The 117,025-nt window shown below is 64.3% G+C and overlaps 6 protein-coding genes, 1 long non-coding RNA gene and 1 other non-coding gene across 30 annotated transcripts; 5 read left to right on the forward strand and 3 right to left on the reverse strand.

Moving 5' to 3' along the window:
* The first annotated feature begins 1,349 nt into the window (after positions 1 to 1,349).
* Positions 1,350 to 19,774, forward strand: TANGO2 (transport and golgi organization 2 homolog). Of its 13 annotated transcripts, none has more exons than XR_015144888.1 (10): positions 1,350 to 1,379; positions 8,626 to 8,719; positions 11,631 to 11,719; positions 14,718 to 14,837; positions 15,190 to 15,304; positions 15,803 to 15,868; positions 18,114 to 18,267; positions 18,558 to 18,662; positions 18,976 to 19,140; positions 19,379 to 19,774. XR_015144888.1 is itself a non-coding variant. In XM_086349336.1 (10 exons), exons 2-9 carry the CDS (start codon positions 8,664 to 8,666, stop codon positions 19,094 to 19,096), a joined length of 831 nt encoding a protein of 276 aa, XP_086205462.1. In that variant the 5' UTR covers positions 1,350 to 1,379; positions 8,626 to 8,663; the 3' UTR covers positions 19,097 to 19,140; positions 19,379 to 19,774. The 13 variants fall into 13 exon arrangements, 11 of the variants coding, with proteins under 11 accessions (XP_086205462.1, XP_086205461.1, XP_086205465.1 ...); XM_086349336.1 differs by having other exon boundaries at positions 15,798 to 15,868; XR_015144889.1 differs by lacking the exon at positions 18,114 to 18,267 and having other exon boundaries at positions 15,798 to 15,868.
* A 3,704-nt stretch (positions 19,775 to 23,478) lies between these two features.
* DGCR8 (DGCR8 microprocessor complex subunit) lies at positions 23,479 to 42,413 on the forward strand. 2 transcript variants are annotated; one of them, XM_086349324.1, is made up of 15 exons: positions 23,479 to 23,599; positions 26,239 to 26,429; positions 27,907 to 28,905; positions 29,327 to 29,486; positions 30,926 to 31,068; positions 31,199 to 31,409; positions 32,353 to 32,550; positions 32,645 to 32,746; positions 33,262 to 33,360; positions 34,172 to 34,254; positions 39,038 to 39,138; positions 39,278 to 39,384; positions 40,132 to 40,259; positions 40,999 to 41,112; positions 41,297 to 42,413. In XM_086349324.1, exons 3-15 carry the CDS (start codon positions 28,186 to 28,188, stop codon positions 41,378 to 41,380), a joined length of 2,250 nt encoding a protein of 749 aa, XP_086205450.1. In that variant the 5' UTR covers positions 23,479 to 23,599; positions 26,239 to 26,429; positions 27,907 to 28,185; the 3' UTR covers positions 41,381 to 42,413. The 2 variants fall into 2 exon arrangements, with proteins under 2 accessions (XP_086205450.1, XP_086205449.1); XM_086349323.1 differs by lacking the exon at positions 26,239 to 26,429.
* A 537-nt stretch (positions 42,414 to 42,950) lies between these two features.
* Positions 42,951 to 47,320, reverse strand: TRMT2A (tRNA methyltransferase 2A). Its single transcript, XM_086349325.1, has 12 exons — positions 46,850 to 47,320; positions 46,196 to 46,731; positions 45,891 to 45,999; positions 45,521 to 45,702; positions 45,280 to 45,394; positions 45,072 to 45,187; positions 44,889 to 45,000; positions 44,490 to 44,612; positions 44,259 to 44,334; positions 43,651 to 43,767; positions 43,447 to 43,543; positions 42,951 to 43,352 (listed from the first exon to the last, which is right to left on the reverse strand). Exons 1-12 carry the CDS (start codon positions 46,871 to 46,873, stop codon positions 43,121 to 43,123), a joined length of 1,839 nt encoding a protein of 612 aa, XP_086205451.1. The 5' UTR covers positions 46,874 to 47,320; the 3' UTR covers positions 42,951 to 43,120.
* RANBP1 (RAN binding protein 1) lies at positions 45,702 to 52,494 on the forward strand. 3 transcript variants are annotated; one of them, XM_086349346.1, is made up of 6 exons: positions 45,702 to 45,845; positions 48,494 to 48,630; positions 49,911 to 50,068; positions 51,269 to 51,397; positions 51,696 to 51,761; positions 52,089 to 52,494. In XM_086349346.1, the coding sequence occupies exons 1-6, from the start codon at positions 45,774 to 45,776 to the stop codon at positions 52,202 to 52,204; spliced, it is 678 nt and encodes a 225-aa protein (XP_086205472.1). In that variant the 5' UTR covers positions 45,702 to 45,773; the 3' UTR covers positions 52,205 to 52,494. The 3 variants fall into 3 exon arrangements, with proteins under 3 accessions (XP_086205472.1, XP_086205474.1, XP_086205473.1); XM_086349348.1 differs by lacking the exon at positions 45,702 to 45,845 and adding an exon at positions 46,464 to 46,597; XM_086349347.1 differs by lacking the exon at positions 45,702 to 45,845 and adding an exon at positions 47,382 to 47,558.
* LOC147355949 (small nucleolar RNA SNORA77) lies at positions 51,790 to 51,911 on the forward strand. The gene has a single exon (XR_015144925.1). It is a non-coding gene; the product is annotated as a small nucleolar RNA SNORA77 (small nucleolar RNA).
* Positions 52,495 to 53,893: 1,399 nt separating the features above from the next.
* On the forward strand, positions 53,894 to 67,790 carry ZDHHC8 (zDHHC palmitoyltransferase 8). 2 transcript variants are annotated; one of them, XM_086349320.1, is made up of 11 exons: positions 53,894 to 54,111; positions 60,135 to 60,256; positions 60,406 to 60,563; positions 60,907 to 61,079; positions 61,283 to 61,385; positions 61,817 to 61,908; positions 62,013 to 62,154; positions 62,348 to 62,468; positions 62,542 to 62,651; positions 63,502 to 64,466; positions 65,302 to 66,463. In XM_086349320.1, the coding sequence occupies exons 1-11, from the start codon at positions 54,008 to 54,010 to the stop codon at positions 65,471 to 65,473; spliced, it is 2,262 nt and encodes a 753-aa protein (XP_086205446.1). In that variant the 5' UTR covers positions 53,894 to 54,007; the 3' UTR covers positions 65,474 to 66,463. The 2 variants fall into 2 exon arrangements, with proteins under 2 accessions (XP_086205446.1, XP_086205447.1); XM_086349321.1 differs by lacking the exon at positions 65,302 to 66,463 and adding an exon at positions 66,871 to 67,790 and having other exon boundaries at positions 53,897 to 54,111.
* On the reverse strand, positions 66,388 to 66,963 carry LOC147355951 (uncharacterized). Its single transcript, XR_015144890.1, has 2 exons — positions 66,827 to 66,963; positions 66,388 to 66,633 (listed from the first exon to the last, which is right to left on the reverse strand). It is a non-coding gene; the product is annotated as an uncharacterized LOC147355951 (long non-coding RNA).
* Positions 67,791 to 68,213: 423 nt separating the features above from the next.
* CCDC188 (coiled-coil domain containing 188) lies at positions 68,214 to 71,278 on the reverse strand. 7 transcript variants are annotated; one of them, XM_086349331.1, is made up of 9 exons: positions 70,670 to 71,278; positions 70,294 to 70,401; positions 70,035 to 70,139; positions 69,399 to 69,455; positions 69,221 to 69,280; positions 69,065 to 69,129; positions 68,831 to 68,888; positions 68,676 to 68,725; positions 68,214 to 68,588 (listed from the first exon to the last, which is right to left on the reverse strand). In XM_086349331.1, exons 1-9 carry the CDS (start codon positions 71,207 to 71,209, stop codon positions 68,402 to 68,404), a joined length of 1,230 nt encoding a protein of 409 aa, XP_086205457.1. In that variant the 5' UTR covers positions 71,210 to 71,278; the 3' UTR covers positions 68,214 to 68,401. The 7 variants fall into 7 exon arrangements, with proteins under 7 accessions (XP_086205457.1, XP_086205456.1, XP_086205455.1 ...); XM_086349330.1 differs by having other exon boundaries at positions 69,384 to 69,455; XM_086349329.1 differs by having other exon boundaries at positions 70,035 to 70,196.
* Positions 71,279 to 117,025: the final 45,747 nt, after the last annotated feature.

Below are 117,025 nucleotides of genomic sequence, written 5' to 3' on the forward strand. Positions count from 1 at the left end.
CATCAGCTCTCCAAGAAAGGATCAGGCATCTACATCCTCACTGCAGGGTTGTGGAATTAATCCAGCCACTGCCACTGGCCACTTAATTCTGACTTCAAGCAAGTGACACATAATTGCTCTAAGCCTCAGTGTTTGCATCTGTAAAATGGAAAAATGAGAGCTGGGTCCTGGAATGCTGGGTTAGAGCATTTAGCACACTGAAGTGAAGAGCCAACTCATTGGAAAAGACCCCGATGCTGGGAGAGATTGAGGGCAGGAAGAGAAGGGGGCAACAGAGGATGAGATGGTTGGATGGCATCACCAACTCAAAGGACATGAATTTGAGCAAACTCTGGAAGATAGTGAGGGACAGGGAAGCCTGGTGTGCTGCAGTCCATGGGGTCTCAGAGTCGGACACAACTTAATCACTGAGCAACAAGGCACGTTGTTGTGTGTGTGTGTGCTCAGTCCTATCTGACTCTTTCTGACCCCAAGGACTATATAGAGCCTGCCAGGCTCCTCTGTTCATGGGATTTCCCAGGCCAGAATACAGGAGCAGAGTGAGTTGTCATTTCCTCCTCCAAGGGATCTTCCGGATTCGGGGATTGAACCAGCATCTCTTGCATCTCCTGCATTGGCAGGCGGATTCTTTACCACTATGCCACCTGGGAAGCACCATTATTAGCAACCTTGATACAATTGTCATCCTCGTCATAGTTTGCTGAGGGCCCATTTGGAGCAAGCCCTGGGCCTCTGAATCTCCACTCAGACCCCAGACACAGCCCAGAGGCCACTGTGGGCAGGGAGCCGCAGCGAACGCCTCTGTCCTCCGGTAAGGGACCTAGTCAGTGGCTTTTGCTCTGTTGCGGATGGTGCGGAGATCAGGCAGGCAGCTCTGCATCCTGGGGTCGGCCCTGCCGAACAGCTTCGAGGCGGGTTAACGGCTGAGGTGACCGGTCCGACGTCTGTCCTGACCGCAGCAGGTATGTCCGCGGTCAGAGCTGCAGTGGGGAAAAATGGCCAGTCCAAAAGCATGGACTGGGGAGGCGGGGAGGCAGCCCCCAAGTGCGCACCCTGCGGAGCCTCCTGTAGGGCCCTGTGCGGCGCTGGCCAGGGACGTGTCCACGAGGGTAGTAGGGCTGCGAGCCGGCACCTTCCAGCCCGCGGGGGTCACGAGGCGCCCCCAGGCGCTTGGCGCAGCCCCGGGGGCGGGGCGCCGGGAGGTGCAGCCCGGAGCGACGGCGTGGGCAGCCAATGGTGCCCGGGCTCGCGCCTCGATGCCCCGCCCCCTGGCCTGGCTGCCCAATGGCGAGCACGCGGACAGCGGGGGTGGGGCCCGGGCCGTGGCGGCTGCGGCGCGCGGGCGCGGCACCCGGAAGTCGGCGGCCGCGGCGGAGGCGGTGAGTGTCAGCCGGGATGCGGGAGGCGGGCGGCACTCCCCGCGGGGCGCGGGGCTCGGACTCAGCAGTGGCCACCGCGCCCGCCCCGATTTCCCCTTCTTGAAGCGGTGATTGCCCGTCCAGCGCCTGGTCCGGTCGGAGACCGAGCCGACCCCAGCCCGAGAGTCCCTCGCGTTCCTGAAACCACGTTTCCAGTGTCCCCGCCTGGACGGGGCGCGGGCCTCGCAGGCCCGGCCGGTGTCCCTTCCAGGGTGGGTGGGCTACGCGGCGGTGGGCCGGGGAGCCCTGAGTCACGCTGCTCCCTCCCTGCGCCCTGCTGCAGGGGATAGCTGATGCCTGTCCGGGGAGGCAGCCGGGGCCATGTCATAAGCGCTCCTGGACAGGCTTTCCTGGGCTGGCTCGGTCGTCAGGCCCTCCCCATGGGAGTTCAGGGCAAGGGGCTGGACAGGGCTGCACCCCGGGTAAGGCCCTGTAGCCACTGGTTTTGAAGACACTCCTGCTCCAGCAGCTGCCCCGGGCGCCTCTGGGCTACAGATCTGGCATGGGCCTTCTGCCCTTGGACAGCTCCTGAGGCCCAGCCGGCCTCTGCTGGGGCAGTCTCATGGTCAGCCAGGCCTGCCCTGCTCTCCTGCTGCGGGCCTGCCCACCCGTGTGTTGCTTTTTTGGTCTCGGTGGACAAGGGATGGAGCTGTGAGGGGTGCCTGCAGCCGGGAGCTCGTGGGAATGGCTTTCTGCTGCTTGCTCCTTGTCCTCTGGGCAGCCTTTCAGGGCAAGTGTCAGATGACAGCATTCACAATGAAGAAAACTCAGGCTGAGGGCCAGTGTTGTCCCCAAGGTCACTCAGAGCCAGGCTGGCCTGTCCTCCCGAGCCCCTCTCCCAGAAGCCTTCCTGCCTTGGGTGACCTGTTGGGTGGGGTGGGATGAGAGGGTGGGCGTGTTGGCAGGTGGACAGAGCAGAGCCTCCGCTCCTCCTCCCTGGGGCCCAGGGCTCCCGGTGGGCGGAGCGTGCTGTCCTGGCGCCCCCACCTGTTGGGACCCCTGACCGCTGGCTGCAGAGGCACGCGTGCCCCAGTACTGTGGCTTCGAGTCACCGGTGTGTCGGCAGGACACGGGCCGCTCAGACCAGGCCTCCGGCCGTCTGCTCTGCCGCACTGCCCCTTCCCTGAGCTGTTAGGACGGCCTCGCTCGTCCTCTGTGTGTTCATTTCTGGGCTGTCACTTAGGTTGTGCTTCACCGTGGTACAGTCACGTGTGGCGTCCTGGGGACTTAATCCTGTGCTGGCTGCGGCTCTAGAAGGCCCCTGCTGGCAGCTTGGTGCCCTGCGTGCTGCTTCTGAGGGTCTGTCTGTGGCCCCAGGCAGGGAGGCCACTGCAAGTGGGGCCACACTCGTCACTGACACCCTGGGTGTGTGAGTAAGGCTGTGTCAGCCAGTGTGTGAGGACAGTTGGTTGGTCTGGACCTTGGGGTTTGGTGATGGCTCTGAGATAACAAGGTCGCCCCCGGGCCACTGACTTCCCTTTTCCGGGTATTGGTGCAGCTGTGTTCCCTCCTTCTTTACTTTCTTTCTGGGTTGCAGAGTGATGGATACACGCTTCACAGTGAAGAGGCCCAGGCCCCACCCCCTGGTGTGTCTGCCGGGTCCTCAAGACCATGCGCAGTAGAAGTACTTGGTTCCACACTCCTTTCAGGGGCTGGTGGGAGTGCCCCCTTCCTCCCCTGTTGACCCCTCGAGCCGCAGGGCTAGCCCCTGGCTTGTGGGGAAGCCTGTTCCTGGGGGGGATGGGGACCAAAGTGCAGAGTGAGCAGCGTGCACCGTGACTCCCTGTGTCCCTTGTTGGTGTTGCTCTTTTGAACCCTGAAGGGACAATGACACTTGCTGTGAGGCTGCACGAGTGCCAGTTCTAAGATCTCAGGAAACATTGTCGCCGTAGAAAATGCATCCTCGTGAAATGCTACTTATCAGCCAGAGCTGCAGAGCTGGGTTGTGGAGTCCTGGGCGGGGAAGGGGCGCGGTGGGCGGTGGCGGGGTGGGCAGCTGACTGCTCTGAATGATTAGTTTAGGCTGGCAGGGCGTGTGTCCCCGTGTGTTTATGTCGTGTGCTGGCAGCCGCCACGGAGTCACGCGTCACATGTCACTTGTGAGCAGCTCCTGCCTGGAGCTCCGAGCTCCGCCCCGCCTGAGGGCGGGATGCCCGGCGCCTGGGCTCCAGGCCAGATGGGCTGGCTGGCTGGTCTTTGATCGCCTTCCGCCAAGAGTGTGCAGTGCCGAACAGAAGGAGTGCCGACCCCAGGGCTCGGTCACCCCTGCCCAGAGCCCTGGGGAGCAGCTGGAGGAGGCTGACTGCCAGGCCCTGGATCCCTCCCCCGCGCACACCCCCCCAGCCCCCGCCGCTTGCATACCTGAGTCCCCCACTCCTGGCTCCTCTGGCCAGTGCGCCCCCTTGTGTCCAGGTGTTTCCCCTTGTGTCCGGGCGTGCCCCCTTGTCCGGCTGTGTCCCCTTGTCCCCAGGTCCACCCCCTTGTCCCTGGGTGTGCCCCTTTGTCCCCGGGCATGCCCCCTTGTATCCGAGTGTTTCCCCTTGTCTGGGTGTGCCCCCTTGTGTCTGGGTGTTTCCCCTTGTATCCGAGTGTTTCCCCTTGCATCCGGGCGTGCCCCCTTGTGTCTGGGTGTTTCCCCTTGTGTCCGGGTGTTTCCCCTTGTCCGGGCGTGCACCCTTGTGTCCGGGCGTGCCCCCTTGTATCCGAGTGTTTCCCCTTGTCCGGGCGTGCACCCTTGTGTCTGGGTGTTTCCCCTTGTCCGGGTGTGCCCTCTTGTGTCCGGGTGTTTCCCCTTGTCCGGGTGTTTCCCCTTGTCCGGGTGTGCCCCCTTGTGTCCGGGTGTTTCCCCTTGTCCGGGTGTTTCCCCTTGTCCAGGTGTGCCCCCTTGTGTCCAGGCATGCGCCCTTGCATCTGGGCGTGCCCCCTTGTGTCCAGGTGTGCCCCGCTTGTCCAGGTGTTTCCCCTTGTCCAGGTGTGCCCCCTTGTATCCGAGTGTTTCCCCTTGTCCGGTGTTCCCCCTTGACCTGGTGCCTCTTTGCCTTTTCAGCTGAGGGTGCAGGCCCCCACCCCAGCCAGCAGCCACCTGAGCACGTGGGTCCTTGTGCAAACTCTTGGCTGCTGGCCACTCCGAGCCGGGGCTGGATCTGGCCTCCCCGGTCTGCTGAGAACCCCTTCCTGCCTGCCCCTGGAACAGCTCAGAGCCTATGGGGAAGACAGCGGGGTCTGTCTTGGTCTTCTTGTGGGCAGCTTTCCGGGAGGGTGCTCCGGCTCCCCCAGGAAGGGCACCCGTTCCAAGTGGCCAGCATGTGGGATGGCGTGGAGTGAGCCCCGTGGCCGCCACCCAGATCAGGGTGTGGACCCGCCACCAGCATGAGACTGGGAACCCTGTGGGTCCCCGGACAGGCAGGCTGGCCTCCAGCTCCGCCAGTGGACTTCCTCACCCATGTGACTTCACGAACATGGGCGCCTGGCGTGCCTGATCTGTCGGTGTCAGCGGCTTCTGTGAAAAGCTGAGCAGGAGACCCCTGCCCGAGACAGCTCAGCGTGTGCTGAAGCTCGGGGCCCAAAGGGTCGCATGGTGGGCGTCCAGGGAGGCCCGGTGGTGCAGATGGGACACTGTCCACTGGAGAGCACGGGGGTCCCTGGCTCACACCGCCCACCCGGGCAGACATGTCCGAGAATGGAGCCCAAAGGCAGCCGTGCCTGGAGCTCAGGAGAAAGGGGTGTTGCTCAGGGACGAGGGGGCACGTCCCGTGCAGCTTGGATGGAGAGACACGCTCTGGGAGGACAGGCAGGTTTGCACGGGGGCAGCTCGGGCAGCGGGCAGGGCCACCCCCCAGCCACTGCGCTGCGGGACAGCGGCCAGGAGATGCACGGAGCACCTCTTGCCACAGGGGATGCAGACTGACGGCCAGTGGGCAGGAAGACGGGGTGGCGGGGTCCTGTGTGAGTGATGACCCCGGCGTGCACCCGTACTTTGCCAAGAAAGGTCTGGAAGCACACAGCCAACGGGAAACTCCTAGGTGACCCGGGGATGCCGCCCCCCTACCCACCGGGTGTTCAGCCATCTCTCAGTCTCCAAGCTGTGGTCCTGGGCGGCCTCCCCTCTTCAGCCCAGGCCGCCATCTGGGGGCTTCCTTCCCTGGGTAACGCTCTGGGGCCTAGCTGCACCCCCAGCGGGACGCACGTGGGCTCAGCAACGACACTGCTGAGCACTTGGTGTGGGAGGAGCCCGCCCGGGAACACACTGCTGCTGTCCTTGCCCCGCCTGCGGTCTTGGGGCCCACGCTGCTTCCAGGTTCGCGTGTCCCGAGCCCAGAGAGCTGAGTTCCATGGCAGCCGCCCCATCAGTGGGGACCCTACCCCCCGGCCTGGGTCCCCCTGGCCACCCTGCTTGCCATGGGCTGAGCCCCCTCGCCTGCAGAGGGTGGGCGGCTAGTGTCCAACTGTGGCTGGCACCCCTGGCAGGGGGCTGTCAGCACCGTGGCCCCCCTGCCCACCGGGCTGGATGGCTTCCTCCATAGCCCGGTACCCCCAGCTTCACCCATCTCCATGTGTCCACTCCGGCCTGGGACCTTCCTGCCCGCCCGGCCCTCGGGGCTGTGCCAGGACTGCAGAGTTCCAACTTCTCAGGCTGCCCTGGGCCTGTGGGCACCCTGGGCTGCAGGTGGAGCTGGGCTAGGCGGGGTGGGGACCCCCCAAGAGGGCCAGGAACAGTGTCCCCCAGTGCCCTCAGCCCAGTGCCCTTCAGGATGACCTTGTCCTGACTCCAGCCTTGGTGTCACTCGGAGAGGAGGAGTCCCGGCTCACCTGGAGCACTGCGACCTTGAGCCCTCAGCTTGCCGCCCGCCCCTGACCTCAGAAGTCTCTGGAAGCAAGCGGAGGGGAGCGCCTGGGTGCCCCGCCGCGCGGCTGTGGCGGGACGCCAGTGCAGTGTCCAGGGCTTGCTCTGGGAGCCCTGGATGGCAACGGGGCCATCAGGGAGGACTCCGACCCGGAGAGGGTGTGAGGAGGGCGTGGGGGCGGGGAGAGGGGCCAGGGCAGCAGGCCTCCTGAGTGGGGGGTGAGGGACTGGAGAGAAAGGCAGTTCCTGATGGTCCCCTCCCCAGGGGCTGGCTTTCCTCCGGCCCCTCCTTCCTGATGACTGCGTCTGCACCAAGGCCACAGCCCTGGGCCCGCGCCCACACCTGCCTGGAGACCCGCTGCGGCCTTCCTGGGACTGGGAGCCCTGCTCACCGCTGCATCCTGGGGGCTCGTCTACCCCCGCCCCAGGTGGCTCGGACGCAGGGGCCCTGTAGCAGAGGGGCTCTGGGTCCGGCCTGTGCTCAGCAGTGGCTGGTGGGCCCCTGAGCCCGGCACGCAGCCTGGGCTGGGCGTGGCGGGCGAGGGCAGGCCAGGGGAGGCACATTCGGCGTGGCGTGTTCCTGGTGTGTTCCCTCCGTTCTGGCGGGGCTCCTCCCACAGTCTGTGCCAGCCTGGCCGCCGCAGATGGCCCTGGCCCACCCGCTCAGGGCATCCGTGTGTCTGGGGGTGAGCAGCCCCCGGGTGGGCAGGGGTCTGTGTCTTGGATGTGCACACTGGTCACGGGGCAGGTGGGATGCCAGGGTTCTGAGGCATCCGTGGCTGCCCGTCACCCTGCCCTGCCTCCTGGGTGATCCTGCTGACTGTCCCATCTTCCGTGTCTGACCTGCCCGTGCTGCGGGGCTCGCCGACCAGGGATCAAACCCGCGTGCCTGTGTTGGGTGTGCAGGGAGGTCCCTGAGGCTGCTGCTTCTGGAGGATCTTTCCGGTGCTGGGAGGCCCCCGGCGTCTTCTCCGCACACGTGTTCCCGAGCCCCTTTCCTGCACTCAGATGGGCGGGTCGTGGGGCGCGCGGGAGCCCTGCCACTTCTTGCTCGTGGTGCTCCATCTTGTTATGCGGGTCTTTCCACTGCGCTGCTCTCTGTCCAGGAAGTCATTCCAGAGACTCTCGGAAGTCTGGGATGAAGACGGAAACTTCAGTGTGCCCAGTGCCCAGGGGCACCGCCAGTGCAGACACCCCTCAGACCAAGTCCCTGGGCGCCCTGCGTGGCCCTGGCTCTGCACATGGAGCTTCTTAGAGACCGCCCCCCCCATTTCTGTGCACCTAACCTGCCTACCCCCGTGTGGCCATGCAGACACACTGGGTCCCTGTTCCCTCAACCCCCCAAGGCCACCAGAGCCCAGGTTGCACCATGGGCGGCCCCTGGGGCAGGAATGGGCACCGTTTGCTGCTCTCTTCTCTGGGTTTTTCTGTTCTCTCAGGTGTCAGCTAAATCCTGCATGACCTTGTCAGCTCTTGGCTTTGAGGATTTTCCATGTTTTTTCAAGCGTTTTGAGTCACTTTTACCAAGGAGGTTGGTCCCAATGGTCTGCCCACAGAATGGGGATTGCCGGGCACTCCCGGGACGATGGGCACCAGTGCCCCTGATGGGCAGGGACCTGGCCCGTCCACACTACCCCCAGGCCCCTCTGTGTGGGCTCTTCGTGTGGTGCGGTGCCCTGGGCTCCTGCACACGGCACTGGTCACCACAGCTGCACCTCCCCTGCACGGCCACGGCGCCTTACTGAGGGCAGAGGTTGGTGGGCTGGGCCATCAGCACACCTGTGCCTGGACAAGCACGGGGCTGAGTCCTGGAGGTCCCACCGGGCCCGTGGGCACCGCCGGGGAGAGTTCCGGGTGCACCCAGCGCCTGGCGGCCACCCTGGCCAGACCCGTGAGCAGAGTGAGGGGAGGGGGCACGGAAGGCCACGAGCTGGGCGGCTGCCGCGTGGCTCTGCATTGTGGTTGCGGCCGTGGTGCTGGCCGTGGGCTCCAGCCTTCCTTGGCGACTCCGTGCGGGGCGGCCAGGGCTCCCTCATTGCTTGCCTGCTTTGAAGGCGGGTCAGTGTGCTGGGAACGTCCTCCTGTGACTCCTGAGATGGGAGATCCTTTGTTTCAGGCCCCAGACCAGGGAGTGATCGCCGGCCACCAGGGCCAGCGAGGTCACCGGCCTCGGGGATGTGTCTGGCCGCTGCGCCAGAGCACGTTTACGGAGACGGGCAAGCACCGCAGTGTGCACCATGCAGGCCCCTCGTCCAGTGAGGGTCTGGGCACTGAGGCCGGCTCAGTTTGGGCAAGGGGGCGCTGCCGGATCAGGAGGTGGGCCTGTCATCTGCCATCCACTCAACACGTTTCCTTCTCCTGCAGAGCCCGTGACCTGTGGAGCCAAGCCCCCCTCGGGACTCATGTGCATCATCTTCTTTAAGTTCGATCCTCGCCCTGTTTCCAAAAATGCGTACAGGTAACCCCCCTGGCTGCACCCGCTGTCCCACTCAGCCTCGGGAGCCCGTGTGGGCACCGTGTGCGGGGTGGGGGCACAGGCTAGTGCCTGGGTCCCCCGACAGCAGCTGCTCAGGTGGGCCCCACAGGGGGTTCCTCCCAGGGCGGGGACCCCGTGTCGATGTGCAGAGGTGCTCAGACGCAGCCTCGGGAGATGGCCGCGTGGGCAAGACGGAGGGCGGAGTGGGCGTGCGCACAGCCCCTGCCCCCAGCTGGGGCCCCGGTGGCAGCAGGGCAGAGTGGCCGCGCGGGAGACTGGCCTGGGGGCTGGGGCCCTGGGCCAGCAAGCAGCCTGCGTGTTGAGGGCCGCCTGGGCGGGGGTCAGGGGAGCTGGGGGACCCACCGGAGCAGGCAGGAGGCTGAGGCCAGGGAGGGGACGCCGGCTCTGGGGAGCACCCCTCCGTCCTCCAGCTCCGTGGTGGGGACCCCCCTGACAGTGATCCACACGGAGAGGGAGGCTGGGTTGTGACCCCCAACCACAGATGAGTCACCGGTGCGGTTGCTGTGAAGTTGCCATTGTCCCAGGACCTAGGTCATTTCAGCTGCTTCTCAGATGCCTGACATGTGGCTGAGGTCACTCACTCCAGGCCAGGGAGTGAACGGTGCCCAGCGTCTCCTTCCTGCGGGGGAGTGGGCCGCAGGGCCTGGCTGGGGGCTGGGGGCTGGGGGCTGGCCCTCGACAGCCCCCAGCAGAGTGAGCTGGGAGTCGGGGTCCAGCCAGTGGACAGAGCCCCAGGGCTGTGATTAGAGGGGCCGGGGTGCCTGGGGGCAGAGCCCGTCCTCCACCCTGGGCTGAGCCCCAGCTTGGGCTGGCACACTGGGTGGCCAGAGCTTTCTGGGCACTTGCTGGAAGTCTGCTCGATTGCACTGACCACCGTCTGGGCCATGCCCTGAGCCAGGGAGTGAAAACCTCTCCCCAGCAGCGTCCCTCCGGTGCTCTCTGCTGACAAAACTGGGCCCACAGCCTCTGTGGAGCCCTGGGAAGGGTGGTGGTGGGCGCCGGTGCCGCGCTGCCAAGCTCTCCTAGGATTGGGCCCACAGTGCAAAAGTGCGTGTCCTGTGGGCTGTTCGGCGGAGCGCCTGTGGCGGTGTCGGGGGAGGGAGACAGCGTGGCTGGTGGGGGGCTGAGGTACATGTGGGGTCCTGGGGTATGTGAGTGGCTCAGCTGAGCAGCTCCAGGCCGAAGCCGCCTGGATCCCTCGTCTGCGCCCTGCACTGCACCCCTGGTTGCCGCCCCACAGCCCTGTTTTGGGGTACCCACCCCTCCTCACGTCACCTTCCATTGCCATCACCCCTGGGATGACCCCTCAGGTGCCCTCGGGTTTGGCCTGCCTCCCAGGCTGCGCACTCGGCCTCATGCACTGGTGTCAGACCCTCCTGGGGCTGTCCTTGGCTCAACACGCCCGCCCCACCCTCTGTGCCCTGCCTGGGTATGACCCCCCGGGAGGTCCCAGCCTCTGTACCCCCCTGCCTGTTGTTGTCCAGCAGTTGGAACCTCCATGTTTTGCCAAATGATGGAAGTCTTGAATGAGGTGACCCTGAGTTCACACGGGGGGGGTGTGTCCTGGGGGGGGCATCTGACCCCTGCTGCTCTTGGAGGGGCCCATGGCCAGAGCTTGCGGGTGGCCTCCAGGAGGAGAGTGATCCTGGCCCACGACAGGTGAGACCAGGCGGCCCGGTCCTGCGGCTTCAGGGACTGACCCCCGCAGCAGCGGAGACCCCACCGGCCAGCACCTGCGTCGCCCCCGGGGCCCCAAGCTGAGCACCTGGCTGAGGCGGTGGGTGGGTGTTGGGCTGCACACGCCAGTGTTCCCCACAAGCCAGTGTTCATGGAGTCAGGCGTCCATGCGAATGGTACTCTTGGAGAGTTTTGAGGATCTGACGACCGAATACGGGCTGGACCCCGGCCCAATGCCAGCCCATGCCATGCTGCTCGGAGGGTTCCTCATCAGAAACAGACACTGGGTCTCGGAGCCTTCACGTTGGCCCTGCCCACCTGATCACCACCTGTGTTTATAGTTGCTTCTGTTGTTGTTTTTGGGGTATTTGGGCCCTGCCAAGCCTCACTCAGGATTTTAGTTCCCTGATTAGGGATCCCACCACACCCCCCACAGCAGAGGCACAGAGTCTTAACCACTGGACTGCCAGGGAAGTCCCTCTAGAGCTTGGGGTAGTTTTGAATGTTTGTTTAGACCTACTGGGGAGGTTGTGTTTGCTGACCCTCGTGGCCATGGACTTCCTAGATCGAAAGCCGAGAAACTGGAGGCAGAGGAACAGCTTGTTGTTTTCAGTCATTAAATCACGTGGGACTCTTTTGCAACTGCGTGGCGTGTAGCCCCTTAGGCTCCTCTGTCCATAGGGTTTCCCAGACAAGAGTACTGGAGCGGGTTGCCATGCCCTTCTCCAGGGGCTCTTTTCACGCAGTTATTTTAAATGGCAAAACTGACCAGAAACTTCTTTTTCGTACTCCAAAACCAGTGATCTGAAAACATCAGCATGTTTTCTAGTTACCAAAAAAATACTTGTTTGATTCATAATACTGAACAGGAAGAAAACACAGAGAAGTCCTCAGCTGTCCCCTCCCAGAGACGCCCCAAAGTGCAGGAGGGAGCAGCCCGGGGACACCCTCAGCGCTGCCGGGGGTTTCACAGCGTGTCCTCAGGGAAGGGGCCCACGGCCTGGAGCAGGCACCTGGTGACCGGGGAGCGGGGCTGGGCCGAGTCCGCTTTCTCCTTCCCGGGGGTTTGCGGCCTGACTACTGAGGCGCCGTCGTCTTGGTAATGAGAGGAAAACCGCGGCTGTTCCGTCGAGACCGCCTGCCCATGCGAGACGCTCCAGTTCCCTCGAGACCCTTCTTCGTGCTCTCTCCTCAGGCTCATCCTGGCCGCCAACAGGGACGAGTTCTACCACCGGCCGGCCAGGGCCGCAGACTTCTGGGGGAGCAACAACGAGGTCCTCAGCGGTGAGTGTCTCCGCCCTCCACGCACCCAGGTGCCCCGGGGAAGCGGCCGGAAGGTGGGGGCTGTACCTGCATCCACCCTCCGCTGGGGCTGGTCTTGCGCGAGTCTGTCCTGTCAGCTGCACGTGGTTATGGTGCCCTCGCACACCCCTGGCCCCAGGGAGGGCCGCCGGAGTTCGGGGGCCAACGGGGGGCCTGTGGAGCAGACGGGCCCCTTGGGAGCAGCGCCCGGCACTGTGGGCGGGCCGCCCAGAGGGCATGTGCGCGTGCGCGCGTGCGGGCCAGGGCCCTCAGACATCCGTGAAGGCTTCCGTGTGCCGAGTCGGGCAGAGGAGGCTGGGCGCGGGAAGAAGGAGCAGGTCCTGCGGGAGGTGGGGAGAGCGCTGGGGGCGCAGTGGGCGGGCTGGCCCCTGCGCCCTGAGCTCTGGGCATGGCGGTCCTGTGTGTGGGGTCTTTGCCCAGGCTGGCCTGGCTTCCCAGAGGCCTGGGAGCCGCTGGAGGAGGACTGAGGGGAGCCCGTGAGCATGGCCAAGGAGCATCCTAGGTTTGGTGTTGTTCAGTCGCAGAGTCGTCACCAACTCTCTGCGACCCCATGGACTGCTGCATGCCATTGCCGCCCTGTCCATCACCAACTCCCAGAGCTTGCTCAAACTCATGTCCATTGAATAGGTGATGCCATCCAACTATGTCATTCTCTGTCGTCCCCTTCTCCTGCCTTCAATCTTTCCCAGCATCAGGGTCTTTTTAAACGAGTCAGTTCCTTGCGTCAGGTGGCCAAAGTATTTGAGTTTCAGCTTCAACATCAGTTCTTCCAGTGAATGTTCAGGACTGATTTCCTTTAGGATGGACTGGTGGGATCTCCTTGCAGTCCAACAGGCTCTCAAGAGTCTTCTCCAACACCACAGTTCAAACACATCAATTCTTCGGCGCTCAGCCTTCTTTATGGTCCAACTCTCACATCCATGCATGACTACTGGGAAGACCATAGCGTTGACGATACAGACTTGTGTTGGCAAAGTGACGTCTCTGCTTTTTAATATGCTGTCTAGGTTTGTCATAGGTTTTCTTGCATCTTACCCAAAGGCTTTGCCTTTCGTGAGATTGTAAAGGTACCTTCCTCTGTGTGGTTCTGGAACCCTTCTGGTTTTGGTTACGCTTAGGTCTGTGACTTCTATAAAATGCCAGCCTGCCGGGTCTTCATTTGCTTGTGGTCACTCTTGGTCATTTGCAGAGAACCCTCACCCTTGCTTTTACGGTCGATTTACAGCGCTGCGCTGGCTTCTCCTGTTCGACACGGTGGCTCAGTTTTCCATGTGTACATGTGCATTCTTTTTCATATGTTTTATATGTGGTTTATCACATGACGTTGAGTCTGGTGTTCTGTGCTGTGCGGTAGGATCCCGTTTATTCCCCTGTGTACACGAGTTTGCCTCTGCTCACCCCAAACTCCCCTCCCGCCCTGGCAGCCACAGGTCTGTGCTCTGTGTCTGTGCTCTGTGTCTGTGCGTCTGTTGTCGCACGGGTAGGTTCGTCGGTGTCACATTCTGGCTCTGAGTGTTTACTTGGCTGTGCCAGGTCTCAGTTGTGGGTCGGGAATCTTTAGCTGCCACACGCAGCGTCTAGTTCCCTGACCAGGGATCGAACCTGGTCCCTCTACATTGGGAGCACAGTCTTAGCCACTGGGTCATATTTTAGATTCCACGTATGAGCCGTACCATATGGTATTGGTCTTTCTTTGTGTGACTTAGTTCACTCAATATGACAATCTCTGGTTCACCCATGTTGCTGCAAATAGCATTATTTTGTGCTTCTTACGGCTGAATAGTGTTCTGTGGTATAAATACGCCGCATCTTCATGCATCTGATGATGGGCGTTGACTTTCTTTTGCACTGTGGCTGCTGTAAATAGCGCTGCAGTGAGCATCGGGCTGCATGGATCTCTCCGTGTTATTTTGTCCAGATATGCACCCCAGGAGTGGGCTTGTCGGATCGTATGGAAGTTCTGTGTTAGTGTTCTGGGGGCCTCTGTCCTGGACTTCATAGCGGCTGCACCAGCATGCACTCCCCAGCGGTGTCGGACGGCTCCCTTCTGCCCGTGCTCTGGCAGAGCTCCTCTTGACCATGTGCGCGTCTGAGCGCCGAGCAGGGCTCTTCCTTCAGTCAGGTCTGCCTGACGTGCGTCCTCAGCACACACGTCTTTCCTGTAACGTTTTCCTATGTGTTTTGAAAATCATTTGCTGCTGTTGTAAATGATTAATTAAATTTTCATTTTCCAGTTCTTACTAGTATTTACTCATTAGTTATGGAAGGTTTTTTTTTTTTGTAGATTCTCTTTGGATCTTCTTCACATACAAATAAGGGCAGTTTTATTTCAATACTTGTTCAGATCTTTCCCTCTTTTAGTTCTTCTACTATCGTAATTCCCCTGGGGGAGGATAAGGCAACTCACTCCAGTATTCTTGCACGGTAAGTTCCATGGACAGAAGAGCCTAGCAGGCTATAGTCCATGGGGTCGCAAAGAGTAGGACGTGACTGAGCGATGTAGCACGTACTATAGCAATTTATTATTGTTGTAATAATAACGTGTCAATGATGTAGTTGTTTTCACCCCAGTCTTCAAGCAAAGTGACCCCGCCGGCCAGGAACTCACTGCTGGTGGCTGTGGCTACCTTGCCAGCCCAGGGCGGGCCTGTGGTTGTGGAGGGTGGCAGCAGGAGGGCTCCTAGTGAAGCCTGGTCCTGCCCAGGGACGACAGCCAGTGTCCCTGCACCTGGCTGGGGCCTGGCGCGGTTTCCGTGGCAGAGCTGGTGCTGTGTGCGCCCTGGCCTGACGCCCACCCAGGTGCCGGCACGTGTGCGTGGGCTGGGGCTCCCGGGGACAGCAGGTGTTGTCCCGGATGAAGGTCCCCCCACAGATCTGTGGGCCTGCAGGCTGCCTCGTCCCGCGGAGTCTGAGCCCCGGCCGGCCCCAGGGCTGCTGGCGACGCTGCCGTGTGTTGCAGGGCTGGACATGGAGGAAGGCAAGGAGGGCGGCACGTGGCTGGGCATCAGCACGCGGGGCAAGCTGGCCGCGCTCACCAACTACTTGCAGCCGTGGCTGAACCACAATGCCCGGGGCCGAGGTACAGGGCTGGGGGCTCGCAGACGCCTGCAGGGGTGGGAGGCGGGGCGAGGAGAGGGGCCCTGCAGCCCCCTGGCTGGTGAAACCGGGAGCCACCTCGGCCTGGCCACAGCCTGGCTCCCGACCACTGTGTGGTCACCCCCCGTCCTGTGGACACACGCTGTCTCCGACGTCCCCTTGCGCTGGACCTCCCCGTGGGGGCTCAGCAGGGGGATGTTCAGAGTCAGAAGCCTCCACACCCACCTCCTAGGCTGCCGGTCAGCAAGGGAGGCACAGGCCCAGGGGGACTGTTGTCTCCCGGGAGACGGGCTCAGTCCTGCCGCCCTTCCATGGGCGTGTGTCCCCTGCCACAGGTGAGCTCGTGGCCCAGTTCCTGACCTCGGACATGGACAGCTTGTCCTACCTAAAGAAGGTCTCGGCCGAGGGCCATCTGTACAACGGCTTCAACCTCATCGCGGCCGACCTGAGGTGGGTCTTCAGGCGGGGATGCCCCACCACCACCTGGGGCTGGGCCGAGGGCAATGAGGCGACCCCAGGTCCTCTGAGGGCTAGGGAGCTGTCTGTCGGCCTGTCTGGAGCTGCCAAGGGGCTGTGATGCCAGCCAAGCCAGCCGTGGGCCCTGTGGGTAGAGGACCTGGGGCAAGGGGCATTCCCTGCCTGGGGTGCAGTGGGCAGCGAGGGGCAGGGGTGGGGGCCTGTCCCCAAGGCGATAGGAGCGGTTCACCTAGGGAGGCTGGGGCCCTGGAGCCCTGGGCGGCCGCCCTGGCTGTGAGGTTCAGGAGCTGGGCCGCTGGGCCCTGAGGGGGCGCTGGGGACGCAGTGGTCGGGTTGTGGACAGGCCCGTGTTGATGCGCAGAGAGGTGTCGGGCCGGTCAGGCACAGGTAGTTCATAACAGGGGCGCCTGTGTGGAAGGGTGTGGCCCCCGTGGCCCTGGCTGACCCTCTCTGCCCTTGGCTGCAGCGCAGAAAAGGGAGACGTCATTTGCTACTACGGAAACCGGGGGGAGCGGGAGCCTGTTGTCCTGGCGCCAGGTGAGGCTGCCCCGGCGGGCGGTGCAGGGTGGGCTGCTCCCCTGGGGGCCCCTTGCCGCCTCCCGGGCCCGGGGCTCTGCCGGGGTCTCTCCTCCGCTGTTCGTAGCCGTTCGTGCCCCCGTGGCCCGTGGTGGCTGTGGCCTCACCTGGCCCACAGGCGGGCTGCTTCTGCCCGTGCAGAGCCGCTGGTGCTCCCAGTTCTGTGACCCCTGTGGCAGCGCCGGGACCCCGCCGCTGCCCTCAGCCATGCCCAGAGAGGCTGCTCATCTGCGAATCGCTGCTGGGACAAAATTCTTGTCACCTCTCCACTGCTGTGTCATCCCAGAGCCTCCCCCCGCCCCGATCCCTGTCGCTTTCTGTTTCTTTAAAAAGTTGCATCTTTTTATTTATTCATTTCTGGCTGTGCTGGGTCTCCCTTGCTGCTTGGGCTTTCCCTAGTTGTGGCGAGCGGGGCTGCTCCCCACGGTGGCTTCCCTTCTTGCGAAGCAGGGGCTCTAGGGCAGGCCCCGTAGTTGTGGCGCAGGGGCAGAGATGCTCCACAACACGTGGGGTCTTCCCAGGTCAGGGATCGAACCCCTGTCTCCTGCATTGGCAGGTGGATTCTTTACCACTGAGCCACCAGGGAAGCCCTCCATGTTACTTTAAAAGAAAAAAAGGAACTGCTCCATCGAGCCATGCGTGCGGCATCCAGCCCACCCATTACAGCATGGCTTTGGTCGTTTTCACTGTCTCCAAAGTGGTGCAGCCGTCACCAAAATCCAACTCCAGAAGGGACGCTCCCCACCCCAGGGCTGGCAGTTACCCCCCAGCCCTGGACACCGCCGTCTGCTTTCTATCTGTGGGCTGGCAGTTACCCCCCGCCCTGGACACCGCCGTCTGCTTTCTATCTGTGGGCTGGCAGTTACCCCCCGCCCTGGACACCGCCGTCTGCTTTCTATCTGTGGGCTGGCAGTTACCCCCCGCCCTGGACACCGCCGTCTGCTTTCTATCTGTGGGCTGGCAGTTACCCCGCGCCCTGGACACCGCCGTCTGCTTTCTATCTGTGGGCTGGCAGTTACCCCCCGCCCTGGACACCGCCGTCTGCTTTCTATCTGTGGGCTGGCAGTTACCCCCCAGCCCTGGACACCGCCGTCTGCTTTCTATCTGTGGGCTGGCAGTTACCCCCCAGCCCTGGACACCACCGTCTGCTTTCTATCTCTGTGGGTTTGCCCATTCTGCACGACTTACGTAGACAGGCGCAGACAGTACCAGCCTTTTGTGTCTGGCCTTTCCCTTTGGGGAACACTTTCAAGGTTCGTCCTTCCGTGGTGTGAGGGTTCCGTTCCTTTTTGTGACTGAATAGTATTCCGTCCTGTGGGTTTTCTGCCTCGTTTATCCCTTGCCCAGTGAAGGACACTCGGTTGTCCCTGTTAATTGGCTGCTGTGAATGTTGGTTCCACATTTTAGCGTGGGTACCTTCATCTCTCTTATGTGGGTAGTTCGAATGGAGTTGGCAGATTGTAAAGTAACTGAACGTTTGATGAATTGCCAGGCTGCTTCCCAAAGCAGCTGCACCATTTTACATCGCCAGCAGCAACTTTACGAGTCTCACCAGGACTTGTCACTGGCCGACTTCTCGTCGCCGCTGTCCCCAGTGCGATGTGGTCGCACTGTGGCCTTGGTATGCATTTCCCTGGTAGTTAATGACATTGAGCAACTTTCCACCTGCTTGTTGGTCGTTCTTGTGTCTTATTTGGAGAAATGTCTACTCAAGTCCTCTCCCTATTTTTCAGTTGGGTCATCTTTCTGTTACTGAATCGCAAGAATTATCTTATGTGTTCTGAATACAAGTTTCCCATCAGATATTTGACTTTTCTAATGTTTTCTTCCATCCTGTCTTCCTGCTTTCTCGCTGCTGTCTCCTGAAGCAAGGAGTCATTTTAAATGGTGATGACGTCCAGTTTACGTGTTGGCACCTGGGGCTTCCTAGGGTCGGGCTCCCTGACCTCGGCTGACCCTGGCGGGCAGCCTCCTGGCCTGAGGCTGTGGGGGTCCCAGCTTGAACCTTTTCAGGTGTACCCCACCTCGGGCTCCCCCGACTTAGGGACAGACCTTATCCTGGTGTTGATTCTGATCACCCGAGCCCTCCCCACAACCAGCCCTGGCAAGTTCCTGGAGACAGAGGCGTGCAGAGAAGGGGTGGGTGGGTGGAGTGTGGGTCACAGTCCCCCACCCCCACGCTGGCAGAACCCCCGGCCTCCTGCAGGGACCTATGGGCTGAGCAACGCGCTGCTGGAGACGCCCTGGAGGAAGCTGTGCTTCGGGAAGCAGCTCTTCCTGGAGGCCGTGGAGCAGGGCCGGGAGCTCCCCAGGGATGCGCTGGTGGCCCAGCTCCTAGATGTGCTCAGCAACGACGAGGCGTGAGTGCCCCCTGCACACACGGAGGCTCTGCGAGCCAGTCGCTTCCATCCGTGGGGCCTGCGTGGTCGAGCCCCGGGCAGCTCTGGGGGCCCTGGCACAGGGACAGGCTGGCAGTCGCTGTCCCGTGGCCCCCACAGCGGAGCCCCTCGTAATAGGTTGAGTAGGGGTTCTGGGCCCTGACCTGGGACGTGCAGGGAGCAGCTTGTGTGGTTCCCCCACCCAGTCTGGTGGACTCCCGGGCACTGCAGGGCTGCGAGCTGGCAGCAAGAACGCCGCCTCTGTCCTTCAGGCAGCTGCCAGACCCAGCCATCGAGGCCCAGGGCAGGGAGTACGTGCGACCCATCCTCAGCAAGTACGCGGCCGTGTGCGTGCGCTGCCCGGACTACGGCACCAGGTAGGACGGGCAGGCACAGGTGCTGCCTCCGCCCTGGGGGGCCCACCTCCCCAGCCCCTCCTGCCACCTCCCTGGCTGGGAGCCCTGGGCGTTCAGCCTCGTCAGCCCAGGGCCCACCCGCCGAGTGGTGGAGGGGTGGTCCCGCTGGGCAGAAACCTGTGGGGCCCCCAGCTCAGTGCCCCCTCCCCCCACCCCGGCCCAGAGGCACTGGGCCTGAGCGCCCTGAGACCGGACCAAGCCAGGGCCCATCGAGGCCCCTCCCACCTTGGATCTGCACCTTTCGGGGCTGAACATGGGCCCTGCACTCTTTTAGGACCAACACGGTCATCCTTGTGGATGCAGATGGGCACGTGACCTTCACGGAGCGCAGCATGCTGGGCTCGGACCCCACCCGCTGGGAGACCACTACCCATGAGTTCCGGCTGCAGAGCTAGCCCGCAGCCGCTGTGGCTGGGGCTCCCGGGAGGCCCTGTCACAGGTACTGCCCGTGAGCCGGCCAGCGTTCCCCAGGGCAGAGCCCTTTGTGTGAACCATCTGCATCCTTAGGTCTAGCTCGGGGTCCAGCCTTGGGCCCTGGAGATGACAGCGGCTTGCAGTCAGGGTGCCGGGCCTCCCCTGCCCGTGTGCAGAGCCCCATGTGACACATGTCACGCAGGTGTGCACACACTGCAGGCCATAGGCATGTGTACACATGCTCAGACGCACAAATGCTCCAGGCGTGCCACCCACAAGAGCCGGCCTCACGACGAGTGCCTCTCACCCTTGTGTGCTTCGTCCTGTGAGTCTCGCCACGATCCAGACACGACAGTGGACGTCCGCTTCAGAGCAGCCCCTCCTATCCTGGCCATGGTCCACGCTGACCCCGGCCCTGCTCCTGGAAGGGGACGGGCCCTCTGGAGGGATGAAAGCCTCTCCCTAGGTAGACACAGCCTGGGGCCACCCACAAGGGGTGTCCATGCGCACTGCGCTGCCCGGGGCTCCCGGCTCGAGGCAGGCCCGTCTCAGGGAGGGCACACAGAGGCCCCTGCCGTTCTCCTTCTCCCGAAGAACTAAATGGCATAGGACCCTGTACGTGAATGGGGGATGCTGACAATAAAACTGAGGCCAGTGCATTCCACGCCTTGACTGTGAGACAGGGTGCCCGTGTGGGCTGGGGCGCCGCCCTTCTGGTCCACAGACTCCGGTGCAGGTGGGCGCCCTGCACCCCGGGGACCGTGGGGTCAGGCCTGCGGAGGCCCGCGGGTGCTGGGGGCTGTGCGCCAGCTGAGGGGGCAGTGGCGTCCATCCCCGCGCAGCCCCGGGCCCTGGTTTTGGACAAGCACCCTGGCGCTCCTGTCCCCAGCTGGGGCTGGGCATCTGGAGTCCTGCGTCCAGTGTGGGCACCCAGCTTCCCTCCGCCTTGGCGGCCGACCCCCGACCTGGCTTCCTCAGCGCACTGACAGCTCAGGCGGGTTGGGCACACCCCGGGCCCTCCCTGGCTCCCTGGCCCTCCTCTGTCCCCTCTTCACCCCTCACGGCCCAGCAGGAAGCGGCCCCGTGTGAGGCAGCCTGTGCCGCTCCCCACCCACCGCGTCCTGCGTAGCTGCCATCGGCCAAGTCCCCGGCTCTGGTACGGCCAGTGCCCTCTGCCTGCCTCACAGGCCCCCCGGCCAGCCATGCCGCCCTTGGGGGCACTGCTGCACTGGTGCAGGGCCATCCGGAGAGGCTTTCAGATGTCTGCTGCCCACATTCCCCATGCACCCTTTGCCCTGTGCCCCTGGGTAGCCTGGGCCCAAGGAAGTAGCTCCAGGCTTGGTTCTGTGGATCTAGGCTGACCTGGGTGCCCCCTGGGAGATGGCGCTGGGCTCTGGCCCCTCAGGTGACTTCGTCAGGTGTTTCCAGAGATAATCAGAAGAGAATCGGTAGGAGCGATGTCCTTATGAAAAGGGACACATGGGCACAGGGACAGGCAGGCACGCAGACAGATGCCTGCGAAGGCTGGGGCCAAGCTGCTTCCTGCCAAGGAGCCCCAGAAGCAGGGAGGGGGGCCTGCTGTCCCCTGAAGCCCTCAGAGGAGCAGGGCCTGTGACGGACACCCTGACCTCAGACGGCCAGTCTCGAACCAGGTGAATAAATCTCTGTTGTGTAAGCCCCTCACTGGCATACTTTGTTTTGGCAGCTGAGCAAAATAAAAAATTGTGACCTTGTTTTACACATCAGGAAACAGGCCTGGGGAGATACAGGGACAGCGCCACAGCCCGCAGGCCAGGGTGGAGCAGGGTGCGGCCAGGCAGCCCTCGGGGCCCAGCCATGCCTGCTCGGGCTTGCCCCAGCGCCCAGGGCTGCTCGTGCCCCAGGGCCTTTGCTCTGCGGCTCCTGCTGCCGGAAGGGCTCCTCCCCCAGATGCCCGCGCTGCACTCCCCCTCCCCTGCCCCGCAGGTCTTGGCTCAAGTCCTGACAGTCACCCTGTCTGAGGCAGCTTCCCCATCTTGGTCTCTGCTGCACAACAGAAAGCCCTTGTCTTGACAGGCAGGCCTTGCACTGACCGAGTGTTGCTTGTGTGTCTCCCAGTCGGAACAAGAGTGTGAAGACCTTTCATCTGTTCCACTCCTGTGTCCTGATGCCCTGGCCAGATAGATAGTAGAGCCTAACCCTTTGCACACCCCCTTGGCTCAGGCCAGTGTCTGGAAGCGAGGTCTCTGTTGTTTGGAGGATTCAGGACCCGGGTTAGCTGTCTCCTGGAAGGGCCTTTGACATGCCCAGAAGAGGCCTCTGTGCTTGTCACCAGATGCATCTGATCCGAGTCCCTGCTGGAGTCTCTCATGCCCCTTCCCCGATGAGCTGCTTGTTCTCCAGCCCCAGGACGGCCGAGCGGAGGTGTGCAGGCACAGAGCCACGTCTGTGAGCACACAGCCAGCTAGGGACCTCGGAGACCTCAGGTCTAGTCCTGTCGGGCCTGGGCGCCTGACTCCTGTGAGCACACCATCAGCGAGGGATGCAGGGATCCTCAGGTCTTGTCAGTCTGTTGGGCCTGGGCTCCTGGCTCCTGTCTGCAGAGACGACCCCCCCCCCCCGCCCCCCACGGAGTCTTTTGATCTCCTGTGCTGGCAGAGACCCCCTCAAGTGAGCCAGGCTGAGGTGGAAACTCAGAAGCCCCAAGGGAAAAGGTTTTCTCCCCCAGCTTGTGCTGGAGTTCCAGCTTCCAGGCATTGATCTTTGTGACTCCGATGCTGGAGCCAGCTGAGAACAGCGGGGTGGTCCCGTGGTAAGATCCTTGTCTGTCACCTGCTTGGTGCCAGGCCAAGTGGGAAGTTGGCTGTAGTGTGCAGGGCTGAGGTCTCAGGTTTGACTGGGGTAGGTGGGGTCCCTACCTCAGGAGGCAATGAAGTGTGGTGAGGCGGCTAGATGGAGGGTGGTGGGCTGGGGGGTTCCCATGGGCTCTAAGTGCACTGGGCAAGGCCAGCAGCTGGCTGAGTCCGAGAGCCAGACCCTCACAGGGCTCGGTGCCCGCTGTGGGGTGCCTGGTGCCAACCCTGTGGCACAGCCTGGCAAGGAGAGGGCAGGCAGGGAGGGAAGACCTAGGTGGGCCTCCAGCTTAGTGACCTGCAGCACCCCTCCCCTGGCTCTTTTTAGGAAATGATTTCAACTTGCTACAAACTTGAAAAATGGAACAAAGAATCCAGTATCCTTCCCAGAGATCCAATCTCAACACCTTACCTAACCACAGTAAACATTTACAACCATGAAATTAGCATTGATACAATATTGTTACCTAATCTGCTGAGCTTTGTCCCACTAATAATCCTTGCCTGACCCCTCATCACACTTAGTTGTTGCTCCTCCAGCTCTAAGGGCTCCCCAGTCTCTCTGACTTGAGTGATCTTGCCATTTTTTGAAAAGTACTGGCCATTTTGGGGGTAGAAGGACCCTCCTGTGAGTTTGCCGGCTCTTTGTGATTACACATGGGTTTTGCCCTTCCGGCTTTAGTATGTCTTTCTCGGGAGGCCCTCCGTATGTCCCTTTACTGGCGTTTTTCCCTCCTTTTTTTTTTTTTTTTTTAATCGAGGCATCTTGAAGACACAAACCGACACGTCTTTATCCGCTCTGATGGTGGACGTGCGCACCTTTGCTGGGGCGCCTGGCGGAGCGGTCTTCCCAATTGTCTCCTGCAAAGTCACCGCCTTGGCCTTGCAGCCAGGGAGTGTTGGGGGGTGGCGCGGGGGGGGGGTGCTCTGTAACGCCGTCAAACTGACGGGCCCCGCCCGGCCCTCGCTCTCGGCCCTCGGTCCGCACCGCCGGCTCTGGTTTGCAGCCGTCTCCGTGCCGGGGGAGCTCCCGCCTCGGCAGGGGCAGTCCTGGCTCCTCGCGCAGGACCAGCAAGCCGAGAAGGGCCGGACAGCGGCGCCCTCCTGACTTTGGCCCCCTTATCTTTACGCTCACCGCTTTCACACGGAGAGCGTGGAGGTCGGCGTGCCTGCGGTCTCGCTCAGACCCAAGGCGCGTCCTGAGCTCCCGCACCCCGCTCCCGGCGTCCCCCGCGCGCCCTCGCTCCCGGCGTCCCCCGCGCTCCCCCCGTTCCCGGCGTCCCCCGCGCTCCCCCCGTTCCCGGCGCCCTCCGCGCGCCGAGACCCGCCCCGGCGGCGACCGTTAGCGCGGCGGAGGCCTCAGCGCCCGGTCGCGCCCGCGCAGCCGCGCCGTTCATTGGGTCGCGCTCCGCGGCCGCGAGCGCCGCGCGCCGCCGATTGGCGGTCTCCGCAGCCCGCCCGGCGGCTCCCCCAATGCGGGCAGGCCGCGCGCCGGATTGGCTGCGCGCGCCAAGGCCCGCCCTCCGCTCGCCGCGCGCGGCAGGCGGGTCCCGCCGAGCGAAGAGCGCCCGCGCGGCCCCTCTGGAGGGCGGCGGCGGCGGCGGCGGCCGGGCCGCGAGGCTCTGCGCTGCAGGCGGGCCGCGGGCGCCGGAGGTAGGTGCGGGGCGCGAGGGGCGCCCCGCGGCCGGGCGGGTGGGCGGCGCTGTGGCCTGCGTGAGGCGCGCCCTTCCGCTCCCGGGCCGAGGCCGCGGGGCCGGCGGGCGGCGGGCGGGCGCGGGCGGGCCCGGCCACGCGGAATCCCCGTCCGCCTTTGTGAGGCGCCGAGGGCGCGGGCGCGGGGCCCGCTGGGGTCTGGGCCGGGGCCGGGGGCCGCCGCGCCGCTCGCTTTCCGCGCGGGCCGGCCCCGGGGTGTGAGGAGACCCCTCGTCCGGTGGGCCCGAAGCCATAAGGGGCTTTCGGGCGGGCAAGGTCCCTACCGCGGCGGTGCCGGCCCGGGACCCTGCCGGGCACGAGAGCCTGGGAAACGTGAGGAGCCTTCCGTCTTTTCCACCACACGCTCACGGACCCAGGGTCACGTAGACGATCGGGATGTGGTTTTGTCGTAACAATGACCCTGGGGTAGAAACAAGTGGAAGGTGACCACCTGTTGACAGTGGTCCCCGCCAGGTGTCCTCCGATGGACCTGGGTTGCTCAGGGTAGGAACTTGACTTGTTTGCATGCTCGCATGTGCCTCGGTTACCCGGCGCCCAGCCGTCCGGGCTAGGGCAGGGGACTGCTAGGCCCCAAATGCTAGGCGGGTGTCCTGTGTCCTGGCCGCAGACTGGACTCCAGTCCTGGGCGGCGGGTAGAGCGGGCCAGAAACCCTGCCGCAGGTGGTCACCCACCAGAAGGGGGGGAACGGCCAGTCAGCAGTGGCGCCAGTGAGTGTGGGATGCGAGGCGGAGGGAAGATGAGAAAAGGACGGGGTGAGGTCATTCTGCCGCTGGGTTGGGCGGGAGGCTGCAGCGAGAGGCTTGACGAAAGGCGGCAGCTACAGCACTGGACCTTTCGAGACAGCGCCTCCACGCCCGCCCAGCAAGTGGACCCAAGTGAAGGGCGCTGTCGGAGTGTCTTGGTTTTGCACTGTGCCGGGCCCGGGGGTGCCTGCTGCAAGCCTGCTGCTGGCTCACCGTCCACTTGACGCCCGGGTTTGCATCCGTGTGTGCCGTCAGCTGGAGCAGTAGCGATGGCGGGAGGGCCCGCCTCTGAGCCCGTTGTGGCCCCGGCCACCATGTGGGGCATGTCTCCGGGCTTTTATAATCTGACTGTGATCTCAGGGTAGGGAAGTGAGTCTTGGCTTCTCGTAGGATCTGCGCTCCCTTCCTTGGCGATCTCGTCCAGTCCCTGATTTTAACGCTGTCTCTCCTGAGACCTGCATGTCCGTCTCCAGCCCCGGCCTCCCTTCTGACAGCTGCATGCTTCTGGCTGCCTCTTCCACACCTCCACGTGTTACTTTGGTGCCAAGTAGCCGTGTCTAAACCTAGGCTATGATCTTCACCCACCCGAACACTCCCCACGCTGCCTTCACCACCTCTGTCCCTGAGTGTGGAGTCTCCTCGGTCTCCATGCACTCCTCAGGGCGGTTTCTCACCACGTCCAGCTTGACGTGCTGGTCCAGGCTGCCTGGTGAGCCTCTTTATTCGTTTCTTTGCTCTCACCCTTGTGCCTCCTATTATCTACCCACTTAGGGATTTTCAGGACACAGAGCTGTTCTTTTCAACCGTAAGTGTAATCCAAGGCAGTACAGACTGGAGCTACCTTACCTGGGTGGTAAAGCACTCCACCACCTTCTCGCTGTATGACCTTGAGCAAGTTGCTTAACCTCTCTGTCCTTAACCTTTTTCTCACGGTGCTGTGTGAGAACTGGTGAGTGATAGTGTGCAACGTGCTTAGAGCAGGGCCTGCCCGGGGGCTGGTCGTGACTGCTGACCTTGGATCATGTGACCTCACCACTTGGACCCTCCTGTCCAGGGGCCTGTCTCTCGAGATAAGAGCCGGAGTCCTGGTCTCCTTACCCTCACTGCCCTGGCCTCTTCCCCCGGGCACACTGCTGTTATCCGCCACCCCGTGCTCCCACCCCGGGGCCTTTGTTCTTCTCGATGTTGCCTGGAATATCCCCTCCTCTGCCTTCAGGGGGTGTTGGCTGTGAGCCCTTCGCTGCCCACCTTTCCTCAGCTCCTTGCTTTGCTTTCTCTTGAACGCGTCTCAGTTTTTCTTAGTTGTTACTTGTCCGTCTCTCTGCTAATGTGTAAGCTCTGGGGCCGGGGGTTTCGTCTGTCTCCCGTCCTCAGCATCTGCAGTGTTTTGTGTGCGCCGCATGGAAGGCGTTGACGGGTGCAGATAGCGAACAGGGAAGGTCAGGAGCGTGCTCGGGACAGCCTGCAGCGGAGCCCTCAGCGCACTGCTGCCCCGGGGCCCGACGGCTCCCCAAACTCCAAGGACCACTTGCCGCAGCTCCCAGCCTGCACTCTGGGCACCTCTTCAAGGCCTCCCTTCATCAGGTTTCATCGTTATCATCTTAGTTCTGTGCTTCTACACTGAGCTTCTCAGCCTCTGAACATGGCCGGAGGTGTCCCCGTCCTCTTCACGTCTTTTCCTTTTAGCCTTTTTGGCCCCCAGAATCACGGGTGGGCTCTTGCTGGGGTCTTGGCAGACCTGCCTGGTGCCCAGGGCTTTGGTCCTGGTCGTGTCAGTGTTCTGTAGTGCTGGGCGTGCTGGCCTGCCTGTCTGAAATGAGCTTTCTTGGTGCCAGGAGACTGGCCGTGCCCTGCTCGGCGGTCCTCGTGCGTCCGGCGCCGCCTCCGTGGCCTCCCGGCCCCGTGTCCGTCACCACCTGCGTGCCCTGTTTCCTTGGTCCTTAGCGCTTTTGGCAGACGTGCCTGCGGGGGAGGTATTGTGTTCAGAAACATGAGGACACCTTGGGACCCGGGAAGTAGAAGACAGGTCAGTGGTTGCTGCCCTCTTGTTGATGCTGCTGCCCCCATCAGAGTAGGTGGTCAGTGAATAGTTGTTGGATGAATTGGTTACACCTAAACAAGTCTCTGTCTTTGATGTCCTGTCCCTCCACCGTAACCTCTTAAAACGTGTGGTGTCTGCTGTTTCCTGTCTGTCTGCAACCCGCAAGCCGCCCCGAGTGGTGTGCGCACGCATGTGTGTCTGCATCCATGTGCATGGCATGTTCGTGCGCGTGTCTGCACGGTGTGGGGGTGCGTGTGTGCACGTGCGTGTGTGTGTGCGCCTGCGTGCGTGTCTGCACGTGTTCTGCTCTGCTGGGACCTCCCTGCCGCGGCCCCTTGTTTGGACGCCCCGCCCTGCCTTCTCAGCCTGGTGTCTTCCCTCTGGCGCGAACTCCCCAGGGTTGCGTCCCCAGCCCTTTTCTTGGTCTGCCCTCGCTCTCTGGGTGGCCTCTCCTGTGGAGTGGGTGACCGCCTGGCTGATTCGTCCTGGTGGCCTCGGCCCCGTTGGCCGGTTCTGCCCAGAGGCTCCGAGCACCCTTCTCTGCGGGCCCTGCTTGCGTGTCCCCTGGGGAGAGGCCCTGTGGGTCCTTGGGGCTGCCTCGTCCTGCTCTCCGCCTCCACCCGCTCGGCATGAGTGTCCCCTGGGGAGAGGCCCTGTGGGTCTTTGGGGCTGCCTCGTCCCGCTCTCCGCCTCCACCCTTTCGGCAGTGTGGTCAGTTCTGTGTCCGCTCTTCTCGCGGGTGTGGGCCTCCCTTCTGTGTAGGGACTGAACTGTGGCCTGAGGGTACCTTCACCCTGGGCCTGCCTGCTGCCCCAGCATGGAGCCAGGCTCCAAGAGGCTGCCAGGACCCCCGTGCCTGGGCTCAGCCGGCCCCCGCAGCCTCTCCCTGCCCGCCCGGCCGGGCTCCGTCCCCGTGGCTCCCAGCGCTCCTCCTCCTGGGAGCAGAGCCATGCCCAGCCCGCCGCATCACTGCCCCTGCCCCCGTGCCCTGGGGTCCCGGGTGGCGGAGCCCCGGCCATGCCTCTGAGGCCGTAGTGCCGCAGAGCTGAGCGGAGGGCCGCCCGCTTGCCCTCTGACTGACCGGCCCGAGCAGGTGAGTGGACCCACATCACTGGTGCTGGATGGAAGCCACACACCCCCGTGTGCTGTGGAAGGTCGGCCACGTGAGCCGAGCCAGGGGAGTGCCGCGGTGCAGTGTAGTAGAGGAGTTTTGGTTTTTTTAATCCTTTTTGAACCTAAGTATAATACGGTTTTTGTGTTTCTGAAGCTGGAAATACAGCGGACAATTAGTAAAATACTTGACTTAGGGTTTAAGTTATAATCTAGGTTCTGAAGAAGGGAGTCGAGTTTGCCTGTTCTGAAGCATGGAAGGCGCCCTTCTCAGGCGGTGTCACTGGACTCTCAGTGCCGGGAAGCGGAGGCCTCGGTCGCTGTGTGACGGCGCCTTTACGTCTCTTTGCAGGTGGAGGAAGACGGGTGCCCCTTCGGCTCGAGGACAGACTCGCGTAGTCGTCAGTCATTTAAGCTGAGTGCATTGTGATTTCCAATAATTGAGGCAGTGGTTCTAAAAGCTGTCTACATTAATGAAAAGAGCAATGTGGCCAGCTTGACTAAGCCGCCAGCGTGCACAGCGCGGGCAGGACGCACCCGGGTCTCGACGGACTTGTGCATGTTAGCTGTCTAGAGTTATGTCAGGGTTTTAAAAACTCTGGTCTTTTAAAGTAGTCCTAACCACTGTACTATGGAGACATGTGGGAGCCCCTCTCCTCTCCCGCGCGAGCCCGCAGGAGGAGTGGCGATGGAGGACCGAGCTCGCCCCCTCCGTGCGCTGCCCCGTGGACAGTCTCCACCACCTCCCCTGCAAACGTCCAGTGATGCAGAGGTAATGGACGTTGGCTCTGGTGGTGATGGACAGGCCGAACCCCCTGCCGAGGACCCGCTCAACTTCTACGGAGCTTCTCTTCTCTCCAAAGGATCCTCCTCTAAGGCCCGCCTCCTCGTAGACCCGAACTGTAGTGGCCACAGCCCGCGCACAGCGCGGCATGCACCTGCGGTCCGGAAGTTCTCCCCTGACCTTAAGTTGCTTAAGGATGTAAAGATTAGCGTGAGCTTTACGGAGAGCTGCAGGAGTGAGGACAGGAAGGTGCTGTACACGGGAGCGGAGCGCGACGTGCGGGCAGAGTGTGGCCTGGCCCTCAGCCCTGTCAGTGGGGACGTGCATGCTGGTCCCTTTGGCGGGAGCGTGGGGAACGGGGTAGGCGCAGGGGGTGAGAGTGCGGGTAAGAGGGATGAGGAACATGAGCTGGATCAGGAAAAGAGAGTGGAGTATGCAGTGCTCGATGAGTTAGAAGATTTTACTGACAATTTGGAGCTAGATGAAGAAGGCGCAGGCGGGTTCACGGCTAAAGCGATCGTGCAGAGAGACAGAGTGGACGAAGAGGCCTTGAATTTCTCCTACGAGGTATGTCGGCGTCCCCTCCTTTGGAGCACTGTTAGCAAAACCCAAAGAGAGGTGTTTGGGAGTTGCAGCATCTGTGGGAAGCCCATGTTGCAATGTTGCAGAGGAAAAAACCCACAGGAGGTGGAAAGGTCCATGCGGAAAGAGAGAGCCGTCAGGAGTCCAGGGGTCCCAGCTCTGCTAACAGATAGTTTGGCTGGCAGGTCTGCCTTGCACCCTTGTCTCCGCCGACTTGGAAGGACCTGCTGGTCACGAGCGTGTGCCTCGGCTGCTGTTTCACCCTGTTTGTTTTTCAGATGCTCGCGCACCACAGAGGCGCACCTAGGCCCCTGAGACCACCTCCTCTCTGTGCTGTCGCTGACGCCTGCCGCGGGCAGGAGTGCGGGTGCCAGGGGCCGCGGTTTCTGAACAGCGTGTTTTGCAGGATGATTTTGACAACGATGTTGATGCCCTTCTGGAAGAGGGCCTCTGCGCTCCCAAAAAGAGGCGAATGGAGGAGAAATACGGAGGAGACAGCGACCACCCGTCGGATGGGGAGACAAGCGTGCAGCCAATGATGACCAAGATTAAAACGGTTCTCAAAAGTGAGTAGGGCCGGGAAGTAGCAAGGCTCTCGGGCGCATGTACTCCGGGAGAGCCCTCAGGCTGCCGGGAGGCGGCCTGGGCGGCTGTGTGCGACTGTGGGCAGGAGGGTCCCGTTGGTGCCAGCAGCTTGGAGCGTGAGGACACAGCACTGCCGGGGCGTGGGGGAGGGGGCTCTGGGGTGTGGAGGCCGCGGATGGAGGCGGTGCTGAGCGTAGGGGCTGCTCATGGCCCCCGTCTGAGTTCTGGGTTCTGTGCCGAGTGCTGGGGAAGCCACTGGAAGCAGGCAGGACTCATTCCATAGTCTGCTCTGAAAGCACGACCCATGGCCGTGTGTGGGCAGAGGTGGAGGGGTCACGGGTACACTGGAAAGAGCGGTTGGGGTGCCCAGAGCTGCCCTGTGCGGCCACCTGCTGACACGGGGACGTCTCGGGCTCCCTGTTTCTGTCTTGGCCTGGGGGTGCCTCTTGGTGTCGGGTGGGTGGTGGGAAGGGGCTGGAGAGACTCGGGCACACAGGCGATGCCTTCTGCTGAGCACCGTGCAGGTGGCTGGCATGACAGGAGGAACTGAGGCGTGGCCGGTGCGCCGTTTCCCGTCGGCAGGGCAGGGCGTGTGTCTGCCGCGTGGGCTCTGGTCTGCTCACGGTCACGAACACGCCTCCTTCTCCTCGGGTACCCGGGGCTGGTTGCAGGCAGCTCCTGGCCCAGCCCTCGGGGCAGGGGTGCCTGAGGGGGCCTGTGCGTGCCCAGCCTTGCCTGCCCTCCCAGGGCTGTCCTGATGCTGGTGTTCGCCTGGCGTCAGCCGCGTGCGGGTGTCAGACCTGGCACGAGGGAGTCGTTCCGTTTCCACAAGAGTCGGTGGGGTGGTTTTCATCTCATCCGTGTGTTTTTTAGATTCCACGTGGCGTTTCACTTTTGTTTCTGAGCTTTTCACTTGGCTCCCGATATTAGTAAGAAGAGCAAGCTGTCCTTAAGGCATCTCCCAGCAGCAGGCCTGTCCTTGGCAGCTCGGGACAGTGCAGGCTTGCCACCTGGTCACAGGGAGCAGTGACCCACAGTCTGTGGTTCCTAGCGCAGCCTACCCAGCCCCTGTGGCTGTACCCGCGGGAGGCGGGCAGAGAGGCAGTGTCAGGGCGGCAGAGCTGCAGCGAGGCCCCGTGTCTTGCGGAGCGCTGCTCAGGGCTCTGCGGTGTGTCCGGGGACTAGAGCAGGTGAGGAGGGTCTGGTGCCCGTGGGTCCCCCAGAGGCTCGGGCCCAGCACGCAGAGGAGCAGGCTTGCAGGCGGGGCTGGGCTCTCCTGGTGGGGGTGGGCCACCCCACCCTGCTCAGAGCTTTTCTGTAAGGCTGGCTCCAGCATGCTGCTGTTTCCACCCGGGGGGCTGACTGACTGTCCTGACGGCGCCCATGCGCCTGTGACCACAGCTGTTCTTGCTCCGCGTAGGCCGTGGCCGCCCGCCGACGGAGCCGCTGCCCGATGGCTGGATCATGACGTTCCACAATTCCGGAGTGCCCGTGTACCTGCACCGGGAGTCGCGGGTGGTCACCTGGTCCAGGCCCTACTTCCTGGGCACGGGGAGCATCCGGGTAGGGGCCGTGTCCGTCCTGCACGTGGTCTTGCGAGCTGCAGGAGGAGGGTGGTCGCCAGGCAGGCCGGTGGGGGCATCAGAGGCCCGCACGTCCGGCCTGGTGAGCTGTGCGGTCTCCCCGCCCGCAGAAACACGGCCCTCCCCTGACCAGCATCCCCTGCCTGCACTACCGGAAGATGAAGGACAGTGAGGAGCGGGAGCTGCCCCCGGACGAGCCCGACCCGCTGGGCACCGACGCGGGGCCCCCGGACGAGAAGGACCCGCTGGGGGCTGAGGCGGCACCCGGGGCCCTGGGGCAGGTGAAGGCCAAGGTGGAGGTGTGCAAGGACGAGTCGGTCGGTAAGCTTCGGGGCGAACTTGGTCCCCAAGAAGGAGCCCGCCCCCGCGCTCAGGAGACCCGCCCGCCGACCGGGGCCGCTGCCCAGACAGCCTTTGGTCACGACCGTCGGGCCTCTTGGCGCAGGGTGTGTGCGTGTTGGTCCTGGGTCCCACTGCTGGGGTGGGCGCAGCCACTGTCTCAGCCCCGCGGGTGCCCTCAGTCCTGGGTCACCCCTCCCTGGCCCGCGTCTCTTCTGTAGGGGCAGCTCTCTTAGCCCCTGTCCAGTCCCTGTTAGAGGGTGGTGCGTGTTTGATCCCAGCTGTCTGTGCTCCTGCCCGTGAGGGGCTGGGGGCTGCTCCCAAGGAGGGGCTGCATCTGGGGCTGGTGGGGAAGCCTCCGGGGGGCACGCTGGTGCTCCACGGGCACGAGGGTATTCTCGAGACACAGCTGGAGGGGCTCCCATCTGCCTGATGGTCTCCCCGTGGCACCATCCTCAGCATGTGCCCACTGGTCTACACTGCTGTGTGGGGAGCTCTGTGGTTTCGCTCCGTTCCTAAGTGTGCAAGCATGTGCGTGGCGTCCAGGCCGCGGGGGGCTGCTGACGGGAGGCCTGGGGTCCTGGGGGAGAGGCGGGGGCAGGAGGCCGTGCTGGGCTTGACGCCTCTGCTGTGAGCCATTGGCACCTGGTTCTGGATGGGTAGAAGGTCCTGGAGGCTAATAGTGGTGTTTTTTTTAAGCGTTCCTTTTTCTTTGTTTATTTTTGTTTTTCTGTTCTAAATAAACTAAAAGGATAGCCTGGAAGTTTCTCCCTGGGGGACCTGGCAGAGCGAAGGAGCTTGATTGCTTGGCTCCTCATCCTTGAGGGGAAGCGGGAGGGGTGTTGTGTGGCTGGACCCGTCCTGCCACCGAGGGGGTGACTTTGGCTGGGAGTCAGTCACTCGGGTGTCTGGTCGATCCGTGCAGACCTTGAGGAGTTCCGGAATTACCTGGAGAAGCGCTTTGACTTTGAGCAAGTGACCGTGAAGAAGTTCAGGACGTGGGCTGAGCGTCGGCAGTTCAACCGAGAAATGAAGCGAAAACAGGCCGAGTCCGAGAGGCCCATCCTGCCCGCCAACCAGAAGCTCATCACGCTGTCTGTGCAGGACGCGCCCACGAAGAAAGGTGAGCCTGGCCTCGTCCGCCCTGCGGCCCAGGGGTCCCTCCCGCAGGCGGGGTTTCAGGCTGTTCTGAGATGACCCCTGTCGTCACGTCACAGAGTTTGTCATCAACCCCAACGGGAAGTCTGAGGTGTGCATCCTGCACGAGTACATGCAGCGTGTGCTCAAGGTCCGCCCCGTGTATAGCTTCTTTGAGTGCGGTGAGTGCCCCTATCCCAGCCTCCCCGTCCCGCCTTCCGTCTCGGCCTTGGGCATCAGTCAGGGGCAGCCCCGCCTGCTGGGATGAGACAGGAAATGGAGGGGGTCATCCTTGCCTGCTGTCCCCTCCTTCCCACAGCCCCCCCCAGGCCTCGGGCTGGAGGAGCCGCAGGGCTGCCGGCTCCCTCGGTGCTGCCCTCAGCACTCCTGAGTGAAGGCTGGAAGCTCAGGTCCACCGTGGTCTCCCTTTTTCTCGGGCTTACCAAGTCTGGGTTCCTGCCCCTCGCGTTCTGTGTGCACCCCACGCCCGTCCATCTTTCTCAGACCTTGGTCTCTGTCGCTGGCGGCTCTGCCTCTGGCCTGTCTCCCTGTGTGGCTGCCCAGTGCCCCGGGGACCCCCGCCCTGCCTTCCTGCAGCAGCCCTGCCCCACACTCTGCGGTGAGCAGAGTGTGTGTGTGCTGGTGTGCTGTGAACATCCTGGCCATGTGTGTTTTAAAGTGGTCATTTTAATTTAAGAGAACCCAAGTGAGCCTTTTGGTGCCTCGGTGACCATTGACGGTGTGACCTATGGATCTGGAACGGCGAGCAGCAAAAAACTGGCCAAGAACAAAGCTGGTAACCTGCCTGCTGGTGTCAGAGGGACCATGTGAACCATCCTGGCTGGAGGTGGGGCGGGCGAGTCTGGTATCTATGGAGTGATCCACTTGGATCTTTTTAAGTTATACACTCACTGGGAAGGATTCACCAAGAAGGCAGAATGTGAGAAGCGAACATAGAAGACCTTCGTCCGCTCGGGGGGGCGGGGTGCCCACGCCTCCTGCCCCGGCCCTCCACACCCCGCCCTCCCCCACCACCACACACACAGCGCTCTGTGCTGCCTGAGCCTGGGTGCCGTCTGTGTAGACCCCGCACGGCAGGCATGCTCCTTGGGGGTCCTGACATTCGTGAGGACCGCTCCCGAGTGCTTCCGGTGAAACTTGGGGCTGCCAGTCTGGAGCACAGCTGGGCAGGCCCTGGGGGCTCCTCCTGTCAAGCCTGCTGCCTGGCTGTACCCCTGCCAGCGCAGCAGCGTGCTTCTGGGAGCTGTCTAGCCCCTCTCCTGGGGAGGCACTGTGCCAGGCTGCGCCGGGGTCACGTGGTCTCTCCCCCACTGCCCAGGAGGCCCCTCCACTTTAGAGAGGCTCCAGAGGGTCTTCCGGCTCCACCCATCAGTGGGCTGTTTGTGGGCTCTCAGGGCAGAAAGCTGTGAGGTGCTCAGCATCCCCAGCCCACCCTGGCGAGGCCGGCTCCTGCAGGCGCGCTCCTGTGCCCGGTGCTGTGCCCAGGGCACCCACGCTCGGCCCGCAGAACTCCCCGAGTGCTGCTCCACCCCTGGGGCCTGCATCCTGTCTGAGCTTGGCCCCTCACCTGGTGCTCCTCCCCGCAGCCCGCGCCACGCTGGAGATCCTCATCCCCGACTTCGTCAAGCAGACGTCGGAGGAGAAGCCCAGAGACAGCGAGGAGCTGGAGGTGAGCATGGGCCCACCGTTCGCATCGGGACGGGGAAACCACCTGTCTCTGTGGGCGGGGGCCGTCCCCTGTCGGGTCTGCGTCCCCATCTCGCTGTGGGTGTGAGAGGCTGCATTTGCCATATTGCAATGAAGTCATGCTGCACCGACAGCTGTGTGGTGGACGAGCCTTTGAGGCAGAGGCTGCAAAAGCTGGACTGTTCTTTGTGTTGAGAACCACTTAGAACTGTTTGTGAGCTGTTTTGGGTGGATTGCTTCTGTGGGTTTTTGCAGCGAGGGCTTCTCACACTGAAGGATGCATCCTTTTTTTAAATACCGAGCTGTCTCTGTTTCTTCTGTGCCGGGCTTAGTTGCGTCACGTGGGCTCTAGTTCCCTGGCCAGGGACAGAACCCAGGCCGGCCCCTCGCAGTGGAAGCATGCTGTCAACCAGCAGACCACCAGGGAAGCCCTGCACTCTTTTTCCACAGCACCTTTGTTGAAGTGTAACTTAGATACACCGTAGTTTTTCCCTTTTACGCTACACAGCACAGTGGGTTTTGTGCGCTCAGCTTGTGTTCATCACTCCGGAAGGAAGCCCCGGCCCGCCATCTGAGCCCAGGCTTGTCCCGCCCGCCAGCCCTGCGGCGCTGGCTGCTTTCTGTGCTGGGCCCGCGGCCTCTGACCTCTGCAGTTAGTGGGGCCAGACCCACGTGCTCCTGCTGCTGAGCCGGGGCTTTATCGGCATGAGGACGTTTCCTTCCACTCCTGGTTTGCTGACCATTTCTGTCTGCAGTGGATGTTGGGTTTTGAATTTTCTGCTTCTGTGAGGTGATCACATGGTTTCTATCTTTGATTCCACTGGTGTGGGGTTGTGCTCCTTAGCTTTTGAGCATGAAACAGACCTTGCCTTCCTGGGGTGAGTGCCCTCAGTTGTGCCGCACAGCTACCTTTGTGTGTGGACGGGCTTGGCTCGCTGCCGTTTTGTTAAGGATTTCTGAAGCTGTGTTTCTAAGGGGTGCTGGTCTGTATTTTTTTTCCTTATGATGTCTTTGGTGTTGGTATCAGGGCAGTACTTGCCTCATAGCATGAGTGGGAAAGTGTTCCTTTCTCTTTCATCGTGTGGAATAGTTTGTGAAGGATTGATGTTAATTTTTTTTAACACTTGGTAGAATTCACCAGGGAAACCGTCTGTGCCTGGACTTTTCCTTGTTTTCAAGGTGTTTACTTGTTATGCGTTTTCAGGTTTTCTGCTGCTGCTCGAGCCGGCTGTGGGATTCTGGGTCTGTGCAGGAGTTTTCCCGGTTGGCCGGGTCCTCCTGGGGCCTGGCGTTCGCCGTGCCCTCTGGTGGCATCCTTGCGTTCGTCCCTGAGTGTCAGCAGTTTGAGTCTTGTTTTCTTTCGGCCACTCTCGGTGTCTGTGCGTCGCTGGTCTTCTCACAGCGGCTGCTGCTTGTGTGGCAGTTCTCGTTTATTCTCTGTTTCAGTTCCAGCCTTATTTATTTATTTTTTTTTTCTGCCAGGCTTGTGTTTGGTTTGTCCTTTTTTCTAGTTTCTTAAGGTTTAGGGTATTGATTTGAGGTCTTTTTAAATGTGGAGTTTATAGCTGTCAATTTTCTTCTGTGTACTAATTTGCATCCCATAATTTTGCTTTAATATATGTTGTGTTTTTCTTCTTATCTGTGTCACAATATTTTCCTGACTTCTCTTGTGATTTTTTTCTTTGAGCCAGTGGTTATTTTAGGACCGTTTTAGTTCAGTTCAGTCACTCAGTCATGTCCGACTCTTTGCGACCCCATGAACTGCAGCACGCCAGGCCTCCCTGTCCATCACCAACTCCCCGAGTTCACTCAGACTCACGTCCATCGAGTCGGTGATGCCACCCAGCCGTCTCATCCTCTGCCATCCCCTTCTCCTCCTGCCCCCAATCCCTCCCAGCATCAGGGTCTTTTCCAATGAGTCAACTCTTCGCATGAGGTGGCCACAGTATTGGAGTTTCAGCTTCAGCATCAGTCCTTCCAGTGAATATTTAGGGCTGATCTCCTTCAGAATGGACTGGTTGGATCTCCTTGCAGTCCAAGGGACTCTCAAGAGTCTTCTCCAACACCACAGTTCAAAAGCATCAATTCTTCGGCGCTCAGCTTTCTTCACAGTCCAACTCTCACATCAGTACATGACCACTGGAAAAACCATAGCCTTGACTAGATGGACCTTTGTTGGCAAAGTAATGTCTCTGCTTTTCAATATGCTATCTAGGTTGGTCATAACTTTTCTTCCAAGGAGTAAGCGTCTTATAATTTCATGGCTGCAGTTACCATCTGCAGTGATTTTGGAGCCCCCAAAAATAAAGTCTGACACTGTTTCCACTGTTTCCCCATCTATTTCCCATGAAGTGATGGGACCAGATGCCATGATCTTTGTTTTCTGAATGTTGAGCTTTAAGCCAACTTTCTGCCATAAGGGTGGTGTCATCTGCATATCTGAGGTTATTGATATTTCTCCCGGCAATCTTGATTCCAGCTTGTGCTTCTTCCAGCCCAGCGTTTCTCATGATGTACTCTGCATATAAGTTAAATAAGCAGGGTGACAATATACAGCCTTGACGTACTCCTTTTCCTATTTGGAACCAGTCTGTTGTTCCATGTCCAGTTCTAACTGTTGCTTCCTGACCCGCGTACAGATTTCTCAAGAGGCAGGTCAGGTGGTCTGGTATTTCCATCTCTTGCAGAATTTTCCACAGTTTATTGTGATCCACACAGTCAAAGGCTTTGGCATAGTCAATAAAGCAGAAATAGATGTTTTTCTGGAACTCTCTTGCTTTTTCGATGATCCAGTGGATGTTGCCAATTTGGTCTCTGGTTCCTCTGCCTTTTCTAAAACCAGCTTGAACATCTGGAAGTTCACGTTTCACATATTGCTGAAGCCTGGCTTGGAGAATTTTGAGCATTACTTTACTAGCGTGTGAGATGAGTGCAATTGTGCGGTAGTTTGAGCATTCTTTGGCGTTGCGTTTCTTTAGGATTGGAATAAAAACTGACCTTTTCCAGTCCTGAGGCCACTGCTGATAATTTGCTGGCATATTGAGTGCAGCACTTTCACAGCATCATCTTTCAGGATTTGAAATAACTCCACTGGAATTCCATCACCTCCACTAGCTTTGTTCGTAGTGATGCTTCCTAAGGCCCACTTGACTTCACATTCCAGGATGTCTGGCTCTAGGTGAGTGATCACACCATCGTGGTTATCTGGGTCGTGAAGATCTTTTTTTGTACCATTTAGGACCGTTTACTTTTCATGTATTTGTGCATCTCCCCAGTTTCCTTCAGTTATTCTTTTTTAACATATTTCTTTATTTGGCTGACCCAAGTCTTAGTTGCAGCATGTAGGATCTAGTTCCCTGACCAGGAACCGAACCCTGCTTCTCAGCATTAGGAGCATGGAGTCTTAGCCACTGGAGCACCAGGGAGGTCTCCAGTTACTGATTTCTATCTTAATTCCATTGTGATTCAGAACCACAGCTTGTGTGATTCCAGCTGGTCCCTTTAACGCTTGTCGAGGCTTGTCCAGGGGTGTGCGCCCTCCTGGGGGGTCTGTCCTGGAGAGAGCGGCGAGTCCCTAGCTACTGCCGAGCTGTCGCTTCACTGCCCTCAGGTTTGCTCCCTATATTTGGGGCTGTTAGGCACATATGTCTTTGTGATAATGTAATAAAGAAACACATAGACGTTTGGTCTCTGTCCTTGGTCCCTGCAAAGAGCTACTGCAGTAGAGAAATTGCCGTTTGGTTTTTGTCCCCAGTTCCTGAAACAGCTCCTTCTGATAAAAGTGAAGGGAACATTTGGGATTTCCCTGGCGGTCCTATGGCTGGGACTCCACACTTCTGATGCAGGGGAATTGGGATCCTGCGTGCCAGGAGGTGCAGCCAGAAAGTAAAAACAATTTAAGTGAAGGGAACCCTTTATTCTAACCCCTTCCCTCCGCCTGAGTTCACGTCAAGGTGGCCCAAGGCAGGGGGCTGGTTGCTGGGGGCGCCACTGTGCAGTCAGGGGGTAGGACCTGCAGCCCCATCCTCTGCCCCCCCGTGCCCGGGGGTGGGTTCTTCCCTCGTGGCCGGCGGTCTGAGCAGCACCCTGACTGCGGGGCTCAGGGTGCCCTGGCTGGCTAACACCCAGAGGTGCTGGGAGGGAGGCACACTCAGACAGGGTGCTTTTCCACTCGCTGGGATCAAGGCCCCCTCCTGACGCTGTGGGGGAGGAAGCCCCCTCGCTCCTGGAGGAGCAGGTTCCTGGAGTTCTGTATGAAGATGGTGGGGCTGGGGGCCCCAGGAGCTGGACAGTCGGGGAAGGGGCCTCCCCGAGAGGCTCCGACAGAGTGTTTGGTTCTGGGTCACGGCCAGCCTGCGAGGTGAACACAGCACTGCCATGGAGGAGCTGTGCTCCTGAGGGTCCCAGCTGGCTCCGGGCTGGCGAGGCCCCTGTTGCCAGTTTCCTTCTCTGTGAACCGGCTGGGCACCTCCTCTTCGTCACCGTGGCTGAGTTTCTATTCTTTTGTGTCTGGTCACTTTCTCTATTCTAAATTCACTTACAATGGTTTTCAAGGTTTTTTCCAAAGGTTGTGTGTCTTTAGCTTTCTGGCCAAGTCATCCCATCAGACTCTGGTTCAGGATGGGCTCCGCGGCCAGCAGGCAGGCGTGTCTTGGGCGACCTGGCCCGAGGTGTGGTGCAGTGTCACTGAGAGGCCGTGACAAGGGCTGGGGCGGCTGGACAGGCCCTGGGCATGGCTGGCACTCACCGGCTGCTTCTCTTTGTAGTATTTCAACCACATCAGTATCGAGGACTCGCGGGTCTACGAGCTGACCAGCAAGGCCGGGCTGCTCTCCCCCTACCAGATCCTCCACGAGTGCCTTAAAAGGTGGGGTGTCCCTGCTGGGGGCCTCCCCAGGGGACCGGTGGCGCCTGGGAGAGCCCTTCTGGGCTGGGAGCCACGGTTTGGGGAGGACGGTGGGTGCCGTCTCGGGGCAATGTTGCTTACTGTCTGCTTTATCCCCCAGAAACCACGGGATGGGAGATACCTCCATCAAGTTTGAAGTGGTTCCTGGTAAAAACCAGAAGAGCGAATACGTCATGGCGTGCGGCAAGCACACAGTGCGCGGCTGGTGTAAGCCCCGCCCCTCCCCCCCCACACACGTGGGCCTGCTTTCAGTGGCCGCAGGGTCCGCTGCCCAGGCCCGCTGGGGCCTCAGCCCTGTGCCGGCAGCTCCGGGCATGCCTGCCGCTCTGCACGTCACCCTGAGACCCAGCCAGCCTGCACGCCGCTGTGGTGGCTAGTGTCCCGGGCTTGAGCTGCTCACCTGGCTGGGCCGTGGCCCCGGCTGCCAGCACGGCCTGCCCAGCGCTGGGTCTGTGGGAGGGGACCGGGCCCGCTGCTCTTCGCCTCGCCCAGGGCTGGAGGTAGCCTCACATAGAGACTGTGGGACTGTCTAAACACAGCCCAGCACCGGGTAAGGGAGAAGGTCATGCTCGAGCAGGCTGCGGGAGATTGTGCAGACTGGGCCGTCCCCCACGGACACCAGTGCTTGCTGAGGCCCAGCGCTGAGCAGGGGGCAGGGTGGGAACAGACCCACCCAGGCCAGAGGCCCCGTGCCCCTCCAGCCTGCTCTGCACCCCGGCCTCTCCTCCCTCCGTCTAGAAACATCCGCCGCACAGCACTCCCCTCCGGCCCCAGCCTGCCCTGCGGGATGCATCATCTATGTGTCTGCAGCTGCAGGCAGGGGGCCTTGACAGCTGCGGCCTGGGGGACGTCCTGCCCCCCTGTGCCTCTGGTGGGCAGGGCTGTGTGGAGTGTGCCGTCTGGACACAGTGCCCTGTGGACATGGGTGTCTTGACTGTCCGCGTCTCCGCCTAGGCAAGAACAAGCGCGTTGGGAAGCAGTTGGCGTCTCAGAAGATCCTGCAACTGCTGCACCCGCATGTCAAGAACTGGGGGTCCTTGCTGCGCATGTATGGCCGCGAGAGCAGCAAGATGGTCAAGCAGGTAACGGGGTTGGGGGGCACGGCGGCCGGGCGGGCGCTGTCCCGGGCACCAGCACCATGTGCCTCTCAACAGCCCGCACGTGTCTGTTCTCTGTTTCGGCCGAGATGTTGAGATTTCACAATGCTGTTAAGTTTTTGTGCATTTAGGGGAAAGTACAGGAAAGTGACGTCTGGTTTTTGATTATTTTCCCCCGACTTCAGAAACAGTCCCCAGTGAGTGGTGGGTATGGAGGGTGAGGACTGTGGGGGGCACCCCAGCCATTCCCAGAGAGCTCCTGGCTCTGGGCTGGGGGGTGTGGGGGGCCCTGAGGCGCTGGGCCGTGTGTGGCTGAGCCGCTGCCTTCCTGTCTCTGCGTGGAGAGCGTCCTGCTGGTCCGGGAGCCGGGGAGAAGTGTGCCCGGCCCTGCCAGGAGGCCCCAGAGCCATCGGGTGGGGCGCGGCCTGCAGGCACCCTCACACCACGCTCACCCCATGGATGTGTGGGGAGTGTGGCGTCGGCCCTCTGGCAGCCGCGGGGCTGGGCAAGCCTGGGCCGGCGCGTGCCGTCCCCCTGACCACGTTGGGTCCCGGCCACCCTCGCCGGATGCCTCTGGGCATGGTGCATGCCTGGCTGGCAGGCTGTGGGGGCTGGCACACGCCCCGCGCTGGAGGCGGCTGAAGCAGGGGCAGCCAGCAGCTTGGCAGGTGGGTTGTGGGAGGGGAGGCCCCGGCCGGTGCTGCCAGCAGGCTCTGCTCCGCAGGAGACCTCGGACAAGAGCGTGATCGAGCTGCAGCAGTTCGCTCGCAAGAACAAGCCCAACCTGCACATCCTGAGCAAGCTGCAGGAGGAGATGCGGCGGCTGGCGGAGGAGCGGGTATGCGTTGGCCCCGAGCCCCTGGGGGCTGCGACCCTGACCCTCCTCTTGGGGCGTGCATCCCGACTGACGCCCCGGAAGCACCAGTGCGTGGTGCTGTGTGCTGGGCTCGCTCCCTCCCCAGGGCCCCACTGCGCCTGGGCTGCAGTCCCTGTGGCCCCGCCTGACCTCAGTGTCCTTCCAGGAGGAGACGCGCAAGAAGCCCAAGATGTCCATCGTGGCGTCCGCACAGCCCGGCGGCGAGCCCCTGTGCACCGTGGACGTGTGAGGGCGGCCGGCGCAGGGCTGCCAGCGCACTGGGGACCTCCCCACACACCCTGCCACCCAGGCCTCTGGCCCCCGCCCCCGCCGCACGCCCGACGGCAGGCCACGCAGCTCCCCTGGAGGCCACCTACAGTCCGGGCGGCTGTGTCCCGGCCTCCACCCACCTGCCGCACAGGCAGACACGGACAGCTGGGAGATCGCTGTGAGGCTCTGGTCGTGTGGACAGACCCTGAAGGTTTTCATGAATTTTATATGTAACGTGCACTGACCAGAAGTGATAGTTGACGTGAAATGTGAAGGCCACGCACCCCCGGCTCCCACAGGCGTGGAGTGACCCAGCCAGAAGGCGCAGGCTGGTCCCCTCCCCTTCCAGCCTCCTGGGTTTTCCTTCTTTTTTCTGAAAAAGTTAACAGTAGGAAGGACTGTTTAAAATGAACAGGATTTAGTACCACAGCTATTTTTCAGAGATTGCAGGCAAACCACCACCAGAGAGGCATTGCCTGCGGGCGTGGGCGCTGCCCTGCCTGCTTGCTGGCCTGGCGTCCGTTCTTAGTGCCCCGAACACGCCTTCGTAGGTAGAGGCCCCTCACCTTTGCTGGCCTCTGGTAATTTTTTACTAAGTTTTTGCACAGTCCAGTCTGTCAGCCCATCAATTTTTAAAGCTTTTATGATATTTTAGCATTTGGAAAGAAGCTTTTACAGTGAGGGTAGAAGATAGGTGTGGAATCACGTAGCAGATGTGACCAGTTAATGCATTTTAGCTCGTGAACTTACTTAAAGAGGAACTGAAGACGCTCATGCTGGTGCAGGTGGCCCTCTAGTTCACCTGCGGCTGTGCGGCGTGACCAGGTGGCCCCGGGGATGGGGGCGGGTCTGTCCCACCCCAGGCCCTGGCGGGGGGCTGCTGTCCCCACCCTTAGCTGCGGAGCCTTCTGAACGCCCCCCCACGTGACTGAGGTCAGCCCCTGTGGACCTTTGTTAAGCAATCCACAAATCAAGTCGCTGTAATTATACGCTTGCTTCTGTCCTGTCCCGTCTACAGTGGTGAATAATAACTTGACTGTAACTGTTTTTGCCCTTAAAGCAGCCAGTGCACCACCTTGACCCAATGCGTCATGCAGGAGGTGGTGACCTCACCGTGGTCCTGCCTCCGTCTGTCCCCTTCCCTGGGTGTGGGCATGGCTCTGCTGCAGGGGCAGAGGGCAGGGAGGGCCTGTGGGGGCAGCTGGGCCATGGCCATAGGCATGAGTCTTGAAGGGCGGGAAGCAGAGCTGTCCCAAGGGAACGGCCGGCCTGCTAGTCCTGGGGCTGCGGGTCCTCCACAGGCTGTAGCCTCGCAGAGGGTGGGGGTCCCCAGCTCCTCTCAGCTCTTGCTGCTACCAGGAGGGGCAGCCTCTGGGGCAGAGAGAGATGGATGATGGGGGCTCGGCACCGTGCCCTCTGTGCCCCGTGGGGTGTGGTGGGCCTCCAGGCCCTGCACCTCTGAGCAGCGCAGGCTGTGGGGTGCTGAAAGCGCCACTCCCAGTTCTGAGGTGCCTTCCTGGGCCTGCCCCCCAGGTTCATATCACAAACACTGGCAGTTCCGCACTTGTTTATTCTGGCCCTTGTGGCTCGTTTGTGGGTGAGGGACGGGCTTGGTGGCCTCTGTGGCTGCTGCCTGGCTGTCCCCAGGCGGGCCTTGAGGACCCCAGGCTCCGCCTGTGGCAGTCCAGGCATTGTTCCAGAAGGCTGGTTTCCGCAGCCCCTAAGAAGCGGGGGAGACCCTGGCTTCCGGTGGGGTGTCACCTGGGGGTGCTGGTGGGGTTTGGACCAGAGATTTCTGGGGCTCCAGGGCCCCCGCACCATTAGGGTACTCCACCCTCTCAAACAGAATGAGCATCTCACAGTGCAGGGTCTGAGGGAACAGGTCCACAGCCACAGCCTTGACCGGTCGGAAGGGAGTACCCTTAACGCGGTTGGACGGGGCCCTGCAGAGGCTGTACAGGACAGAGCATGGTCAGTGCGTGGGTGTGGCAGGTCCCCTGCAGGGGTGAACCGGGCACCCAGCCACCCACCCGACCCCAGACTCACTCCACGAAGTTGCCCATGGCTGCCCGCGGGTTGCAGGAGACGTACAGCAGCCTCCGGACGTTCTCTGCCCGGCGCACGGCCAGGACCACCTTGGAGTCTGGGGAGACACAGAGCCTCACGGGGGGTCCCCAAGGAGCCCCCCGAGGGAAAGGCCCCTGGGCAGCCTTCTGCCTCCCAGCAGCCCCTGGGGAGGCTGCCACTCACGCAGGCCAGCGCGGGGCGGGTCCAGAATGGCCACGAGCTGCTGGGAGGCCAGTCTGCTCACCAGGGCGGGCACCAGCTCCTCAGCCCTGCCACAGTGGAACTCCACGTTGCTCAGCTCTGCAAGGGGCAGGGCAGCTGTGTCACGGGGCGCCTCCTACAGGCCCGCCAGGCCACCCTGTGTCCCAGAGCCCAGGGACCAAGATGCCTCAGGAAAGCCCTTCCCTGCGGGGTGGCCCCTGGAGAAGGCAATGGCACCCCACTCCAGTACTCTTGCTTGGAAAATCCCATGGATGGAGGAGCCTGGTAGGCTGCAATCCATGGGGTCGCTAAGAGTCAGACAGGACTGAGTGACTTCACTTTCACTTTTATGCATTGGAGAAGGAAATGGCAACCCACTCCAGTGTTCTTGCCTGGAGAATCCCAGGGATGGGGGAGCCTGGTGGGCTGCCGTCTATGGGGTCACACAGAGTCGGACACGACTGAAGGGACTTAGCATAGCGGGGTGGCCCCAGGCATCGTGGTGCACCATAGGTCTGCAGTGGGGCCCACGCCACGCGGGCAGTAACGGCTCATGGCCGCCTGGCTGCCCCCCCACTGCTGGCCCTCACCGTTGTCCAGGGCATTCACCCGCGCGTCCTCCACGGCCTCCTGGGACAGCTCGACCCCCACGACTCTCTTCACCTTCTGGAGCGGAGACAGGAAGGACTGATGAGCACCCAGCCCGGGCGTCCTGGGGCAGTGAAGGAGGGGCTGGTACAGGGTGGGGTCGCACAGCAGATAGGAAGGGGGACGACAGGAGCGGTGTTGGGGGTGCGCCCGGCCGCCGCAGTGGGGCTCACCCGGGCCAGAGCCAGGCCGATGGTGCCCGTGCCACAGCACACATCCAGCACCGTGCTGCCTGCGTCCAGCTGGGCCCAGTCCTGGATGAGCGTGTAGAGCACCTCGGCTGCAGCAGTGTTCACCTGTGTGCAGACCGGGCCGTCAGAGTAGCTCTCCGCCTGACTCCCTCACCGCTTCCCTGCCTCCGACTCCCTGGGCACCCCAGGGCCCCTCCCAGTCTCCTGGCTCAAGAACACAGCTCAGTCAGTGCTGCTGCACCCTGCTTCCTCCCAAGCGCAAGCCCTTCGGGCCCCGCAGCAGCAGGCACCGCAGACCCCGCCAGTGGGCCTGGGCTCCCCCCAGATACTCTGCTCCACGGCCACCACCCCATCGCCCTCCTGAGCCCAGGCTCCGGCCACCTGAAAGAAGGCGTGGGGGGAGATGCGGAAGGTCAGCCCCAGCACGTCCTCACGGATGCATCGGTCCCCGGCCACATGCTCCAGAGGCAGGCCCTCCTGGCTGGGGGTCTTTCTGTGGGCACGAGACAGCGCTCATTCACAGCCCTCACGTGGACCCCTGCCCCAGCCATCCTGACTACTGACCGCTGTCCCTCCTCCACGAAGTAGAGGCAGGTCACCCCACTGGCCTTGCCTGGCCCCTCCATGAAGTACTGTGCCAAAGATGTCTTCAGCCCCGCCAGCTCCTCCGGGCTCAGGTTCTGAAGCAGGTGGTAGAAAGAAAGGGCTGGTGAGACTGTGTCCAAGTTCACTCTAGCCTGGACGCCCCTCCCACACTCTGCCCGCCCGAGACCTGTGGGTGGAAGTAGGCAATGGCCATGGCTTGGCCGCGGCGGCTGGTACGCACGGTCAGCTGCTTCCAGTGACCTGAGTACGTCTCCGGATCGTATGCCGAGTAGGGAGTGGACCTGAAGGAGCCAGAGGGCCCTGAGTGCCTGTGTCCTCCAGCCCCACCACCAGAGCCCCCTCCCGGGTTGGACCCCATCTTCTGCTCTCAGACCGCCTTGGACATCCCAGGCTGCCAGTGACCTCACCGGATGAACTCCTGGAACGCCCTCACCACCTGCTTGGTGGCCCCAGGGATGTGCACTGTGTCGAAGGGGGCTGCCACGGCACATGTCCCACTCTTGTACTTGCTGAGCCGGCAGCCCACTGTGTTGTCTTCCCCGTCCACGCCGACGCCAACAAGGAACTCGCATTTGTTCCGATACTCGGTCTGCAGGAAGGGCCAATGGAAACAGATGCCGGTTCTCACTCTGACCGTCCAACACTGGCAGTGCAGAGGTGATGCGAGGCCCAGGCTCCCCGACGGGCCTGGCAGCTGAGGGCACCATGCCGACGGCAACCAACGGGTGCTTGGTGAGAACCAGAAGCAGCTCTAAGAGCGGGTCCCCAAGGCCTAACCTGCTGGGGGGAGGGCCGGACGCCCTCCAGGGGGCAGCAGGCCTTGTTGTGCTTGTGCCTCTGTGAGAGCAGCCAGGGCAGCAGGGCGCGGTTCGTGCTCCCGATCTCCCTGTGGGCAGAGGAGGGGCGGTGGTGGGGCTCCAAACACCCCATCCCCCTGGCCCCGGGGGCGCTCAGGACCCCGCTGTCTGAGCCATAACACATGGCTCTTACCGGGCTAGCTCCCTAAGAGCCTGTGTGCGAGGTGTAGGAAGCGGGCTGAGCGAACGCAGCGCCCAGCCCGCGATGCCCGCGCCTACACTCACCTGGCCAGCTTCTGCAGCACTTGCTCACACTCCTGCCGCTTCCGCTCCAGCTGCTCCTCGTAAGGAACGGCCCAGAGAGGGGTCACCACGTCGGCGACGCACGCGGCCGGGCCAGCGGGGAGCTCCCCACGGTCCTCCTGCCGCCTCTTCCTGGCCAAGGGGTCAGCCTTGGGTCTGGCCAGGCGCGCGCTGAGCGGACGGCCCTTCCAAACCGCCCCGTGCAGCACGCACAGAGCCTTGTCGCGCTCGGCGGCGCTGCGGAAAGTCACGAAGGCGCAGGGCGGCTGCCCGAAGAGCTTCGTCTTGTGGGGCTGCAGCCCGAAGCGGCCCAGGAAACGCCGCACGTCGCTGAAGCTGGCGTGGCGCGGCACGTTCTGCAGCTCCAGCTTGAAGACCTCCGAGGTGAACAGGCCGGCCCGGATGTAGCCGTAGGGCCCCGGCCCCGCGGGCCCGGCCGCCGCTGCCGGCTCCTCCTCCCGCCGCGGGCCAGGCGCCTCGGCGCCGTCCCGGCAGGGGTCCCCAACATGCGCCGGGCCCTGCGTGCAGACGGCAGGCGCGGAACTGGCAGCGGCCCGCGCGCCCGGAGCCCCGCCCCGACCTCCCCAGCCCATCGCCGCCCCGGCCCCCAACCCCGCCGGCTCCCCAGCACCATACTTCGCTGTCTAGCTCGTCCCCCATCGTCCGCAGTGTCCGTCGCCTTGCCTGGGGCCTGGAGCGCACACTGTCCGGCTGCGGCCTGGGAGGGGCCGGGACGCGAACCCGCGGTGCTCGGGGCCGGGCCTCGGCCACGCGCTGCGCCGCCCGCCTGCTCCCCGGGCCCGCCGCACTCCCGCCAGGCCGCCGGCGTGCTCAGGGCAGGAGGGGCGTCTCTGTCGTCCCCGCTTCCGGCGACGTCATCACCACGCGCAGTTCGACGCCCCCCCACCGCCCCCGCAGTCCAGTCCTCTAGCTCCAGGGGCGCGCGCGCGCGGCCGTGGGGCGGAAGTGCGCGCGAGGGCCGCCCGGAGTGTGTGCTCCCCAGCCGTCCCCCTCCCAGCCTGCCTGGCTGGCCGGGCATGCGCCGCGGGCGTTTTGGCGGGAAGCGCGGGGCGGGCCGGACAATGCGAGTGTCCGCCGCCCAAGCCCAATAAAGCTGCGCCGGTTTTGAATCGCGGCGCGTTTCCCGCCGCCGGGGTCAGGGGTCGGGGTTCGGGTCGCGGGGCGGAGGGAAGAGCGAGCTAGCGAGCGAGCGGGCGGAGGCGCCGGCGCCAGACGCGGAGGAAGGACCTGTGAGCAGCCGCCGAGAGGCCGCGGAGCCCGCGACGACCGAGCCCGCCGAGCCGCCGCCGCCGCCGCCGCCGCCGCGCCCATGGCGGCCGCCAAGGTGGGCCGGGCCGGGGCGGGCGTCGGGGGGCTCTGGGGCCGCTACCGCCGGCAGCCACGTGGGCGGGCCGCGTCGTCTCCAACCCCTGCCGGCCCGCGGGCCCGGGCGCCGCACCTCGTGACCTTGGGGTGGCCGGGCCTCGCGCCCGCCCCTGGCCGCCGCCGGCCCCCCGCGCGGACGCGGCCGGCCCACTCGGCTCCCCATTCATCCGGTGCCGGTCCGCGAGCCGCTATCCGCCTCCGCGCCCGCGCGGCCTGGCTGGCGGCCCGTGGCCACCTGGGCTGGGGAGGGGGGGGTGGTTGCCGTCCGGCCGAGTGGCCGGCGGAGGCCTGCGTTCCTGGGCCGAGCCGGGGAGCTTAGTTCGGGCGTCTTACCCTCTGGGGCTATGGATCTCCAAGCCACGTGCTCCGTGAGACAACCCAAAACCTGATCCTTTGTGCCCTGTAGTTAGTCCTCCGCACTGGATCAGAACTCTGTGGCTTTTATTTGCGTGAATACTCTTGATTTTCACGCGTCATTTCACCAACCGAGATAAAGTTGGCAGAACTGAATTCTGCATACATAGTAGCACGCCGCCGCAACTTTTAAGCAAGAGCACAGATTTTTCTCACCCAGTAAAAACTCAAAAAAGGCTTTGTAAGAGAAGTGATCGACTCGAGGCCCTTCCCCCCACCCCGTTGTTGTGCCCTTAATCTGCACGTGGCAGTATCTGCGTTCCCATCTTACAAATGAAGTGCGGGGGCACGGGAGAGTTTGGGGAATCTGAGGTGGTGTCTTGCATCTGAAAGAAAATATCGGAGTCTAGTGGCTCACTGCAGATTGGAGAAAGGCTTTGAGGGTGATAGGCCCTTCACTAGTGGGAATGCCTCGCTCTGGGCACTGGTGGGGTCTGGCGCAGCCAGAAGGGTCACTCACGTCTCCACCCGCCTCTGCAGGACACCCACGAGGACCACGACACCTCCACCGAGAATGCTGATGAGTCCAACCACGACCCCCAGTTTGAGCCAATAGTTTCTCTTCCCGAGCAAGAAATCAAAACGCTGGAAGAAGATGAAGAGGAACTGTTTAAAATGTAAGTTGGCGTCTTTTCAGAAGTAGGCACGTTCACTGTGAGGTCGAAAGTGGTTTTTTTTACAGGTGTTAAGGTCTTGGCTTGACCTTTAACCACAGAATTTTGTGATGGTTACTCCCATGTTGAGACTGAGCTGCTCTTGAATACACTCTTTCCTGGCCCCTGGGACCCACACTGCCCTGAGGCCTGTCCCACTCTGCCCACAGTTGACATCTTCACAGACCCCTGTCTTTGCCACCTTGCCTTTAAGACTCCCACAGCCCCGTGTCTGGCTGAGCATCGGGTCTTTACCAACACTGTCTTATTTTCTGCGACACTGGCATCCTTTGAAGCTCCTGAATTTCCGATTTAGTATTTTTAATGTATGAAATGATGCTCGGAATTACAGATAAAAGGTGGGTGGCTAGTCATTGAAGTTATATTTTTAAAAAATCATTGTGATCTTGGTGCCTTCAACAAGATGTTATGGTGGCCACGCACCTTGAAGCAGCACTCTCGGAAGCTGTGTGGCCAGGTGATTGTGAGAGAGTGCTGGCACCGCATGACACGGGGCCTTGGGAGACACAGCTGCCAGTTAGTGGGAATCGCTGGGCGGTGGGAGGGACGGAAGGGCCAACTCTCCACTGCTTCAAGTTCCCTTAGAAACACCAGAGTACGGTTTGAGTGCTCTGCTGTGGGTCAGAGGAGGGAAGCATAGGGGATCACCAGCACTGTGACCTCTCCTCTAAGACCGGGAGGCTTGAGACCAGTCCTAAGCGCCTGGGGTGGGAGGGGCGTCTGTGCCTCCCAGCCTCCCCAGGGAGGCCGGGCCAACGGGAGGGGCCTCCTCGTGGGCTCACTGCTTCCCTGCTGGTTTCGTGTGGCGCAGAGAGTAGTCTCCGCAGGAAAGGGACCGGCAGAGCTGGGATCCTTGGCGAGGCAGATGGCCGAGCTGCTGTGGGTGGGAAGGCCAGCTCTTGGCCCAGAACCTGTGCCCCGAGTGGAGGCCTGCAGCCTGTCTTCCCAGCAGAGGAAAGGCTCCTTGTCCCCTGCCCTCATCCGTGGCGCTAGGGAGCCCCCGCACCGTGATGGCCGCCTCGGCCGGCAGTGCAGTGGGCCCTGTGAAACGTCAGGCTTTCGTGTAGGAGCTGGGGCTCGTTGGGCCTCCTCGCTTTTCTGGTGATGTCCTGACCTGCAGTTCTGGAGTAAAAGGCAGAGATGTCTGGCGAGGCCTCCTGTGTAGACCCGGTCTCGTCCCTTCTATGCCCGCCTAACGCCTCGCCCCACGGCTTTCCTCGCAGGCGGGCCAAGCTGTTCCGGTTTGCTTCAGAGAACGACCTTCCGGAGTGGAAGGAGCGGGGCACGGGGGACGTCAAGCTGTTGAAGCACAAGGAGAAGGGGACCATCCGCCTGCTCATGCGCAGGGACAAGACCCTCAAGATCTGCGCCAACCACTACAGTAGGCGGGGGAGGGGCGGGGCCTCCGAGGGGGCGGGGACCCGCGAGATCTGTACCAATCACTGCAGTAGGCGGGGCGAGGAGCAGGGCCCCTCACTATCTACACCAATCACTGCAGGGGGCGGGGTGAGGGGCGGGGCTCTCGGCACACAGGTGACCCGGCAGGAACCAGAGGGCCCGGGAGGGTGATGTGGCTGGACAGGCGGGGACGGGCCTCCCAGTACCCCCATGCCCGCGCTCCGAGGTCCTCCCGCCCTGCCCCGCCCCGCCCCGCCTGTCGCTTCTGGCTTGGTCTTTGTTCTCCAGCCCAGTTTGAGGTGTTTCCCAGGGGTTTTCCCTGACCCTGCTTCTCTCAGAGCCTGGCTGGTCACCGGGTTTCCGGCCTAGTGTGCCTGTAGGTGTGTGGTGGCAGAGACGGGCCTTGAGTGCCTGGTAGGCACGTGGGCTCACCGGGAGTCTGGGCTGGGATGAGTGGTCTCGGTGCTGAGCGTGACGTGTTCCTGGGGCTGGTCCTGGGAGACTTCTGCCAGGCACGTGGGGCGAGTATAGCCGTGGGGCACTCGTTTCTTGGGAAGCTGGTCTCCTTGAGTCCCTGCGTGGCCTGAGGGATGGGTGGCCACGCAGATTCCTGGATGTGGCTCAATCTCTGTGGTGTACACGCTAGTCATGGGCCTTCGGTGTCCACTTCCAGAGGCCTCTTTCCCTGGGATGTCCTTGGGCAGTGCAAGGCCGAGAGTGGTGGGTCTCCTTCACCCCACTTGTGGCTTATGCATTTCGGCTACAGCCCTGCCTGCTGTGGGCTGGGTCCTGATGTGTGGCCAGGCATGGACTTGGCCACATGGTGGGCACCCTGTTCAGGAAGGCTGGGCCTGCCCAGCTGTGGTCCACATCTGCCCTGGGTCTGCTCAGACAGGGACAGGGCCATGGCAGCTGGTGGTGAACAGGTCTCGTGGCGTTGGAGACCCTTGTTGAGGTGTCCTCGTGGTCAGGGAATGGCTGCCCTCTTCCCAGATTCAGGACAGTCCTGCTTTTAAGTGGACACGGGGTTTTCAGGGGTTTGGGTAAGATCCAGACCCACAAGCCTTTGTCTGGGCCTGGTTGGCGAAGCCCCAACCAGGCTTTTGCTCTAGTCGGGCCTTTAGGGGTCGGGGTGGGGGCCGGCCTGGCAGCCATGCGGTCCTCATGGGGCTTCTCCCTCCAGTCACGCCGATGATGGAGCTGAAGCCGAACGCAGGCAGCGACCGTGCCTGGGTCTGGAATACCCATGCCGACTTTGCCGATGAGTGCCCCAAGCAGGAGCTCCTGGCCATCCGCTTCCTCAACGCCGAGAGTAAGTGGGCCTGGACGTGTGTGGGGGGCCCTCCGGGGAGGCCCGCGCTCACAGGGCTGTGTCCAGCCTGCCTTCCCCGGGCTGCGGCGTCCTCTCGCTGGTGTTGTCGAGCGTGGCACCCAGTCGCTGGCCGCCTGGTGCTGAGGCGGCCTCGCCTCTGCTCTGTGGCGCCTGCTCCAGCACAGTGCCTGGCAGGATGGGCTGCCCAGATGGGAGCGGGGTGTCCGTGGGACCCTCCAGGACTGTGTCCCCCTTGCTGCTCAGGGATCTTTGGGGGCAACCTCTCTTATCTCTGCAGATGCACAGAAATTTAAGACGAAGTTTGAAGAATGCAGGAAAGAGATTGAAGAGAAAGAAAAAAAAGGTGCCGCGGGCCTGTGGGTGGGGGCTCTGCAGACTCACTCTGCACCCAGCCGCAGCCCCAGGCGGGTGCTTTTTCCGTCTGCCACAGGAACTTGCGGGGGCTGTGACCTCTGCCCTGTTACGGGCAGCACAGCTACCCCGGTACACGGGTGCTTTCTGGGGGTGGGCTGGCTGTGTCTCCCTGGGGCCGTGGGGGCTTGGGGAGGTGCTTGTGCCTGCTTGCTTGGGCTTGTTCTGCCGCCAGAGTCCCGGGCACACGCTCGCCTGGAGACGCTGGGGCACGGCCGGCTGCTGCGCCTCCCATTGACCTCACCCCTGTGTCCCCCAGGGTCCGGCAAGAATGACAGCACCGAGAAGGTGGTGGAGAAGCTCGAGGCGCTATCGGTGCAGGAGGGCGAGCAGCCCCAGGACGCGGCCCCGGCGGCAGTCGAGGAGGAGCAGTGAGGCGCCCCGGGCACCTTGCCCCCGTCTCCCCGTTTCTTTTTTTAATTTTGCCCTGCGCCTTCTTTTCGGTTTGTTTTTATTCTGTTTTGTTTTTACAAGGGACTTTATATAAAGAACTGACTTCCAACATTCAGGTTGTTTTTTTTCCAAGTTTTTGCCCTCATGAAGACAACTTCAGAAAATCCATTCCCTGGTCACGAGAATGTACCGTGCTAACTTTCTTTTCCATAGTGGAAACACTTATTTATAGTCATCAAAATAGCGAATAAACAACACATTTGAAACCTGCACGGAGGCAGGACGTGTGTGCGCCGCCCCCTCGCTCTGCCCCGGCTTTGGGGTGGGGACGCCCACCAGGTGCCCTCGGTGTGCCCCGGGCTTTGACCGGGCATCTTTGGGTGGCCCTCTGCCCTGGCAGAGCCACCCGTCTGACCTGGAGCCGGGCACAGCCCCGTGACCGTCCTCAGAGAAGACTGTCCCCCGCAGCTCTGGGCCCTCTTGTCTGGGTGGAGGTGGGGCATCCTCGGGGGGCGGGTCTCCCCAAGTGCACAGTCGGCGCTGGTCTAGTGCGGCCCTGTGTCCTCCGCAGAGACCACCGGCTCCGAAGGAGTCCTGTGGGGGCGGGGGTTTGGGGAACACGGCAGGACCAGGCCGGAGGATGCCTGTGCTTGGCCCTGAGCCAGGCTGTGGGGCAGGGCAAGAGGGTGGCGTGGGGAAGGGAAGTGGCTGCCGCGTCTGTATCACAGCCCGGCCTGCAGGTCAGGCCTGCTCCCCGCTGCCCTTGGAAGGGGATCCCTGGGCCACAGCTCCCTGGGACCCTCTGCCCAGAGGGACACACATCCTGCCCACTCCCTGCACTCACCCCCTACAGACCCAGAGACCCTGAGGGGCAGGGCTAGAATCACAGTGTGTCCTCAGGACCTCGGGCCACCGGAGGCAGAGGCAGCCAGGTAGAGCCAGGAGGTGTCCGCTTCCTACCTGCCTGCGGCCCTGGGCCTCCAGGGGGCTGCTCCTCGCCAGGCAGAGGCTATGGCCAGGAGTGGTGGGAGGACACCCACACCATCTCTTCTGTCCAGTAGCTGCCTGGGGCCCCAGGGCCAGGTGGGGTCTCCCAGCCTGAGGGGCTCAGGCACACGGCTGCACAGGGTTCTGGCCACAGAACAGCAGACCCTTCCCCATGGATTCCCACCTGGGGAGGGGCTGAAGGTCTTGGTTTCAGAGCAGCGGACCCAGGCTGGCCCGATCTCACTGTGGTCAGGTCCACCTTAAGTGGCAGCCGCGGGGTCTGGGGGTGGGGTTTCCTGCAAGGGGTGAGCCTACCCAGACAGCCTGTCCTAGGCAGGGGCAGGGCACCCCACTCTGTCCGGTGAGGCCTGCAGCCTGGGACAGGAGAGGGCCAGCCGGCCGCCCTTCTTACCCTGCCGGCTGCCGCCCTCTCGTCCAGCTCAGGGCCTGTGAAGTGGGCAGGGGATAAACCACCAAGGCGCCCTGCCGTGTCACGATCCGCCACCCTTGGACATGTCCTGGGGTGGGAGTGGGGGCGCTCCAGGCAGGTCTGAGCCCGGCCCCGCCCCCAGCGATGGGCGGGGAGGGCGGGCGGGGCGGCGGTCGCGAGGGGCCTCGCCTGGCCCCTGGCCCCGCGCCGGTCCACCTTAAGGGGCGCGCTGACATCAGCACGCCGCCGCGCCGCCGCGCCCGCGGGGTGGGATTTCCTCCCGGGCCGCCGCCGCCGCCGGGTCCTGCCCGTCCTGCCGGCCCCGCCCGCCCGGCCCCGGGGAGGGATGCGGCGGCGCGGCACCCAGGATGCCCCGCAGCCCCGGGACGCGCCTCAAACCCGCCAAGTACATCCCGGTGGCCACGGCGGCCGCGCTGCTGGTCGGCTCCAGCACCCTGTTCTTCGTGTTCACGTGAGTCGGCCGCGGCGGGCGCCGGGGCCAGAAGGGGCAGGGCTGCGCGCAGGGCGCTGCACTCGCCCGGCGGGACTGGACCCCACCGGGGACTGGACAGTGGGCTGGGCCGGGTGGGGGGCACAGGGCTGTGGGCGCCGCGAGCCCCCACTCTGGGCCATGGCTGATGCCAGCCAGGCAGAGCCAGGTGAGTCCTGGGTGTGAGGACCCTGGTATCCTGCAGGCCCCCCCCCCCCCACCCCGCACCCCGGAGTGCCCAGGCAGGCCCCCCTGGGTGCAAGGCGCCCGCCCAGGGCAGCGGAGTGCGTGTGGGTCTGCACGGGGTGTGGCTGCAGCCCTGCCCTCCCTGTGGGCCCAGGAGGGGACGCCGGCCACCCAGGGCCACCACCCCCCCTTGCAAGCAGTGGACGGTGGCTCCCAGGTGCCCTCCCGGCCGTCCGGCCCCAGGCCCCAGCCAAGTTGTTCCCGTGTAGGTGTGGCCTGGCCCGGCTGCCACGTGCCTGCCCCACGGCCACTGCCGACGCTGGCCTGGCAGTGCCCTCCTCTTTCCCTTGACCTCCTCAGGAAGGCCCAGTGGTCATGGCCAAAGGACCCAACCAGGCCACACCCAGGGACTCTGGTTCCAGTGGGCACTGGGACCCTTGAGGCAGGGGGCCGGCCGGTCCTGGGCTAGTGCAGACCAGGCGGGTGCTGATGAAAAGGTTCCCTCTGCGTTGTCGTGACCCTGCCCCCTGCCCCCCACCCCAGGCACAGGGAGCAGTTGGGAACCCCGGCTTTAGCCATGCAGGTCTGCGGCCACTTCCTGCCATGGTTTCCAGACTGGGACATGGCCAGGTGACCGGAATAACTACCGCTCCAGCCTTTCTGGGGACCTGAGGCTTAGGGTGACTGCGGCCAGCCGGGCACCCTTTCCCCTCGGCAGGGACGCGGGCAGCGGCCCAAGGCTGACCAGGCCGCAGTGGGCGCCCGCAGGCGAGTGGGCCCTGCTGGGCTGGGTGGGCGCCACAGGCTGCCAGGAGCGTGTTTAAAAAAGGCTGTGTGGATGGGCTTATTTCTGGCTTTGGCGAGCAGACGTGTTCTCGTCACTGAGATGCTGCTGGCTGTGGGCAGCGGGCGCAGGCCGAGGGGGGACGTGTCCCGCGGGAGCTTCTGGGGGGCGGGCTCCTTGCTCTGGCCTCTGGGCCCCGGTGGGGTTCCCCGGGGGAGCCTCAGCCCTGCTTCCTCGCAGCCTGGCCTCCGCTCGCTGGTCCTGGTTCCTCACCCCCAAGTGCAATTCAGCATTCGTCCTTCTGACTTTAAAAGGAATTCGTGTTCTTGGTGAGAACTTGTGAGATGTAAGGGAAAAGTTTAACAAGAAGCTGAGCTTAGCATCATCCCCTCTCCTGCTCAGAGCACCCTGACCCCCCAAGGAAGGGTTCTTGTCCTGTGGCTTCCCTTGGTTTCAGAAGGTCCCGATGGCCCCATCCCTGGGGGCGAGCATGCAGGGTCCCTGCCCTGCCTCTGTGCTCAGCGCCCCAGGGCAGCTTGGTGTGGAAGGTGGCGCGGGGGCTCGGGCCGTGTCCAGGTGCAGCGTCCTCTTGCCTGGGACCCTCCCTGCACCCCCGGGCCGTGCTCCTTGGCCGAGTGACCATCAAGGACCCTGGCCTGCTCTCAGCCCAGTCCTGCTGGGCTCCACCAAGGTGGTGCGGTTCTGCACGGGTTCTGCCAGGCCACCCAGGCCCAGTGGTGCCGCCTGCAGTGGGCTGTTCCGGGTGGGCAGGGGACCGGGCAGTGCCTTCCTTGGACAGGCCTCGCGTCCCCCTAGCTCTGATCCCAGGCCCTGCGCGGAGCCAGACCCCCGCTCCGGGGCTCTCCCCACCCTGCCTTGGGCCCCCATGGGATCGGGACTCTGTGTTCTCTGCTTCTTGGACTTTGCTGGACACTGGGGCCCCTGGCCCCTTTCTGCGCTCAGGAAATATGAGCTGCCTGTTTGAGGTAGGTCGGCGCGGACAGCAGCTCCTGGTGTGGCTCGGAGTGGGAGCCCAGGCTGAGGGGACTGGGGACCCCTGCTTTGGGCCAGCTTGCTGAGCATCTTGGCTGGCAGGATATTCAGACCTGCCACCAGGAGAGGCTGGGCATGGCGAGCATGCCCAGAGGTGGGGTCCCCCCGCTGAGGAAGGGCAGCATGCCACAGGGGAGCTGCCCGGCAGCCCTCCTCCTCCAGGAAGCTTCCCTGGGTTCTCAGAACAGTCCTGTCCCCCTGGGCACCAGAAGGCTCAGTGCCAGGCCGGCTTAGGTGCTGGGTCCGGGGTGTCTGAGAGCCCCAGGCCAGGTCCCTGACCCGCCCCTTCCCACTCCTGGAGCCACCCTGCAGGGTGACAGGGACCTTGTGAGCATCAGAGAGCCGGGGCTGTGGGGCCGGGACCCACGTCGGGCCTGTGCTGTCTTGTCTTTCTGGACCCACTGGGTTCCCCTCTGGATGTCGCACAGAGGCGTAGGCACGATGGACCTGAGTGGTCCCTATGCCCAGTCGGGCCATGAGGCCTGGCCTAGGACCAAGCCAGCCTGCAGTGGGCCCACATGGATGGGCCCCCTTGCAGGGGCTGCAGGGAGAGGTGAGCCCCCTGCCACGACCTGCCACGTGTGGCCTGAGGAGCCCCGGTGCCCTGAGGCACGTTCCTCCTCTGCTCGGGGGTCCGTGGGGTAGGTGCAGGAAGCCAGAGGCCCTCCTGGCTGGACCAGGGCAGAGTGGCCGCCCACCTCTGGTTCTGGCTGCCCCGTGCCTGAGCTTCATTAGCCAGTGTTAATGAAGAATCCGATTTAAATGAAAACGTCTGAGCTAAAATTTTCCATTCCACATTTGGCCGTGGCTGCTTGCTACTCTGTGGAACCCCCATCCTACTGGGTGGGGCCTCCTGCAGGCCCAGGTGGGGTCACGGGAGGCTCGGGGGGAGGGGGCCGGCCCGGGCCCGCAGCACAGCTTCCGTGGTGGGCGGTGTCCAACCCCAGCTGGCAGGGGGGCCTGGAGCACACCGTTCCCCGGGGGGTTGAGGGGGTTGTCCCGAGGGCCAAGAGGTCCCCCGGGAGCCTGGCGCAGGCTCAGACGCCTGGGCAGTGCCTGCCAGGCCTTGCCCACCGAGCGCATGCTTCCTCACTCCTCAGGGTCCAGAGAGGGCGGGGGTGAGAGTCCACCGGAGGGGGACGTGTCTGCGTCCGTGTCTGTGGGTATGGATGTGTCACTGTGTGCACGAGTATGCTTGTCCGTACACACATCAGCACACACCCAGCTGTCGTGTTGATCCCATGTCCTGTGTGCATGAGTGTGCTTGTCTGTACACACGTCAGCACACACCCGGCTGTCGTGTTGATCCCATGTCCTGTGTGCACGAGTGTGCTTTTCTGTATACACGTCAGCACACACCCGGCTGTCGTGTTGATCACGTGTCCTGTGTGCACGAGTGTGCTTGTCTGTACACACGTCAGTGCACACCTGGCTGTCGTGTTGCACTTGTCCTGTGTGTGTGCATGCTTATGCAGTGTCCACACACATGTGCATGTGTGCATGCTCACAGGGACGTGTGCTCTTTTGTTCTCTCCCCTGCTTAGCTGAATTGGGCCCTGGCAGCACTGGTGACTGAGCCGGTCCCTGTGGGGGACCCAGGCCTGAGACCCCTTTCGGCACGCCCGGGGTGGAGGTTGCGAGCGGAAGGACGGGGGCCAGGGTGCAGGGCAGCCCCTGACCCTGTGTTTGAGTTAAGCCTAGGGGGCTAGAGATGGTGAATGGAGGGGGCTCAGGCCCCTGTCAGAAAACCCGTGTCCCCCTAGGCTTGCCCTGCCCTTGCTGAGGCCGCACCGTGCCCTCCCTGGGACGTGCTGCCCATGGGCGCTGGGGGGCGGGTGGTGCCTGTCCGGGGCAGAGGCCATCTGGCAAGGGTGGCTCCGCTGCCTTGCAGCTCTCGCCCTGGTCCTGCTGCCGCTTAGGGCCACGGAGGCTCAGGGAGGACAGGGCGGCATGGGCTGCCGGGGGTGAGGCAACAACCCTGATACCCACACCCAACAGTGAATTGGAGCTGACAGGTGTGCCACCCCGCTGCACCTTGCGTCCACGTGTCTGTCTGTTCCCGTCCTGGCCCTTTCCTTGGGAGCGGGCTGGCTCCTCCACGGCACCAGTGCAGGAGAGCACATTTCCTTCCACATGGAGGCCGCGGCCAGCCGTCTTCAGAAGGCGCGTGGAGAGCCAGTTCTCCGCACCAGGGCGGGTCTGCGGCACCCACCTGTCCCCGGTCCCGGCCGGGCCTGGCTCTGTCTCATCCACCCCTCTCCATTGGCATCTGGGCCGGTAGCCCCTCCCATCCCGTTGGGCAGAGCACGCCTCTGGGGCCCACCGCCGACCCTCCAAATGGCGCTGGACCAGAGCCCACGAACACGCACCGAATGCCGCCTGTGTGCCGGGCAGCACGCAGGGACGGGAGCGGGGAAGGCGTCTGCTCCTGGCCGTGGACAGGCACGGTGGAGGCGGGCCGCCCGCCTGGCACATAGACGCTGTGTCCTTGGGCCGCGTGTCACCTCCACGGCGGGTCCCAGAGAAGAGGAAGGGGTGACGCGCGGCTCCCAGCCCGCCCAGTGTGCTGCCGTGGGAGCGGAGTCTTTAAATAGCCTCTCGCTTTCCACTAAAAATAGAGAAGTTCTACCCGCACGGAGGTGGTTGCTGGGGTGGCAGGGCTGGCAGCTGGCCAAGGCAGGCTTGGGTGCCAGTGTGACCAGTGTTGGCTGGCCAGGGCCGCCCACATGACTCGTTCACGCGTGGCCACAGGGCCTGTCCTTGAGGCCGGTGTCGGGGATCCCAGGGGCTCCTGGCCTCCATGCAGGGCCTGGGTGTGCACAGCGGACCCACTGGGCACCCGCTGCTCAGCACAGGAGGGACAGGGAGCCTGGAGCCAGAGGCGCTTCAGGGTAGCCTGGTGGGCAAACTCAGGGAACCGCCAAGAGTGGAGGCAGGGGCCCCCCGGCCACTGCCTGAGGCCAGGCACATCCTCAGAGAGGGCTGCGGGCAGGTCCTGTGAGGGCTAGGAAGACACTCTGGTGCCAGAGTGTCTACCAGGGACATGTGCAAGACCTCCGCAGCGAGCTAGCAGTCTGGGAAGGCTTACTGGAAGAGGGGACAGCCCTGGAGCCCAGTGTGGAGGGGTGATGAGAGACGGCGAAGGGGTAGGGGCATGTGCCTTCAGAGGCCACAGGGATTCTGTACTGCCCTGCGGAGAGAAAGGCGGCAAGCTAAGAAGGGACTGGGGCTGCTGGGGGTCCAGTGGCTGAGGATCCGCCTGCCGATCCGATGCAGGTTGGATGCCTGCTTGGGGAGCTGAGTCCCACCTGCCGCGGAGCAGCTCAGCCTGTGGGTCACAGCTACTGATCCTGCACACCTCGACAAGGGAGAAGCCCGCACGCCTGGACTCTGCGTGCCGCAGCTGAGGCCTGACACAGCCACAGACAAATACATAAGACAATGAAACAAGGCTGTCTGGGTGCAGATGCACCTAGGCCCAGGCCCTGAGACCGCACTCCACAGGGGACGGCACGCATCCTCCGCACCGTGCATTTACAGACCAGGGCCGCTTCCCACATCACACCCCAGAACCTCCCTGGAAGCAGGGGCCTGCTGGGCCAGGGACAGGTCTCAGTGAGGCCCAGGGCTGGCCTGAGCTGCCCAGCGGGTCACTGGCCTCTGCCCATCAGACCGCATGCGCAGAGAGGGTCTCTCACCCTCTGTGTCCACCCCTCCCAGGGCAGGGCACCCAGCAAAGATCTCCAGTGGGGATGGGAGGACAAGCCTTGGCTCTGGCCAACCCCTCCTGCCCTTCTCTGAGCCTCAGCTTTCTCAACTGGAAGTTGAGTTCCTGGCAGGCGCTGGGGGGTGGCTGGGTCAGAGCTGGCTCTGGTGGCCACCCTGAGCACTGCATGTGTGTCGCCTAAGGCCGCTGCCCCAACGTCCCCTCCCCACACACCTGCCACACCCCAGACTGAGCTCTCCCTGCTGTCCGACACAGGTGCCCATGGTTGACACGCGCCGTGTCCCCAGCCGTCCCTGTCTACAATGGCATCCTCTTCCTCTTTGTCCTGGCCAACTTCAGCATGGCTACCTTCATGGACCCTGGCGTCTTCCCCCGAGGTAGGGCCCTGTGCGGGGCGGCTCCCCACTCTCTCTCGCTCGAGTGTGAGTGGCTGGACGAGGGCAAGCCGGGCCGGGAGCGGAGTGGCTGGGGAAGGGCTGGCCTCTTCTGCCAGGGCGGTCAATTTCCTGCCGCCCCCGGCCCACAGCGGATGAGGACGAGGACAAGGAGGACGACTTCCGGGCCCCGCTGTACAAGAACGTGGATGTGCGGGGCATCCAGGTCCGTATGAAGTGGTGCGCCACTTGCCACTTCTACCGCCCGCCGCGGTGCTCCCACTGCAGCGTCTGCGACAACTGCGTGGAGGTGACGCCCCGCCCCTCCGCCCCGCCCCTCCGCCCCGCCCCTCCGCCCCGCCCCTCCGCCCCGCCCCTCCGCCCCGCCCCTCCGCCCCGCCCCTCCGCCCCGCCCCTCCGCCCCGCCCCTCCGCCCCGCCCCTCCGCCCCGCCCCTCCGCCCCGCCCCTCCGCCCCGCCCCTCCGCCCCGCCCCTCCCTGACCTCACCTCTGCTCCACCCCTGCCCTGGCCCCACCTCTGCTCGGCCCCACCCTACCCCTGACTCCGCCCCACCTCTGCTGGGTCTGGCCCTGCCTCTGCCCTGCCCCCCCCCCCCCCCCCCACCCCGAGTGTGACGCGCTGTTCCCACCCAGGACTTCGACCACCACTGCCCCTGGGTCAACAACTGCATCGGGCGCCGCAACTACCGCTATTTCTTCCTGTTCCTGTTGTCGCTCAGCGCGCACATGGTGGGCGTCGTCGCCTTCGGGCTGGTCTACGTGCTGAACCACGCGGAGGGGCTGGGCGCCGCCCACACCACCATCACGTATCCTTGGCCTGACCACAAAGGCGGTGTGGCCCGGAGACACATCTCGTGGGGAAGTCGAGGCCCGGAGGGCTGGGGCGGAGCCCGGAAGCCCCCGGGGAGTGGGTCCCCTTCCCTGAGTGGGGTGGTGGGGAGGGCCTGAGCCGTCTAGCCACAGGCAGCTGCTCCGTCCTCGCCCTTGGCCATTGGCCTTAACGGGCCAGCATGGCCGTCATGTGTGTGGCCGGCCTCTTCTTCATCCCCGTCGTCGGCCTCACGGGCTTCCACGTGGTGCTGGTCACTCGGGGCCGCACCACCAACGAGCAGGTGCAGACCTGGGGGGTGCCGCGCATTCTTGACGGGGATGGGTGTGGGCGGGTTCCCAACCGGCTGAGCGAGGAGCCTGGGCCACACGATGCCGTGCAGGAGCATGGTCGGAGCAGGGGCCTGGGGGCCCTTGGCTGACGTGCAGCAGTGCTGGGGAAGGCTCCAGCCCTGGAGCCCCCAGTGGGGTTTGGCACGTAGGGTCTCTCCTGCCCTGTACCCCTCCAGACCCCCATCGGTGGCCACTGTGGCCACCAGTGAATCAACCTAGAAGTTCCACTGCATGCAGGGGCAGGTCCTGGTGACCTAGGTGGGGGACATCCCTGTGCTGACGCTGCCCAACTGACCTCTGAGGAACCCCGCTGTCCCTGTTTGTCTTCCCTCCTTGGCTGACCCTGGGTGGCCAGGCTGGCTGAGGGGTTCCATATCCACAGGTGACGGGGAAGTTCCGTGGGGGCGTGAACCCCTTCACCCGCGGCTGCTACGGGAACGTGGAGCACGTGCTGTGCAGCCCCCTGGCGCCCCGGTGAGGCTCTCAGCCTGTCCAATCTGCTCTCGCCTGGCGGGCCCTTCCCTCGGCACGCATTCAAGCACGGCCGCCCTGGCCACTGACCCTCTGCCCTGGCGCAGGTATGTGGTGGAGCCGCCCCGGCTGCCGCTGGCTGCTCGCCTGAAGCCGCCCTTCCTTCGGCCGGAGCTCCTGGAGCGAGCGCCACCGCTCAAGGTCAAGCTTAGTGACAATGGGCTGAAGGCTGGCCTGGGCCGCAGCAAGGTGGGCGCCCAGGGGTGGGTGGGGGATGGGGAGCGGCGGGAAGCCGCCAGGTTGGCGGGGCCACGAAGTAGAAGGAAGAGGACCACCGAGCCGAACAAAGGAAGGGTCAGGGTCCTGGGCGCTAGGATAGAGTTCCCAATAAAGCCCTGCCCCTGGCCGGTACCTGCACACCACTGACCATATCCCCTTCCAGTCCAAGGGCAGCCTGGACCGGCTGGATGAGAAGCCCCTGGACCTGGGGCCGCCACTGCCCCCTAAGGTGGAGGCTGGCACGTTTGGCAGCGACCTGCAGACCCCGCGCCCGGAGAGTGCTGGTGAGGCGGGAGCACCCGAGTGGAGGGAGGGGCGCCGAGCGATCCCAGCCTGACCGCGGCCCGTCTCCTCCAGAGAGTGCCCTGTCGGCGCAGAGGACCAGCCCCCCGACACCCGCCATGTACAAGTTCCGGCCCGCCTTTCCCACGGGTCCCAAGGCGCCATTCTGCGGGCCGGCGGAGCAGGTGAGGAAGCCTGGCCCCGCCCGGGGTCCCGAGGCCCTGCCCGGGAGGCCCCTCAGCCAAGAGCTCCTACCCGAGAGGCCCCGCCCCCAGGCGTTCCTACCCGAGGAGGCCCCGCCCCAGGCGTTCCTACCCGAGGAGGCCCCGCCCCCGTGAGGCCCTCGGGAAGACCCCTTCTGGGTCACAGAGGGTTAGCGTGCCTTCTGGGTCACAGAGGGTTAGCGTGCCATCTGGGGCAGGGTGTCCTGGTCTTTCTGGCCCTTGGCCTGCCTGCCTGCTGGCTCGGCTCTGTTCCCCGGGCCACTGTGGGCGCTGCCCCCGGAAGCACTGTGTGCGGGGCGCCTGGAATTCCACGTTAGTCACTGCCTGAGGCCTTCAGGGCCCCCGCGAAGGCTTCAGAGGAATTTGAGATTGTTTGAGGAAGCACATTTATTCTCTGCGTTCACTTGGGGCAGTGGGCGGCCTGAGCAGAGGACAAGAGCCCTGAGGTCCCCGGGCTGCATGCTTCCTTCATGGCCACTGGAGGGCAGGCCTGTTATGGGCCAGCACACCCGGATCCCCCAGGACTGATGGCCTGCCTGGCCAGGGTCCCGTGGCCCTTAGAATGGTCGCCTCCTTCCTGGGGTTGTCCTGGACCCCACAGAGGGTCTGGCTGGTTGTCCATGTGCCCTGAGGCCACCCACACTGCTGTGCCCACCCCGGGCCTCTTCCCTCCGGGGGCAAGGGGACTGCGGGCTTCTGGGGGCAGCTCGTCGCTGCACTTGTCGCCACTTGATGGCAGCTTCCCAGAGGGCACAGGGCATCTGGCAGGGCCTGGGGTGAGCAGACGTGGACAGGCCTTCTCTCCCTGCAGGTCACAGGCACCGACTCCCTGACGCTGGGGGAGGACAGCATCCACAGCCTGGACTTTGCGTCCGAGCCCAGCCTGGACCTGCCTGACTACCCGCCCCTCAGCGCGGCCGACACCTTCTCAGGCGCCCTGCGCTCCCTGAGCCTCAAGGCGGCCAGTCGGCGGGGCGGGGACCACGTGGCCCTGCAGCCCCTGCGCTCCGAGGGTGGGCCCCCCACGCCCCACCGCAGCCTCTTTGCCCCCCACGCGCTGCCCAACCGCAATGGCAGCCTGTCCTACGATAGCCTGCTGAACCCCGGCTCCCCTGGGGGCCACGCCTGCCCGGCCCACCCTGCAGCTGGCGCCCCCGGCTACCGTTCCCCCTACCTGCACGCGGGGGCTCCAGGCGACCCGCCACGGCCACCGCCCCGCAGCTTCAGCCCGGTGCTGGGCCCCCGGCCGCGGGAGCCCTCGCCGGTGCGCTATGACAACCTATCCCGGACCATCATGGCCTCCATCCAGGAGCGCAAGGACAGGGAGGAGCGGGAGCGGCTGCTGCGCTCTCAGGCCGACTCACTCTTCGGCGACTCGGGAGTCTATGACACGCCCAGCTCCTACAGCCTGCAGCAGGCCGGCGTGCTGTCCGAGGGCCCACGCGGCCTCGGGCTGCGCTGCGGCTCCCGGGATGACCTGGTGGCCGGGCCTGGCTTCGGGGGCGCCCGCAACCCCGCTCTGCAGACCTCGTTGTCCTCGCTGTCCAGCGCGGTGAGCCGGGCACCACGGACCTCCTCCTCCTCCCTGCAGACAGACCTGGCCAGTAGCGGCGGCCCAGGGGTCCGTCCCACCAGCGGCCCACACAGGTCGCCGGTGCACCAGGTGCCCCCGTCCCCACCTGGCACCCCCTGCTCACCCTCCTATGCTGGCCCCAAGGCCGTCGCCTTCATCCATGCGGACCTCCCGGAACCGCCGCCCTCGCTGGCTGTGCAGAGGTGGGTGCTGGAGTGTGGCTGGCCACTGGGCACGGGGCAGGGGTCTGCGGGGCTCTTGGCTGGGAGGCTGCCCAGGAGGCCTGAGGCTACCCTGGGGGGTGGGCCTCATCCAGCCTGGAGGCTCCTGCTGGCCAGCGTGAGGGTCACCAGCTCCAAGGACGCCCTGGACACCCTGGGGTGGGGGCAGGTGATTTTGCACCTTGAGCCAACAGCCCGCACCCTTCCTGGGCTGACAGACCCAGCACGTGGGGCATCCTGGGTCTTTCTAGAGATGGTCAACTGCCCGAGTTCAGAAGGCCAAGTCAGGGTGATGTCATCCTGCAGCGGGATATGCACTCTGGGCACCATGGTCCTGGCCGTCCAGGGCCTTCCCTGCTCAGAGACGGGCAAAGGGAGGCTCAGGCAGGGGGCGGAGGCAGGCTGGGTGACAGGCCCAGTGGGCGGCAAGGTCCATGCTATTGGTCAGCGCCCAGCGGCTGCAGGGCTGAAGGGCAGCCCCTCTCTTTCCTCAGAGGGAGCAAGGAGGAGGTCAGAGGGTGACTGTGGGCTCCCCAGCTCAGGGCGCCAGGACACGGATGCACTGGCCAGGGTCCACCTGGCCTCCCTGTGCTCTTGGTCTGTGCTGAGCAGCCTGGGAAAGAAGGGATGGTGGCTGTTCTGACAGATGTCTGTCCTCCACCCCCCGTCCCCCATCTCCACGTGGGACTGTCCAGCTCAGAGGCAGGGGCTGCCCAGGGTTCCGTCTGTCTGTGTCCTCTGTCCGTTGCCTCCGCTGGCCGTGTTCTGCCGTGTACCCGTGTTCACAGTGTGCGTGTGTCTGCTTGTTTCGATGCAGGGACCACCCTCAGCTGAAGACCCCCCCAAGTAAGCTTAATGGGCAGTCCCCGGGTCTGACCCGCTTGGGGCCGGCCCCTGGCCCCCCGGGACCCTCCGCCAGCCCCGCCCGGCACACGCTGGTTAAGAAGGTGTCCGGCGTGGGTGGGACCACATACGAGATCTCGGTGTGAGGACCGACTGCCCCCGTCGCCGAGCGCCATGGGAACCACGACCCCCCGCGGCCACCCCTCCCAGCTTCTCTGCCCCTGGCGCGGACGCCTCGGCGAGGAAAGCCATGCCTCCACGGCCCGTCCCTGGTCCTCGGCCGCCCGTCCGCACCTGCTCACCAGGTGTTGCGGGGCTGTGGGCCATGGGGCTGCAGGGCCTGCGTGTTGGTGGTTCTGCTCCCGTGAGCTGGGGCGGCGAGAGGCACGGAGCGCACCTGTGCCCCTGAGGTTGTCACCCGGCCGGCCCCACCCGCTTCCCTTCTGCGTGGGTTCCCGTGGCCCAGAGACGGAGAGAGAGGCCTGAGCCCCTGGCCGAGGGCCCCGCTGCCCGGCTGCCCCTACCCCTTGCCTTTCAGGGACCTGCTGCAAGCTTGTAGCTTGGCACGGCCAGCTCTCCCACAGGGAGCATGGGCCCAGCCCACAGGCACCCAGCTATTCTGACAGACAGGTGGACAGACGGACAAACAGCCAGCTGTGGGTGGGGTCCTGGCTCCATGTGTCTCGTCTCACCCCCGCTGGTGGGCGCATCCCCACGTCTGTGCTCTGAGCTGCCATGCTGCATCCCACGTGTCAACGCTCAGGCCCCTGCCGTCCCCCTCCCCTGCCCCGCCTGGAAACACGCTTTAATTGAAGCCTTAACCTCTGCTTTACGCTCTTGTGGGAGGTGACGGGGGCTGGGGGAGCAGACAGGAGGCCCAGTGCCGCCCCTGGGGGCCCAGGCCACCCCGAGCCCCTCCCTGCAAACTGGAGACCCCCACCCAAGGCACGCAAAGCCCAGGCCCCTCTGGAGCCTGGGGCCCAAGTGGGAAGCACATCGGGAGGGCTTGGAGTTCCACCTGGTGCCAGGGACCCGAGAGTAAGCACACGGCAGCGTCCGCTTGCATTGTGTCTGTTCTATGTTTTTATATCTACATCGATATATCTATAATTTTATTAAAAAAAGAAAAAGAGTCACTTGGGTCCTTTCCTTGAGCAAGACCAGGGCTCCTGGCGGGGCAGAGGGGTTAGGCCGCGGGAGAGGGGATGGCAGCCTGTCCGGGCCTGGCTGCTCCTTGTGGGCGCTCCTGAACTGGTGCCAGGCTGGAGGCCGGGCAGGGGTGTGTGGCCTCCCGTGTCTGTGTCACCTGGAAGTAACAGGGTGTTGGGGGAGCTGGGCTGAGCCACCCCGGGGCCCCTGAGCAGGGGGTGCCTGTGGCTGGGATGTTGGGCAGCTGGACCGGTCCCTGCGCCCCTCCTCAGACGCGCGGTGGGCAGGGTGGGGGGAATCCACAGCCTTCCGGGGACTGGAGGCCCGGGGGTAGGGCCTGGTCCGCTGACCTCCGCCTTTCTGCTTCTCTCTCACTGGACGCTGCGACCCGCAGGGGCTGGATCGGCACCTGCAGCCGTGGATGGGGGCGGCGCGGCCAGCCCTGGGCGCCCCCTGGCCTGCACCTGTGCCACTTCGGCCGCCCAGAGGACCGCCCGCCGCTGCGGGCCCCCTGGAGCCCAGCCCCAGGGGCGCCTCCCCGGGGGGCTGTGTGCCGGCTGCACTTGGCTGCCTCCAGCCTCTTCCCCAGCCTCTCGGGGCCCGAGCGGGGCACCAAGTAGGCCACTCTGGGGCCCCGGAGGGCTGGGCTGCTGTGGACCCTAGGGGCCCCGGGGCCTCCGTTCCACCAGCCACAGCTTGACTTGATCCCCAGCCTGCCAGGGCCCGTGACCCTGCGCCCTCCCGGCTCAGGAGGCCCCCGCCCGCCACAGAGGGTCAGACCCCCCAGGCGGGGGCCCCCGAGCTGCAGGGGCCACCACAGCCTTCTGGGCTGTCGCTGCCCCCACACCCGGCCCCCTGCCTGACCAAGCACTTTACGCCAACTCCCTTCCTTCCCAGGGAGCCCGGCCTCTGTGGGCTGGGCCGGGCCGGGTGGGGGTCTCAGGCAGCCCCTGCAGGTCTCTGCACTGCCCCCTCCCCCTGCACCCTGCACATGAACTGATGCCTTAAGCTCCTGCAGCAGCCAGCCAGAGGAGACCCCAGCCCGCCAGCCCTGCCCCGACGGTCTTCCTTCCTTCTCTGCACACCTGGGGTACTCAGAGGGCCCCGCCATCCCCAGCCCTGCAGCCCCCAGCCAGCTGGGCCCCCCGACGCCCCCAGGGGCGGGGCGGGGCCCTGGCCAGCCCCCGTCTCTTGCCAGCAGAGCTGTTTCTCCCACATGGGGACGAGCAGCCACAAATCTGGTCTCTTGTTCTAAAAGGTATTCCCTCCCCCCAGTTTAATGCAGTAAATAAAATCTTTGGTGTTTTACCTCCATGGTTCTGTCCACCACCGTGGTGCCCCTGTCCTTCAAGCCTGGACTGGACAGACCCCCTGGGTTGGGGAGGTAAACAGGAATGGGGGGGAGGGCGCTGGGTGGTGGTTGGGCAGGTGTGGGAGGTGGGTGGTAGGCCAGACAGGGATGCGGGTTGTTTGGGTTCAGCAGCACCTCTGGGACAGAACCTGCTCCCCAAGGTCCGCCCACCTGGGGATGAGGCCTGGGGAGCTCACTTTCACTGAGGCTCCCTCCCCCCTCCTGGTGACAAGGGGGCTGCGGAGAGGCTACCCCCACAGCAGGTGGGCGAGGGGTGCCAGAGAGGGGCGCCACCCCGGGGACCCTCGCTGCAAGATCAGCCCGGGAAGGCGTCACAGGCTCCAGCAGCGCCAGCCCCGGTATCCATGGAAACAAGCACACAGGCCCAGAGTCACGACTATATGTCCGGCCGCAGGCCCGGCCCTCAGGACAGCCCCCGCCCCCTCCCTTCTCCAAGCCTCCGGGCGGGGACGGTGCGCTGCAGTGCCGTGGACGGGGCCGGCGCGGCCGCTGGGCGCTGGGGACCGCGCCGGCCTGCTGGCTTCCTCCTCGCTGGGGCCGCTGGGCCTCCGGCCTAGAAGGGCAGGAAGCCGTCCACCTCGAGGCGCAGGAACGGGCCCAGCAGGGCCCGCAGCTTCCAGACAGCGGCGCGGCTCAGCAGGGGCGGCACCATCCCTTCGAAGGGTGCGGGGTCGACCACGTACACGTAGGCGGCGGTGCAGGCCAACAGAGCGCCCAGCAGCAGCCTCAGGGCCAGCAGCCTGCGGGCGTTGGTGGTCAGGGGGCGGGGCGCCCGGGGACGGGCCCTGGGCACTGGGCTCGGTCCCTGCGCAGGCTGGGCCACCTACCAGAGCTGGCCTCTGAGGCCCTCGGAGCATCCCAGCTGCAGCCGCGCTTTCTGCGGAGAAGGGGCCGAGCCGGTGAGGTCAGGGCAGGCCTGCTCACCCGCCTCCTTCCCCGCTGCCCGAGCGCGGCTTCCGGGAGGGTGGGGGTGGGGGCTTACCCCTCTACATGCCATCTTCTGGTCCTTCCTGGCCTGGGTGCGACACTGGGCCCGTTCCCTGGGGGGGCGGGGGTGCTGCAGTCAGCACCATAGGTATACCCCCTCCTCAGCCCTCACCACTGCCCTGGCGCTGGGGAACTGCAGACCCGTCAGGGACGGGTGCACCGCACCCTGACCCAGACACTATCGCAGCTCAGCCAGCCCTCGCCCCCGGGCCTCCAGCCCCCACATCACCCCAGGATCTCCAGCTGGATGTCCTCCATCTGGTCCAGCACGCCCCTGATGTCCTTCTTGAGGTTCTGGGGGCCAGAGAGGGTAAAGTGGGGGTTCTGCTCGCCGGCCCCTTCCCCGCCTGCTCATCCTCTGGGCTTCGCGCCTCTGGGGACCTACCAGAAGCCCGGTGGCCTGGTTGTTGAGGGCCATGTGTACTTCAGCCACGCCGTCCCACACCTGGTGGTAGGGGCGAGGCTGGGTCACGCCCTCAGGATGGAGCAGGACCCGTGCTGGACGCCTCTCTCCACAGGTGGAGCCCCCGCCCGGCGCCCCCACCCACCCCTGCAGGTGGCACCTCGGTGATAGCCATTTTCTTCCTCTCAAAGGACAGTCGGATCTGCTGCAGCTCGTTCTGGGGAGGGGGCGCAGTGTGGGCCGAGGTAGGGCTGGAGAGTGGTCGGCTCCCGGTCCACCGCGCCCCGCTCCACCCCCCGGGCCCACCAGGGACTGCGGCACGGACTCCTCCCCCTCCCCGGCCCCGGTCCCCCCCCCCGCCCCGCCCCGCCCCGGCCCGCCCCGCCCCGGCCCCGCCCCGGCCCGACCACGCCGCTCCTGGACACGCCCCCTGGACCACCTGGGACTGCTGCAGGAACGAGTGCCTGGCCCCGCCCAATCCCGCCCCCGCCCCATGCGGGCCACGCCCCCGCCCTTCCCCCTGGGCCCACGGCCCACCAGGGACTGCAGCACGAACTCCTCCTCACCTCCCCGGCCTGGCCCCGCCCCCGGCTCCGCTCCCCGGATCACCTGGGACTGATGCAGGAACGACTCCCTGGCTCCTCCCCATCCCGACCCCGCCCTCCAAGGCCCCGCCCCCGGGCCCACCTGGGGCTGCAGCATGGACTCCTCGCTCCCCCCACCGCCCCGTCCCCTCCCCTCCCAGCCCTGGCCCCGCCTTATCCCGTCCTCTCCCCTCCCCCGCCCCCCGGCCCACCTGGGACTGCTGCACGAAGGACTCCTCGCCCCTGCACAGCTCCTGCCGCAGCAGTTGCAGAGGGGCCCTGTCTTCCAGGGGCTGGGCGCAGGCCTGCTCAGGGGGCTGTGGAGGAGCCCCCGGCTCAGCCCCAAGGCCATCGGCAGCGTCCGTGGTCATGGACTGCTTGGGAGTGGGGTGGGGGGAACGCATGGAGCCACAAGGCGCTCCACAGTGCCACCCGCAGTCCTGCCGGGGCCGTGCCCCGTCCCGCACTCACCCAGGCCAGGGCCGTGCAGCTCGAGTGCTCGGGGCACAAGGGCAGGAACTGCTGCCCCGGCCCCAGGAGGGCCCCCAGCTGCTCCCGCAGATCCTGGTTCTGCCTCTTCTGGGGTGGGGCACAGAGATGGGGAGATGGGGACAGCCGTGTCTGGGGTGGGGCTGGAGAGAGGGCATGGGCCTGGCGGGGCTGGGGCGTGGGGTCTGGTGGGGCCCAGGTGTGGGGCATGGGGTCTGGCAGGGCTGGGGCGTGGGGTCCGGGGCGTGGGGTCTGGCAGGTCCTCGGTGTGCTGGGGTCTGATGGGGCCGGGGCGCAGGGTCTGGTGGGGCCCGGTTGTGGGGCGTGGGGTCTGGCAGGGCCGGGGCCCAGTGCTCACCAGACTCTGGTTCTCCTGCTCCAGCTGGAGGAAGGACGGCTCTGCGGGCCCCAGGGGAATACCCTGGAGCTGGGGAGGGTCTGCCCTGGGTGAGGCCGAGGCCCCTGTGCCCGGGATCAGGGGTGGGCACGGGCAGGGCCGGGGCCCCGAGCTGGGCCCTGCCACCTGCCGGGAAGCCCTTTGCTCTTGCTCGTGGCTGGAGTGCAGGGCCCAGCCCCACCCCAGCCTGGTGTCCATCTGTCCTTGTCTCATCCTTGCTGGGTCTCGCGGCCTCTGTCGCTGCAGCTCGCCGTCCTCGCTTGTGATGAAGTTCCCGGGTACCTCGCCCCCGACCCTGGGCCCCCCACCCCCTGTCCCCAGGGCTGAGAAAGGCCTGGCAGTCTCCATCGAGTGGGTGGGGCTGAGAGGCGCCATGCAGGGCCACCTGGCGAACCCCGGGCAGGGTGGGTCCAGGCACCCCCCGCGGCTGCCCGGAGCTGGGGGCTGGGGGCACTGGGGGTGGGTGTGGCCACAGGGTCCCAGGGTTTTCGGCCCCTCCATTCCTCCCTGTGACCCCTTCCTGACCCCAGGTCCAGGCTTTGGCCTGGCCTGTCCTACCACCCTCTTACTAAGGGAGCTCTGGGTGTCATGGCTCATAGGCACCTCAGGGACGACTGTCACAAAGGCCTGGGCAGGACCAGGGAGGTCATAATGGGCTGGGGCGGTGGCTGGAGCAGGGCTGACCGGGCCCCTCCCACCACGTCCCATCAGCTACTTTCTTAAACTACAGCAGGTCCTGCAGCCGTGAGCTAAAAGCAAAGTCAAACAGCAGCAGGAGTCCAATGTGGCCCTGTCCCACCCGAGAGCCCCAAGGCTGAGGCCTTCCTAGAGGCAGTGGCCATGCCTCTCTCCACCCAGAAGAGATCATCCCACAGCCTGACCTTTTCACCTGTGAATCTCCAAGGTTTTTGTTGTTGTTGTTTTTTTTAAGTCATTTATTGAACATTCAGTGGTCCCACAAGGACTGTTATCCAAGGTTGAGTCACCCACTCATGGCCATGGCCTGTTCAGTGGCTGGACACTGGTCCAGCTTTTCGCCGCTTCAGGGGTCTTTTCAGGGACTGAGCGACAGCCGGCTCCGGCACCCCACCCTCCCCTCCCCTCCTAACAGCGTCACGCGGTGTCCCGCTCTCTGTCCCACTGCACCCCCGCCCTCCACGGTGCCCCACTCCTGGAGCCCCCAGCTCACAGTCCGCTCTTTGAGTTTCCTCCCTCGCTTCACAGAAGCGCATCCGCAAGCAGCTTCCTCAGAAAGGAGGGTTGGCGGAAGCCTGAGTGCCCGTGTGGGGGACACAGCTGCAGACCCCGGCCGTCCCTGCATCCTTGACCCTCGGCAACGTGACCCTGGGCTCTGGGCTAGCTTGAGCCCAGGGGGCCTGCTTGGGCCTGTGGGCTCTTACCAGGAGGTCTGAACAACGCTTGTGTGTCGGGCGGTGACTTTCTCGCTGCTCTCTGGATCCTCTGTGACCTTGCTCTCGGATTCCAGGTCACGGGGAAGGGGGGGCTCTGGTCATCCGGCAGGTCCCCAGCTCCCGGAGGGGATTGACAAGCCCAGCGAGACCACAGAGACCCACCCGGTAGGGCCAGCCAAGTGGTCCAGGCCTGGCTGACGGGTGTTTGCTTTAGCCTCTGGTGTGGGGAGCTAGATCGGGAGAGCCCTGGGGATCAGCCGGCAGCTCACTCTGACCTCAGGCTGCTTGCCTGTGAGGCTGGGCCGGTCAGACAGTGTTTCCCGGTAGCTCAGGCCCTTCCCTGTGGGAGACCCTGCTATAACGTTCCAGGATGTCTCCATTGTTCTCTGCCTCTCCCTAGTCTTTTCTTAGAGCTTCCTGTTCTCCTTTAGGGACAAAGTGAATTTGGGGGGGAGGGGAGCTTTCACTTCCTGCTGCTTCTGCTTCAGGATCTTCTGTTTGGAAGGCCTTCCTGCCAGGAATGGTTAAGGGCTCTGCTACTCCCCATTAGCAGCCGGGGAGTTTTCTGGGCAGATGTCTGGAGGGGGCCAGCCTGGGGAGTTGCCTGTGGGTCCCCTGCCATCTGCTGACTCTCGCACGTGCTGGGTGGCCCCCTGAGCCGCCCCCTAGCCAGCTCGGGTCAGCAGCCCTGCCTCGTCCACACCCAGGTGCGGTCAGCCCCCGCTTCATGTCTGAAGAAGTCCGTCAATACCCCTCGTCTGCTGGCGGTCTGGCGCCCCCGCTGAGTGCGGAACACCCACAGAGGAGGGGCACGCACTGCCCACAGGCTGTGCCCAGCTGGATGCACGTGGCCTGGCCCCAGCAGGCTGCTCTGTGTTTCTGGGGGTGCATCTGGGCACTAGCAACAGGCTCTGCTGGGAGGGGCTGGGAAAGACGGGGCCAGGAGCCCAACTCAGGCCCCCAAGGCCTCCTGAGGCCACTCCCTGCTGGAGAAGATGGCACCCCCAGGGTGAGGTGGGGGCACCGTCCCATCAGGAGCCAGCAGGTGCTGGGGAATGTTCAATGTGGGGGAGAGGAGCTCCTCGTGGAGACGGGGCCCCTGTACTGACAGCAAAGACACCCCGGGAACTGTTGGCAGCGGCCTCGCGTCTCACCTGGGCCCCCAGGGTGGTCTGCAGGAGGGGGTGCCTGGGACGCCCAATGACACCGGAGCCTCCCCCAGCCGCCTGGAACCCGCTCCTGGACTCAGCCTGTGCCTCGCTGTGCCCTGCCCGGGAAGCTTGGTGGTGGCTCGGAACCCTGAAGATCCCACACCCTGGACCCTTCCTCGCCCCATCCCTGTGGCCCTTGCGGTGCGGCCCTGAGTTTGGGCGTGGCCCAGCGGGTGGCGGGCTCTCAGAGGGAACCCCAGCTATGAAGGCATTTCCACAGACAGGCCTTGGGGTCACAGAGTTGGACATGACCGAGCACACGTGTGCGAACACACACATGCCCACGGCAGAGCGTCCTGCAAATCTCACTAGCGTGGGGGTGCCCCCACACACCCAAATCGAGTCCAGGCCCCAGGAGGCTCAGTAGGGGTTGGGGGTGAGTCCCTGTGGCCGAGTTCCGTGCCGCAGCGGGAAGCTGGGCCAGATCCAGCGTCACGGGGAGCCGCGGCCCTTGTTACCAGGCAGCGTGCCTCCCTGGACACCAGTTGCCATGGCGGCCGCTCCCTGCCCAAGGTGCTGTGACGCCCGGGGGCCTCGGGGAGCCTGGTGCTGCGAACACGGCTGGGCCGCGAGGGAGAGGCCTGGAGGCCACACGCCTCCTGCCCGGCCTGGCCTCCTTGTGGCCCCAGTGTCCAGGGCCCCAGGCATGCTTCCCAAGTGGGCCAACAGGCCCGGGGCACGTGGGACTCGGGGCCCCTGGGCCAGCCGCAGCCTTCAGGGAAACCCCTCTTCGCACCCCCAAGGCAGGCCCCTGACACGGACCCACCCCCTCCTCAGACCCTAGGGCCTGCAGGCTTCTTGGGGCAGCCCCAGGCTGGGGACCCCCCCTCTCTGGGCCTTCAGGCCACTCCCAGGGCCTGGGGGTCCGAGTCTGTGACGGACACCGCTGGCCCAAGGCTGGGCCTTGTGGGCTCCGAGGCTGGTCTGGTGCCCTCCTGGGGCGCAAGGGAGTGGCCAGACCCGTAGGCAGGAGGATGGATCCACCAGGAGTGGCGAGTGAGGGGCAGCCTGTGGACTGACCGCCCCAACTAGGGCCAGCGCACTGCAGGGGAGTGGACACCGGCCACTGCCTGCTGGGGGCCCCCGCCCCGCCCTGGCCTGAGGGACAGGGAGCAGGCCGGGCCGGGCCCCGGGAGTGGGGCACAGCTGAAGGGCGAGCAGGTGCCTGTGGGGTCCTCCCACGGCGGGTCCATCTCAGAGGCTGCAGCTGGGGGTCAGGCATGCCTGCTCACAGTGGGTGACCTGGCGGCTCGCCGGGTTTGCGCTGGGCAGCCCACCCCTCTTCCCTCCCTCGGAGCCCCTCTGGACAGCTGCTGTGCATTTTTTATTTTAGAATCAGAAGAGAGAATACAAGTGTCAAGGAAAATCCTCGCCGCGGGGCACCGTCAGCAGGGGCTGAGGGCTGCAGGCTGGGGGGTGGCCATGCTGAGGCCCCACCCAAGATGGGTGGACAGAACCTGCCCAGAGACCCCCAAGGGGGTCCCTGCCAGCTGGGCTCACACCTGCCCACGGTGAGCTAGCCCACAGTGAGCCCGGGAAGCCAGCCCAGCCAGCCGAAACTGGGGTCACCTCCTGAGACCCTTCCTGGGGCCAGAGTCCAGGACGCATGGGCACCATGCTGTCCACCCTGCCCCCGGCCCGCGCTCGCTGGGAGCGGGGGGTGGGGAGCACATGGGCCCATCCCTGCCCCTGGGGAGTGGACGTGGAGGGGTGAGTGAGACCCGGAGTCAGGTGGAGGGCAGAGACCGCGTGGCCGCGGCTCCTTGGCTCTGAAGGACAGTCCATCCTCTCTAGGCCAGCCAGGCGTAGGTCCCTGAATCCACCACCAGATGGCCACACAAGCCCACAGAAGGGCTGCAGGCTCGAGGACCCTGAGGCCTGGCGGGTGATCCCTGCTCGTGTCTGCCAGTGCGGGGGAGAAAGCCTTCCGCAGCTGGACCTGTGCTCCCGTGGGGGTCTGACCACATCCTGCCAGCGCCTCCCCGGGGTTCACCCTGGGGCTCATCCCGCCTCCTTTAGCCCCTCGCCTGCTCCCTGCCTGGGGTGCGGGTGCCTGGGGTGGGGCTCCCCACCCCACTCCGCTGGGGTGTGGACCCTCCAGCAGCCCTGGGCTGGCCCCAGGCTGCCCGGTTGTCAGTGGGCACACAGCTGGCGGGGGTCCCAGTTCCAGCCTCTGAGGCCCAGGCGCTGGGAGGCGAGAGCCTGTCTCGGGGCGGGGTAGGCCGGTGTCCAGGACTCCCCATGGGCCAGGATGGGCAGGAGGCGGTTGCCTGCAGGGTCTCCAAGGTGCCTGGGAGGCTAGGCAGGCAGCCAGGAGCCCCTGAGGCGGCGGTGGGGTGCATGGGGGGCGCTCTGTGCCAAGTGCCCACCGCCCTGGGCCTGGGGTGGGGCCGTCCGGGCCGTGGGCAGAGCCGCTGCTTTTGGCTGACCTCGCGGTGCTGCCATGGAAACAAGCCTGGACCCACCTGTAGCCCACAACGCCCGGCCTCATCCTTCTCAGAGCCGGTCAGACAGACACACCCGGTGTTGGTGTATGTGCTGGGCACGGAGCCTGGGGCTGCTCAGGGCAGGCTCTCTGGATGTGGGACCGGGCCCCAAGGCCCGCACCTCTCAGCCCTGGGGCCCAGCCCTTGCTCCGTGGAGCCAGGCTGTGTCCTGGTGAGGTGGGGTTTTGGGGCACAGCACCAATCGCTGGTCGGGGGTGAAGTGGACCATTGTGGCTCTGGGGTGGGCCTCAGAAGTCAGGGAAGTGGGCAGGGCCTGGGCGTGGCGGGGCTCCCAGGGTGGCAGCTGCAGGCTGGGAACAGCTAAGGCTCCCGTGCTGATCTTGGGGTGTGCCCCTCCCCAGGGAGCAGGGACCAACACTCACCCACCCACCCAGCCAGCCACCCACTCAGTCACCCACCCACCCAGCCAGCCACCCACCCAGTCACCCACCCACCCAGCCAGCCACCCACCCAGTCACCCACCCAGCCAGCCACCCACCCAGCCAGCCACCCACCCAGTCACCCACCCACCCAGCCAGCCACCCACCCAGTCACCCACCCACCCACCCACCCAGCCAGCCACCCACCCAGCCAGCCACCCACCCAGTCACCCACCCACCCAGCCAGCCACCCACCCAGCCAGCCACCCACCCAGTCACCCACCCACCCAGCCAGCCACCCACCCAGTCACCCACCCAGCCACCCACCCAGCCAGCCACCCACCCATCCAGTCACCCACCCAGCCAGCCACCCACCCAGCCAGCCACCCACCCAGTCACCCACCCACCCAGCCAGCCACCCAGCCAGCCACCCACCCAGTCACCCACCCACCCAGCCAGCCACCCACACAGTCACCCACCCACCCAGCCAGCCACCCACCCAGTCACCCACCCAGCCAGCCACCCAGCCAGCCACCCACCCAGCCAGCCACCCACCCACCCAGTCACCCACCCAGCCAGCCACCCACCCAGTCACCCACCCAGCCAGCCACCCACCCAGCCAGCCACCCACCCAGTCACCCACCCACCCAGCCAGCCACCCACCCAGTCACCCACCCAGCCAGCCACCCACCCAGTCACCCACCCACCCAGTCACCCACCCAGCCACCCACCCACCCACCCAGTCACCCACCCAGCCAGCCACCCACCCAGCCAGCCACCCACTCAGTCACCCACCCACCCAGCCACCCACCCAGCCACCCACCCACTCAGTCACCCACCCACCCAGCCAGCCACCCAGCCAGCCACCCACCCAGCAACCACGCAGCCACAAGAGGCACTTACCTTACACACCAGCCTACCAGCCCCACCAGCCCACCAGCTTATGACCATTCCAACACTGGTCACCTCTCCAACCTCCCAGCTGGCATTGACCTGAGATGCCCCAGGATCCTTGGGTGCCCAACCTGGCCTGCTGGGCAGTTGGCTCCTGGGGGCAGGTGGTCAGCAGGAGGGGGCAGGTAGGGAGCCCCCATTCCCCCTGGCCAGGCCTGCTCTCTGCAGCCCTCCCTGACCCACCCTGACCCTACTCCCTCCAACCACCGATGGCTTTCCAGCAGGGGAGACCTCCGCCCCCCCGCCCCACCGGGAAATAGCACGGGGCCCACATCAGTGACAGGGGGCAGGCTCACCCCTGGCGGAGGCTCCTTGGGGCCCCTGCTGTGTGCAGGGAGCTGTTCATTTACCCCAGGAACTGGGCACAAGTTATAAAAATGGTAATTTCTTGGAGATTCAATTACATGTTTTCATTGTTACCCTTAGTAATCAAGGAAACGACTTTTAAAGAGAGTCTGGGATGATGGAAGTCTGGGGGGGCGGGGGGGGCGGAGCTGCACCCACCGTGGGCCCAAGCGGGGCCCCGCCAGCGTGGTGGCGGCTGGGGAGACCCAGAGCAGCTGAGGACACCCCTGGCTTGCCCAGCACCCGGGCGGCCATGTCTGGCTCCCAGGGCCCCTGTGGAAACCGAAGGGGCTCCTTGTGGGGCTCGGGTCTGATTCTTCCCGAGTGACGTCTCAGCTTTAAATAACATCCCCAGGATTAACGGCGCTGGCAGCCCATGGCTCCAGGTGATTGGAAAAGGGTTTTATGGCCCCTCGGGTGAAATTGAACCTGCTCTGGCCGTGTGTTTCCAAGATGAGGTTTTCCTCCCTGGCGAAGGCGTCACGTTTCACGCTAATTACTGCGGGCCGGGGCTCTCTGCTGCTCATCAGCTATGCCGCCCGGGGTCGGGGCTAGGGTCTCTGCCAGCCCCCAAATCTTGGCACTCCCTGCTGCTAGTTTTGGGGAGGTGACCTCACTCAGCCAGGGGCAGGAGGGGTGGAGGGAGGCCCCAGATCGCGAGCGGGGGCCTGGCCCCCTCCCGCCAGGCCTGTGAGGTGAGGTGGCCCCACCGGCCCACAGGGCCCCTGACAGCTGGGACAGGTGCCCAGTGTCCCGCAGTGGACTTCTCCCTGAGTGATCACCTTCCTTTCACTTGCAGTAAACACTAGGCTGTATTTTCCCTTTCAAAAATAATTGAACTTATTTATTTTTAACTAAGATTAAACGCTGTCTGTCAGCTCAGGATAGCCCACTGTCCTGTCAGGACTTGTCAAGGCTCTCTCTCCTGCCGCCTCCGAGGGCAGCTCCCAGGTGGGCACCCTGCCAGCGGCTGGTGTGAGGGCAGCGGCAAAACCGCGTTTGTCTGGGAAACTTGCGTCCCGGAGAACCCGCTTTCATCATCACTGCTGTCACCATGGGCACAACTATCATTGCCACTGCCTTCACCACCTCATCCCCCATTGTCCCCTCCTCCATCACCTCCCCTACCATCACCACCAGCACCACCTCCTCCTCCATCACCAGCTCCACCATCACCATCACCTCCACCATCACCACCTCCACCATCACCATCACCACCATCACCTCCATCACCACCACCTCCTCCACCATCACCATCACCATCACCTCCTCCATCACCATCACCTCCACCATCACCATCACCACCATCACCTCCACCATCACCATCACCACCTCCACAACCTCCATGATCACCATCACCAGCTCCACCATCACCACCACCACCTCCGTCACCATCACCATCACCTCCACCACCACCACCATCACCACCACCTCCTCCACCATCACCATCACCTCCACCATCACCACCATCACCATCACCTCCTCCACCATCAGCATCACCTCCTCCACCATCACCATCACCACCACCTCCACCATCACCACCACCACCACCTCAGTCACCATCACCACCACCTCCTCCACCACCATCACCTCCACCACCCTCTTTGGCACCCGCACCATCACGGCTCCTCCTGGTCTGCTGGTCACAGGGCTGGAGTTGACCTGGGGAGAGCAGGGCCCTCGCACAGCCACTATCCAGTCGACCTTGATGACAGGGCCTCCGAGATGTCAGCAGATGTGGGTGGGTGTGGACCCTGGGAGAGGGCCACACTCCTGGCCTGGTGTTCTGGGGCCCTAAGTGGGACTGGGGAGGGTTGGGTCATGCCCAGGGCCCAGAACACACATGTAGTGGGGGGCCCTCCCTGCCTCATCCAGGCGGTGGTGGTGGGGGGAACATATTGAGGGGTATTAAACCTCGCTTGTGTTTGGGAAACACTATTAACAATTAAAGATCTTAAATCTTCGTGACACTCTTGGTGACCAGAAACTTAATATATGAGCAGATAATAATTACCTAATGATGAATAGCTGCACTTAATAGTTTCTGAAGTGATTGTGGTAAAGAAAATGTTAAACGAAAGCCCATCAGAACTGCCGGTTCTCTACACACTGCAGGAACCTCAGTGCTGGTGGGGGATGGAGGAGTCATCCTGGAACCACACACGGGTGTGGTTCCCTGGGCCCTCCGCTGCCCACTTCCTGGCCTGCGCCCCGGGCATGGGTGTTACCCACACACATAGGGTGAGGATCCCATGCCCAGTCACTGGGCCAGGTGAGAGGAGCCTGTCTCCCTCCCTTGGCAGCTTATGGAGGGGCTGTTGGCTTGGCTCAGTGAGCCCAGGAATCTCCACCCAGTACCTATGGGTGTCCCGGGTCTCAGGGCCAGTAGACAGGGACATTCTCTGCCCCCGTGGGAATGGCCTCTGGGCCTCCGCCCACTCCGGGCCCTGTGAGTACCCCTCTGCCATTAGACTAATGCTGAGTCTCCTGGATCAGCCCACCAGTTCTCACTAAAGTGTGAGTGGTTGTTCAGTGCTGCCGTAACCCTGTCTCGGAAGCCTTCACCTGAGGGCGAGGAGGAGGGCAGCTCCAGGTGACAGAGGCCTGGCGCTGGTCGCCTGTGTCTCTGGACCCTTCCAGCCCTGGACAGCCAGGAAGCCCACAGCCCTGGGGGGCCTGCTGCCCTTCACACTGGCGGTTTCCCGATCTTGGTTTCTGGCCCCACCTGGTGTGACTCCCAGCTGCCGTGTGGCCCTGTCACCCTGGCCTCAAGGCAGGCTCACCTGAGCCACGCCCCTCCTCCGAGCCCTCAGAGGCACCCTGTCCCCTGTCCGAGCCAGTGGTTCCCGCTTAGCTGGCCCCAAGGCGGTAGTGGGAGAGGGAAGCCCCTGGCCCTGCTCTGGGCAGGTGGATGGCCGCTCAGGCCTGCTCCTGCGGCTCTGCTGAGAGTTCACAGTTTTCAAAGCACAAGCTAAGGGCAGGTGGAGAGACAGAGAGAAGACCTCAGCCCACAGGCAGGGCTGGGTGGGGACCCCTGTCGCTCAGCGCAGACAGCTGGCCTCTGTGGGCGGGGTGGGCAGGTGTGTCCTGGCCTGGCTCCCCCCTGTCTCCCACCGTGTGGGGCTCCACCTCCCTCCACCAATCTAGGGAGAATTTAGCTTAATTAAAGTGGTTGATTTGCATTCAATTGATGTAATCCTTATCAGGAATTAAGTAAATCATACTTGCTTAAGGCTCTGAAGGCTCTTGGTCTATCTAACCTGTTGGTCTATCAGCCTTGTCCTAAGGGCTCCCTGGACAGGCAAACTGAGGCCCCGAGAGGGTTGGGGCTGCCCAAGGCCCCGAAGGCAGGAGCTTGGCCCCTGGCCACTGCCCCACCCATGTCCCGCCTGTGGCCCAAGCTCTCAGGTCCAGACTCTCCTGACCTCTGGCCCAGGGTCACCACTCTGAGCGACCCGTGGCCAGCGCCCCACTGTTAGCCTGTCGAAGTTCTGTCCGGAGGTGTCAGCAACTCTGAGACCTTTTTGTCTCTCCGGCTGGGGGTCAGTCTTGCGGGGGGAACTGCTCCCCGTCTTGGGTCAGGGTCTGGGGTGGGGAGTTGCAGCCCATGGCCAGCTGCACAGGCTCAGCAGGTAGGACCTGTGTCAGCCAGTCGGCGGCACTGGGGTCCCCAGGGCACTGAAGTGGACAGTCCTGGGGCTCTGCCCCAGGGCCCGGACACCCATGGGGTCGTCTGTGCCCAGGACCCACCCCCCTCAGCCTGGCTGACCCTCTCCCTGAGAGCTTTCCCGTTTGTGCTCAGGGACTCAGGGTGAGAGAGCTGATTCACTGGTCTGTCTAACAAGGCCTCCTCATTCATAATTCATTCCTGCTAATGACCTTCCCGCCTCTGAGGCATTGAAACTGTCAGTGGGCTGGTGGCTGGTGGGAGGCAGCTGGGGGCCTGGGGTCCCCGGGGGGTGCCACTGCCCTGAGGGGCTGGTGTGGAGCCCTATACGGGCTCCCTGGCTCCTGGCCTTGACGGGAGACGCTCCGGAGGGTGGATGGGACCCGGCAGGGGACCCAGGTGAGGGGTCTGTGTCCTGCGGTCAGCAACCATGGGGTGTGGTCTGCGGCTGGGCTGGCCCACCCTGCGGACCGTGGCAAACACAGAAGAGGAGGTTTGGGGGAAAGGAGGCTTGGAGCTCATCTTTGGGGTGATCCCACTAGGTTATGTGGAGAAGTAATGGCGTCCCTTCTTGCAGGGTGGGCCTGGAGCAGGGGCGTTATCCTTTCACAGTCGAGGACTCACGCTGGAAGGGGAGGCCCCAGCACCGGCCACGACCCACCTCCAGGCTCTTTCCCAGGCTCATTCTGCAGACCAGGGCAGAGGACACGGCGGGCCCCAGGGAGGCCAGGGCCCACGGATGCCCCTTCCCGGGCAGGCTTCCACCGTCCCCTCTGCAGCCACGGACAGGCGTTCTCTGTCAGGCACAGTCACAAAACTTCTAAGACTTAATTAAAATCAATCTCTGATTACTCAAATGCCATCGACTTGGGGCTCGACCGATGGGGAAAATACGGTCATCATTGTGGGAAACGTCGATACGAGGGCATCCACCATCCATCTCCGTGCAGAGCTGGCTGGGGCCCTCCTGCGCTCCAGCCCGGGGCCACCCGTTGCTGGCTCAGAAGTTCTGTCCAGCTTCTGAGATGGATGCCTCCTGGGGTGGCTCCCCGGAGTCGGCGGCGGCCGTGGGGACCCCTGGCTGCGTCATTTCACGGAGAATCCATGGCTCCCACTCTGTCAGCCCCATGGCCTTGATGGGAACCCTCTCACTCAAGCAGGTTTGGGGGCCTGGAGCTCACTGGACGGCTGCTGGCCAGTGACCTGCTGGGACACCCAGGGCTCTGTGCCCTTTGGGTCAAACCGCCAGGTTCAGCCTCCCCAGGGAAGTGAGGACGAAGATCAGGGCGCATCCACAGATCCATGAAGTCCAGGAGGGAGGAGGTGACCCTGTGCCGGGTGGGAGAAGCCATCAGAGACCCCTGAGCCTGTTCCCCAGGGGCCGAAGACAGCCCTGGCGAGGCCTCAAGGGCAGCCCACGGTGGAGAGGGACCCTGGGAGACAGCCAGGGTTCCGGGGGAGGAAACCACCTGATCTGGTTTCTGTTTGTCCTTAGAGAAAAAAGTATCAGCCCTCAGCTCTCCTGCCCTTAAAATAAAAGGTCGAGTAAAGCACTTCCCATACATGCAGCAAACACTCTACCCTGCTGAGACTGTCGACCAGGGTGGGGGTGAGGGGGCGGGAGGTGAGGGGCTGGGCAGAGGGCGAGGGGGCCTTGGTTGCCTGGGTCCCGTCTCTGTCCGCCGTCCTGGGCCCCCATCCCCGGGCCTGTACCCCTGTGCCCACCAGCGGTGGGAGGTGGGAGTGCTGAGCATGGTCTGTGTCCAGGGCAGGGGTCAGGCTCCTTCAAGGTGGGCCCCAAGGCTGCGGGGCCTGGCGTGCAGGACGCGAGGACCCGCTGGCCTTCAGCGCACGTCCCAGGCTGGCTGGCGGCCGAGGGTGGAGGGTGCGGGGCTGAGGGGTCGGGGGCTCGCGCTCCCCGAGCTGAGCCCGCCACCCCGCGCACTGTCTGCAGCCTTCGCGGCTGGCCCAGCCTGTGTTATGCTGACTTTGTTACTTTAATTAATGCCCAGCTTCCTGATGCCTAATTAAACTGGAATTGCTCCACGTCTGTGTCCTGTTAGATGCAAGTTAATGCAACCGTCGCAGTGGCTGTGAAAAGAGGCTGGCGTGTCCCTGGGGACAGGCCCAGACCACACCAGGAGGCTGGATGGATGGGTGGGCAGCCGCGCTCAGGGACAGCGCCCAGCCTGGGTCCGGGAGGTGGCCCTTCACTGGCCCATGTGCTGGGGGGCCCAGCACAAGGGAGCCTGGCACCCTTGGGCCCTGGGGGCACCTGCCAGCTTCCCCTCTCCTGAGGGAAGTTGTTTTCTCCCTGCTGACACTGTCTGTTCTGATTGCCTGAGAAGTGTGTGCCCCTGTAAGAAGAACAGGAAATGCAGAAAAATTAGAAGAGAGAATTCACAAAAACAGGTGCCCCTCCGCTGTCTTGGGCTCCCACAGCCATCACTGGGACAAGGTCCTGGAGGTGGGGGTCCTGGGGGTGGTCAGTAGGCACAGAGGCCAATAGTGGGGAGCCCTGTACCCCAGGACCCAGCTGTTCCAAGCAGGACCCCTGGGCAGGGGATGGCAGGGCTGGGAGCCAGCTCGGGGCATTCCTGCCCTGATGGCCCACTGACCATGGCAGTCCTCACGGGCACTCTGCCAGGGGCCAAGGGGGCCCTGCCTGGTGGGCCTGTCACCCCCGAGTCTTGGTTCCGTTTCAGGAGTAACTGGGTGGTGGAGGAGTGAACCAGCGGGAAGGCCATCACGTGGGCGCAAGCTGCCTTGGGGCTGGGCTCCCACAACGGCCTGGGGCGGGCGGCGGGCAGCCCTGGCTGGAGGGCAGAGGTGGGGTGGGCGCGGGTGGGCCCCACTGTGGGGCCAGAGCTGGGGTCCAGCCGGTGGCCATTGCTGCCCACCCTCCGCCCAGATGCCAGGGCTCTGAGCTGCCCTGGGAGGGCCCCAGCCCTGAGCCCGAGGCCGGAGGAGTGGCCCCCTTCCCTGAGGGAGGCAGCTCAACCCCCTGGTGGGCACAGGAAGAATGGGAGGCGGCCAGCGTGGACCCCAGATGTGGGCTCCGGGGGCCTGGCTGCAGGGAGGGGCAGGGCCAGCCTGGGGCCAAAACGTGGCCCTAGAGCCTGTGGTCTCTGGGCCTGTCTGTCCCTGTGGCAGGTGCCTGGGTACCTGTCTTTCCCCTGCCCTCCCTTCGGTGACCGGTCCGTGGGCTGAGAGATGGTGCCCAGGGGCCTGGCTTCCTGAGAAAGACCCAGCTGGGCTGGGCCGGAGGGCCCAAGAGCAGTGGGGCCTGGGTCTGACTCGGCTCACTTTCTAACCCAGGTCCAGATCCGATCCAGAGCCACTGGCACACAGGATGGTGACAGGGGCTCCTAACACCAGCGAGCTCCTACTGACACCGCCAAGCCTAGCCCACAGGCCCCCGCGATCCCCCAGTGGGCCTTCCTCTGCTACAGCATCGGCACTTTGTGGTTTTGTGTTCAGGAGAAGGCTCGTGCAAGGTTTGCTTGACTCGGTCTGTCTGCCTGGGAGGCCATGAGCTGCTCAGAGCACGTGCCAGGCACACACGGGGCACAAGGACCATAATGCAGAGCCTGTTGGTGAAGGTCCTGGGGCCGGTGCTCAGCAGACCCCTGGAAGGGGCAGGGGCCAGCGGGGCGGGGGGCACCCAACTCCCATCCTCCACCTCCCGCTATTGCAACAGCAGTCAAGGAGCAAACAGGCTGACCTACTCCCCCCTGCGCGTTTTACAGCCCTCGTCTGCCGTGAACACACTCCTGTCGGAGCGGAAGATTCACAGGATGAACGTGACTTTTGATGTTCAATGGTCCCGTTCCCTTGGGAGGCCCGTGAATTGCCTCTTGTACTCCCAGACCCCTGACCCCACCTCAGCCCTCTCTCCACCCTGGGCCCCCCTACCCGGGCCCTGGAGCACTCTGAGCGCTGTACCCCGACTCTGGTCCCCTCCCCAGCTGCTAGCCGGGCAACCTCAGTGGTCGCTGCAGCCAGGGCTGGGGGATCCTGGCCCCGGGTGAGGGGCTGCACGCCCACCAGGACCCGGTCCCCAGGCTCACGCGCCCTGGGGCTCAGCTCACCCTCCCGGAAAGAGAATGAACGAGTAACTGGGTTGCAGAGAAAATTCTGGCCCAGTGATGTGGGTACCTGGGACGGCGCCGGGGTAGAGCGGGCGCGGGCTGGGCGAGGGCGGCTCATGAGTTGCGGCCTCACGTCCCTTCCTTACGGTGCTGGCAGAAGATGTTCTCTGATTAGTCCTCTGAATTATGAATTAGGTTCTGGGTCCCTGTGCAGCTGTTCCTGGCTTGTCATCCCCACCACTTTATTTCCCCATCTGCTTATAAAACCAGGAGCTCCGTCCTGCAATAAACACTTCAAACGCTTTTTTTAGGGGCTAATTAATCGTGTTGCATTTCTCCGACACAGCAGCAGGCCGGACCTGCCCTGAATTCCCAATGCAGGCAGCTCCCTGGGGCCTGGCGGCGGGGGGGGGGGGGGGGGGGGGGAGCGGTCGCTGGGGTGTTGTGGGCCCAAGGCTCGCCCCTCCACAGGAAGCCCCCTCCCCTGTTCTGGCTGGGTTCTCCCCCCGCCACCCTCCCTGGGCCACTGGGCGCTCCTCCCCTCAGCTCACTGTGACACATCCAAGGTCAAGCTCATGCTCCTCCACACGCCCCTGTCCCCGCCACTGGCAACATTGACTCTGTGCCTCCCAACCCCCCAGCACCCAACCCTCTTGGTGCCCACACTCACACCTCCTGCCCTCGTCCAAGCAGTCCCCGTGCCCTGAGCACCTCAGCCCTCGTCCACCCAGGCTTCTCCCGCCCCTGAGATCCTGCTCCCATGTCCCCCTTCTTTAGTGGTGCCTCCTCCACTCTGCACCCTGAGGCCCAGCAGAGAGCATGGAGGAGGTTTAAAACAATGACATTAATAAGAAAACAAAATCACAATTATCGAGTTACAAAACAGGGAGCTCCAGGGCAATTAAGAGACAGCAGCCATTTGGGCTTCCCTGGTGGCTCACAGTAAAGAATCTGCCTGCGATGCGGGAAATCCAGGTTCGATCCCTGGGTTGGGAAGATCCCCTGGAGAAGCAAATGGCTACCTACTCCAGTATTCTTGGCTGGGAAACTCCATGGACAGAGGAGCCTGGTGGGCTACAGGCCATGGACTGCTAAGAATCAGACACGACTGAGCGACTAACACTGGTGCTAACCATTTGACTGTTCCCAATGCAAGGTCTGGGCTTTTGATCCAGTGGAGTCTCACCTGGGCTCTGTTTTGCCCCAGTAACAGGTTTGCGTGTTAAGCCCATGGCCAGGTGCCTGGGTCCCCATGCAACCCCCATGGGACCCTGGAGGTGTCTGTCTGCAGGTCAGTAGGGCTCCCATGGGCCCTGTGGTCTTCATCTTCAGACCATGTTGGGGGTGGAGGCTCAGCTGTGTTCCCCAGGAGAAGGTCTTGTCGTTCAAAGCATAAGCTGTGGAGCTGGGCCTCCAGGTCTGGGGCTCATGGGTGCCCCCCCGCCAACACACACCGGTCAGCTCAAGTCACACCGCGGGCACCGGGCAGGCTTTGCTCCTCGTCCCATCAGCCCGGGGCCTGGGTGCCCTGAAGGGTGGATGATGCTCTGGCCGGGGGGTGGTAGGATGGGCAGGGTAACTGAGCTCGCTTGGAAGGGGTGGGCACGCGGAAACCTGGGGAGCGTGGCCACAGGGGCGACACCAGGACATGTGAGCCCTTGCAGACGCGGGCCGCACACTAACCCTGTCTCGCTGCAGGTCCTCCGAGCGACCCTGACCCCATGCTGGTGGGGGGCTGGTTTGGGGGGTGAAGCGGGGGGGGGTGGGGCAGGTGTGGGGCCGGCAGACCCCGCACCTTTTGGGAGACCCCCCCCCCAGGGCACCTGGGGTCCTGCTGACACGACTGAGGCCGGCGAGGACCCCCAGAAGGGAGAGAGTCTCCTGTCCACTGGGCTGGGCTCCACTCTGGACCCTCTGACAGGCTGTTAATCGTGACACCGCCGTTTAACTCCGGTGTCGCCCCCTGTCAGCCAGGCCCCGGGGCTGAGATTTTTGGGGCTGGGCTCGGGCTGCACGGAGAAGAGACCGCCCATCAATCAGCCCCGCTGGCGGGTGCGGTGCGCTCCAGAGGGACGGGCGCGTAGTCCCCCAGGAGGTAGCGGGGGCAGCAGTCCTGGAGGAGCCCGCACTCTGCACGTGGACTTTGCGCACGTAGGGGTGTCCTGGGCGGTGCTCACCCCACCCCCAGGAAGGGAGGTTTCCAAAAGGCAGGAGGTCCGCCCGCTGAGGGCCCGCCTGCGGGACGGAGGCCCTGGAGCTGGCAGGGCCTCAGCTCAGCTCCGCGCCCGCGGCCTGGAGAGTCTCTGGGCCTCGGCGTCCCTCCCTGAGCTCCGGTGTGTTGAGGTGCCCAGGGTGGGGGCCGTGAGACCGGCTGTGCAGACGCCCGGGCCGGTTAGACCTGAGAGCGCAGAGGGCAGGGGGCGGCAAGGAGTCGGGGCGGCGGGGAGACTGGGGGCAGGCGATGGGAGGAGTGAGGGGCCGGGCGAGGGAGAATGAGGGGGCGGGGAGATGGGCGGGGCGAGGGGAGTGAGGGACAGGACGGTTGAGTGAGGGGCGGAGCGATGGGAGAGTGAGGGGCGGGGCGAGGGGAGGACTTAAGGCGAGGGGAGGATTATGAGGCGAGGGGAGGAGTAGAGGCGGGGCGAGGGGGAGGGCTGCGGGGCGAGGGCAGGGCTTCCCAGTGGCTCTGCGTAAAGAACCTTCCCACACGACCTCCGAGCGGCCTGTGCTCCGGAGAGGCCAGGCTCAGCCGGCCTGTGCCCGCGGGCCCCTCTTCCGAGCGGTGGACCGTGAGCCTTGGTCCCCTAGGCTGCTCCCCACGGCCGCGCTGCCCCAGCCCTTTCTCTCTGCTCCGAGCCTCAGCCTCTCGCTCCTCTGGGTGACAAAGTCCTTCCTTCTTGAGCTCGCGTGTCCACCCTAGAGCCGGGTCTGTGTCCGCTCGGCCTCGGGCCGCGTGGGCTCGTCCAGGCGCGTGGACGCTGAACCCGCGTGACCTGCCTGGGCTCGGGCCAGGACACGTCCTGAGCACCCGGCGGTCCCTACCCTGGTCTCCCCGCCTGTCCCATGGCTGTGGAAAGCTGCCCTGTCCGAGGCGGTCAGGCAGCCCAGCGAGGTCCGGTGGCGGTGTTCCTCGGATCCAGCCACTCAGAGAGGCGCTGGGCTCCACCCCCTTGTCTGACCCTTCCCTCCCCAGGGCAGACTCGAGGGTCCCCAGGGCAGACTCGAGGGTCCCCAGGGCAGTGCCTGGCTCCCAGCCCCTGGTGCAGGGCCTCGGGGGTTCAGGCTTGGGCACGGAGACAGGTGGCTGCTCTGAGTCCCTGGCACAGAATCCCGCCTGGGGCGTCTGGTGCACAGGGGGGATAGATGGGTTTCAGCAGGACCGGCTGCTCCTGGCTGGCATGGAGCACAGCTTCCAGCAAACCCAGAGGGGAGATCCGGATGTGGCAGGGTCCCAGGGAGACTTGGGGCCAGCACTGGGGGCTTGGGGAGCACGGGGAGGGGCATGTGCCCAGGAGTGAATTGCCACACGAGCATGCCCGTTCCTTCCTGTGGTTGGTTCCCGGCAGGTCACAGGTCCCGTGGACCTGGCCGCGCTCACAACCCTGCCAACACTGCCTCTGGGAAGTGAGAGCTTCGCTGCCTCCGTGCTGTCTCCCCTGAGGTGGGGCCCCCACAGGTGCGCCTGGGGCTGTCTGCAGCCTGGCCCTGCCTTCACCTGGAGTGTCCCCTGTGGGGCCCGTCATAGGCGGAAAGACCCAGCAGGGAACCCAGGGGTCTGGGGCTGGACCTGAGGGGTGAGTCCACGTGGTTGCAGGATGGCACCGCGAAGGCCCGCCTGGCTCCAGGTGTGGCAGCTCCATTGCACCCTGGGTCCACCTCCGACCTCACCAATTCAGGGAACACCTTGGAAACCAAACAAGGCACAGTGATAGGTTGCCAGTGTTTGGGGTGGCACACAGCGGGCGAGGCCAGTGAGCCACTCAGGCAAGGGGCTTCCGTGAGCTCAGGGCTGGAGCGGGGAGGGTTGGTCCTGGTGCTGCCCCCCTAATGATGCCCCTGGCTGTTGACACCAAGGACAGAGCCCGCCACCCAGGAAGTGACTCCATGCAGGAGGAGGACGTCTCCTCTCTCCTCTTTTAGGCTCAGGTAGAGGGGCTTCTGTCAGGGTGCTGCTAAGGCTTGCAGGGAGCGCGTGGCCAATGGCTGGAGCTGGGTGGGGCCACCTCTGGGCGCAGACTCAAGGTGCTGAGAAGTCCTGCAGGGAACCCCAGATTGTGTTTAACCTGGAGTTCCCCCTTCCTTCCTGATTCTGCCCCGGTCTGTGGCAGGTGCTGCCAGGTGCGGCCTGCTGTCTTCTAGCTCTGTCCTGGGCCTTGTGTGTGGGCTCGGGGTGAGGCTGGAGCCACCCAGGACAATGCCGGTTACAGGTTTCCAATCCCCAGATGCCTCCTCTGAACTGGGGCCCACTGGACAGTGTTCACAGGAGGTGCCCCATTAATGCCCACTGGGTGAAGGAAGGGCTCTCTGACCTCAGGTGGGGGCCTCCACGCCGGGACCACTGTCCCCCCCAGCTCCGTGTGGAGCCGAGATTCCGACCAGGGCTGCAGGCCTGCCGGTCTGGGCCTCGAGGAGCTTCCTGACAGGTTTGTTTACATTCTGTTTGTACGGACACCTTCTCCTTGCCGCCTGCAAGGCTTGTTTTCCATTTCCAGTGGTGCTGTAAGATTTCTTTTCAAAATATAATCATTTAAGTGAAAAAAATCCATTTGAAGAAAACCCTCCAGTAAACAATAGTGAAGCAGGTGGGCGGATGCAGGATGGTGTGGGCAGGGTGCGGCAGCGGGTGGTGTGGGGAGATGGATGGGAGGGGCGGGGCGGGGGGCGGGGAGAGGGTGGGGAGGGGCGGGGCGGGACGGGGAGAGGGCGGGGGAAGGGAGGGGAGGGGAGGGGAGGGGTGGGTAGAGGGTGGGGAGGAGAGGGGAGGGGCGGGGAGGGACGAGGATGGAAGGGGGGGGAGGGTTGGGGAGGGCTGAGGGCGGGGCGGGGCAGGGGAGGGCTGAGGAGGGAACCCCCTGCTGCCCCGTCACAGGAGCCTCCTTGCCCACTGTCGCGAGGTGGAGGCCCGTTGGCTCCTGCACGAGAAAGTGGCCGTGGCCTTTCTTGTCCAGCTCTGGGCTCCCCCGGGCCTCACGTCTGCTTGTACCCTCAGCTGTGCTCGTTCTGTGCCTGCTAACCTTCAGCACATATATTCATTGGGAGGGCGTCTAGGAAAGGAGTGTTTGGTGTGTCTGGGGCGCCCTGAGCTGGCAGGGGGCTGCTCCCGGAGCCCACGACCCACACGGGTGGAGGGGCTGGCATGAGGGGCTGCAGTGTATTTGGAGCAGAAGGTCACTTGCATCCCGCCGCACGTGTGCCCCTCGGGGGCCACGGCCCGCCTGACCCCTCCCCCGGGGCAGGCGCTCTGCCTGAGGCTACGCTGGGCTCTGGGGGTCTCACTGCCTTGAGACCCTGAGGACCTGGCCCTGAAGCCCAGGACTACCGCCTCCCAGGCCCTGCTCCCGGCCCCACCAAGGAAGAGTCAGAATTCCCGGCTTCCTGGAAGAAGGCCTAGGCACAGCTGCATTTAAATGCGGAAGACTGAGATGCTGGGGCTCAGTGTTAGCGGTGATGGGTCAGCAGGCAGGAGCCGGAGACCCGCCCTAACGACCGCACAGGATGGGGGACTGGCACAGTCCAGAAGGAGGTGGGCGCCACTGAGACAACTCCAGGACACGGTGGATGGTCTGCCAGGCCCTGGCCTTCTCCCAACTTTCATCCTTCTTTGAAGATTGATCTGTGGGATCCCGGGAGTGGCCAGGAACGGGCCTCCTCCTCCAAGAAGCCTCCCAGAGATGTCGCCACACCTGGGCTTCCGAGATGCAAAACACTAGAGTTTATTCTGAAGACATAGATTGGGGTACAACAGAAAGAGCTCTCTGGGGAAGAGAGAGGGGCTTGTAAAGGCAAAAGCCTCTTGCGCTAGACATGAGAAAGAAACATGTGTCTTCATGGGTGGCTGTCACGAGTTGTTTTAGGGTAAGTATCCAGTAAAGTGCCTTGAGTTTCTGGCAGGCATTCTGGGCTCAAGACATCAGATTCCACCCACCTGCACTCACCTCCTCCGTGGCTCTTGCAGCAACACCAGCTGTGCCTTGACTTTCCGCCCACACAGCAGCCTGGGGAGGACAGGGAGGGCACCGACCACAGGGGTCTGGCCAGTGCACACTGCCCCGCGCCTCTAGGGCCTCGCACATGTGCGGGCCGAGGCCGAGAGAGGCCTTGGCTCCCCAGGTACTCTCGGAAGCAAGCAGACGGCCCCAGGGACCGGGACCCCGGGGTGTCCGAGGCACAGCGACCCTGCTCCATCCCTGGGTGGGGCGAGCAGGGCCCAAGGCCCGCAGGGCGGGGCAGCCTCCGGTGGGCTGCTTGGCTGTCCATTCATCAGCCCGCAGCTCCCCTACCCCAGCCTTTGAAGCTGCAATAAATATTGATTCGGGCAAATCAATGTGTTTCTGAGGACCAGCTCGATAGCAGAGTTACAAGGATCAGGGCAAAGTCACCCACTCGCTGGACACCCCCACTGAGCCGGGGCTGTGTGCCCACCCAGGGGCCAGTGTGGGAGCTGTGCCCATGTGAGCGGGGGCAGGGGCTTCCCCGATGGCTCAGACGGTGGAGAATCTGCCTGCAGTGCGGGAGACCCGGGCACCCTGTAGCCCTCTCCTGGCCGAAGCTGAGGGACCTGCCTCAGGCCAGCCATGTCCAGGTGTCTCCCATGGGTAGTGGGCTTGGCGGCTGAGGGTCTAGGCCACAGTGGAGGAACCCTCCTCAGGGCCATCTCTGCAGCCCGTGCGACAGGGAGCCCCCCCGAGACAGGGAGCCCCCGAGATAGTGAGTCCCCCAAGACAGGGAGCCCCCCAGGACAAGGAGCCCCCTGAGACAGGGAACCCCCGAGATAGCGAGCCCCCCGAGACAAGGAGCCCCTGAGACGGGGGCCCCCGATATAGTGAGCCCCCCAAGACAGGGAGCCCCCAGGGACAGGTAGCCCCCTGAGACAGGGAACCCCCAAGATAGCGAGCCCCCCGAGACAGGGAGCCCCCGGGACAGGGAGCCCCCAGGACAGGGGGCTCACTGCCCCTCGTGCGGCCGCTTCCATCTCCTCTCCTCCGCACTCACCCAGCCCAGCCCTGGATGTGGCATGGATGTGGTGCCCTCCTGAATGCCCACACCCTCCTGGCAGCCTCTGCCTGCCCTAGCCCCTCCAGCCCAGCTCCTTCCTCCCCGAAGGAGTCTGACCTCCCAGTTGGCCCCAGCTCCCGTGGTGCACACGTCCCCCAGCTGAGAGCTGGGCCTCTGAGTTCACATCTTCCTGGAGCCGGACCTCAGAGGGTGCACTCGGAGTCTTTCCTGGAGGGCGGGACACAGGCGGGCAGGACCGCTCCAGGCCACCTGGTGAGGGTACGGCGGCCCTGCCTGTCTCCCACCGTCGTCACCCACCTCCAGGCATCTCGGGGGGCCTCCAGCGCTCTCGGCCTTCCCCCTTCTCCCAGAACTTTGAGGCTAGGTCTGGGGCGCTCTGACGGGTGGCTTTATTTACGACAGTTTGGGAAATGCAGACGTGATGTTTCCAGCCAACAAGCCCAAATCACTCGTGCAGCCCCATTAGCAGGGAAGCCAGCCTGTGCACATCACACTCTCACTGCCACAGTGGGAGCCGAGGCAGCAGTTTTACGACCCCATAAAACTTTGGGAGTTTATGGCTATTGAACAAACATGTAATCTGATGCTTCAGGTTCAATATATGTAGCCAGAGGCGTCCTGAGCTGGTGGGGCTGCAGCCCCCAGCCAGGCCAGGTGGTGGAGTGCTGAGACTGGCAGGGGCTGAGAAGTGCAGGGGCTGGGGAGCTGGGTGGGGACTGACCAGCAGCAGGGCCGGGGCAAGACTCATGGAGGCTGCGCGGGGCTCTGTCCTTCTACACAGCGAACCAGAGGGCGGGCAGCAGTGGGTCGGCCTGTAGCCCCCGGCAAGGGGCCGGGCTGAGGGTGCTGAGGTAGGAAAGGCAAGTAGGAAACTGAAGTCACTCAGTCGTCTCCGACTCTGCAACTCCAGGAACTGTAGCCCGCCAGGCTCCTCCATCCATGGAATTCTCCAGGCAAGAATAACTGGAGAGGGTAGCCATCTCCTTCTCCAGGGGATCTTCCTGACCCAGGGATTGAACCCAGGTCTCCTGCATTGCAGGCAGACGCTTTACCGTCTGAGCCACCAAGGATGTGGCCATGGCAAAGGGAGTGTGTGCCTCCCAGAAAGAGGGGGCCCCCCTCTCAGAGCTCCTGGAAGGGCCATGGGACAGGCTGGGGGAGGGGTCAGTGGCTGCACCGACCCCCCATTCATCCACCAGCCGCCCCTCCACATACTGTCTGTCCCTCCATCCTTCCACCCATCCCTCCCATTCAGGCACTGGCCTGGCCACCCCTCCACACAGGAAAGACCCCCTGACCCAGGGTGAAGCCTCAGCCCCTGACTACCTGGGAGGCGGATGTCTGGCCTGCCAAGCCCCAGAGGCTGTGGATGGGCCCCTCTGTGCTACCTAGAGGGCAGGCGGCGGGCGAGGGGGTCTGGGGCTCCCGGGTGGGCAGTGGGTGTTCTCCAGCTGCAGGCCCCGCCCCCCAGGTCTGCTCATGCCCGGCGCTCCTACCATCAAAGTGTTCCCTTCCCGCCATGTTAGTGTTGAGACTTTGCCGGGCTCATCGCTGGCCTCTCCAGCGCGTGGTTCCAGCTGAGCCCCTGAGTCCAGCTCCCAGCATCCCTGCTGTTGTCCTCAGGAAGTCCTTCCCCTTCGGCCTGCGGTCAGGTTTGCCTGTTGGCTCTGGCTTCTTGTTCGTGGGCCCCCCAGGATTTGGGACCCCCTGTCTCAGAGGAAACTGCCCCCGACGGCTTGAGTTGCGGCGACTGAGGGGCCAGCTACAGTTGGAGTGGGTGGGGGGCGCGGAGCGGGCCGGGGACCCCCGCGCACTCTCAGAGCCACAGCTGCCCCTGCTGGGCCTCATCTGGTCTGGTGGCGGAGGGTGGGCGGTGCTCTGTGGAGGCCCACTTTGTCCCTGGGTCGGGCGTCTGGGAACCAGGAGTGGGGAATGTGGCAGCGCTGGGGGAGCCCTCGGAAGTGGACAGGGAGAGACATGCAGAGTGGCCGCGGCCCCTCCAAGGAGGGGACTGGGCCCACGAGGAGGCTCCCAGGGATGGCGTGGGGCATGAGGTGGGGCCGATGCGTGGCCTGGACAAGATGGGGCTGAGCGTGGCGGACTGGCTCATCTTTGCCCCAAATCCCGATGATTCAGGGTCAGGAGGAGAAGCAGGCTTGGCCGGTCACGAGGACAGAGGCCAGAATGAGGCCACCGAGTCCACGAGTCCGCAGGGTGGCAGGATGCCGACTTGGATGCCAGCACTGGGCACGCTCCCAGAGGTCAGGCCAGGGCCCAGAGGGAGACAGGGGGCCAGTCTGCTGGGAGCACGCGGCCTGAGGCCCAGGCAGAGGCAGGAACTCGGGGGTGGGCACCCAAAGCTGGACATGTGCCTGAGGGTGGGATGCAGAGAGCTGCCCTGGGTGGTGGCCGGTGGCCGGGGTCATTCCCGGGGAGAGGGCCAGGTTGTCCGATGTCTGACTGTCCGATGACTGGCTGTGACATGTTCCTGGGATGGCTGGCTGGGTCCCCCGTCCCCAGGGTAGGGGCCAGTGAGCAGGCTGGGCGGTCGTGGGGGCTCGTCACTCACTGCTGCTAACTGTGGGTATGGGGCGGCCCCCCCGTCCCCTGTCCTGGGGGTGTTGGGGGACCCTGGTGGGGGCTACCCCAGTGCCGGGTGGCCAGGCAGCTCTGCTCGGCAGGCACTGGGCCCGCCGTCCAGGGAGCTCCATGACTTGGAGCTCGGTCTTGCCCTGAGCCCCAGAGGTAGACAACCAACAGGGAGGGGCTCTGAGAGTGGGCCCTGCCGCTCCCCGGCCACCACGCCCTGCACGCACCCGGACTGCCCCCAACCCTGCCCGGGACCGCCCCCGCCCCGCCCAGGGGGCGGTCAGGGAGCGCTATGTTCCATCCCGCGCTGGGCCACCCCAAGGGCTATGAGTGATGTTGGGCAGAGCAAGCCTTGGCTCTGCAGGGATGGGGCCGACGGATGGCCCCCGTCAGCATAGTCTGTCTGCTTTCCTGGGACACACGCCTCTCCGGGGCTCTGGGGCTGTGAGCGCCCCACCTCACCCCGGCCCTGGGCGGTGGTCGTGGCCGTGGCGGCCGTGGTTCTGCCTTCTGAAGGGCATGGGCTGCTCCCGCGCTCAGTCCTGGTGTGGACCAGGCGCCTGCCCTAACCCTGCGCTCGCAGATCCTAGATCCTCGGAGAAGTCACCCTCTCGGGAGGCGGGCGCAGTCCTGACCGCGGGAACCCCCCTCCTCAGCGCCCCCTCAGCCCTGGAGCTTCCCGCCCTGAAGGATGGGTCTAACAGCGGAGGGCCCAGCGGGCGGCCAGGGTGCTCCGCGGGCCCTGGGCCTTGCCAGCCTCCCCAGCAGCGGAGGGGAGATTTATCTTTCTGACTTTATGAGGCACCGGCAGAGAGAGGCCGGGAGGCAGGAGCTGAATAATTGACGGCCTGGCTCCGTGGGATCTGAAGGGAGGCCGGCCGGGCGGGAGCGAGTGGTCGTGCGCCTACCATGGAGAGCGGGGAGGCCAGCCAGAGGGCTGGGACCGGGCTCGGGGCCCTGGGGCAGAGTTCAGAGCTCCCGAGCCGGTTGCCCCTTCTGTCTGGCGCCCGTCCACCACCCAACAACCTCGCAGCTCTGGCAGCCTGGTAACCCCCACCCTGACCACTGGGCCTGGACGTGGTCTCTGCCTGCCCTGGGCTCGTCTCTTGGCCGCATGAGTCGTGGGGACAGGTTGTGGGGCCCCCAGCTCTCCTTGGTGGCAGTCTTGGCCTCCGCCTCCCCCGAGGAGACCCCCCTGGGCACCCCTGCCCTCATCCGCATGCTCTCCTGCCCCCTCCCCCACCATCTCCTGCAGCCTGGGGGCCACTCCCCTGCCTAAGGGCGGAGCACCCCCAAGCAGCCAGGGGGTGGGGATGGGGGCCTCTAGGAGCCCAGGCCGCACTGAGGTCCTTGTGTGCCCAGCCCTCCTTCCTGCTGCGCGGGCTGTTGGGGACCACGTGTCTGGAGGGTTTCACGGTGGGCTACTTCCTGTGGCACCTGGGGCAGGGGCCCGGAGGGTGAGGTGAACGGGCCTGCCAGGTGCTGCTGCAGGGTCGGCCTTGCCCACGGGCTGTGCTCCCCCTGCCCCGCCAGTGTCCCCTCTAGGCCCAGGCCTGCGCTCAGGGCCTCCGCCTCCCCAGATGCTGGAGGGACGTGATAAGAAAGCACGCGTCCCGCCCCCACATGCGGGGTCCTGGGCGCCGTAGGGGACCTCACCCCAGCCACCTCGCCCTCTCCCGGGCGTCCCAGCCCCACACGTGGCCTTGGGCACTGGCAGCCCGGACAGATGGCGTCTGCTCCCCGGGTCCCCGGGGCCAAGCTGAGCCAGGCAGACTGTGCCCTCGACGAAGTTGCCGCTTAGCACCGTTTTCGTGCCGCGTGCTGTCAGATCCCCTTCACACAGCCTGGCGCCTTCTTGGCTCAGACGTAAGCGGCTTTGCTGCTGTCCAAACACAGCTAATCCCGTTTGGGTTTTGGGGACTGGAGGTAGGCAGCACTGGCCAGCGTACCGCCCGGGAGGAGGCCAGCCTGGGTCTTCCGGAGTCCCTTCCCTGCTGGGAGACCACACACCCCTCGCCTGAAGGGCCAGCAGGACACAGGGTGGACGGGGTGGGCCCCTCAGCCTGACACCCCACCCTGGGTATGCTCCCCTCCCCCAGCCCAGCCCAGCTGCCCTCGTCCGGGTTAGGCTCCAAGTGGGCCCCTCAAGAGCTTCCTCGCTGGGCTATCCGCCTGCAGCAGAAACCGCAAAACCAACCAGAACACACACAGCCCGCGGGTGACAGATTCAATTCGACTCCGCAAATATTGACTGCTGTCTAATCCCCTGGCCCCGGTGCCAGCTTCCTCTGCGGCGCCGGGTGCGACGGCTGAATCAACACGCTTAATCCAGGCCCCGTTGAGGTCGCAGTGTTGCCGGGTCACGGTGAGGGGCCTGTGGCCGGGCGGGTGGGCTGGAGCTGGGGTCTGACTCTCACCCCAGTTGCAGCCCCACAGCCATGCCTGGCGAGACAGGGGCTCAGGCCGGGCAGGGTGGGCCCGGCTTTTTGTCCAGGACCTGGATGCTCTGTGTGGTGTCCAGGCCTGGGCCGGAGGGGAGGGTGTCAGGGAGGGGCACCCTCCAGCTTCTCAGGCCCCCACCCTCCCAGCTGAGGCTCGGGTGGGCAGCGGGAAGGGTCCGTACTGGAGGGCGGCTGTGAGCCTGGACCCCCGTGTGAGGGGGCGGCTGAGGCCAGCACGGCCCGGCCCCCTGTGTCTGCTGGGCACCAGGAAATTCATCAGCAATGGAACTGATGGATTAAAGTGGAACCGGGAGAATTGATTTTTTCCCTTGGGCACTTAAATGCTGCTCTCCATCAGCTGATCATCTCCTGGGCCGGACGGCCCCGGGGACCGAGAGGCTGGCTCCAGCCCTGTGGCCGTGTGACACCCCCCTCCTCTGGCTGGGCGAGGACACCGGGCCGTCCCAGCCCCGAGCTGTGGCTGTGCTTATGTGACAGGTGCATGTGGTGGGGGACTCTGCGTCCGCTCACTCACTGACTCACGCGTTTGACTGGCCCTGCAGCAGGGGGTGGCGGTCCTCGCGGGCGCACAGCAGCGGCGCTGACAGTCTGGGCCGGGTGTATGGGGCCCCAGCCTGTGCCCTTGGCTGGCTCAGGACCCACGTCCTCTTCTCCACGGAGCCCATGGCTCCCTCCTGCTGCCCTCTGCGGCAAGGGCCCGGCATGGATCCCCTCAGGCCAGCCCCCCTCCTCGCACCTGTCTCTGGGCCTGAGCATGTGCTGTGGCCCTGTGGGCCCTTTCAGGTGGCCCTGGGTGGCACAGCGCCCAGGCTGGGGCTCAGGACAGCCCCTGAGTGGCCAGGGTGTCGTCACCACTGTGCCCAACCTCACTGACGGGCTTAGGACGGGCGGATGCGCCAGGGCCGGGTGTGACCTCACTGGGCTGAGCTCAGGAGGCCGTGAGGGGCCCAGGAGGCCTGGCAGGGGCCGTCCGGAGGGCAGGTGCTCCAGGGCCCCGTGGCCTGGGGGGCTGCTGGGTGGTGTCAGCAGCATTGACCTTGGGGCCTCTGAGGCCTGAACTCATCACAGACACCCCTCCAGCACTGCCCCCCAAGTAAAGCCCTGCTGCAGTCACTCAGCTGGCTGGGGTGACGCCTGGTGACGGGTGCCCGTGGGGAGTGCCCGGGTGTGGTTCCCCCACGTTTGGCAAGCCGACCAGCAGAGCAAACGTAGGGGAGCGATGAAGCACAGAAGCCCTCTGACCCCCGCTTAACATCCAGGCTGCTGACACCCCTGGGTGAGACAACATCAACCCACCTAGTGGTCTCTGGTAGCCCCTCCCTGCTGTCCTCAGGGGGACCCACAGGACCGTGGCCCCCAACGTTCCCCACGGGCCCCATGGGCCGCAGGGAGGGCAGTGGGCACCCTGAGGCCAGGCCCTCTGGGATGGGGCACCAGGGCAACAGCCCACTGCCTACCTGAGCTGGCGTCCAGGACAGACGGACAGATGGACGCATGTGCAGGTGGGCGGCTGTGGGGGCCCCAGGCTCAGATCAGACCCAGTGCAAATCAACAAACCTGTTTGCTTGGCACCGAGGGCTTGGGGGTGAGAGGAGGTCGGAAGCGCAGGCCTGGACAGGGGCTGCCCTCAGGTGACCGGCCGACTGTCTGCGACCAGGGGAGGGTATGGAACGAGCCCCGGCCCGAGCAGACACCGCTGCACGCTTCTGGACGGGCCCTTGAAGTTCAGGTTCCCAAGTGTCCTCTGCGGGCACAGCTGCCCTGAGGGCCCTGCCAGAGACAGCCAAGCCCAGCATGGCCCCCAGCCTCCCTGCTGCCCCCGGCCTGGTGCCCTGCCTGGAGCCTGGAGGGGCTGGAGGCCCCTGCCCGAGGGGAGGCCCGCCAGGTCCATCACTCCGTCACAGTGTCCAGCCCCGAGGGACTCCCAGGTGCCCTCACCCTCAGGGTTTCATCAGACCAGCTGGAAAGGCACAGAGGCCTTCAGAGCCCTGACGGGGACCCCTGCGCAGGGCCCACCTGGTCCTCAGACTGCTGGTGTGGGGCCTGCTGCCCCACAAAGCAGGGGCTCTGTGGACAGCTCCCGCCCCTCTCTCTGCCCCCAGCACTGGGTCCTGTGGGTAGGTCATGACCTCTGCCCATCTCCTCCCAGCCCCAGTCACCCGCGGATCAGGTGTCTCCAGGCCTTGGGGGTCTCGGGGCCGAGATCTGAGGGGGACGGGCCCTGTCCTGTCTGCGGCCTCCTCCTGACCTCTGAGCCCACGGGATGGGCGGCTGAGCCCCTGGTCTGTCTTGAGGCCGGAATGCCCGACTCCCAGCCCTGGGTGGTGATGTGCCCAGAGGCCAGGGGCCTTCAGACGGGCAGCCCTCACCAGCCTGGAGCTGGGCATGGGCCTCAGGGTGCGGGGGACACAGCCCTCCCCTCCACTGGGTCTCGTGAAAACCGGTGCCTCATGTGGAAAGTGCCTGCCGTGAGCCCCTGCCCACACCCCAGGGCAGGCAGACGGAGGCCCTCCACAGCCGGCCCCCCAGGGACACCGCCCAGGGCCTGCAGCCCATCATCTGCAGAGCAAGCGGGCACTGGGCTGAGCTGCGGACCTGGAGGGGGTGGGAACAGCCCGCTGAGGGTAGTTTCACACACAAAACACGGCTCCACCAGCCAGCGGGAGCTCACTGGCACCGACTCAGCCATCAGGGAGCTCAGAGCCGCTAGCCAGGGGCTGAGCTCGAGGGGAGACATGGAGGACCTTGGCCGGGAGAGGGGTGACTCCACCCCAGGGCTGTGCTACCAGGTGGGGGCCCCAGGGCGCCCCGGGCCAGCCTGACCATGGCCGGGGGCGCAGGCCCAGGTCCCGTGTGCTTGGCTTGTGTGGATTTCCTCTGAGTCCCCTGGCTCGTGGACAACCTGGCCAGCTTCCAGCCCACCCTGGGCCCTCGACGCCATGGCTGAGCTCTGTCCCCGCTGGGAAGCAGGACTGGACTGGGGACGCCACGCCTCTGGGGCTGGGGGGGTGGGGAGCACCCCCTGCCGGCTTGGATGCCCCCCGCCCCTCCATGCCAGCACACCCATCTCCATCGCAACTATTCCAGCAGCTCCAGGCAGATGTGGCAAGCCCGGCGCTGGCTCCACTGCTGTTTTGGGGAAATGGCCGCTCGAGGCGGGGCTGTCTGGCTGGGGGGGGCTCAGCCTCACCCCTGCACCAGCCCCCTTCCAGGGGCTCTTGGCTCCCCAGGCTGCCTTCCTGCCTGGCGCACCCCTGGCCACCACCGCCCTTCTCGGTGCGAGATTTTGCAGTGGAGGCTCCTCGCCCGCCAGCTTGTGTCTCACATAGGGAATGTTTCCATTTTTACAGCAGATCCAAGCGCGGCCCCCAGGGGAGCTGCTGCCGCCCGCGTCAGAGGCTGGGGGAGCCACGGGCCGCTCTGCCAGCCTCGGCCCTAATTGCTGTCACTCAGGAAACTGGCTCCAGCCTGGGGGGGCACAGAGTGACTGACGGCAGAGGTGGGCGGATGGGGCGGGGGGACACGGGGCAGGGCTCTGCTTGCAGGACGGGCATCTGGTGGGTGCCTGATGGCTGGGCTGGGAGCTGGGCTGGACCCCTGGCCCCGCATGGGCCTGGCCTGGCCTGGCTCAGGCCGCTGCACCCCGTCCTCGGGTTGCAGCCACCCTGCCATTGCCACTCCCAGACTCTATCTTGTTGCCAGATGTTGCCTGCAGCCTCTGGCCGCATCTCCGGGTGGGGAGACACGGGCCGGCCCTCGTCACCTTCCAACCTTGATTGGGGCTGGTCTCCCAGGACGCAAGAGGGCTGGAAGCAGAGCTCTTCACGATTCCCAAGTCAGGTGATGACACGTCTCAGGAAGTGGAGGGCGACTCAGCCTAACCCTCCCCAGAGCTGTGTGCCCTGGGCACGCAGGGTGCTGCTGGGTTCATCAGGCGGCTATCCGGGGCACTGCTGACCCTGCAACCCCAGGGTCCCTCCAGCACTGGCGGGCACAGGTTGGGAGCCCAGCCAAGGCGGCTGTGGGGGAGGCTGGGCCCCGGCACACAGGGCGGATGCTGGGCTGTGCTGCACCCCGCCTGTGGCTGCCATCTGGATGCGTCCCCGGGCTCCACACAATGAGGATGGGGTAGCTTGAGGCTTGGGGCGGGTGGCCTAGCACGGGGAGGTGTGTCTAGCCTGGACTCTGCAATGCCCACCTTCTTGCAGGCCTTGCAGTGACCCGAGGCACCTGGCTGTCCTGAGTGGCATGGATCTGAGCCTGGGGGGAGCTGGGCGCCAACCCCACCTCTGATACAACTGGGCCTTCTGGGGCTCTCAGTTCCCTGGCCTCAGCAGCCCCCTGCCCCCTGCTCATTGGGACCCTGCCGGGGTGATGTGTGCCATTTCTGGGTTCCCTCATAGCCCCCTTCGTCTCCCTGAGGAGGGAGCCTGCTCTGAGAGCTGGGTCCCCTCTGAGGCTCTACAGCAGGTCCTGGCTCCTCTGTCAAGACCTGCGTCCCTGGAACCTCAGTTTCCCTCCCTGGACGGGGCGGCGTCTCCGTCCTCTGCAGGGTTCCAGCCGCTGCCTGTCCTGCGTCTCCATGCCTGGCAGGCCAGACGCCCATCTAAGAATTGGGGACCTGCTTCCCTGGTGGGCAAGGCTGCTGTCCTCCGAGGAGGGACCTCACTCTCACATGCTGGATGTGCCTGTCCTTCCCCAAGTGACCGGTCCGTAGCATGACAGCCTCCAGGGGCCCAGCTGAGTCTGCCCGCTCCCATCGCCTCAAGCCTGGGCCTGGCCCAGCCTCTGTCCCCCTGCCCAGCTGGGCCCCACCCCCGGATGCAGGAGTCTCGGAGGCGCCTCAGGCCTGGCAGTGGATCCCGAGCCCGGGAGTGGCCGCATCTGGAATGGACCTGGCCTGGGTCCAGCGAAGCCAGGGCCCTGAGGTCTGAGCACCACTGGACAGACTCAAGGGCCGCCCTGGAGGTGAGAGACCACCAGGCCCGAGGACACACCCAGGCCCCCGAGGTCCAGCCGGCAGCCCGGCCTCCTGGTGGCCTCCCTGAGCTGTGCCCGCTGTGCTGCGGGGGTGCCCTCCCCGCCCTCCCCCACTCCTCCCCCCAGCAGGGACTGACCGCAGAAAGCCCAGCTCCCAGTGGTCCCCGGGCCAGGCAAGGTGCACGTGCAGGAGGAGCCTGTCCCCAGCATCTCCTCCGTCCTAGGTCTGATCCAACCTGCCCGTCCTGGACCCCAGGCTCTGGGGGTCGCCCACTTCCTAATCTCAGCCCCAGTGCTTTGGGCAGAGCCCCCTGCTGTTCAACACGCTCCCACCCGGCGGACTGAGGTGAGGGGAATGCATCCACCTGATCCAACCCAACCCCCAGTGCCCAGGCCCCGTGCCCCCCAGTGCCCAGGCCCCATGCCCCCCAGTGCCCAGGGCTGTCCTTACACCCCCAGGGCCCAGGGCCCCGTGTCCACTGTACGTGCCATCCTGGGGAGCCAGTGGTCCCTGGGGGGCCCCACCTGAGGGGGGGCTGGCCCAGAGGGATGGGGTCTCTGCACCCTTGCTCACCTGCAGATGACACCCCCTCCACAGCCCTGACACATCTCGGGAGGTTGCCTGTTTTAAATGTAGGTCTTGTTACTAATATTACTCAGGTATTATTACTCACTGACTCAATGGACATTAGTCTGAGCAAACTCCGGAGATGGTGAAGGACAGAGAGGCCTGGCGTGCTGCAGTCCACGGGGGTCAGACATGACCAAGTGACTGAACAACAGCAACGGCAAAGCTGGCCAGTCAGGAGACCACCATCGCCGGGAAGAGGGCTGTTCCTCCCAGATCCCGAGAGGAGGGGGCCGTGCAGGGAAACTGCAGCAGGATCCTGCTGGAAGGACAGGGAGGCTGGGAGAGTGGCCTCGGGGTGCTGGGGTGTCCCTGCTTGTCTGGCCCCTCCCCTAGGTGACCAGGGAGAGGGGACGTGGCTTGCAGTGTGGGAACCCCGGGGTGGGGCTCTGGATTGGCTGGCTGTGGATGAAATGTTGGGAGCTGGCTAGCTTGGGGTGGGGGGGCGGTCGCTCCAGGGTCAGTGAGGAGCGTGACAAAGCATCAGAACACAGAAAATAGAAGGTGTGGGGAGCCCTGGGTCAGGGGCTGCTGACCTCCACCCCCCACCTGCCAAGATCCTGGTACGACCCCTCCCTGACAGGAACGCGTAGGGCCCTTCCCCACAGGGGCGCCTGCCTTCCAGCAGCTGAGGGGGAGCCAGCGCCGGCCAACCTGGGCCTCTGTCCTGCGGCCGCGATGACCTGCATGCGGAGACAGAGGTTATGTAACTGGGACATCCTCTCAGCAGATGACCCTGCACCTCAACCTAGAATGGAGGCCCGGACTATTTTTATGAAATTTAAACGCGTTGACGGCACACAGACTTACAAGGTGAGGGGTGGTTTCTGGAGGAAAGACGGCCCTTTTATCTTCAACATGGTAAAGTGTTTTAGTCACTCAGTCATGTCTGACTCTTTGAGACCCTGTGGACTGCAGCCCGCCAGGCTCTCCTGTCCATGGAATTCTCCAGGGGAGAACTTTGGGGTGGATAGTTCTACTCTCCTCCTGGGGATCTTTTCCACCCAGGGATCGAACCTGGGTCTCCTGCACTGCAGGCAGATTCTTTACTGTCTGAGCCACCAGGGGAGCCCCTTAACGTGGTAAGATGTAACAAAGCTTGCCATTTGAACCATTTCCAGGTGCGCGGCTCAGCAGCGCTGATGCTCAGGCCGTCCTGCGGCCATCAACAGTCACCTCTAAACCCTGTGCCCGTTACATATGCTGTCCCGCTGCAGCCTGGAAGCCCGCGTCCTGCTTCTGTGACTCTGATGGCCCCAGGGGCCTCTTGTGACTGGAGCCGCGCTGCCTCGTTCCGTCTGCGTCTGGCCTGTGTCTGCTGCATGCCTTTTGCCTCCTGACACCTGGGCTTTCTGTGCCCTGCAGCAACGGGTGGGCGGATGTCCTGCTCTTGATTTCGAGGGCTTGAGTCTCAGTTTTCAAACACGCAACGGCCTCTCTGGTTCTGCAAGGATTGGGCACTTGTGAGGAAGGGGTTCCTGCGACCTCCCGCGGAGCAGGCTGTGGACGGCGCCTGAATGGAGCCTGAGCCCTGGGGGCCCGCAGCCCCGCAGCCCATTCCCGGGGCCAACAAGACTGCCATGCTGAATCCCGCGGGCCGGGAGCCCAGGCTCTGCTGCGAACCCCCAGGCCTGGGGACGTCTTCCAGAACGGCCGGGCTCCAGGTGGCCCCAGGACTGAGTGCCCGGGCCCCTGGTGCCATGCCCCTTCTTGGTGAACCTTCCTGACGGGCGGGTCCCCATGCCAGACCCCAGGCCACAGTACTGTAGGGCTTGTACCCCCCGACTGGGTGGATCCAACTGTGCTTCAGGGTGAGAAACCCCACGGAAGCGTCCGACGCGGGGGTGTGTTCTGCTCCTCGGCCCAGTCTGTATCCCCACTCCAGCCCGGTGGGGGTCAGGTGGCCCCCTGCACCCTGACACTGTGGAGTGACCAGGAACGCCCCCTCCCCCGCCGCCGACCGCCGTGGGCTCTCTGGGGCCCATGTCTCCTCGGGGCCACAGGCGTTAGTCCTGCTTCTTCGTCTGCCACCTGCTCACGTGTGCAGGGCCTGCAGGGGTGGCCCCGCCTCCCGTTTGCCCGTCAGGGACCGGACCGGGTGCCTGGACTCTCACTGAGCCCTTGGCCGGCAGCGCGGGGCTGGCCTGCACCTCCTACAGCCAGCTCGGCAAGTGTTCTGTAGATGGCGAGCTTTTGCGAGTGTTTGGGGAGCCCTGGTGTGACTTTAGCGTGTGCTGGTGATGACCGCGGGGCGTGGGAAACGACAGGCTTTACAAATGGGAATCTGCTGAAATGCCCCATTATGGAGATTTATGCCGGTCCTTAAATATTGGAGATTAATTTTTTGAAAACATGTATAAAGTTAAGAGATTTATACCTAAAACAATACTATACACTGTGACAGGGAGGGATTAGAGTCAATTTATTTGTGTATTAGTCAAAAACTCAATTTCATATATTGTGCAGAAAAATTAAATCCTTTCTGCGTTTTATTACAAATTATGTATTCTCCATATATGGAGATAAATAATTGATAGGGTTACAGATACTTAATCTAGAAAATATTTATTAGGAGCAGACGACTCATTTTTCACGTGTTTTCTTGAGGACAATATCGCATGCTCTAAAAAATTAATGACCACGTTTTGCAAGAAGAAAAATGTCTACACCCTAATTCTTTTGTTCAGCATTACGCTCTAGCCACAGGCGGCGGGATGGAGGTGTGGGGGTCGTGACGTCCACCCCTGACCCCTCTGTGGGCACACGGGGAATCGTGCCCTGGGCCAGTGGAGCCTCAGGTTGGGGGGGCACTTTCGGAGGCCGTTCTATTGATTGCACGCTCCCTGGCTTGTAGTTGAAGAAATCATTGTCTCATAACAGCGTTTGAAGACGGACTCCCAGAGCCCAGAAATCATCGCCCGCTGACTCTCCGCTCACTGAGCTGATGGTCCAGGCCGCCAGCTCTGTCGCGAGCTCAGTGTGTGAGGAGGGCAGCTTCACAGCGGCGGAGGGAGGCGGGGGGCGCACATTCTCAAGGCTTGCTGGGCCCACCCTCCACGCACTATTCTGCCAGGGGCACCCTGCTTGCACCTGGAACTCCGCAAGGCCACCTGGCCCTGGGCTCCACCCGCCCATCGCCCCAGCCCAGGCCTGCGGGGGCGACAAGAGAGGACCCGGGGTGGGGGGCGCACTCCGGGAAGAGTGCACCCTTGCCCATGCCCTCTGCACTCCGCCCTACTGTGTGCTCAGGAGGCTGGGCAACTGGTGGGGGCTGACCGGCTTCTGTCAGGCCACCCCAGGGAGCCGAGGGTGGAATAAGTAACTATTAAATAGTGCTTATGAAAGAGTAAATTTGGTGTCTAACGGAAGTGTTGTTTCTATACATAGAAGAAAAAAGATTTAAAACAAAAACCAAAACAGTTTCAAAGGCGCCGTGGTATTAATTATTCATTTCTTGCTAATGAAAACATGCGTTTGCAGGAGACATGCCCTCCATGGGGTCTTGGGGCTCCCTGATAAGCTTGGCCCGAGGCCTGGGGCAGGGAGCCTGAGCCTCGGTGTCCCCTTATGTAAAATGGGGGACCAGGTACCCCCTCAAGGCTGCTAGGGGAGCACCTGCTGTGTGCCAGGCAGGCTGCTCGAACGCTCAGGACCCTGCAGGGGATAAGAGGGACGGCCTGGCCTGGAGGAGTGACCAGCGGGTGCTGGTCACCAGGACCCCCACCCCTCCACAGCCTGCCCAGGGGAGTGGGGTGGGGCCTGACCTGGGGCGGGAGGGAAGGGGGATGGAGGCCGGATGACTCAGGCCCCAGGACAGCTGGGTGCACGGCCCACTGCGCCAGCCAGGCCGGACCACGGGGCCTTGGCTCTTGAGGGAGAGGCCGACCTCACTGACGGGCCCAAGGCCCGTCCCTGCCCGGCAAGGCCCAGAGGCTGCAGCTACACGCCCATGCTGCTGGCCGGCCCGTCAGATTCCGCCTTGTGGGCTTCAAGCCTGCAGACTTTCGCTCAGGAGGGGGCGTTATGTCTGCGCCTCCCAGGGCAGCCTCAGACCCTGCTCGTCTCCCATTTCTGTGTCCAGGGCTTGACCCTGTATCAGTCAGGTGGCCACCAGCTGCTGGCGTAACAAACAGCCCCAACTGTAAAGCAGCAGCAGAGGGCTCCTGCTCACGTGAACCCGCTGCTACTGGGGGACCCAGGTCAGCGTCATCTGCCCACCCAGGCCAATGGGCAGCCGCCAGCGGGACCTTGCTGGACCCTGGCCGAGGGTGAGAGGGAGTCCCTGGCCTGGGGCCCAGCCCCACGTGCCCAGCCACTCTGTCCGCAGGCCATTGGCCAGAACTGCCCACTGCCACTGTGTCAGAAGGGCTGGACTCTTGGGCAGGAAAGGTACTGATGGGAATGCTTGGCTAGCATGATTTTGCCCTGCAGAGGCCGCACCACACATCCTGCCCCCCAGGGCAGTGGGTGGACCCAGGAGGCCCCGGACACCCTGCAGCGGGCAGCAGGCACCACAGGAGCCCCAAACAGAGCTGAACCCAGAGCCCTCCACGGGGCCCCCAGGCATGGGGCCTGGAGCGCAAGTTCTGGCCACCACCTGGGGCTGGAGGACCCCCAGGAATTTGTCCTTTTATCCTGTTCACTCATTCACTCACTCACTCATGCATTCATTCACTCATTCATTCATTCACTCACTCATGCATTCATTCACTCACTCATTCGTTCATTCATTCACTCACTCATTCGTTCGTTCATTCACTCACTCATGCATTCATTCACTCATTCATTCGTTTGTTCATTCACTCACTCATGCATTCATTCACTCACTCACACATTCATTCATTCACTCGTTCATTCATTCACTCACTCATTCATTCATTCACTCACTCATGCATTCATTCACTCACTCACACATTCATTCATTCACTCATTCATTCATTCACTCACTCATTCATTCATTCACTCATTCACTCACTCATTCAATTTATTCACAAACACCACTGAGCCCCAACACTATGCAGCCTGACCTCACACCTGGCAGGTGGGTCCCCTGGGGGGCACAGGATGCCAATCCTGCTGGCCAACCCTCCAGGCCAAAGGGTGCGGGGGCCAGAGAAGCACTTTGAGCGGCACTGACAGCCTCGGGTGGTACAGGTGGTATCCACAGTGACAGCTGGCTCTGGGGATGAGCTGTGCCCTCGGGCAGGCAGCAGTGGGGGACACCCAGCAGTGGCCTTTGAAGCTCTGCCATGCTGGAGTGGGCTGGGGCAGGGCGGGGGAAAGGAGGCTGCCAGACCCCATCCCAGTGCCCCTGTCCTGGGGCGGCGTGGCATGGTGCCTGTGACCTGCTTCCACTTGCGAGAGCCTGACCTCAGGATTCCCCAAGGGCCAGTGAAGCCTGGTGGGGTCTGGCCCTGGGACGGCCCAGGTCAGCCTCAGGAGGCATGAAGGTGCGGGCCCAGCCTGTGAGCAGTGAGGGTGGGCAGCCTGGCCTGCCCTCCTTCCGCCTCCCTGTCCCCACAGCAGGTCTGACCTCGCTGGAAGCATCACTCAGCCCAGTATGGATTTCCTGTCTTCACTGAGGCCGCTGCGCTGCGAGCAGGCACTCAGTGCATGGCCGGCCCCACGATGTTTTTCGGTCGCAGAGGGCAGGCGGGTGGGCTGAGTTGCTGTTCTGTCCGTGGCTCTGAGATGGCCTCACCCTGCACAGACCCATCCCCAGCCAGCACCCTCTGCCCAGCCCAGGGCACCACCCCAGGGCCCTTTCCTGAGTGGGGTGACGAGGGCACAAGCCTCCCGTGGGGGACTGTGTGTTGGCGGCCGGCCTGGAGAGGGGTCACTGGCTGGCCGGCATTTCACAGCCGGGCCCTGGAGGAGCGCTCCGAGTGCCTGAAGGCCAGGGTGCTGCGCAGGGTCTGGGGGGAAGGGGAACTCCGCTCAAGACCGAGGCCGGGTTCCCTCCTAGGCGGGCCAACCCCGTGACCTCACGGGCACACAGGCGTGCCTCTCATGCGGCGTGTTCACTGACACACACACAGAACTGGCTGTGAACCTTGAGCGGGGACCGCAGGAGCCACGGGCGGGTGTCAAGGCTGTAGCAGTGATCACTAGCCCCCGGCAGCTGCTCGCCTGCCCAGAGCCCCGGGGCAGTCACGGCCCCGGCGCGACCCCAGCCCACAGTGTTCTGGCGCGTGGGCCTCGTGGTGTGGTCCCCACGGCAGGGCCTGCTCAGAGGCCCCAGCACCGCGGTGGTGGGTGGGGTGCAGGTGTGGGGTGCAGGTGGAGGGGAGGAGGGGGCGCTCCCGGCAGTGACCATGTCCCTACAGCAGGTGGGGAATCGGGCTCCAGGCTGGGCTCGGGCCCTGGAGGGTCTCAGGAAGCAGCCCAGGCCGGACGGGCTCACTCAGAATCCGGGCTGGCTGAGCTGCCTTGCTGTCAGGGGTGGGACCAGGGTGCGAGCTGGAGCAGGGTGTGGAATTCCCAGGGCCCTTAGCCCCAGGCTGCACAGAGAAGAATAACGGCTCTGCTGTTAAAACAATTTATTTTGCTCTCCAAGAAACTAACAGCTGTTTACAGTCAGCGTGTCTGAGCGACTCCCTGGGGTGGCCGTTTTGCGGATCCAGCGTCCCTGCGGCTCCTTGTGTGAGGACGGGCCCTGTGGGGCCCGAGGCTCAGGACAGACGGAGGCTGGGCCCGTGACCCTGAGGCGTCTCAGAGCCCCCGGGTCCACGTCCCGTAAGCCGAGGCCTCTGGACCCTGTCCTCGGGAGGTGGGGAGGCCCCTGGAGGCCATGGGTTGTGAGCACAGGCCAGATGAGGGGGGAGCTTGTGCTCAGAGGACGTGCAGTGGGGATGCAAGGCCTGGAGCCCACGTGGGCCACACAAAAGCTCTCTCAGCTCCACAGACCTGTACCTGCCTCCCTCAGCTGTATGGACACAGGGCAGGCTCACTGGGTGAGTTTGGAGCGTGGCCGTGGCGGACCATGGGGCACTGAGAACAGGACCCTGCGCACACACTCGGGGTCTCCTGCTGCCCTGGGGCTGCTCCCCCCACACCTGCTCTGGGCCCATCTCCAGAGAAGCCCCAAGACCTCGGGAGGCTCCAGCTGTGGACGCTGGAGGCTGGTGGGCTTTCCAGCCCAGGCCCCACGGTCACTGCAGCACCTGCCCTTGGGGGCAGGGATCTCCCTGGGGTTCCGCAGCAGCTTGTAGTGTGTTAACGCCAGGCAAACGGGGGTTAGACTACGAGGGGGCCCCCCGACTGTCACCACGGCCCAGGGCTGAGCACAAGTGAAGGTCCAGAGCCCATGGCATCCAGTGGATTGAGGGGCTGTGCCCAGGGTCGCATGGTCAGGCCCGGGCAGCCCATCTGCCAGGGGCGGCCAAGGGCGGCTGGGCGACAGATGGGGCCTTAGGATGGAAGAGAGGAGCCACCGTGCAAGAAGGTGGAGCGCTGGCGGGCGGGGGGCGGGCGGGTGACGTGCAGGTGCCGTGCACGCTGTGCATGCGGGAGAGTCCGCGTGCACGTCGAGGGGCTCCTCACAGACCGGGCCCGCGTCGTGAGGTCCCTGGAGAGCATCCACTGCTGAGCGGAGGAACCCAGGCCGGGGGCCCTTTGGGGACTCCCCGAGGAGGTCTCCCTATCACCCCGTTTCACAGAAGGGAAAAACGAGGCCTGGTCTGGCGGGGCGGCCCCTGGGTCCGCAGCCTGCCGGCCCCTCCCCACCCCAGCCACCTCCCTGCCGCTGTGCTCAGCACTGGACGGAGCACCGGGCTCTCGTGTCCTGCCGCCTTGCGATGATAACCGTCCACTCCAGCTCAGCCCACCGGCCTGAGCAGGGGAGGTCGGGGCAGCTCCCCCAGCCCCAGGCTGCCCCCCGCCCTGGGGCCTGTGCTCCTCCGGTGCCCAGGGACCAGGACCTATTCAGGCTGCACAGGCCTCTCTGCGGTGCCAGGCTCCAGCGAGCAAAGATCGTGCCGACGTCAACAAAGTGGGCACCGAGGCGCCTGTGTGGACGTGTCAGGGAGAAGGCCCAAATAGAGGGGAGAGTGGGGCAGGGCGGGGGTGCCCTCGGGGCTCCGGACAGCGGGTGGACAGCACACACGTGGTGACTATGCTGGGGGCCGGGGTGTGGGAGCTTTCCCCCGGGAGCCCACATGCAGCCCTGCCTGCCCAGCCGGAGCGCCGTCTCGGGGCCCAGCCTCCAGCCGGGGGCACAGGGGGTGGGTGCTGGGCACAGTGCCCCTGACCGGGACACAGGAGCACCAGGGCCTTCTGGGCCCAGGGACCCCCGCTGCCCATGTAGTGTCACCGGGAAAGCACTGGTGGGCTCAAGGCTCTCCTGGGTGTGGTGTCCTCGCTCAGCTCCCTCTGGGTGGCGCACTTGACAGCCAGCCACAAACAGCCATCACTGGCGAGTCTCCTGGTTAATGAACAACTGGCCACAGCGTCCCGCCTGGCCCATGCCCTCCCTGGTGCCAGGGGCAGGACCGTGGAGGGCATGGCTGTGCTGTGATGGGGACACTCTGGGGAGGCAGTGGCCTCAGCAGGGTCCTGCCCCGGCCCTTCCTCCCGCCACTGCCATCTGCTGGGAGGGTTCCAGGAGGCCTGTGGGCACAGCTCTGGCAGGGCCTGTCCGCAGCCCGCCCCCAACCGCGTGCCTGCAGCCTGTTCCGAGGGGACATCTGACTCCAAAGCCCCCCACGCTGCCCGCAGGCCACCCCATGTGTGCCTAGCTCAGGCTGTGACGAGGTGCCAGCTCTCTGACCACTTGGACCCACCCTGCCAGCTCCCCTCCCCACTCTGCGGGGACCTGAAAGGGGGGACGAGCTGCTGTTCTCAGGACTGAGGGCCCACACGCAGAGCACAGCTGCTGGGTCCTGGCTGGGGTTGGGAGGTCTTGGCTGGGGTGGGGGCTCCTGGATGGGGTCAGGGGGGTCCCGGCTGGGACAGGGGAGTCTGTGAGGCCCCCAGAGTAAGACCCCGACCCAGGCCCCCCACAGGGGCCCAGGGAAGGGCCGGGCCTTCTTTGGGCTCTGGGCCTGCAGCAGGGGTCACTGCCCCTCCCTCCCTGGCTGCCTCCCTGCTCAAGCATTCCGCGGCCTTGGCTCTGAGCGGCAGGGGCTGGGCCGACAGGGTGCCCCCACTTCCTGCGCTCTCAGCCACAGCTGAGGCAGATCTGGCGCCCTGTACTCAGGTCCCCGCACCCCCACTTGAGCCGTCCTCTCATCAGGGCCATTTGGCCGACTTCGCGAGTAGGGTGCTTCATCGCAGTGTCTTTAGCTTGTGGGCCTAGCTCGGGAAAGGGGATGGCTCGGGCAAGACAGCCGCCCGTCGTGGGGCCTGGAGACCCCAGAGGCTGTGGGATGGGCAGACCCTCCAGATGCATCCTTCCAGGGGCACCCAGTCACCTCCCTCTGCCCAGCACCCCTCACCGGGCTCCCCAGGGAGACCCTGCCCCACCCTCACGGGCTACAGGTGACAGGTGAGCCCGGGCCCCAGCCAGGCTGCAGGAGACAGACCCTCCATGACCAGGAGGGCGGCAGGTCACGTGGCCGGCAGAAGCCGAGGCCCCCCATGTGGCACTGTCCATTCTGGGGGCTCTGCTCCACCTCAGGCTGCCCCGTGGTCCCAGGAAGGCGGTGCTGCTCAGGCATCATGGCTGCTCCCACGCCCCCTCTCCAGACCAAGAAAGGCCTTCTAGGGGAGGCTTGAGGCAGCCCAGGCCACATGCTGGCTCAACCCAGGCAGGAGGCTAGGTTCCCCTCCGGCCATGGAGGGTTGGGTTGAGTCCACACCTAACATGGCTAGGGCTCTGTTTGCAGGCAGATGAAGGCTCAGACTCTGGGGCTGGTGGGTACAGTCAGGGCCAGCTTCCAGGAGGAGGTGGCCTCTGATCCTGGACTTGGAGCATCCGTAGGACTCATGGGGTGGAGACCGCTGGGAGCCAGACGCTGCACTGACTGCCTGGGTGCCCAGCACAGGCGGCGAGGACACAGCAGCTCCCGGAGACGCCGCTGCGGGGACGGCAGGTGCCAGGCGCCCCCTCACTTCCCGTAGTTCTCACCCGGGCGCACGTCCTATTTCTGGAGTGCAGCACTGGGTGCTCTGTGTGGCGGTGTTAATTGGGGTTGGTTTTCAGCCTGCGCCTCATGGGCAGGAGACCTGCAAACATCACTGGACCCAGTTCACCTGCGTGGGGAGAGCGGGTGGGGGCCGTCTTGCTCCTTGGGGGTGTCTGTCCCCAGCAGACCAGGTGGGTCCCCAGCCGGGCCCCCCAAACAGCCTGGACCTAGCAGTGGGCATGCGGGTGGGCAAAGCCACACCCCCGTCCCGGCCTGGGTGGTCACTCTGAGTCAGGCTTGTCCCAGGACGTGGCCTCGGGGCTGGTTTGTGCCCCTGCCGGCCTGGGGGTCCGGGGCTGGAGGGTCCAGGGCTGGAAGGCCATGTGTGTCCTGGTGACAGGAGAACCTTGGGCCCCCTCCCTGGCCCTGGCGGCAGGGCCTGTTTAGGGAAGAGTGGAGGGTGTGTGTGGATGGCGAGCAGGTGGACGGGTGTGTGAAGGGGCCCTCAGCCCTGCCCGGGGTGCCGACAGAGGGGAGACAGGACAGAGGCCCTGGGGTGGGAGGGACAGGAGTCAGGAACGGGGGTGGGTGAGAGCCTGGAGATGGCCAGCTGTGGCTGAAGCTGCTCCTGGGGGGCAGAGGGGCCCCTCAGGGGGCTCAGCCATGAAGTCCCCCTTTGTTTTCAGAGGCCCCGACAGTCCCGAGGCAGACCCCCCCCCTGCACCAAGCTCCCGAGGCCTGGAGACTCCCCTGACTCGGCACAGTAACTGCGTCCTGGGAGCCCCTGGCACCCCTGCATCCACCCCACTGTTCGTCTCTGTTCCACCATTTTTCACAAATAATTGTGTGCACCATGTGGTCGCTGGCTCTCATCCTCAGACCCTCCCGGGGGGGTGGCCTTGATTCCCCTGCTCAGCCTTCGTCACCCCATGTGGTTCACATCACTGCTCCTCTGTCCCCGGTGAGCGCCCTTGCAGCCTGGGCCACGTCAGAGGGGAGGGTCCGCCTCCCTGTCCTCTCTGCCCGAGATGGATGCTCCGTTATGGCCCACAAATCTCTGCACAGCCCTTCGCGACGACAGATCAGAGCCTCCTGCCCCCTGAGTTGTTAGTGGCGGCTTTAATTAGTGCTCCCCACAGAGCAGGGGCCAGGGCCCCAGGCCTCTCCTGGGGGTGCCACCAGGCTCACCCTGGAGGGCTTCCACAGGCCAGACCACACAGCTGGCCTCCCCTCGCCCGTCCCAGGCAGCCGAGGGGGTAGACGCCTCAAGCCCAGTCGCACCCCTGCTGGCCCCCAGCTCTCAGCCTGGGAAACACCAGCATGAAGGACCCCAGGCCTCCCACGGGGGCCGCAGGCTGGGCGTCTGTCTGCTTCCTGTTGCCCAGCCCCGGATGCCACTGGGACTCTCGGTGGGTGCTCCGGCTGTGGCCCCAGCAGCCCCACTGTGGCCTGTACAGCCCGGGAATCCAAACGCGAGCTCTGAAGGCACAGAAGACAGGCCTGTGGGGTTGGGGGTGTGTCCGCTGGGGGGACAGCTCACGGATGGTGTGGCCGGAATGGGCTGCCCACCCTGTTGGGGGCTGCAGCTGTCTCAGCGGCCCAGGAGTCCTTCTGGTGCTGGCTCGGCCTGGACCCCCCTCATAGAGGTTCCATGAGTCTCTATAGAGACCCTGCTGTGGGGGTTTACTCATTCCTCGTGACAGGAGGGAAACCAAGGGCCAGCAAGGTGTGCTGACCTGCCCTGGCCCAGGCCCCACGTCCGGACCTTCTGGACCCTTGGGTCTGGGCCCTGTGGGTGCCTTCCAGGACCTCCACGACCACCTGGGGAGGGATCAGCCTGGGGGGGATCCCAGAGGGCTTCTTGGAGGAGAGGGTAATGTCAGAATTGAGTGTTGACGTGAACAGAGGGTGCTGGGAGGAGGACCCCATGGCACTGTTGTCTGGGCACTGGGTGGACAGTAGTTGGGCAACTATACCCCCCAGGGTTCCAGCTTGGCCACGTGGGGAGGGCTGCATCTGGAATGCTGCTGTCCCCGACCCCCATGACAAGCACAGGCTGGACCAGGCATGCAGGGCTCCAGGGTAGCCTCAGGGTGGCGCATGGGGGCAGAGAGGCTCTGTGGGGGCCAAGGCAGGATCAGGTTACCATGCCTGTAGAGGGCAGCTGCCCTGAAGCCCCGGGGCCCAGCTTACCCGCCAATAAACGCTTCCTTCCCATAAACGTGCTCCTGACATGTTTTTGGTCTCCGTGGACGTTGGTCCACCATCAGCTGCTGAACGTTCTGCTGCTTCTATTATTTCAGAACTAATTCAAGGATTATCCTAATGTTTCTTCCAATTTCTGTGCGGAGCCCCGGGCACCAGACAAATGGGGGTGGGTGCTTCGCGTGTGGGGACCTGGGCCAGCCCTGCAGGTTGGTGGCAGCGCGGGGCGGTCGCGGGGCCCCTTGGCCCCCAGAGGCCCACAGGCAGGCCACCCTGTCCTTCCCAGGCTCCGGGCTCATGGCCGGCAGAGAAGTGATCCCCGGGAGGAGCCCAGCCTGAACCCAGCACCCGAGAGGGCTGCTCATCTCCCACCGACCCTGCCAGCCCAGGCCCCGGGAGTTGCCCTGCCCTGACCACTCTGGGTGGGGACGGGAAGTGCTGTGAGCCATGAGGAACCCGTGCGCCGTTGCCCTGTGGCTGGCCTGCCATCCTTGGACGAGGGCCAGGAGCGCCCTGGCAAACCAGCAGCCAGGCTGGGGCGGTGGACACTCGGTGCTCTTCTCGTGGCCTGAATCAGCTCCCTACCTGGCTCCCAGTGTCCAGTGGGCCTGACCCCCAGGGACCCAGTGATGGGTGGGGGTCCGGGCTGGGTGGGACACGTAGGAGCTGAGCCTGCTGCCCTGGGCCCAGTGCCAGCTGGTGATGTCATTGCTTCCTGGGCTGTAAATATCACCCAAACTCACAACTCCCAAATTGTCCTCCAGCCCGGGCCCCTCTCCTGAGCTCAGCCTGCACAGCCCACGCGACACCCCCGCCCAGATGTCTCCTAGGCCTTGACAACGGGGGCTGCTCCTCCGGGCACCCCCACCTCGGGCATAGGCTGCTCAGCACCAGGACCGGGAGCCCTGCCCACTGCTGCCTTCTGCTGGGTCCGGCTCAAACATGCCCATCCTCTTGGGCCCCATCTGACCTGGGCCTGGCCAGGCCGGTGTGCCCACCCACGAGTCTCCACTGTGCTCGCAGCGGCCAGATGGGCTTTTTCGGGAAATCAGAACGGGAACAAAGTCCGCGAGACCACACCCCCGCCCCCAGTCCACCTGCTTCACCCTCAGAGGCCTGGCTAGCCCTGTCCCGTATCCCTGCTTGCTGTGGCCTGGGTTTCTCTGTCCTGGGGGCTGGGAGGAACCCCCACCTGAGGGCCAGCTGGTGGGAACAGACACAGTCAGCCTTAGGAATGCCCCAAGGGCAGACAGGTGCCTCTCACTGAGAAGCAGTGTCCACCCCATCCCAGGAGGTGTGCAAGGCGAGGAGCTCAGGTGTGCCTCCAGGCTCTGTGCAAATGGGCGTCTGCAGTTTCCTGGCCACCAGGAAGGTGGTGGGAGGACCCAGCCGTGGAGGGGAAGGGGCCGGACCTGAGAGAGAGAGAGACCCCCTCCCCACAGCAGCCCGATTCTGCTCTGGGCCGGGGCAGGGGTGGGGGTCTGAGCCCCCACCAGGGGCGCGGAGGGGCTAGGTTGGGGAGCGGGGGCTGAGCACACCAGGTCCGCTGCCCCTCCCCTGCGCTCTGGAGCCCCAGCTGCGCCCACGGCCAGCCAGCTGGCTCCACG

The sequence above is a fragment of the Bos grunniens genome, chromosome 17 (genome assembly GCF_055505025.1).
Source record: "Bos grunniens cultivar Pamir isolate PY7600 chromosome 17, Bosgru_T2T1.0, whole genome shotgun sequence".
NCBI lineage: Eukaryota > Metazoa > Chordata > Mammalia > Artiodactyla > Bovidae > Bos > Bos grunniens.

Bases quoted from the DNA above. Each gene is read 5' to 3' on its own strand.
- TANGO2 (XM_086349335.1), top strand. From the start codon at position 8,664: ATGTGCATCATCTTCTTTAAGTTCGATCCTCGCCCTGTTTCCAAAAAT. The intron at 14,838-15,189 runs GTACAGGGCTGG...CCCCTGCCACAG, and splicing joins CCACAATGCCCGGGGCCGAG to GTGAGCTCGTGGCCCAGTTC. The intron at 18,268-18,557 runs GTGAGTGCCCCC...TCTGTCCTTCAG, and splicing joins GTGCTCAGCAACGACGAGGC to GCAGCTGCCAGACCCAGCCA.
- DGCR8 (XM_086349324.1), top strand. From the start codon at position 28,186: ATGGAGACATGTGGGAGCCCCTCTCCTCTCCCGCGCGAGCCCGCAGGA. The intron at 28,906-29,326 runs GTATGTCGGCGT...CGTGTTTTGCAG, and splicing joins CCTTGAATTTCTCCTACGAG to GATGATTTTGACAACGATGT. The intron at 29,487-30,925 runs GTGAGTAGGGCC...TGCTCCGCGTAG, and splicing joins GATTAAAACGGTTCTCAAAA to GCCGTGGCCGCCCGCCGACG.
- RANBP1 (XM_086349346.1), top strand. From the start codon at position 45,774: ATGCGAGGCCCAGGCTCCCCGACGGGCCTGGCAGCTGAGGGCACCATG. The intron at 48,631-49,910 runs GTAAGTTGGCGT...CTTTCCTCGCAG, and splicing joins GAAGAGGAACTGTTTAAAAT to GCGGGCCAAGCTGTTCCGGT. The intron at 50,069-51,268 runs GTAGGCGGGGGA...TTCTCCCTCCAG, and splicing joins GATCTGCGCCAACCACTACA to TCACGCCGATGATGGAGCTG.
- TRMT2A (XM_086349325.1), bottom strand. From the start codon at position 46,873: ATGGGGGACGAGCTAGACAGCGAA. The intron at 46,000-46,195 runs GTGAGTGTAGGC...CTCTGCCCACAG, and splicing joins GTGCTGCAGAAGCTGGCCAG to GGAGATCGGGAGCACGAACC. The intron at 45,395-45,520 runs GTGAGGTCACTG...TGGCTCCTTCAG, and splicing joins GCGTTCCAGGAGTTCATCCG to GTCCACTCCCTACTCGGCAT.
- ZDHHC8 (XM_086349321.1), top strand. From the start codon at position 54,008: ATGCCCCGCAGCCCCGGGACGCGCCTCAAACCCGCCAAGTACATCCCG. The intron at 60,257-60,405 runs GTAGGGCCCTGT...CCCGGCCCACAG, and splicing joins CCCTGGCGTCTTCCCCCGAG to CGGATGAGGACGAGGACAAG. The intron at 61,386-61,816 runs GTGCAGACCTGG...CCATATCCACAG, and splicing joins GCCGCACCACCAACGAGCAG to GTGACGGGGAAGTTCCGTGG.
- CCDC188 (XM_086349327.1), bottom strand. From the start codon at position 71,209: ATGGAGGGGCCGAAAACCCTGGGACCCTGTGGCCACACCCACCCCCAG. The intron at 70,402-70,669 runs GTGAGCACTGGG...GCCCCACCCCAG, and splicing joins AGCAGGAGAACCAGAGTCTG to AAGAGGCAGAACCAGGATCT. The intron at 69,281-69,398 runs GTGCCACCTGCA...CCCTACCACCAG, and splicing joins AGAAAATGGCTATCACCGAG to GTGTGGGACGGCGTGGCTGA.